This window comes from Erithacus rubecula (genome assembly GCF_903797595.1).
Source record: "Erithacus rubecula genome assembly, chromosome: 12".
Classification (NCBI taxonomy): domain Eukaryota; kingdom Metazoa; phylum Chordata; class Aves; order Passeriformes; family Muscicapidae; genus Erithacus; species Erithacus rubecula.
The window spans coordinates 7,893,100-7,998,571 of NC_136664.1; the positions used below are offsets into that span (position 1 = coordinate 7,893,100).

At 44.6% G+C, this 105,472-nt stretch overlaps 4 protein-coding genes across 6 annotated transcripts; all 4 read right to left on the bottom strand.

Moving 5' to 3' along the window:
* Nucleotides 1-1,210: 1,210 nt before the first annotated feature.
* Nucleotides 1,211-10,056, bottom strand: SLC12A3 (solute carrier family 12 member 3). Its single transcript, XM_079316515.1, has 26 exons — nucleotides 9,326-10,056; nucleotides 8,910-9,068; nucleotides 8,628-8,703; nucleotides 8,404-8,499; nucleotides 8,116-8,255; nucleotides 7,814-7,924; nucleotides 7,515-7,626; nucleotides 7,137-7,267; nucleotides 6,811-6,895; nucleotides 6,326-6,480; nucleotides 5,920-6,027; nucleotides 5,572-5,695; nucleotides 5,388-5,489; nucleotides 5,143-5,298; nucleotides 4,967-5,066; nucleotides 4,438-4,549; nucleotides 3,769-3,909; nucleotides 3,479-3,585; nucleotides 3,249-3,331; nucleotides 2,998-3,066; nucleotides 2,729-2,830; nucleotides 2,446-2,557; nucleotides 2,065-2,151; nucleotides 1,839-1,974; nucleotides 1,661-1,728; nucleotides 1,211-1,370 (listed from the first exon to the last, which is right to left on the bottom strand). Exons 1-26 carry the CDS (start codon nucleotides 9,617-9,619, stop codon nucleotides 1,229-1,231), a joined length of 3,108 nt encoding a protein of 1,035 aa, XP_079172641.1. The 5' UTR covers nucleotides 9,620-10,056; the 3' UTR covers nucleotides 1,211-1,228.
* A 4,728-nt stretch (nucleotides 10,057-14,784) lies between these two features.
* NUP93 (nucleoporin 93) lies at nucleotides 14,785-92,787 on the bottom strand. Of its 3 annotated transcripts, none has more exons than XM_079315776.1 (22): nucleotides 92,694-92,760; nucleotides 87,140-87,353; nucleotides 86,489-86,606; nucleotides 45,563-45,625; nucleotides 43,751-43,879; nucleotides 37,244-37,318; nucleotides 35,054-35,143; nucleotides 33,576-33,715; nucleotides 31,438-31,570; nucleotides 30,336-30,493; nucleotides 28,813-28,978; nucleotides 27,941-28,034; nucleotides 26,695-26,886; nucleotides 26,346-26,472; nucleotides 26,166-26,238; nucleotides 25,801-25,845; nucleotides 24,219-24,335; nucleotides 23,479-23,597; nucleotides 21,581-21,698; nucleotides 21,126-21,209; nucleotides 20,298-20,426; nucleotides 14,785-15,658 (listed from the first exon to the last, which is right to left on the bottom strand). In XM_079315776.1, the coding sequence occupies exons 2-22, from the start codon at nucleotides 87,316-87,318 to the stop codon at nucleotides 15,548-15,550; spliced, it is 2,460 nt and encodes an 819-aa protein (XP_079171902.1). In that variant the 5' UTR covers nucleotides 87,319-87,353; nucleotides 92,694-92,760; the 3' UTR covers nucleotides 14,785-15,547. The 3 variants fall into 3 exon arrangements, with proteins under 3 accessions (XP_079171902.1, XP_079171904.1, XP_079171903.1); XM_079315778.1 differs by having other exon boundaries at nucleotides 15,440-15,658; nucleotides 92,689-92,787; XM_079315777.1 differs by lacking the exon at nucleotides 92,694-92,760 and adding an exon at nucleotides 87,454-87,522 and having other exon boundaries at nucleotides 15,440-15,658.
* Nucleotides 92,788-97,163: 4,376 nt separating this feature from the next.
* Nucleotides 97,164-98,269, bottom strand: LOC306807015 (metallothionein-2). Its single transcript, XM_079316221.1, has 3 exons — nucleotides 98,112-98,269; nucleotides 97,955-98,020; nucleotides 97,164-97,405 (listed from the first exon to the last, which is right to left on the bottom strand). The coding sequence occupies exons 1-3, from the start codon at nucleotides 98,140-98,142 to the stop codon at nucleotides 97,311-97,313; spliced, it is 192 nt and encodes a 63-aa protein (XP_079172347.1). The 5' UTR covers nucleotides 98,143-98,269; the 3' UTR covers nucleotides 97,164-97,310.
* Nucleotides 98,270-101,891: 3,622 nt separating this feature from the next.
* On the bottom strand, nucleotides 101,892-103,279 carry LOC306807047 (metallothionein-1). The gene is made up of 3 exons (XM_079316300.1): nucleotides 103,128-103,279; nucleotides 102,724-102,789; nucleotides 101,892-102,157 (listed from the first exon to the last, which is right to left on the bottom strand). The coding sequence occupies exons 1-3, from the start codon at nucleotides 103,156-103,158 to the stop codon at nucleotides 102,063-102,065; spliced, it is 192 nt and encodes a 63-aa protein (XP_079172426.1). The 5' UTR covers nucleotides 103,159-103,279; the 3' UTR covers nucleotides 101,892-102,062.
* Between the last annotated feature and the right edge of the window lie 2,193 nt (nucleotides 103,280-105,472).

Genomic DNA, 105,472 nt, shown 5'->3' on the forward strand with positions numbered 1-105,472 from the left:
CTGGATGCTGTAAAATTTTCAGGGAATTATTGCATAAAAGGTGAACAATCAGCTGATTTGTCTTGACATACTAGCACAGGAGGCAAGCTTTTTGTATCACCTTGGTGCTCACAGAGCATCCTTCACTCTGCTGGCAGCCCCCCTCTCCAGATAAACCAGAGCTAAACAGAAAGGAGGAGTAGCCTTGAGTTGAAGCACCAGATGGCAGTTGAAGCACTTGTGGCACTTTGCTCCCCTCACTGGTTTGGCCATTCCAAGTGAGACATGGAGGAATCCCTTCAGTTTTCATCATGTGTTGGTAGACTTTGCTCAGCCAAACTTGCCAAAAACAACAAAGAGCCAGCAAAAACATCATCACTGAGGTGTCCTGGGCTTGGCAGTGTTGTGAGCCTGTGCTGGGGAGCCCAGTCAGTGTGCTGGTGAAGCAAACACCTTCTGGAGAAGCTGCCTGTCCTGGAGGCACAGCCACTTGTGCCAGGACTTGTGGCCCTGCTCCCTGTGTGTGACATCCCCCTGCTCCCACCTGGCTTCCTCTTGCTCACAGCTGTCATGAACAAATCTTTATATGATTGAAAATTCTGTACATTTTATTTTTCTACTGACACTCCTAATCCTGGTGGTGATTATCAGTAAATTCTGTAATTCTTGAGGTGAATGAATGTTGTGTGTTTCTTCTGCAGCATGACAAAGGGGCCTGGGTTGTACTTTTGCAAATGAGCTGCATTTCTGCTTTGCTTGGGGCCACCTGCACCAGCAATGTCCTGGTTCTGGTGGTAAATGTTGTCTCCACTGGGAGCTGGGCCTGCATCTGCAGCCAGGCCCCACAGTCTGAGGTGACATTTTGCTGCTGCTCAGTTGTTGGGGACAGGCTTAGCTGCTGTCCCTGTCCCTGAGGGGACATGCTGGGGCCCTGCAGTGCCTAGGCTTGGTGCCAACCTGCTCCCTGCCCCTGGGGCTGTTCCCACCCTGGGCCAGTGGCTGTGCTGGGCCCTGTGTTCAGTCCCTGCACATCCCTTGGGCTCTCCTGGGCATGCAGGTGCAGGACCCCACACCTCCCCTGCCTGGCTCTGTGTTTGTAAGAGGGTGGCAGCTGTGCCTGGTGGGCATTTCTAGAGGGCTGGTAACCACCCTGCTTTCAATGCTTCCCCAAACTCCTAGAGGAGTGTGCTCCAGGAACAAAACTGGCCTGAAAAATTCACATCCCAAGCCATCAGGGATCCAGGAGGTTTTATTGGCAGTAAAAGGTCAACACATTCTCTTGGTTTCCTCGTGTGAGGATGATGGGGGGTCTCAGGTCCTGTGAGAGGGTCTCGAGCCAGGCCATGTAGAGGGAGCTGGGGCAGCGTCCCTTCCTGCCGATGGGCGGGGTGCTGCAGCACAGCAAGGGGCATGAGGCAGGGGCACACAGCCCTGCCACAGCCCCTCTCTCACTCCACTGCAGTGATTCCCCTAGAAAGGGGCAGCACCACATCCTCCCACCCGACAGCACCCAGGCTGGAGACCTTGGTGTCTTGCAAGGCATTTTCCCTGTGGTGCAGCACTGTCTCACCACAGCATTAGGGTGTGTGTGTGGGATCTCCCCACACAGGGAGGGGGGAACATCCAGAGGGACCATTCCCATAGGGCAAGAAATGGGGTTTAGGGCATTACTGGCACCTACATGGCTATGAGTGCTGCATCTCGTGAGTAATCCAACAAAATCTCATTCAGCCTCACTTGTCGGAGTGACTGTGGAGCAAAGAGCATTGAGAAACACAAAATAATGGTTTCCAGAAAGACTGAATTTTGTCTAAAAAGCAGGAGACCCTTTGCAGGAGTCCCCCCAGCACTGGTGCTACCTTGGCTCTGTTTTTATCGACCTCCTCATCAGAGATCTTCCAGGGACAGCCCTGTCTCATCTCATTCACTGTGGCCTCATCTTTGAAGCCATCGTTCAGCCTGAAGGGAGCGATGAGTTCATCAAACCTCTTGATGCTGCAACACAGGCAGACAGTGCTGAGGAAGAGGGTCTGGGCAGGTTTGGGGGTGCTGGGGGGGCACAGAGAAGGGGAGGGGGGTGGTTACTGCTCTGGCCGGGGTTTCTGGTTGATGTCAGGGAGGATGTGGACCTCATGGAAGCCGAGGCGGAACTTGCTCAGCAGAGACACAATCCTAATGGAGGGAAAAGGACACATTTCCTCAAAGTTAGCAGGGAGTAGTAGCTCTGACAGGGACCTGCCACAGCAGAAAACCCTGCTGCTGGCCTCAGTTTGCACTTTGGGTTTTCCCACTCTGCAGCCTCACTGATTTCCAGAGAAATGAGTAAAGCAGCCAGGTCAGAGCTCACAGATCCCATTATGGCAAAGCTGTGAGGGCTCAGCAGGATGGGAAGCAGCTTGTGTCACCACCCATGGGACAGTGGTGGTGGCCAAGTTGCTAAGAGGTGCAGTGGCTGCCAGCACTTACGCCTTCCTCTCCTCGTCCATCCTGTTGATCTGCCCGCCGACAAACACGCGGATTTTGCACTTTCCCCACCGCTTCTTGCGCCCCAGGAGGTAGGGGATGAGCAGCGTGAGACCTGTCCCCAAAACACCCGTGGGAGATGCAGCCCAGGCTCACCAGTGTTTCCTTGATGCCAAAGGCCTGGCCTGGATTCCCTGGTCCCATTTAGCAGGGACTGAGCCCTCCTGGGCACCGTGGTGGAGGTGCTGGGCTCACATTATCTGGGCAGATGGAAGGTGAGGGTTACCTCCGTCATCAAAGAGCCAGTAAATGTCAATGGTCTTCTTGCCCTGCTGGCCCTGGAAGATGGTGCTTGCCTGCTGCTCACTGGCCAAGGCGGTGGGGTCCACTGCCAGGGCAAGAGGGTCCTGGTGTCAGCAAAGGGCACCACTGGCCACAGATTAAAGGCATCACTTCCTCCTGATCCCCATCAGTGCTTGGAACCCCCACCCTGCCTGCAAAATTATCCTCATTGCTGGGGATGCTCTGCATGGTCACAAGCCAAGACCAACCTACCTGTGCCTGGGGCAGCTTTGCTGCCAGTGCCGTTCTTGGGGTGCTCTGCTGCCTCAAACGTGGGGTTAACTGAGGAAGGAGGAGAAGAGCAAGGGCAGCACAGTAGTGCCTCACTGTGCCCATCCCCTTTGATCCCAGAACAGGAGTGGTATCCTGCCAGGACTGTGACCTTTGTCTGGGGACATGGTGCTGGCTGGCACATCCCACAGCTCCATGTCTCTGTGCCTCCCTGGCTGCCCAGAACCACTTACCATGTGCCTGCAGCACTCGGGAAACATTCAGCCCTTCCTTCATCCGCATCAAGCACACACCGTACTTGAAATCGAAAGCGTCGCTGGAAGGAGGGAGGACAAGGCAGTTAATGGGGGTGGCACTGTCAGCCCAGCTGGACCCTGGGCATGTGGCTGCAGCCCTCAGCGACCGCGGGGCCACCACCAGGTGCCAGTGTCCCCAAGGGGCAGAGGAGCCGGGGTGGCCGTACTGCAGGATGCCCACGTAGTCCTCCAGGCTCTGTGGAGATGCCGTCCGCCAGTCCCTCTTGTAGCCCAGCACTAAGATGTTAGGTCTCATCTTCCCAAGGCCAGCTGCCTATGGATAAATGTCCCTATGAGACCCCTCTGCAGGGACAGATGCACACAGGTGGTGTCAGCCCACTCCATGGGGGAGCAATACAAAGGGGGGTGCCTGGAGATGATGGAGGGGAGTCACAGCTCCCCCAGGCTGTGACAAAGATGAGGGACCCTGCTGCTGGAAGGCCAGTGGTGGCTGTACCTGGATGAGCATTTGGACACCACTTCTCAAATCCTCAGCCACCACATCCGTGTAGAAAGCTTTGATCTTCCTCTTCGTTAGCCACTTAGTGTGGCCGTCTGCCATCAGCCGGGACTCTGGCATCTTCTGCTTCCGTGGTCCCTGCAGGAATCAGGGGCAGGAGCTCAGGCAGCCCCTTCCAACTAGTGGTCTTGCCACCAAGGACTTCTAGCTCCTCTCTTCCCAAATCATTGGCAAAAGGTAACCACTGCACACATGGGAGGTTGCAATCACAGCCAAGAAAACTAGTGAATCCAGGGAGCTGACAGGCAGTGCACACAATCCCAATAGTCCTGTGGTGTAGGTGAGCTGGTTCTTACTGCACCCAATTGCTCTGGAGACTTCAGGGCTGCAGGACCCCCATGTCCTCTAAGCAACTACTTCATCCTTCCAAATCTTCCACAATTAATTGGCAAAGGGAAGCCACAAGCCCACAGGGACATCCTGATGCTTCACCAGTATTGCTTAACAACTCAGAGAGGCTTCCAGTTGACACGTCATCATCTAGCAGCACACAAGTGGGCACACCCTGTGAGCCCACCAGCATACAACTGGATTTCCCAGCCCAGCACCCACCAGTGGCCAGAGGTCCCAAGACAAGGAACCGACCAGCTTCTGCAGGTGACTCACAATCAGCACGTTGCCACAGAGCATCAGGCTGAGGTTCTTGGTGAAGGTCCCCACAAAATCCACCAGCGCCGGGCGGAAGTTGGGTGGGCCAGTCAGCACCAGGCACTGTGGTCTGCAGGCAGGGGAAAAGGAGTGAGGAATGACCCTTTGGAGACATCCAGCCTTTTTGGAATGAGACATGACTCTTCTCCCATGCTTGGCTAGTGGCAACTATAGGGAGCATCTTTAGAATGAGAAAACATTATGTGGCCTGAAGGTGCAGTATCACTCTTTGGTCTTTTTATATCAGATTAGACCAATGTGTCTGTGTCTGCCTGGTACAGGGAGGGGAGGGTTTGCCCAGTTTTCTACCTTACATGGCACGGACACGGGATTTTGGAGACAGAGCATTTTGCTGTAGCTCCTGGTTACTGAGGGTGGTAGTGAGGGTGTGGCCATGGGCACAAAGCCTCCCTGGGTTTACTGGAGGCAGGAGCTGGCTCTTCATCCCACTCCCTCAGTGCCCAGCACTGTGATGAGCTGCCCTTGCCTGTAGTTCTTGATGTGCTCATCCACTTCACTCAGCCCCACTGAGTAGTTGAGGGCCATGTTGTAGGAACTGGCTTGCATGGAGGAGCCCCAGTTGACATCTGCATGGGGAAGATGGATTAGCAACAGGGCCAGACACCTTCTGGGGCATCGTCAGTGCCAGGTTACCACACCCACCCGGCTTTTTATAGAGGACATATCCTAGGAGGAAGATGACAATGCCAAAGGCGATGAGGGCTGCCCACCAGGTCAGCAGGAACATGATCACCACTGAGACAGCCGCTCCAAAGAGCGCAGCCCACTTGCTGTAATACCGAAAGGAGGGTCGCCAGCCTGCACGCAAACACACAGAGCGGCCGCTGCCGGGACGCGGAGCCACGCGCAGCCGGCGCGCGGAGCACGGCCCGGCTGGCACAGCCCACCTGGGGAGTTGGTGATGGAGGCGTGGAAGCAGCTGAAGTTGATGAGGGCGTAGGAGCAGAGGAAGAAGTTGGAGATGATGGGGGCGATGGCATTGAGCTCAGCTGTGGGAGGAGGAGGACAGTGAGATGTCAGTGGTGGGGGCTGAGGCTCCCTGCTCAGGGTGCTGGGGCAGCCAGCACCTACCGATGAGGATAAAGCCAACGGCAATGACATAGGTGAGCATGTAGCCACGGATGGGCTCGCTGTTCCTCCCGTAGCCCTTCCCGAAGAAGCCGATGAGAGGATAGAGCTGGTCCTTGCAGAGACACTGCAAGGAGAGATGCAGTGGGGACAGCAGGCTTTGCCAGGGACATGGGCTGGCAGTGCCATGGTGGCTTCTGCATCCGTAAGAGCAAGGGCCAAACTGGATGCGTGCCCTGTGTTGACAGCAGCATCCTCCTTGCCCCAGGATGCAGAGCCCTGCACCAAGGAGCATCACCCACTGCTGAGCTCAGGAAGAGGAGCTGGGGTGTGCAGATACCACCCCCTCACCTGGAAGACTTTAGGGGCTGAGACAAGGCAGGCCAATGCCGAGGAGAGGGTAGCACCAAAGATCCCTGCTGTAATGAGGGGGCCAAATCCAGACACCATGCTCATGCTCTGCATGAAAACCAGGGGATCAGGAACCCCAGCATCCCTGGTGTACCAACCTCCACCCCAGCCCTGAGGGATTTCCAGCCCCGGGCCCCATCCTGCTGCATTTCTTTTAACATTATCCAGGCAGCAAAGTCCAGCCACTGGGCTTTTGGTGTCTTCCTGTTGAAACATGTCTGTTTCAAGAGCATGGGTGCCCTCCAGGATGGCAGGGGTGTGCCAGGCATGCAGCTGCCCTGGGAAAGCCATCCATTGCAGCCTGGAGCAGGAGCAGGGTGGGGTTGGTCGTGGCTCTGGGCAGTACCTGGTAGTAGTTGCTGAGCCCGTAGCGGCAGCTCCGCTGCTGGGTGCAGGCAGTGAAGTTCCAGCCCAAGCTGCAGGCCAGTCCCTCACAGCCCGGAGAGCCCACGGCCACGCTGTCATTCAGGCTGCCTGAGGCATCTCGGACCACACAGGCACCTGGGGGGACACAGGGCTACAGCAGGGCTGGCAACTCTCCACAGTTTCATGAAGCCCAGCCCCACTGCCTGTTGCCTGTGACAACTCCCATTCCCTGCCATGGGGCTGACCCACGATGGCTTTAAGCAATGCCTTGAGCTCCACTGCCCACCAGGATGACTCTGCCCCACGTGGGGATAGGAACAAGGTCTGGCACCTGTGCCACTCACACTGGGATATCAGTGCCAGTGTCCACAGCTTGCTCCTGGCTCCTACACATCCTCCCAGGCCACCCAATTTGGGTGGGGGCCAGCCCAGCTGCCTCACCCACTGCACCTGAGGACTGCTTACCAATGGTAGCAGAAAGCACCAGGTAGGACACAGTGGTCCAGAAGATGGCCATCAAGGTGCCCTTGGGGATAGCCACAGCAGGATCCTGCCCAAGGGAGTTGCAGTGATATGTAAGACAGCTTTCCAGCAACAGTGCTAATGCAAATAGTTTATTTATCGCTGCTCTACAAGAGGAATTTTAATTCACTGAGCATCTCCTGGCTGAATCCAAAGTTTCCAGGAGAAATACAACAAAGTCTAATGGTTGGATCAAAATGAAAGCCCCAGGGAAAATAGGGCTTGAGCCCTGAGAAACACAGTCTCAGGCAGCAACAGTCACAACCCACCTTCAGGTCACCTGAAATGTTGGCCCCAGCCAGGATGCCCGTTGCTGATGGGAAGAAAATGGAAAACAAGCCAAAGAAGGAGCCCTCAGGTCCACGCCAGTTGGGCACAAAATTCTGAGCAAAGATATCAGCTGGGGAGGAAGCAGAGAAGCATTTGGGGCCTCTCAGTTACTTTTTCCTGGCTAAAGCACCTCAGCACTGGCTGGGGGCATAGTGCTGATAGCAGGGACCCCATGGGAGGGGACACTGTGCTTTTAATGACATCTCTCAGCAAGGGACACTTTCCTGCAGCAAACATCTCCCCCCAATTGCAAAGAGCCAGGCTCCAGAGATGCACTTGGACCTGCTGAGTGCAACCCCAGCCTGTGGTGGACCCACCTCGGTAGCTGAAGAAGCCCTTTGCTTGTTTCTCAGCAGTGGCTGGGATCACTGTCCCCACCAGGTAGTTAATGAAGGAAACCAAGATGACCAGGAAGAACAGTATCTGTGCCTGCCAGACCAGAAAGAGCCAGCTGAAAGACTGAGCATTTGAGCACAGAAAGTGAAGAATGCATTAGGAAAAACCCATGCCTATTTTTGGGGAGCTACAGGTGTCCTCTGCTCCTCAGATGCCTAGTGGGCATCAGGGACAGCTCTTATAAACTCAGGAGAAAAATATGAGCAGGAGTGAGGGTTACCTTGGCCTCCCATTCCATGCCAGCCAGGGAGATGCCCAGCAGCACCGTCACAGTGATGACCCCAATGATTCGGATGTCATTGGTGGGGTCCACGATGAGGGAATTGTGCTCCTGGGGAAGAGGAACTATTCACAGCATGGAAATAACTCTCTTCTTGCCAAACTACTTTTTTTTTCCCTGTGAGTTGTAGTAGCCAATGGTCCAATGATAACACAAATATAGACAATCACTAGAGGTTGTGCAAGGAGAAGGTGGGGATAGAGGGGTAGGGGGGGCACTGGGACCCAGAGCTGCTTTCTTACCTGCAGCAGGTCCCGGACAGTTTCTGCAAAGCCCACGGTGTGCATGGCCACAGCCACGGCGTTTGCAAAGGCAAAGATCAGCCCGATGGAGCCGCCCAGCTCCGGCCCCAGGCTCCGTGAGATGAGGAAGTAGGTGCCTCCTGAGGCAGGGAACACCCCGTGGCATTGCTGCTTCCCTCATGGTTTTGGGGTTCCCCCACACCTCACAGCCCATGCCAGGAGTTCATATTCGTGGGGCAGCCCCAGGAAAAAGAAACCCCTGGAGTGGCTGAGAGAGAACACAGCTACCTGACTTCACTTTGCCATTGGTGGAAATGGCAGAGATGGACAAGCCGGTTATGGTGGTCACTGTCACAGACATGAGGATGATGACCCACGTCAGGGCTGTAGAGAAAGGGCATTGCTTCACTCCTGTATCCCCCAGCCTTCCCCAGGAGTCCCACCACCCCCAGGTGATGGGTGATGATGGGCTCAGTGCCACTGTCCAGCCCACGGTGAGCTGCAGCACGCACCGATTCCTGCCTGGGCGGTGATCCAGGGCAAGCGCAGGTACAGGATAACTCCCCAAATGTTCAGCATGCAGCGAATCTGGGGGGACAGAGGGGAACTGGCCACCAGGGCATTGACACCTGGGGATGGCCAAACCATGCCAGCCCTGCTGCTCCTCAGAGAAAACCACCCCACGAGGAGGGCAGGGAATTGCTCAAAGCACATGTGCTTGCAAAAACAGAGACATTGGGAAAAATGCAACAAGGTTAAAATGCTTACAGGGCAGGAGGATGGGTCACACTCACCATGACGCCCTTCACCCATCCAAAGCGGACAGGTTCTGGCACGGAGTCTCTGCCTGGCTCCCCTTCTGCCTCCTCCAGCCCGGCCTCCAGGCCGGCCTCTGGCAGGCCATTGCTCTGCTGCAGCTCAGGCACCGGCGTGCAAAGGCGGCCTGGGTCAGGCTGTGGGACGAGGGGAAGGCAAGTGAGGGTGGGCTTCAGGCAGCTGTCCCTGGAGACAGTGCTCTGGTTGAGCACACAGCTGGAAACAGCTGGATCCTCTGGCTTCTCCCAGGGCCTTCTTGGGGATGTGCAGTTGGCACAGCACCATTTATGGCAAGAGAGGCAGGAGGCGCAGTGACCCACCAGACAGATTGCAGGGACCAGCAGCACGGCCAGGGGCTGCCAGAGATGCTGTGGGTACAGCCAAGCCCCGTTACCTTGAGGATGGAGTGCAGGTCAGCCAGCGAGGGCCTGCCCTTCCTGGGGTCGCCCACCCCCTTGCTGTTGGCGTAGTGCTCGTAGGCTGGCACCACATCCACCGTGTTGTAGCCAAAGGTCCTGCTGCAGAGGGTGCTGCTGGACAGCTGGGTGGGCTGGGCACTGTCACAGCTGGAGCCCTCGGTGGGTGTGTAGGGACCCCGGCCCGCCTCCTCCGTGCCCAGGAGGGTGCTGATGGTGAAGCGGCCACTGCAGCGGGCGGGGGGCAGATCTGGGATGGGCAGCTCGGCCATGGCCCCTGCCCTGAGCTGGCCAGGAGGGGACAGGGTGGAGAGGGGCTTGCCGGCTTTATACCCCGCAAAACCAGAGCGAGGTGACCGGCACACACCCACCACTGATGCTAATAGAGGAAAGGAATCAGCTTGAACCACCCCAAGCTGGTCAGGGGGAAAAAATAGCTGGAAGGGATACCAAAACCACCATAATGGGCATCACTGCCTCCCAGCGCTCGATGGGGGCAGCGATAACGGATTTGAGATTAAGTCCCAAGGACAGATCAGCAGAGAAATGCAGCGCAGAGTTTGCCTCCGGCCCCAGCCCAGGAACATTCAGTTCCCACAGGGATTTATTATGGAAAAAGGGAGCAAGACTCCCACGCACGCTCACCCCTCTCTGGGATATTGCCCCAGACCTGTCGGATCTCGTAAATCATCTTGGCTGGTCTCCAAGATGCTGCCTGTGGCACTGAGCTGGGCCGGATGTGGGGAGGGGAACGGCACCTTTATCTCACAGTGAAACCAGGGGAAGGGGGGAGCATGACCAAGGGGTCTGAGGGATGCCCCTGCTGGGACTCACATTTCAGGGGGCTGGAGAAGCCAGGATGCACAGAGTAGTGTGAGTCTGTCTGTGCTTGTCCAGGGCTGGGAGCTGGCAGCTCTCAGTACCAGGCAGCAGAGATGCCCATGGTCCCACAGCCTCCTTTCCCTTCTGACCCAGGGCTCAGAATTGTCCCCAGTCCCATCCCTGAGTTAATAAACCACTTAAACCTTTGCCTCATTCACACAAAACACAAGCTGAAGCTGTATGGCCATAACCCCACAGCCACAGCAGGCGAGGACAGGGGGAGGGATGGGTGCTTGTTACACCCCTGCAGCCCCCGTCACATGTGCCAGGAAAGCAGTTACAGATAAGATCAGCAAAGACAGCAAACAAGGCCAGCAATAAAAGTTGAGGGCAGCCCATTGGAATTTCAGCTCCATGTGGCTTAGCAAGTTAATGGAAAATTGGGCCTGCCTGCCCTGCTGCCTCTGGCTGTCTTTACATTCACAGACAAATTCTGACCTGATTTTTGAGGACTTGCTCCAGCCCCCTGGTTTGTGCGAGGGCAGGCGGCCGTGATCACCCTGCACAGCTGCTTACCCGGGGAGCTGAGGGCAGGCAGCCTGGTGTGGATCCACACCCAGCCCTCCCAGCACTGCACAGCACCTCAGAGCCTGCACAGCAGGACAAGGAAAGAGCCTCACACAGTACCCTCCACAAAGTGGACACCAGCTTCCTCTCACAACAGACACACCAGCAGACTCACACCCAGCAGAACTGGCTTTATTTTAGAACCTCATTGTCTCATCAAAACCGCAGATTTGCCCAAAACACCACAGACCAGTCTCTGAGGTGGGGGGGGCTCTGTTAAACACAGCAGGGTCAGAGATGCTCCGGCAGAGGCTCCAGGGCGAAGAGCGAAGCGAGTGGTATGATGCAACCCTGGTGTAGTGAAATAGCCGGATTGTAGGAAGCGCTTGTCGTCGGCCTGATTCACAACACCAGCTGCAGCAACAATACCGAGCAGCGCTGGGAGCTGGGGCAGGGCGGGGAGCTCTGCACCGCCCTCCAGCCCCTCCACTCACAGCCAAGAGGTGCCAAGTTGTTTCTGCAGGGCTTTCCCTCATTTCCAGCCGATCCCCCACTTTGTTCTGGATGTTAAACGCATCAAATGAACCCAAAATCGAGTTAAGCAGAGAATGGTGCAGTGCATTAGAGAGCTTCTTTTAAAGACTGCCAAAGTGTTATATTCCAACAGGCTTTAATTGACCTGTTTCCATCCCTGTGGAAGAGGGAACCTACCGCCCTGAGTGACACAGGATCGATGCAGGGGCTCAGCACTGCCAACCCACCATGCAGAGCAGACTCAGTTTCTCAGCACCGCAGCAAAGGAGGCCTGGGAAGAGAAAAGAGATGGTTATTCAGCCAACTGCCAGTGACCTTTCCTAGTGGGAACACAGAACTCATTCCAGACACCATTTCCATCCTTCCAACTTCAAACCCAGAGAGAAAGAGAACAAAAATGCTGGTACAGGGACATGAACAGAGATAGTATTTGGGTGCTGTCCCACCCCAGGAACACAGAACTGGAATTAACAATATCCCCTTACTTCTTCCAGGCTGGAAGGAAAACATTTTGCTTCTTTGAGAAACTGGGGTGACAAGGGTTGGGAGAGTAGCAAAACCAAAGGAAGTTCATGGAATTCACTTTTTCTGAGCAAAATTCCTTCACCACTGCGAGGAACAAGGTCCAAGCAGTGTCTTAGATAAATGCAGTAGTAGTAGGAAATGGTGGTGAACAGAGAAGCCACCTCATTTAGCAGGTTTAATCCAGTCAGAGGGTCTAGAAAACATAACAAAAAAATCAGATTATTGAGTTGCAGAATCTGCATTCAGCATGGAAATCCAAGAAACGCCAGTGGAGTAGGAATGTAACCCATAGGCAATACCTTGACTATGACCAGCATACTCTGGGGTAATGGTGAAAATACTTAAATTGATTGTTATCTGGAAAAACTTCAGAGAGGCAGCTGAGAAGACAGGACCCACTGACACCAGCTTTCTGACAGTGTTTAGGACACCCTCGAGGCACATTTCAGCAGTGCCAGTTCCCACAGGAGCTGACTGTCTTCCCTTAGCTCAGGGTAGTTCTTACCAGGTTAACCCTGGGCAGGACTTCAACTAATTTTTCCCCTACTAGACAGGCAACATAGAGCAGAAGTTTACAGTGAGTATTTCTAGATTTCCCTGCAACTCCCCTGTAAATCCAGACCACATCACTCAGCCCTTGGTCCTTGGAGGAGGTGCAGCTTTAGGAGCTGCAGTGCTGGTATTGCAGCATGTGTGGATGTTTCAGAACCACCAAACTGTGGGACACAGACCTGGAGACTACCTGCCTCTGCTACATCCACACCAGAACAAGATTGTCCCACACACTCACAGCAAACACCTTTTCACTTTTCTCTCTGATCTCCTGCAGCAACACAAGCTTCAGCTGTATTTTACTCAAACCAATGAGTCACCCTTTGGTTCATCTCATCTACCTAGAGGATTTTTAATGCCAGGGATTAGTCTCACAGCAGGAAAAAGCAAATGGAATTATCCTAAACTTAATTTGGGCTTGCTTTGTGTATAAAGAGCAGAGCTCCACTGACTTAGAGAAGATTTGTCAGTTTTTACTCAGAATGAATTCAGCTCAGATGAACATCAAGCTGCACACTGAGCACTACTCCCTGTTCATGGTGACACCACCTTCAAACAGGCTACACCAAACACAAAAAACCCTTGCAGTTCATAAGGCATTTAGAAAAAGCTCAGCTTGTAAATTAGCAAAGTCAGAGCATGATGGTGCAAAACTTGAGGGAGCAGAAGCTGGTTATTCTCTCCAGCATGAGGTGGAGGGAAAACAGGGACATCTGGAAAATCATGGGGGTGCCTTATTCAGCAAAGCAGCAGTATGTGCATCAGCATCTACCTCAAAGCAGCAAAGCCCCTGAAGTCATGCAGAGGAGTCAGGTTTGCCAGAGCCAGGCTCAGGCACTGAGCTGGAACCTGCCACTCTGAGGAATGTGGGAAGATGGATGGGATATAACATCCACCACCTGCACAAACCTAAGAAGAAATCACAGGACAATCAACAAGTAATAAATTAACTCCAAATACCTGTGGCATTTTCTGTTACACCCACAATCTCTTGACTGAAATGGGGCTGTGGTCTTACCTTTTCAGGGTTAGTCTCAAGACTTGGACTCCCTGGAGTTTAATTCTCATCTGTCCATCACAGGATTATCTTGGATTTTGAAAGCATGAAATAATTCAGTTTCTGATTAGCTTAAAAAGTGAACAAAGGCTGGAGTCACAACCACTGGGCACAAAGAGAGCCAACTATATAGACATCAACTTTCCCTTTTACCAATACCCAAGAAAGCTGAGAAACACCAGAAAGCACCTGCTATAGCCTCCTTGAAGGGCAGATGGAGAAAGGGTAGTGTACTGCTTATAGAAGGTCCCCAGGTTCAACAGTGGACATCAGAACAAGCCAGTGAGGCAGCATGAAGCTCTCCTGAGCAGGAGATGGAGAGACAGGACAAGGTCCTGAAATGGCAGCAGGAGCTGAGCCCCAAAGGACTTCTGTCCCTGCATGAATGGCAGGTCAGGTAGAGGGAAGCACAGTGGGGAAGGTGGCCCTCACCCTTCCCAGACTCCAGAAAACATTGTCCCTCTCTTGCTGAGGTCACTGGTTGCCTGAGGACAGATGCAGACTTGCCAAACTCTCTGTATGGGAGGTGGTTTGATTCCAGGAGTAACTCAGGGACAGAGGCTGAGCACCAGCAAGGAAAGCACAGGAGCAGGATCAGCCTGCAGGACTGCACGTGGGGCAGCCCTGGCCCCACCACAACTGTCACAAACAGGGAAGGTGCCTGTTCTCTAGGGAATAGGATCAATTCTTACCTGATATATGCCAAGAAGCACTTCCACACAAATAAGAAAATTAACCAGAAAAGTTAATAGCCAATACAGCTTTCCACACTCACCTGTTGGCAGGTTTGTTAGGCAATTCTACCCCACTCTCACCCCCAAATAATTCTTTGGTAACTCACCAATTCCCCTTTACTTGCAAGGTGTTGTCCAGGTCTCTCTCAGCCTTCAGTGAGGACAATCCTGGCCATGCTACAGGAGCACTCTGTGCTGTACACAATCCCTAGCTCTATCCTCTGAGAATCCAGCAGCTGGTTTGCTAATGCTGAGACACATGGACTGGGGGGACTGGCAAGCCCTTTGCTTCCTGTCCAAAAGGTGGACAAACTTATGCTACAACATTTCTGGTGAAAAAAGGAATTAGGAAAATTGTCATCACGTCAGTCAGATTCTTTCTCCATCCCAGTAAATGAAGACATTGCAAAATGGAGATGAATTCTCTCCTATGGTAGCTATTAACATACAAAGGCTGAAATCAGCCCCTACATTTTATTGCCTGGTCTGCATTCCAAACTCCACATGTTCTCATATCCCAGTTACACAAGAGGGTGAGATAGCAGCAGGGAAGCAGCAAGAGTAACCACCAACATTCCTCCCATTATCTTTCAAAGATGGGAAGTTATATTAAAAATAAAAAGCTTCTACTATAAGATGCTCCTTAGGCTTTCATTCTTATTTAATTGTAACTCAAAACATTTAAAGGTAACCATTTTTAAAGCCCCTTGCTGTTGTAGGGCTCAGGTTTCCTGCTAAACCAACAGTACTATCCACCCACATCCAACACAGCCACATCTGGGCCTCTCTGGTTCAGCTTCCTTGACAGGGGCCTACTTGGAATGCAACTGACTAAAAACTCAGGTGTTGCTCACAAAAACCTCTCCTACCAAAAGATACCTGTTTCCAACCCAGCTGCTCCAGCAGAAGTTTCAGCAGAGCTGCAGGGCTGTGAGCAGCTGGAGGGGTGTGTGCAGCACACAGAGCTCAGCAGCACATGAGCCACACGAGACAAGGATGGACTGATGGCAGTGTGTCACGGGGTGGGTGGGGCATCAGACACATTCTCAACACTTAACATGCATTCAAAACCCCCTAAAGTTTCTCAGCTGTAAGCTCATTAACAAATTAATCAAAGTTTTCTTCTCCATTTCTTCTTCTGCTATAAAACTCCATACCTACTGCAGAGCTACCACTTCTTTTTCTGCATAGCCTATTAACTAATTAAGAATAAATTTCTAAACGTAAACCAATTGAAAAGAAAAGTAATAAAAAACATAAAAACACAAGAATCAGTGAAAATGAAAATGTCAAAAACAAATATCAAAACCAAAGAAATTTATTTCCGTCAACAAAAATACAGAATACAAAATGACACTGGTCCCATGGGCCCTCTGAACGTACTAAAGACAGGCACAGGCAAAGCTGCTCTAATTCATAAGGATCTCCATTTGCACCAGTCTTGCATTCGTGTCTCCTGATGTTCTGTATGGGATCATCCCAGCAAACATTATCAGTGCCCGAGCTTGAGACTGCAGTTGCTAAAAAACAGAAAAACAAAGTACAGTTGCTTTAGTATGAAAAAGAATACAATGATACAATACTCTCCAAACAAGCACATGTAATCTTTATTTCTCAGAGCTGCTCTCTGGAAAAGAAGTCTCTGCATTTTGAAGAAAATCCAATTATTCACTTTTCCAACCATTAAAAGCATGTCAAGTTATCTCTTTGATTAAAAAAATAATCCCATTTATTTGAAAATACCTAAGAAAAGACATTTTTAGCAATGTGGTTCATTACTGTACTGTAGCAATCTTGTAAATTCTGCATGAAGTGGGCTTTCCCAGAGCAACAGGATTCCTTTCCACCTTGCAAAACATAAAGCTGATCCTGTTGAAATGCAGCATTAATGTTCTCAAAGCAGAAGCACTAGAAACAAATCAGAGATGCCACACAGACCTGGAGATCTCCAGCATCACCTGCAACATCACAATCTCCTCAAAGGCTCTTCCTGCCCATAACACAATGAAAGCAGAGGCACCAAGCCCACTCAGACCTTTGTCTAAAGCAACCAAACCCCTTCTTGCACACCAGAAGGCCACGGAACAGCTGAAAGAATTCAGGAATAATTTATTTCATTTGTTAAAACTGTTATTAAAAGGAAAGTCATTCCAATAAGTGGTAGGAGTCAAGAGAATACAGAAAACCCAAATGTTTGTAGAAAGACTGTTTTGATTGCTAACAGGTGTTTCTTTTTAAGTATTAAGCATCTCAAAATTACTGTACTAGAAGATCCCAGTGTTCAAATCCTGCTTTCCCCTACAGGCTGCAGGGAAAGTCAAAGGTTTTTAGGTTGCTGTTGGCATGTAGATGGTAAAGCTGATAGCAGGAACTTACAAACTGAGAAGTGATTGAAGCTCATTCCACAGCTGGGAACTGTTATTAACACCATCTCTGATATCTCCTTGGCCAATTCCACCCCTTTTTCAGGGTGATATTAAACCAGCCTGTTATTCAACAGTCACAGAGAAGCTCTGGAGGCTGATAATGGAAAATCTGGGGGAGTCTTCCCTAGACTGATGTGATTGCTAACATCTCCCAGGACAGTTTCCTTCCCAAGTTATCAGCTACTACCAGTGGACTGGCAACTTGACAGGGTGGCCTGAAAATCACTCATTCTGTTCCAGTCAGTCTCCCAGCCTGCTCCCAAACATGTTACACAGTGAGGCCTTGTCATTACATCTGAGCTGCTGCTATTCAGTGGAGGTCAAAACAGGTGGTAGATGAAAAAAGAAAAAAAAACATGTCAAGGTATCTGACTTTGGGGTAAAGTATTAAGAGGCAAAAACTCTCACCATGACTAAGAAGGGCTGAGGAGTGGTATGAATTGCTGTTCTCTTTATAATAGCAACGATCCCAGAGCTGGCTTATTTTTAAAAATAAAAACAATACTTTGGGAAGAACAAACAGAGGTTTGCAGAGGTTAAGAGCGGCCTGGAGGTCTAGATGTTCTATTGGCTGTAATTACTTAATGAACATTACAGTTACTTGCAATTTTAAATAAGACCATAGATAATTTAAAAAAGAAATAATTCCATTCCATTCATGACCTAATTCTGCCAAGATAATGCCCTTGGGCAGCTCCAGAGAGTTCACCACCCCTGACTGGGGTGAGGAGCCTTTGGCATTGCTGTCATGCACTCACAGCATCTGGGTCAGGGCTGTCACTGCAGCCATGGCTTCCAGCACTGCAGGCTGGGCTCCCTGCAATCTCTGCCTGAAATCTGATAAAATGGATCAGGACAAGTGGGACAGGACTTTGTTCCCTCATTCCTAAAACTAATTAATTATATACGTAAAAGAAAAAATACTCAAAACACAGCTTGGGTGATTTCATTCTGAAATAAACACAATGCAGAAATGGCAGCTCTGACCCCAAACCTGATCTTTTCTAAGTAAAGTCTAGTCCACCTCCAAAGTGGGACAGGAGATGTTTGCCAGAGATCATTACTGGGTTCAGAGGGGGCTCCAGCAGCACTCCTCTCCATCCTGCCCGTGCTGCCAGGTCCATGCTGTTCCTGCCCAAGTCCCACCCACAGCAGCAGGATCCTGCTCAGGGTGGTTGGCAGAGCAGTGCTTGGCACCAGAGGACAAATTCAAGGGCTCTGATTTCCTCTCTGGGGGATGCTGTTCCCTGATACCTAGAATAAGCCTCAGTGTTACAAACAGCAACTATCTGTTCTTTTGATGAACAGAGGGATCAGAATCTGTCTGTTGTGATGGATCTAAAGAAAAGCCAGGGATTTCAGAGACCTATTCAAGGAAAGGTAATTTTTCACTTGCAGTGTCTACTGGGCAATGTGCCAAGACTGTTAAAGCTACTGAAAGGGTCTGATTTCCCATAAATTTGCTTCCCCAGAGAATATGGAAAAGCTGCCCATCTCCCAGGGAAGTTCAGGAGACAAATTCTTGCCTGCACAGCCTGCTGAAGCTCATGTCTGCCATCTCTGTCCAGGTGAATGAGATTTTGCTGAAGAAACACCTCTCTTCTCACATCTGTAATCTCCTCATTTCTTCACACCACTAAAATTGCCTGAGGTGCCTCCCAACTGAAACAATCTAAATTCCCTGCTCCTGAAGTCTTGGAAGAAATTCTTCAGGGTAAGAAAAAAGGGCAACACATGCTAAAGCCATTCTTACCCTACCTTCCATGTGCCCATGCCTGGTATTTTTTTGCACATGCAAATCTTTAGGCAGATGGGAGGTACAGGGTGGTAGGTTTTTTCTCTTGCTAATCCTACATTAGCAGATTTATGCTCCCTTGTGACACTCCAGTCACATAGCTGTTCTCTTATCCCCTCCCTGACAGCAGAGGCAGTGGACACTTGTTCCTCTGATGGCAAAGCAGAATTTGTACTGCACACAGCAGCCAGAAATCTGTGACTCAGAAACTCTGTGCTCCCAGCATCACTGATACCCTGCTGCCATGAGACCCCATCACAAGGCCTGGAGCTTGATTAGCAAAACTTGAAACCTGAAATAAAGAAAACTGTCAAGGGTTTATAGCAAGTTACATCATCAGTTCATCTCCACAGCTGTAATGAGAGTGCAGAGCAGATTTATGAATTGTTGTTCACCCTAAGAACATTGTGGATATGATACAATATTATGGTGGCCTCCTTCCACACAAACCTCTGCCAGCAAAGCTGCTAATCCCATCCCCAGTCAGCCCATGGTATTCATCCTGAGCTGACATCTGACAGCATTCCACCCCTATGGAGATGTTAAATCCATCTACATGAGGCATAAAACTGAAATCACAAAATCAAAACAAACAGCTCACTTGGAAAGCAAGGAGCTAAGGCACTCTGCTCAGTGCCAACCTTGTGAAGACAAACAGCAGGTAGCAGATTGTGTTAGCCTGGGACTTCTTCACACATGCAGAGTTAAAGGTGGGAGAAGCCCAAGCAGTGTGCACCCTTCTCCAGTGCTGCTGATCTGCAGTACAAGCCCCCTGTGAGGCAGGATCCCATAGCTCTCACAGGCTGTGCCCCAAAGACAAAAGCTGTACCAGTACCTGAGCCTTTTATTTTTCTGTGTAATTTAAAAATGCCACTAAGATTTTTACCAGTATTACAATTTACAGATCAAAGGCACTGCTGCAGCTGACTAAAGCCCAGAATAAAGCTGGCTATGGACCAAGTTGGTTTTTCACTCTCAAAAGGAGTTGATATTTACTTTCTAATCTGTTAAGACAGGATGAATAGTTTGGACTTGGTTTCAAGTGCCTGCAGCAGCTTTAATTTATTAAGAATACAACCAAATCTGACTGGAATTAAGGTGTGAACCCTTCTGCTGAACCCCACACACTGGTAGGTGAGTGCTCACAAATCTGGCTGTGCCATTTAAATGCCACCTATCCTGCAGGTTGCTGGAGATGGAGGCTCCCATCAGTGCCTTGGGGAAATGACTCTGCACCAGCTCAAGCAGTGAAGTCAAACCCACTCTTGTCATGCATTTCAACAGCAGGCAGACCAAGCACTGCTGCAAGCTGCCCACTCCCTGCAGGGGCAGGTTCAGAACAATGCTGGAGTTCACCAAGGGGATGTGCTCGAGCATCTTGGTGTTTCATCCAAGAACACCTGGAAAATGCTGGCCAGCATCACTACAGAAGCAAACTGAGGAGCAGAGTCAAGTAAAGCCTTTCCACCAGAAATGGGCACTTACTCAAATGAAAGGAGTGGCAATCAGGTGCTTAAAAAGCAACAGCCCAGTTGTAATGCAGCAACATCAACCATCCTACAGACACTGCAGTGTTCTCATTGGCTTTACTACCTAAGATTCCACTAAGAAGCAAAGTGAACACTTGCTTTCTCTTGCTAGGAGGTGAATATAGATGTAATGGCTCCATTAACTCAATGTTATAGACTCAGAATGGCTTAGGCTGAAAGGGTCCTTAATGATCATCCAGTTCCAACCTTTCTTTATACAAAGCTGAAGGCATCAGGGACCAGCCTTGAGACTAAGCAACTGCACAAGCTCAGTAGACCAAGACTCCAAGTAACTGAGCAAGCCAAAACCAAGACCATGAGAGATTCACAGTTACTTGAAGCCAAATCTCTTGAAAGAAGCAGAACAGATATAGGAAAACTCATCAGAAAGTGAGGATTATATTCTTACCGAATCTCTGTCTTCCATTACCCGCTGGGGTCTGGCAGGAGTGGTTGGGCTCGTGCCTTTCATCCTCTTGTACTTGGTGAATAAAATATTCATGGTTGCAAGCAGGACCTCAGATAAATTGTGTTTGATCTACACAAAGGAGGGGGGGGAAAAAAGACACTGCAGCAAAAGCAGGTTGACAGAACCATGAGCCTTACTATACAGACCCCTGTAACAGTCAGTTACCCCTGCTATGACTGTACCATCCAGCAGAAACACTACCCAGAACTTTGAGACAGACATACCCAATGGCTGCACCTTCATGTTTGATAGCAGCAGGTTAGATAAAACCCAAAGCACCCAAATACACACCACAACTGCCTAAAAAAGAAGTGTCGACCTGCAGATAAAACAGTTCAAGAGCACTAACAGCTTTCCACTATGCTTCATTTGCTATTACACAAATCCATTAATTCCTGTAATTTAGAGGGAAGGAAATGAACACTCTGCAAATGCTTAGTGACCATTAAGAGCACAGAAGAACTAGGTCATCAGCAAGTTAAAAGTTTTCAATATTTTGAATTCTTGAATGAAACTTCAGTAAGTTCAGGCTCGTATCTGCAGTAACCTTCTTAAAAATGGAGAAAGGATTTCTGGGTAGGGAATTCCAGTGCTCAAAAGAGCAGCATTAAGAAGAAGAAGTAGCAAGCCAAGAGTCTACTTGTATGAAATCAAAACAATCTCATCCTTTTTCCCTTCTAAAGAATAAGAATGTTGAGATGACAAGGTTTTAAGATCCCTTTAACAAAGCAGAAGGCTTTGGGAAGCCAAACCCAGGCCATTACTCACCTCATCGCTGAAATTCCGGAAGGCAGCGACTCTCTCCTTGACACAATCCTGGCTAAGAGGCACGAGCTTCAGGCGTTCAATAATCTTCAAAAAGAACAGCAGGGATCAGGACAGATAATCAGCATTCTATATACCATACACTAATAAAGTGTGGTTTTGAACTGTTAATGAAATGCTTCTGTTTCCATTCAAGAAAATGAATTTCATTGTCATTTACTGGTTTATCTCCTCATTTTGTTGAGCAACAGGAATATTTAGTTCAATGTCTATAAAATAGCTCCAGGAAGATCATGCTGTTTATCAAGCTATAGGGAGGAAACACCTTTTTAAATTCCTATAACATTGCAGTCCCTTCTAACTCATTAAATACAATTTTTAGTGATGTTATTTGAGACATTCTGGGCTTTCAAGGGCATTAGGAAGGCTGCACTTCAAACAGAACTCTTGAAACTTACATCAAAGGCCCTGTCAACGTGACCAGCGTGATATTCATCAAAAAATGTGATTAAGTCTAGCAGAAGGTAGAACGTGGAGTCAATGGATTTCTTTGCACTTATCCCCTGCGCTTTGTACCTGAAAGAAATTGTGTTACAATTTTATTGTGCAAAATGGCAACCATTTATAAGTGTGTGCTTGCAGTTCTTGGAAGCAGAGACATCGAACTCAAGGACAGAGGGCATTTAGCAAAGCACAGCTTTCATTTCCTTAACCAGGAGGCACAATTTTCACAGGTTGTGGCTTTTAAAAAACCCTGTTAATCACTTCCAGTTTTGCATCAAATCCAACATTTGTTTCCTTTAAAATGTTTACATTTCCCACATTCATGGGGAAACAGTGCCAGGCAGCAGAGACCTGCAAGGCAAGCTCTGTCGCAGCATGTTTAACACCCTGTTTTACAGCAGACAATCCTCCAGCACAACTGCCTGCTTCAGGCAAGAAGTTAAGACTTAAAAGATGGATTAAGAGCTGCTGCACTCTCAGGAGCTACACTGGCTATGGGATGAACTGGAGGGCTGCCTGCTCTCACTCCTAACTGCATGAAGGCTCAAAGAAGCTGTTTCTGCAAGAGTGGTGCTGCAGATGAAGAAACCATGCAGCCTCTTGTTGCATCCCTACAGCACTGTCACCTGGACAGTACACAAGGAACAGCCCTGTCTTACATTTCAATGGCAAGAAAATGTGTTGTCAGAACTGCTCTGGCTTTGCAATCACCCAGGTTTGCAGCTGTGAAGTGGCATTATTGCACTGTAGTATTTAGTGCTTTCAGCCAGATTAAAGCATGTAGCAAACCAAAAAAGCCCATTACAGCTTTTGCTGAAGCTTTAACTCAAGCCATGGATTTAATTCTCTTTAATGTCTGCCACCAAATCAGTCTCTCACTAATACAGCACCAATTTTCACTTGATCCCAGCCTGCCTAAATGAAGGAAAGGCTGACTAGAAGGAGTTACTGACAAATGCCACTTGTCAAAAGAAGAAAGGCAAAGACCTCTGATGGAAATCAATACATTTCTGTATTTTTCTTCCCAATTCAAAGTGCCAGCAAATTGGCTTGGTTTAGTTTTATTCTCTCTGCAGCTCAATGGTTGATAAAAACCAGTAAGGCATTTCTCATAGGTATCCCCATTTTGCTCTAGTAAAATACAGGAATTGTCTCTGACAGTCACTGTTACAAGAGGCACCAAAAGGTGACGATTTAAATTGTGGACATATTTTGTAACTACAGCTTTTCAGAATCAGGTTAGTCCTAACTTCTAGCTGCTAATGAATCTTGAGTACTGATGTCTCCCAAGCACATACCCTAATTAGTACACAGACATGGCAGTGGACATTCCTTTCAGTTGCTTCCTTTCTTTTCTGGACACCACACAGTATTTGGATAATATAACAGGCTGTGGAAATGAGGTCCACTGCTTGCATTAGCCATACACAGTTCATCTTAAATAATCCCTTTTTAGCTTTCATTAAAGCAGCAGTTTTCAGATATGTAGTGAACTACTGTTACAACTCAGAATTACTGGGTTCAAACTACTTCAAACAAGTGAATTGTATGCAAGGACTTAGTGACTGTTGCAATATTTTGCTTTAAGAATAATATAAAACATACAATTTATGTTTTTTATTGCTCCTAACAGACTGTGTCCAGCTGGCAATCCTGATTCACCTAGCAAGAATTCCTGATTCTTGCTAAATTCACCTGACCTGCCCTGAAGATTTCTGGTTTCAGTACTGCAAGCCATCACAAGCAGGACAGGGTAAATTCTGACCTCTTCTTCGTCTTTCTAAATAAACAATGCCAGGAACTAACATCCTCAGCAGTGGCAGTCCCAGCCCTGCCCTTACCTGAGTCTTACCTCTCAGCAATGGAATGGGCCATGTTCTTCAGCCGCTCCTTGTTTGACTGGGGAGTGCTGATCTGGGGAACAATTGGACTGAGGAGCTTGTTCATCAGTTCTAAAACTTTGTCAGGGTTCTGTTGGCATTAAAGTTACACAAATAGAAGGAGCATGATGGAACATGGTGCCTTGATCTCATTGAAAAAGCAGAAAAGTCTCAGGCAGCAGTACCCACTGCTGCCCAGAACCACTTCCCTCCCATAAAGAGTCAAATCATGTCCCCTACAAACCACATAGTGCTGCTGGGTCACAAGGAAAAGCACTTCCCCCTAGTTTTTCTCTAAAACAGTGGTTATGATGGTATCCACTTCTATTTCAAAGGGAAACAAGAGTACTCAGTATAAAGACCAACTATTTCAGCCTTCAGTTCAACATCTATGAAATTGGAAGAGTACACTACAGGTAGATAACTGCACTAGACAAAATTTCATCATGTGTGGGGGACTCTCTTCAAAAGAGCATATTGGCCAGGAGCCACAATGTCCTAAATCAGAATCCCTGGAGCACAATCCATCTGGATTTGCTAACTGAAACATCTCTTCATGCAGCCTATGGCTCTGTTCTTACAGCAGCAGAAATGAGCTGAATAAAGGCAATTCAACCTCCAAGATTAAATTTAACCTCCTAATCACAGGCAGAATGTTTGGAAGGGAAGAAGGTGAACCAAGTACATACTTAAGGCAGCACACAAGACATACCTTTGCAAGGTCATAGAGTTTTGCAGCTTCTTCAAACAATCCTTTATTCTCTGCTGCAGAAGCCACTTTGTTAATAATGGATTTTGTGTCACTTGTAAACTTGTCTATCACTCCAGGCTAAAGAAGTGAGACAAAAATGAAAAGAGAAAAGAGGAATCAGAAGGCTCAAACACTCCAGAATAGTCTGTCAATCAATGAATATTTTATAAGTTGCCTTATGATTGGAATGGCCTGTACATTTCCATGGGAATGTACAAAAGTGAGACATTAAAAATAGAATGAGCTCTTGCAAGAGGTACTCTGTCCTAAATGGATTCAGCACTGAGACATGCTTGGTTTCTAATCCAATCAAAATGACCCAGATAAAATAACTCAGTTTGAGCTGTTAAGTGCTGATGACACAGAGAAGAAAACACAAGACTTCAGCATTTGGCATTCCAGTGGCTTCAGGGATGCAGTTTGTTTACACTGGCATGATAGGTTGCAATTGAAATCTCACACAGATAAATAAAAGGGCAACAAGAATTTTAAAACAAATAATAAACACGTAGAATAAAAGAGATGAAGGAGTCAAGAATATCTGGAAATTACTGTAGTTGAGGATGAAAAAATATGACAATATAATTCAGAAGAATTTATTTTAAACTTAAAATTGTTGGTTTCACACCAAAGAAAGTGTAAAACAAAATAATTGTAAAGATTATCATGTTACCTTGCTCTCTTGTATGCAGTCTCACTACTTTTGAAATGACAAAATAAAGACATCTACAAGAAATTTCTGTCAGAAATAACTTCCCCCCCTACTTTTGACAGCAGTTATAAGCCCTAATCTTAAAATAAGATGTAAATTATTCTGCAGTCTGCTTTACACAGAAATCTTCCAAAGCTGTCACAGCAAACAGAAAAACTTCATTGATGATCTAAAATTTTCATAATTTGCATGCAACTCTCCTGTTTCCATGTAAAACCTTAAGGTTTTCTCTATTTTCTGACTGTGTAATCTTACATTTTACTATTAGGAAACTGATTTTACAAAGGAAGCAAGATCTGTCACATATAAAAATGGCTGAACATTGATCCAATACATATTCTCATTTATATGAAGGTCAGAGCAGCTGTGGCTATACTAGTGGTCTGTTAGCCCACAAGTCTCTCTTTAAATTGCAAGGATTTTTCAAGGATTGCAGTACATTTCTTTGTGAGGTGAATGAGGATGTCATAAATCATTTGCACATGCAGACCTCAGTTAATAGAACACTCTCACACACCCACTTAAACTAAACTCCATTTCCTACTGGGAAGACAAAATTCTGACCTCACTAAAGTTACCTGATGCCATTTGCTTCCTCAGTTACACCAGCTGTCTAGAGGAACATAGTTTGCCCTGCAGTTCCTGACCTGCCTTTTATTAGAGCAGGTCACAGATTATTCTGTAAAAGGATCTGATACTGGGAGAATTTGTATTCAAACACAGTAATAAATTAGCTAGTGAAAAACAAAGAGAAGCAAAATAGCCTCATGACTATTTTGGAAATCATACACAGGTTGTACTTTTAATGTAAAATTTAACTTGTGAACTCACCTTCCTACTACCATCCTTTTCCAGCTTTCCAAGAATCATATCAAACTATATCCACATAGATGTAAAGTAAGAAAAAAAAGGAAACAAAAATAGAGATATTAATTGCACATATTTCATAACTTATTTATTAAGTACAAAAACACAGTCACGGAATGAAAAACAGTGACCAATGTAAAAAGTATTTGTAACTAAATAAAAAAGGCAAAAAGACATGATTTAAGTGTCTTAAACATAAGACCACTGCATTAATACTTTTTATCATCTGGGTCTGCATCAGGCAGAAAGAATAAGCAACTCTAAGACTGTCCTGATAAAGATTTTAATGAAGAAATGAATGTCAGTTTCACTGGGGAAGGCAGACGCACCTCTCTGCTTTCAATTACTATTTCACTAACGCAACGCAAGAACATGTTCTCTCCTTGGCTGTCCTTCTCATTCCTGCAAAAGACAGAGAGAGGAAGGTCCTCCTGTTTCTGAGAGCTTCCCAGATAATAATGCAGCAGTAATAACTAGGAGAATATCTAAAGACATGTATTAGCTCCTACCTGAGGAAGTAGAAGTACTGCAGAGCTTCCCTTGGATCTGTTGATTCAAACTTACGGGTGTAAAGCATCAGAAGCCGCACAAAATTTAAACGTCTGACTCCAGGAGGGTCACCAGCTTCATGGCTTACTGCAATGTCAGAAATAGCACTGTCAGAGAATCTAATGCCAGTAAAAAGCTGATCTTCATCTCAAATTACTCAGAACCATGATCTAGAGCTCTAATGCAATAAAAACAATTAAATTTTTGAGATTGTTCTGATAAAACTTTGATCACATAGGTTTGCATTTTCTAGAGGGTACTCTGAGGTCTAGGAAAATATTCCTTTATTGTAAAGCAAACAGGACTTACATAGCTGTGCACTCTGCCCAGATGCTTTCAGGAGCAATTTTAACTCAAACAGGACCAAAGCAACATGAACAGCGTGACAGCGCAAGCGCTCTGTCCGGAAAAGAAAAGCTATTGCAGCTTCAAACTGTGCTGTCAGGAACAGCACTTGGAAGTAGAGGAAAGGTGGCTGGTTCACTGCAAAATGTGATTCACCTGAAAAAATAAAATTAAAAAAAAAAATCACAACACATACATTTTCACATAAATTTTCATGATTTTGCAATCAGAGATGACTGACAGCAGATGCTTCCTGTCAGAATGCATCATTACTGTTAATAAGTGCCAGTCAAAATAAACACATTGAATTCCTAACCACATATCAGTAGCTCAACCTACAACTGTGCCACTGCAGATTTATCATGAAGGACCACAGCAAAAAGACATTCAAAAAGGGAAACAGAATAAAGAGTTACTCAGAAAAGTTCCTTTGTTCTTTTCATACAACAAATCATCAGCTCTGATCAACCATGATAGATTCTCTACAGACCACAACTTTTTGTCTCCATTTATAGTTATTCCAAGTGGTACAAATAATGTTAAAAAACTGGATTTTCCTACTTAGTGACACCAATAGCAGCTTATTCTATTTATTTTCCACACATTTTTGTCTGAGTGTGAGTGATACTACAAACTAGAAGGCTGTGGAGAATCAAATTTGGTACATTTTGGACAGTTCCAAGTGACTTAGTTTTGATTGACTGGAAAACAATTACAGGAAAATGTGTTCTGTGGATGTTCTTAAAACCTTATGAAGTGGAAGGAACTGTGACTTGGGTCCCCAGAAATTTGCTTGAAATACTAACTTAAGGGAAAAGATGAACACCAGATGCACACAGAGGAAAAGCTTGGAAATACACGCCTATATTAATTAGGTAGTGACTGCTTTTCTGTTCTGTATTGCCAAAGCTAGAAGTTTTGCTAAAGGACTTTTGCATATTTATGATGAGAGAAAGCAACCCACAATTAATGGATAAAGGACAGCAGCAGTGCTGCTCACAGAGGGTATCAACTCTCTAGGTTGCTGGGAAAACATGGGACTCATTCATCACATCTTACTGAATTCTCTGTGACTCCAGGGAAGCAGGCTGTCCACGGACACCCAGAAGATGCCTGTCACTAGTGGAGAGCTGCAGGGTTTCTGTGCAGTCTGGGCTTTGTGTAATAACAAAAAATCAGAGCCCCAAGTAAGACATCACTAGTTTCTCACCATAGTCTTCCAGCAGCTGCTTCTGGAACTGTGATAATGTTAGCCGGTCCTGTGGGGCACTCGTGCCACCATCATCAAAACACACTTGGTTCAGCTAAAAAACACATCCAGAAAAGAGAAACACACATTATTTCCCCTTGCACAAGCAATGCACTTAGAACATATTCATTCCATCTGAGCCCCTCCTAGGATTTTACCACCTGACTAGAAACTTCATCTAGTCACAATATCAGCTCCATTCACTGCTGGGAAGCAAAGATCTCTAATGAGCAACAGCTGAAATCCATGCAGACATAACACCAGGGTTCCTTCTCCATCCATACCAGCAAACTCTGGTGCTGGGACTCAGAATGCTCTCAAGCATTTTTTGCCACAAACACAACATTAACAAATACATTATTCTACCACCCTTTGTCTGAAGAAGGGGAGAAGCAGGTACCAACCAGTATCCATCATGCTCTCACCAAATCTGTAAGGACTTCAGAGACATGGACAGCAATGTCTTTGGTCAATTCACCCTGACACTTCAGACATCCACCCAGGAAGGAGAATTCAAAGAATCCTCACTGCAGCAAGCTAATACTACTTGCAAAAACAGCTGACAAAGATCAGTGTCAAATCAAGAACATGACACTTCCAAAGACAACTATACCCAAACTAACACTGATAGCACAAAGAGTACCAGAACAGCCCTGAGATTCAGGTTCCCAGCCCTGCATTATCTTCAAGGTCAGGTCACATGCATGACATTGATACAAAACACCAGATCTAGAAGTAGGAAGGGTAGCAGAGCAGTGGAGAAATGTGGTACCATTTAGACCTGTTCTTACAAAAATAAAAACCAAACACCACAACCCCAACACCAGACTTACTTTTAGCCAAAGATAATCTTCTGTTTTATCAGCAACTTCACTCTGGTTGTCTGTAATGTCACAACGGCCAATAATGCAATAAACAGCCCTCTTGTAGGGGTCAGTGTTATTTCTCAGAGCTCGTCTGTAATGCAGCCGCAGTTTATTTTCTGTGGCAGGAGACAATCTAAGGAAAAGAAAAGATTGAAGGAAAAGACATGAAACCCATTTTCCCTGTATGAGGAAACCTGGATACAAATCAATGAAAATAGGTGTATATCCACAGCAAAGGCATAATGGCAGTAAGCACTGGTCAATATTTCTTGCACTTCCTGTTTATATCTGTAGGTAAAAATTTTGCATACATGAATTTAAACACGTAATTAAAGTTATGGAGGATCATCTTCAAATGCTCACTGAAGGGGAAGAAACCACATATGACAATCTCTTTAGGGGTACACTAATACTGTGGCAGATGAGCTATTTTCATCTAGTTCTGCTATTGTATAATTTCAGAAAAAGAGTGCTCACAACATCTTTGGAAGTCTTTGTTTTAGTAACTAACAAGTGAGTAGGTCATTGTATCATAAGGTCTTTTAGGAGAGACACTTTCATCTTTATTAAACACTGTCAATGTTCTTTGTCATTCTTTTTTTCTTGCAACCTCTTGTTGGGAATTTTACAGAATTTAATCAATAAAGTGCTCTCTTAGACTAACACACTGTCAAATCTGTAGGCAGAGAGCTTTTTCATAGCTGTGATAAAAACAAAACAGTGACAGTACTTTCAAGTAGGGTTCTGCAACAACCTTGATATAATGAGCACTTGTAGATACTCTCTACAAAACAGGTTGATTTATAGAAGAATACCATACTTGGTAAATGGCACTTAGATTTTTATCCTTTCATTTTATTTTGTTGTTAATTATTTTTTATTGGTTTGTTTGTTGGCTTTTTAATTGTTTTTGTAAAAATTCACTGCACTCAACCACTTTGCAACCACATCAGCAGCAGTTTGGCCAATAGCCTCTGTCCAGTGCTGGACAGCAAAACCTGGAAGAGGACAATAAAGACAAGAAAGACATGAGAGTGAGGCCTCTAGCAAACACTACTTGCTTTTCCTGTGTAGCATTCTTATGAAAACTTTTTATGCAGTAAGAAGTGTTTGCCAAAGGAAATTCAAGTAGAAAAAGCAACAGAGGAAATAAAAAGATACAGGTCTCAAGATAGCAGATTAGATCTGATCTATTGTATGCCATATCCCACTGTTACACTGGGCTTATCCTTCTGTAAAAAAGCAAAGCTACACCACATTGTATTATTTTTGAAATGTAAATTTTTGCTTTCAAGCAACTCTTTCTCTGTTTAGATTTTTCAGCTTCAAAGCCACAAATTAAAACATGCAAACTTCTACATGTAATTTAGGTAGGTAATATAAACACATCAGGCAGCCATCACCACCAGAAGAGACCTGAGCTTTCTGCATTTCTACCAAGCCACAGCAATTCCCACCCTTCACAAAGATCCTTCCCAGTTGCCCATTACCTTCTGTCCTTACTGTGCATGTACTCCTGGAACCATGTTTTGAACTCCCCCAGCTGGTGCTGTGCCCGTTTCACCACGTGCATGGCTGCGCTCAGATCTCCGCAGCGCATGCAGTAGTAAATCAGTGCCCACACTGGATGGCCCTCCACCTCACCATCCTGAGAAGAAAGCAGGACATGCTTAATTTTTTTCTTACAAGCAACATATTTGAATGATTTTTCTTTATCCTTTGCCTCATTCACTACTTCTGCCCTTAAACTCATATTGGTAAAAAAATTCTGTTTGTTACAGAAACCAGAGGTCATGAGGGTTAAGTCCTGGCAAAGCTCTGCACATCTCAGTACTGAAAGGTGTGATTCTCTTCTGGTTGCCCAGATTTCAATACTGAGGGAGGTTCTGAGAACCCCAGAATTAGTGTGTGATATTCTCCCCACCCAGGAGGATGGATTAGGCCATTGAGGAATTAAAAACATTTTTACTGAAACAGAAAGATATTAAACTGATCACTGATCTCAGCAGATAAGGAAGAGATTTAGCTGTGTGCTATCCAATGTTATAATTTATTTCTTCATTTAACTTTTAAAGTTAATTTTTCAACCTGGAATGCCTATCTGAATTTTGTAGATGCATAGCTATGTACTTTCTACTACACACAGGTAAAAAGGGTTTTATCCAGATTCCTAAATAAAGTCAGATGAATTCATTACACATTTGGTGATTTGGTGATGGTTTTACCATCTTACAATACATGTAAAAAAAGAGAAAAAGCAAATCAGGGAGGTAAAGTTACTGCTTTTTTGAACCATCATAATGCCTTTAATTCTTGCTTGTTGATTTTTAAGATGACACCATAAGACAGAATAACCAGAAGACACCATTTTTACAATTTAGAACTCAAGCTACTGAGCTTTGGTACCAGGTCTGAACTCAAAGAGTAATTTTGTCTGCCATCTCCCATTTTCCCAGTGGAAAAATTCTAGAGAAGGAATAAGAGCCTGCTGCCCTAAAAGCAGCTGAAACAATAGAAAAGCCACTGGAGGCTGTCCTGGCTCCCCCCTGTGCTGGGTGAGCAGATGTGTGCTATTTTTCTCGCTGGCCATACCTGCAGACCCGGGACAGACGCCGGGAGTTTGATGTTCAGGAAGCTGCTCACCAGCTGGTAGGTGCCTGGGACTCCACCCAGCTGAGCCTGGTGCAGGTTTCCAAACACTGTCACAAAAGTGTAATTTTTGTAACTGAAAAACAACACAAGCAAAATAAACATGAACAGACTGAGACGCGCCTGCCACAAAAACATCCAGTGCCTTTCAGATCTGACAGAATTGACAATTTAAAGCAAATTACCTCGATGTTCAAACATGATCATTACAACAAAATGAGGCACAAATCTCGGTCAGTCTCAGAAAACACCATTTTGGAGTCTGTGGTGGACTGCTCCAGGTTCACCTCTCAATTATGAAGTTCCTCTTATTAGATTCTTGCAGTACAAAGTTAAGCTCAAATATATAACTGACAAGAAAGCCTTTCCACTCTAATAGTTTAACTCTCAATCCTATAATGAAAGAACAATTAAATACCACAGATGTGTTGTTTGTCTCTCTTCCCTGCCCTATGGGAAAATACCAGCCTCAGGGCTATGGACTTATCAGAAGGAAATCCCAGAGAAAAAGGGAATTTAGAGAAATATAACTGGAAAAGGCAGCCTTAAGAAAACATTTTAAAACAACCCACCAAAGCATTTAATCAAGGTAGATCAATTTAACAAATACTCATGTTTAGAAGCAGGAGTCTCAAAAATTTGTACACTGAAGAAAAACCTAAGTAAGCAGCAGTAAGAAAAAGCAATGTGCATTTTCTTTTACTGCAGCACATTAGATTTGTGCATCATCAGAAATCATAAAGACTGTATAAGCAGGTATCAGAGTATCTTGATAATCAGAATTATGGCTGAGGCAAGCACATGCTCCTCAGGGCTTAGGATCACAGTTCCAAAGACACTAATGTATGAACAGCTGTGAGTGGCATTACATCTCTTCCATATATTAGGGGCTGGTGAGGCATGGAAACACTCTAGTATTAGCCAATTCCCACCAGCGAAGAAAAGCCATGAAGCAAGACCCAGGTTTTGGGCAAAGTTTTAATTAAAAAAATCAAACAAACAAAAACCAAGCCTGAGAGGCCTAATCTCCACAGTTGGGAGCATTGGGGAAGCACTACATGTAACTAATTCCTAACTTCAGTTAGCAGTTAATGGCACTGTGAAAATGCAGCAAGTTAGATATGTGGCAAATCAGGTTAAGAGTGACTGGCTCATCACACTCTGCTGAGACTCAGGAACTGGGAACAGAACAGAAGATCCTTCCCATGTGTCAGCTCCTCTGTGCACAGGCAGCAGCCACCACCACCCCAGGTGACACTGAGTGCTGATGGGGTGTGACAATGCACTGTCAGGGCCAAGAAGAGGCTGTGCCAGGAGGTGGAAGCACCTCTGCCCACAGTGTTGTGTCAGTGAAGTGCTTTCCCTGCCCCAATGCAATCTATGTCAACCCCAGCAAATGCCCACATGCTTCTCTGCAGGTGCTGCTTGCATGGGCTGGAAGAGCCTGCTGGCATCACATTGCAGCTACTAGAAAAGAAACACTTTAATATCCACATGTGCAGTGAAGGGGCATTAGGGTTAGGGCAGCTTCACAGCCTGCAGCTCTCCGAGAACTCTACTGCTCAAGGAGCTTAGGCTCCCACTTACTAATACACGCAGTAAACCACTTTCTACAGTCTGAAAATCACTGCTACATGTCTCAACTTCATCTTTCTCACATTTTCCAAAAACTTTTCAGTGTAGAAAGAGCAGATCAGAACTTGACTCAGTGCACCAGGTTTGTCCCCATGCTGCTGACAGCAATCAGCAATCAGAAAGGGAGCATATAGAAAAGAGGATATTCTTTTGCAGAAGAGAAGTAGATCATTTTCCTCAACCTTCACATATCACCATACATATATAGAATATTTATAAGCAACATAAAAAAAAGAATAAAAGTCTGCATCTTCTAAACAACCTCCCCACGGATTCCGGGCCTTTTAAACTATTAAACTAGAACAGTTTTTTATTTAAGTGGCTGCTTTAAGACCTGCACAATAAAAAGACAGGCAAGAGACATGTCCATGAGCAGCACGAGGTAGCTGGCTCTTTAATTATTCTTAGGGAACTCTATTAATCTGAGCTCAGAGCAGCCATCCCACCTTTCCTCCAGGTAGTGCAGGGCGTGCTTGACGAACTCCATGCGCAGCTCCATGTTGGTCCGGACCTTCAGGGCATCGCTGGCAGGAACCAGGGTGACGTCGGTCATTTGTTTCACCATGGCCCACATCTCAGAGATGTTCTGTAAAAAAGTCATCCTGTGCCTCAGTAAGTAGTACAGTGATGAACAAGCAATGCTGTTTTGAGCTACATGGTGTTTTGATGCTTAAGAACACAAGAGCAATTCATGTTCAGTTTAGATTTGTAATGGAAATACTGGACACAGTCATGAAAGGAAGCTGCTTCTGTCCTACAGAATTCAAATTTCACAGGCTTTTTTGCATAATTCTTGTGCAGGAAGATGGCTATAAATGTTTTACCTGCAATTGTTCCCAGAAATTGACAGCTATTTCCAAAGCTAGGCTGGGTACTTGGTACTCGGCCTCTCGCTCAATTCTAGTTCACTCTTCCCACTCAATACATACCACAGCATCATCAGCTTTCCATGTAAGCAAAGGCTCTGGCTGCTGCTGGAAAACTGTGCAATCAGCTGTGATAAGAAGCATCAAGAGGACAATGATCACTTGGACAAAGGCTCAGTTATAAATAAAGGTTGAAAACCATCCAGATCTGCTTATTCTCTAGGACAAGAGGGTATCAGTGTTTACAGGACTAGGGCGTCCCTGCTGAAATGGCAAAATACTGAGAACTAACAGCACTGCTCACTTGGGCAAGGGCAGCTCTTTGATCTCAATGCTTCAAAGCAGCAAGAACATTGAAACTCCCCGTGCTGTCCCTTGCAAAACAAACAGAGCTGTTCAGATGGAAGATGCACATCTGTAATTCAGATCCAATTGAAGGGTTTGCCCCTCAGCTTCTGAGCAGCTTTTTGCTCTCCCCATTTGCACAGTTTTTTCATAGCTTGACCCTGCTGCAGTATTCTCCTCCAGGCATTTCTCCAAAGTTTGTGCATTTGTTTTCTTTTTTGGGGTCGATCAAGGCAACACAATTAAAGGAACAGAAAAAAGGAAAGTAGGTAGATCATTGATTTAAAGTCAATCCTAGGGGTTTTATACTGTGTTATGTGAGCCTATTTCAGCTCTAGCAGAGTATGACTGAAGACCCTTTACCCCAACTAAATAACCTTCAAAGGACATTAAGAGACCACATTTTGTAAACCAAACACAACACAATCTATTCAAAATTAAAAGCAATTTTTCCCTCAACAGCTTATCACTTATGATGGGACACCAGGTCCATTTCTTCCTTGCTGTGTTAAGAAATTTTCACCATGACCAACTTCATCGCAGGTGGGCTCTGCTGTACTGGAGAAAATTCTGGTATTGCCTCTGTGTTTTCTGTGGAGCCATGCAATTTTTTTTGGCAACATCAGTATTTTTCCCCCCTATGTCAGCAGGCTGTTAATCACAGCCTGAAAACAGCTTAAATACATTTCCTTATGTTAACTTACTGGCAGTACCTTATCATCCAGGCCTGCAGTAGCAGCACAAAGGTCCACCAGGTTAGGCTGCAGATGTCCATTCACTATCTTCTCATTATAAATATAAATCTAAAACATAATTAAAGTAAGCATGTTTAACAATACATATTACGCTCCATTCCATCCAAGCCACAGCAGCAAAACCTAAATCAGGCTTCAAAACAGTGTTCCCAGCAAGTCCTTCTGCTCCACTCCCATATCAGCCACTTCCAACTCAATGGCAGAGGTCTGGGCATCAGCATCACCCAAGCTTGCACATCACCTCAAAGCCCCAGGCCTGCCTGAAGGCTGGCAGCTGTTCAGGGGTTCTGCATGGCAGAGCACTGCACTGAATACCCTGTTAGACTAATTGCAGCTAATTGCTGGAGGACAAAGATTCAGAAGTGACTTGACAAATGGATGGCTGTGATACTCCCCTGCATGGCAGCCTCCTACCTGCTGATGTGAAAGAAACAGGATTTTGCTGGTTTGTGGCAGTATTCAGGGAAATCTGAGACAGGGTAATGAACAGAAATCTGACCCTTCAGAGCCTGCTCTTAAATGTATATATACACCTTCCCTGTTTTAACTCTTGATCTTAACTGAGCTTCATCTACTGTTGTTTATTCTAGTCTCAGTCCAAAGACCTTCTGCTATATCCAAAAATAATAATTCTCAAAACTAGAAAGGCAATGCTATTGTACTTTAACTCCAGTTGGCATGCAGCATGACTACAACACGCCCAGGGTGCAGACAAGATGTAGAGCTCAGGACTGCAAACAGAATGCAGCATCAGTGAAATTGTGTCTGTGGATGTCACCCTGCTCCTGTGAGACAGTCTGAACTATCCACCAAGAACAATTAATCACTTCAATGTAATTAAAACACATTTCATGGCTGCTTATAAATGGAAGCAGCATGGATCCCCAGCTCTCCTGCCTGACCTCCAGGTCTCCCAACTCCCCACTGAAGCCACAGGAGCCCCACACAGATTGCTGACACTGGGCTACTTTTGAACTGACATAAGGACAGCTCAGCCAGTCCAGCTTCTCTGGAGTCTTGTTGGGAGCACACAGTGACTGCACCAAGTGTTTGGGTAGCAGAAGCCTGGCCACAAACACCACATTTCCAGGGCACATTGCAATAGAGTGTGCACAGCCTGTGACCCTGACAAGGGCCCAACAGCCACAGTGACTCCACAGCCACCCCAGAGCCAGGACTGCTAGAGGGACTTGGGCTTCCCATACCCAAAAGCCAGCACAAAGTAACACTGATGGCTTCAAAGCACAGACAACTATGCTTTAAAGAATATCTTTACTGTGGGTATATTACAGTAGGTATGAACTAAATTAACAAACTAGTAACAGCCACTAAATCAAACGTATTACTTTATCAGCACAACCTTTTGCTGTTAGTTTCTTCCCATTTACCACAACTGAATGCAGATGTAGGAAAACAGATGCACAAGCTGCCTCAGCACAGACTGAGCCAAAGCACACAATAACAGTAATTGTGTGCAAATTAGGCAACACTTTGTATATGTAGTTTCACATATTCCATTTTTAAAAATCAAGTTCTTTTTCATTTTGTTCTCAACAGTGCTGGTAAACAGATAATCTCAAATAACAACAGTAACAAATTGGTTACATAAAGGTTTATCAGTTTTCCCTGAAAGTTTTCTGAGGGGGTCTAATGCTATCAGGCATATTAATTCATAGCTGATGCACTAAAGCTTCTCATAAGCAATGTCATTAAAATAGGATATAATTCAATAAACATCAGGATCAACACTTCAGCATATTTTTTCCTACACAATACACGAGAAAAATGATCTTCCACATATAAAAATAAAGGGAATATAAAGTCTTCATTTGTAAATAAAAATAAAAATCCTAAAAAATTACTGCTTTTGAAAACTTAGAAGAATTTCAGTTTACAAGCATAAATGCTTTCAACAGTCATATATGGTGCTCAGAATCTCTTTTTGACAAAAAGTATCCTATAGCAAACAGGTGAGTATGCTTCTAAAAGCATCAAGATTCATGTGTTTGTCAACAGCATTTTATCTCTAGGCAGATATTTTAATGTTTTACCTACTATACCTTCTTTTACACTAAGCTCCAATATTTATTTTCCCTGTATCTCCATGTAGAGCACAGTGTTTAAGGAAGTTTTTTCACTTCCACTCACCTGACGAGCATATGCCATCTCCACACTGTCCAAGGAGCTGCGACCTGGAGGACCCACCTCCCCAACATAGCTGGGCTGTTCAAGGAGAAGCACACAGGAAGGTATGAAGCACAGAATTACCACAATGCATTTACCAATACATCTGGTCCTAAAGAACAGCAGCAAAACCATGCTCCTGACAGAACTAAGAACAGGGTTTTGAATCATTTACAGAGAAAAATGCAGTCTCACTGCAATACCCCATTATCTTCCCAACACAGCTTAAACTTTCTAAAGTGACAGAAATCCTCCTTATTCAGTGCACAAACCAACCATTAGCTCTCTAGAATTAGGACATCAGTGTCTCTTGGTAGCACCTTATAATTTTAATTCTTTGCTTTTGTTTCTTGAAAGGTTGCTTCTTGTCAGTGTCACGCTGTGAGGCATCTGCTCTGAACCTCCATCACAGCAAGGACACAGAATTCAATGGATGAGCTCTGGCAGCTCTGATACTCCAGTTTTGTCCCAGTACCATGATATAGACATAAAATAGGACTGCAGCATTCAACTGTGTGCTGGAAAGTGCCCCACTGCTGGTCTGCTGCAAGAGGAAGTATGCTGGCAACATCCTAACCTGAAAAAAATAGTCTTTTTACCCACAGAGACTATGCCAAGATTGAGATATTTTGAGTGTAGAGCAGGGAGGGACAGCCAATGGAATTATGGCATACAAAATTCATACTTTTATAAAACACATAATACTACATGCCATAATAGTATAAAGCTACATAAAGAGATTTTTAAGTATTCACTACATGGCACAGGTATGTTTTCAGTACAGCAACCACTGAACATAGATGTTCAATACTCTAGAGGAAAGAATATTCCCAACAATTTTCCCTGCCACATCCTGTTTTCTAAAGAATGTAATTCTTCATTTCAGCATCAGCATTGCAATTCTTGAGTTTGAAAAATAAAGTACAATCATTTTAAAGACAGATCCCTTTGAGGTAAACAGTCCTTTAATATCAGCTGCTTCAGAAGCCATGCTGGTCTGAAGATCAAAGCAAGACAAGCTCAGTACAGAATTATAATATTTATTATGAAACCCACTGACATAGCTGGGGCAAGCAAAAAGGAACAGACAAGCTTTCAGCAAAGCAAAGTTTTCAGGCTTGTTACCATATAACTCAAGGCCATGGATATTCATCTAAACTGGAATCAGTAATTTTTTCCAAGAAAGGGCAGGTACATCTGCAGAGTTTAAAAATTAAGCTTTTTACCATCAAAGTCAGTTACAACTGGCTGCACATCCTCATTAGCTGTTACCTAAGCAATACTGTCAAACAGCTTTACTGCTTCTCACACAGGTTACCCAGAATGTCAGTACTCTGCAGACAGGATCACCTCCAAGGATAGCTTAAGGACATGCTCTAATCTTGCCTGGAAGAGTTCACTTAAATGTGACTAACTTGCTGCCTATGCAAACAACATAAAGCCCAAATGCAGTAAGAAAATCATTGTTTTCACTTCCAGTTTAATCAGCTTTAGAGTTCAGCTTTGCTGACACCTGTCAGACTGTAGCATTGCAATGTTCCTGCCACGACCTGGCTTGTGCAGATTTCAGGAAGAGATCCAGAAATGGATAGCTTTTGTCCAGATGGTGCTATCATTCAGTTTCTTGTTTCAAATGAGGATGAAATACTGGCAGTCTTCAAAAGAATCTGACTTTTTTTGGGAACTGTATCCCAACTTCAAAATGAAATAATACAAACATATGAACTTCCAGACATATTACTGATTAGTAACTGAATATTCTCTCAGTAATTCCCAAATAAATTTTATTTTAGTATTAGTTTAACCTGGAATATCTTCTACTGTGTAAGTCCTCTCTTACACTCATGAGCATGTGTCCTTACAAAGACTACTACTACTCACTGTCCCAGTCCAGGAGTTTTGATAAGTAAAGTGTTCACAAGTTAGAATTTAAAAACAAAAAAAATTACATAATTGTAATGGGCAAGAAAACTGTTCTGCATTAGCTAGAAATTTATACATGAAGATAAGGGCACTGACCTCTATCAAGAAATTATAAGAGCTTTATGATATCTGTGGTTACAGCTTTCTGCACAGCATACAACAGTTGACTACAGAATAAAAAAAAAAAACAACTCAGCAGTGTTCTTCCCTAATATAATGAAATATAAATGTATGAAGGTACCAAGGATGAACCTGAGCAATCCTTCAAAATGGTTGAAATTAATTTATTACTGCATTAATTTCTCACTAATAATGTTATTTAAATAATGTTTAACATGATTACAAAATCAGGCAGGTGCATTTAGACTTAGGCTTTATAAAAACGTCTTACAAAAAACTCAAAAGCAATTTCACTTTTTCTTTCTGAAACTGAACTTACACTAATAATATTCTTCACAGCCCCTCTTAGTGAGTACTAATATTCAGAAGCATCTCCATTTTTCTTTCATTGCCAAATCATCTGACACAAATTCCTTTAAACCCACCTAAAACCCGACAAATTCTTTGTTCTAAAGAACAAAGAAGCTGTTAAAGCAGGTTTCCTGGGAAACAGACACCGTGGCAGAAACAGCTCTCTGCAGCCCTTCCCTGCGCCAAGCCAGATAAAATGCAGAGTTATTTAAAGCAATGCTAAATTATGGACGTTGCCATTAATTACCGATGAGTTTCACCTCCTAAAGCAAGTGGAGACACAGTGATTTAGTGTCACTTTCAGCCAGTGCCCGAGCACTGGCACACAGGGACTGGGGCTTTGTTTGGTCAATCTGATCCTTTTTCTGCTCTGCGGCACCAAAGAGCACCCACGTGGCTGCCACTCCAGAGTGGTGCCTTCAAACCAATTCAGGCAAGAATCTGAATTAAAAGTGCCCACCTGAAACTAGAAAAATAACTGCTCTGGGGTTGGGTTTTCCTTTCCTTTCTCCAATTTTAGTTTTGGCCTAACCATTATGCATTAAGAAATGCTGCTTAACTACCTGCCACAGCTGAGAACTGCTACACTGAAATTAAATTCTTTAAATTTTACTGACTTGGCACTTCAGGAAAAAAAAATAATCAGGAAGTCTAGAATTTGTCCTAATTTTCTTATACTTTTCTTTCCTATGGAAACAGAGCCATGGAAGCAAGCTTATTTCCTATTTTTCCCATCTCATGCCTGCATTCTGGCTTCAGCTTTGAATTATTAAACTACAAGAAAGCACTAGCTCACTGAACTATCTCATGGCTATGCTAAAAGGGAAGTTCAAAAGGAAAACTAAAGCAGTGAGTCAGCATGAGAAAGGCCACTTCCACTACTCCCCCTGAATTGCTGAAATTGATTGTGCAGGTTGTCCTTCTCAGGAAAAAAGGACACCCCCTACAAACTATAGGGGGAAAGTGAGGAGGTGGGAGGATATACTTTATTGGCAAATCAGGACTTCACAAGTTTCAAGCAAGAAAAAGATAATGAAAGATGTATTCAAAACAGCAGCTAGGAGCATATGAGAAGAATCATGTTTCAGGTCAGGTTTGAAGTTTAACTGGACCAGCAAAAGGAAAAGCAGAAAAGTGGGGAATGCACAAAGGACTGCAGAAGTGTAAGTGCACACACACAAATCTTGCTGTATCTCTAGTCTGACATTGCTTAAATGGCTTGTGCTGTTTTTCTCAACCACCTTTGCTTTTCCCTGCCCTGAATTTTGTTATGTTCAAAACATTATTCAGAACTGTAATATTTATTCTGAATACTATCCGTTTCTCCAAGCTGCAGCTCAGCTGCATTGCCATCACACTTTTATAATTTTAAATTTACTTAGCTAAAAGATGCTGCTTTCAAATGAGCCCTCCTTCATTTGCACTCAGCCAAGCATTCAGCCTCACTTGCACACCAAGCCCCGTGCATGTAAAGATGCATTATTCATCACCCTCATATGCATATGCACATTCCTTAGCAGAAGTCTGGGCAGACATTTTGTCAGCACTCCAAATGGCTTGGCCAGTAGACACAGTGAATATCTAGGCAGGAGACCAAGCTGGAGAAACCCCATCAAAATACACTGTGGTGGAGTGGAAAGCATTTTGCAGTGCTGGGATTTAAGGGGTGTGAAGATAGAGAGGGGCAGAACAGAAAGCAAGAGGTGCCAGTGTCTCTATCACTGCAGGAGCATGCTGCTTGACAGCAGGAGTGGAAGAGCTTACAGCAAGGATAGGAGAAAGAAAAGCCTGGAATAAGTAAAAACTTGGAAAAGGACAAAGGAAATGCCTTGGCACCTCATGGCACAGCAGTCATAGCAAACACCTTCATATCAGACATAGGTGTTTGATACCTTGGAGGCAAATCTCAGGCTTTCATCCCTTTCTATCCCCACAAGAAGCATCTTTTTATCAGCTCTGGTTTTCTCTGACAAGATGGCCAGGCTGGAGGACAAGGGGGAACAGAAAACCTTAATGGCAAGTCCTGCACTAGGTTCTTTGAATCATAAGCTTTGCCCATTAATTGGTCTTATTTCCATGAATAATGTGTTGGTATTTCACTCTGCCCAAATTAGCTTGCCCAAAGCTTGAGAATTGGCTCACAGGCAGACTGGCCCCCTGCTGTGTTTGGATCTGTGCCTTTTCAGCTGATTCTCCATCTCCAGAGGATATCAATTAAACCTCTACTATATTCTACAGGCTGTGTCTGTTTGTGCCACATACACACAAAAAACTTATTTGACTGGAACAAGGCTTTAGAAGAACAACCTGCTGTGGGGAGGTTAGATAACAGGCTTTTAACACAGTAGATGCACTTCAAACCTCTCAGACCTTTGACTTCTTGAGGCTAAGACTAGAATATATCAAGGATTTTAAATGCTCTTGAAATGACATACTGCTACTATGAAAGCTTTGAAACAGGGAGTGCAGTATTAGTGAGTGATAGTGTACATTGAGTCTTTAAACTCATTCACAAAAAACATTAGGAGCTGAGTTTTCTCCCCTCCTCCCTCACACCTATTTGATGCTTGGCATCTCAAGTGCCACGGACTGGGCAGCATCCATTTGACAATAAAACACCAGAATAGGGGATTTACCTGTTCAGAGTGGGTTATTAAATTACTTCTGCTAGCAATTAACAGCCACACTCCAAAAGGAAAACCCCATACCAGTAACTAGTACACAAATCAAAGATGTTAGAAGCTATCAGAGAAACTGCCAAGTCCTCAGATTCACATCCTAAAATAATGGGATAGCTGTTCCTAGTTTTAAATTAGTTCAGTCTGCATTATTTAGCATTTCTAATATTGGAAAGCTGCACAACCTTTGAGAAGTCCCACTAAATCAGTAAAATATTTTCTGGGGAAGACAGCCTCTATAAAAAGAGGTATGCTAATTGGGATTAACCTATATTTAAAAGAACAGTAATCAGAAAGGGACATTTCATTAACAATTTTAATTATTTCCAAATCCCTATACAGGTCATACCCCATTAGAACCAAGGGCTTTTTAAAATTTAGTATACTTGCAGGTCATCCCAATGAGCAAGAATTCATTTTCATGGGTGGAGAATGTGGCTACAAAAATGTGTCTCTTTTACAGCCTGAAGGCACAGCAACTTCCATCCCCCCATTATCTATCCCCTCTCCTCTCAAGGTGAGCATTTCCATGGAGCACTGTGCAGCAGCTGTGATGTAACTTTGTGCTCCAGGGATCACAGCTGCTGCCTGATGCTTTCAGCTCAGAGGAGCCAAGTTCCCAACACTGCACGTAACTCTGCTTTATTCTACTCATTTAACTGAATTATTTTATTTAAGAGAATAAACTGTAAAAGTTTAAATTGTAGCAGAAGATAAAGGAATGTTTTAAGGTAATAATCAATATCTCTTTTCTTAAACATAGGGTCAAGTCTTGACCAAAGGATTTGGTCACTGCTGGATTAAACTGAACAGTAGAGATCTGAGCAGCACAAAATTCTAATCTGCTCTGCATGAGGTAAGATAAAAAGGAAAGCTTTTCTTGTGTTTATTCATTTGGTTTTGTCAGGAAATCTGAAAGACTAAATCAGCCTCCTAAGAAATGCCATAGTTCCAGGCTAGCCCACAGTGATAAGGGGAGGAAACACTCTAAGACCTATGTGTGAGCACAATTGAACCTGAGAAACCCCTGATACCACATCACAAAGGTTTCCTGAAGTCCCCAGTGTGTTTTCTGTCTCCTGGGTATATTGACCTAATATGTGTTTGTGACTAAATTTCCAGCCAGCACATATGTTGCTCAAAACACAGCTTCAGTAATAGCAGCTCCATTGCCTGTACCCATCAGCCAATAAACAGAAATAATCACAAAGGTTTGATATTCTGCTGGACAATGCATTCTGCTAGTCAGAGCCATTCTAGAATTAAATAGGGATTTTATATTTCTCATTTTCACAATTACAGTTGCAGAATATTCAGAGGTGGTTTCAGCAGTGCTGGAATGCTGGCTGTGTAGAGAGCAGTGCATGACTGTGCACAGCATTTGGAAAGACAGAGTTACCTCATTTTCCTGGGTGAAATCAAGAGCATCTTCCCCTGATGCAAGCAGAGAATGAAGAATCCTTTGTTTCACCTGTTCCCATTCAACCAGCATTGATTCTCGGTGGTACTCCTCAGCCATGGCAAAAGTCTGGTGGTGAAGAACAAGAGCTAAGGAACATGTAGAAACACCCACCAGCCTAACTCTGCTATTAACAGACAAGCCCAAAAATGAGACAGAAAACAGCAATTACATAAATCAATCAGGTCAGCCCTCAAGAGCTACTGGTGTGCTGCAACAGGCTCTCTGTTCAGGTACAAGGGGATTCAGAAAGTAGGTGTATGTGGAGTTAAGACAACTCTCACATACCCCCAGCTGGTAAAAGAGGGAAACTGTGTCACTTCCATGGCATGGCAGCTCAGGAATCTAAGCAGGCTGAAAACCAGTAGGCTTTCTTCTTTAACTCAGCAGCACACACACAATATCCAGGTTCATAACTGATATGTGTGGTTTGTTCAGACTTAACTTCTCCAATGGCTACCAGCTTTTCACCTCCCTGGAGGCTACAAAGATCTGCTGCATTCTTAACAAAGATGTGTGTTTGACCACAATCATTTTCAGGTTTTCACCAGTGTATTTTTCTTTTACACAGGAAATAGGATAAAATAAAAATCTAAATATTAAGGGAAAATAAACCAGTATCAAAGAATCAGGAAGTCTCTTTCATCAGGAACATAACTTGGGAAAGCACACAGTAAAATCATATTCCAAGAAAAAACAACCTTTACCTTGAAAATGGCTGATGTGCTACACTATCTTCAGATCCAACTGGGGAACATATGGGAGGAAACAGCTTTTCCCTCAGTAAGGGAAATATTCCCTTATTTTAGCAATAGCATTCGGATAGAGAAGATGCTTCATTACCTTTTCTGTTATTGTTGGGGTGAAACTAACTGCCTCCAGTATACCAGGACAGGAAATAAGAGAATTTCCCCTGTTTCTAAATAGAGAATAAGCTATATTGTGTCTTCTACTTCTTTCCTTTTCACCCAGCTCTGTGCTGCAACATACATAACTAAATATCTTGGTTGGCTACATTTTTTCATTTCACTGCAGTTCACTGTTAGGATATTGTCAATTAATGAGCAAAACATTCCTCAGAAGAAATGAATGGATAAGAGACAGTGATATTTGACAAAATTTAATTACACTGCACACATGCAAACAGAGCTTAAGATTTTTGTTTCTTTGTTGCATTATAAAATTCACTTTTTACTTTCACCACAGTATATAGGTCTCATCCGTGCCTTCACTATAATAATTTCAACAGGGTTTTAAATATGTTTCAACAGTTACAGCATAATTTATGTAATTGAAATAATTTAGTAATGCTTCTGTACTGTTTCTCATCATTTGAAGGTTCAGTTCTAAACCTGATGCCCCTAGTATACATGGAGGGAAGCAATCACAGTATGAGCACTAAGAAGTATGGAATGACATTTCCAAGAAGGAGTTTCAAGACAAGTAACAGGAAACATTTTCCCATGCTGCATAATTCAGTTGGGAAAATCACTGTCCCAGAACGTGACAGATATCAAAAGCACAAACAGATTCAGAAACAGGACTAGATGAATTTCTTATCAGAAAACAAGTTGCTGCTCAGATGATCTTCAAAACAACAATTTGTTCAGAGATACAGGAGATGAAGAGGGGAAGAGGAAACTGTCTTTTTCTTACAGACGAAGTACTGGTTCCTTTCAAGGGAAGAAAATGGAATTCTTGCAAACCTCTCTTGTTTTCAGGCAAAAACAATGGTGCTTTCTTCCAACTTACCCTCCTCCTGGACTCTTCAATGGCAGACAGCAGTGCATTATCTTTTTCATTCTTCAGGAATCCCTGCAGAAAAGAAGAAACAGAACTTCAGCCATAAAAACCACCCTTGCACTAACATCAGATACATACTGCAGTACTCAGCTATTTCAGCTCTGGAAAGTGCTCAGAGCTCTCTCTGCAGTCCAGTCCCAAGAAGTTTAAAGGTCACTTTACTGCACCAAAGGTAGATGCCCATCATCCAGAGCAAAGCGAAAATGAAAATGCATTAATCCCCTCTTTTAATATGCATTAAACCCTAGTGAAATGTCCTGCTCCTATTCTCTTTTATCTCTGTGTCCCAGCATCTGCTTCCTCTTGCTCTCCATTTGAGGGAGCTGGGATGAAAGCTGGTAGGAGCGATAAGCCAAGATAAGATTGTTGGACTTGAGTACGCTGAGAAAAATAAAACAGGCTTTGACTTGGCAGCTTCAGGCACAAGTAGAGCTCCTGGAAGACCAATACAACTGTGAAAAAGTGCCTTAAAAATAGTCAGCTGAGGAAGGACAGAAATAACTAAACAGTTGGAAAGCATACAGAAAAAGTTTACCACACAGCTTCTCTCCGTGAATACAGTCAGAGTGGGTAAAAGGGAAGAATTGTATTTTTAATTCTCAGTATATGAGTAAATCTCAAAGAGGTCAGGTGTGTGTGAACAAGTTGATTTAGATAAGCTGTTAGCTCCTTACCCCAAAGGTTACTTTTATGACCTATACTAGGAAATATAAAGTTTTAACTTCTAACAAGTAGCTGTGGGGTAAACTGCATTTAACACACACAGACAACAACCAGGATATGTTTATCACATTTTAATATGCATATCTGTATTTTGAATTTTCAGTATTACATCACCAATTAAATAAACCAAGCTGATTTGTATGCCCAGACTTCAATTTACTCATTATTCAGGTCATAAAAAAAGAAAAAGAAGCTTTTGTATCCCTCTGAAGTAATCAGCTATAAATTATCAACTGCATTAACTGCTAATATCTTAAACGTCTGTACACTTAGTCCACAGCTCTAAAACCAAAAGCTGCTAACAACCCAGAGAGAGGGAACTCAGTAGACCATGCTTTGTGCTTTTATAAAAGAGAAAATACAATTGTAGCAGTGTCCAACTGAATTTATCAGGAATCATGACAATTTTGTGCCTTTTAGTCTCCCCATCTTCCTGTAAAGAATTCCTGCTTTTGACACACAGAGATTTTGGAAAAATGTATTTATGGTAGGTCTGAGAAACTGCCCTGCAGCAGTTAATACATACAACCACAAGTATCACAGAGTGATAGTTAGCTCTGGGAGGTGAGGGGTAATTGAAATCTCTCCAGCCTGAAGCACTCTGGCAGGACAGTGCCACACAGGTGTGCTTCCTGCTCCCCAGCACCAGCATATGAAATAAAGGGCACTGCAACTGATCATTTTGAAATATGTAAAACAAGAATTTGAGATACATGGGACAGGCTGTGACCCCCTTCAGCTGAAAATAAGGAGGTGACCCCTTTCTGTACACCAGAGAGAGAACAAGCCACCATCCACCAAAGACATGCAGTGCAGCTCCCCAGAAACAGCCCTTGAATTACACACAGCAGAGAGGGGTCACTGATACCCAGCCTATTCTTCCTTTCACCAGCAAACAGGTCCTGCTTTATTTTTAGATAATGCCCACAGAGAAATCACAGTTACAACCTGGAAAAAAAGGAAGCTAAATCCAGATTCTTGCATGCATCTGGGGACCAACTATTCCAGCAGCTGTCAGTGAGACAAGGGCTGCTGCAGTCACCTAACTGGGCCAAGCCCCAGCCCCGGCTCAGCGCAGGGAGGGATGGAGACGTGCCTTGGAAGGCTTGTCCCTGCCTGCATAGAAAGACTTTGGGAGAGCAATGAATTTTCTGGCTTCCTTTTGTTTTTTTTTTCTTTACCCCCCCCCACCTCCAAACTAAAATGAAGAAAAATTATCTGGAATTAAAACAAGTAATGCACTTAGACCTTCAAAGCACACACCAGTACATGAGCAGAAGAGACAGATATGTTTCTGATGGCAGAGATGTGATGCTCCAGGGAACAGTGTTAGCTGTATTTTAACAACACTGCTAATTTTACAGCCCACTGTCTCCAAGATGCAGACCTAAAGCTATCTGGGTGTGATGGAGGGTGTGAGCTTGCAGAGGTCCTGGATGCCTTGCTTCCTGCTCACTCTGTGAGCACTGGACTCCTGAAAACCCCAAGAGATACAAATCCTACCTTTCCTGCCCTTGGTCTTCCCCCTCTTTCCTTTCAGGCATATGAGCCTAGCAGGTACCTGCCTAGAAATGTACACAGCAATGATGGTAATCAACAGAGTAATTTAATATGTGCTTGAACTTCCCTTGATGTCAGTAAATGCAGGCTGAGTATCTTAATGAAACCGCCCAGCTCCCAGAGAGTTCTACTATGTCCGTTTAAGGAATCACATTACACCAAATGCCAATTAGAGGATGATAATTGTCTTTTTCAATCTCAAAAACTACTTCTTTATTAAAATAAAATTTGCACACATTCCAAATAACATCTGTAATCCTTCACTGAGGGAAAATACATTTTAGAAGGGTCAGCCTATGTCTTGTGCTAAACATTATGACTCTAACATGACAATTTCTGCTTCAGTTAATGACAGGCTAATTGTAAAACCTCAGAAGAGGGTGTTTCAATAACTGATGCTGCAGCTCCTGTTACTGCTTGCATGAGCAGCTCCAACTTAGGCCGAATAAGAGCTCCTGGGGGTGTCACTCCAGCCTTTGGTGGTCAGAATTCCACTTCTTAATAAAGTGAGGTGTGTCCGGCCGGCTGCTGGATTCCCTGGATTTATCGCATTGCCACCTAGTGGTGCACCACACTTTGATCACCAGGCACGATTTCACAGACATACATAAATGCACACAAATGCACCTCTGCTGCATGAAAAAGCAGAGCCCCGGAACTCGGATAGCCAGAAAGATGGCAGAGATGCACTTTACACTGAAGAATTTTTGTCCTCAGAAATCCCAGAACAGAGATTATTGTTAGGAGACAAAAGGCTATTTTGCAGAGGCAGATGGCACATACACAAACAGCCAACACGAGCATTGCTATAATCTCAGAGGTGAAAAACACACCTTGCAGCTCTCCGTGAAAAACCTCTGCCAGTGCAGGGATCCCAGTGTAGCCTGGATTTTGTTTGAAAAATGAAAATCTTACTTCCTTGAGGCAGGTTTATGCAAAAAGCTCACAGAGCCTTAATGTCACATCACTCTGCCCTGCTTTAGTGAGTGGCTTTTGATTTTCCTCTCTGTTACTGTCTGACTCCCACACATCCTTCCTGCATCTAGTTTGGAAGGGAAGCAGTGTAACTCTTGTGCATCACCAGTTCTCTGCACCACTCGCTGCTGAATGTTTCCCACACACCATTTGTACAATATCTGATGAGATGGTGTTTGCAAAACAGGGACACATGCATAGAAATACACCCAATCTCACACCTCTGGGTTCCCGCTTCTCAGTTAGTCCCACTTAAACTTACACGTCTACTGACTCTCAGCATCTTTCCTAAGCACATTCCAGATCCTCTTGGATCTCCTACACCTTGGATTCCAGCCTGGCCTCAGTCTCCCCTTTTCACTGAAACCCAGCCTCACTCGATGATGGTTTGTAGAAGTGGCCCCACAGTGGAAGGGACCCCTGGCAGCCTGTGCTTGCTCCACTATTACCTCTCATCTCAGACAACCACTGACTGACACAGGCTGGCTTGACAGCAGCCTGCACCTGCCTTGCTCCAGCCTGAATTCCAGCAAGAGGGTGTTCCAATAGTTCATTATCAGTACAAAAGGGCACACGTGCATACACTGATGGTCTCTTTTTGACAGGAGACTGAAAGTCTCTTCCATTTACTGCAGTAAATGAGGTTAGTAAACTCTCCTGGCTGAGAGAAGTCTCTTAATTACTTTCATCAGCCAGGCCATACTTTTAATGCTTGATCTTGGTATTCAAGCTGTCAAGAGAAGGCGAATGTTGCCAAATAGTATATTGAGGCTTTGGATGTTGACAGCAATGGGTACTTTTTCACTGGCACAGAAAGAAAGAAGAAAATGAAATGAACAGTCTGGGACCATTTCAAGTCAATTGCTCTTTGATTAAAATGTTTCCAAGTGCTGAATTTCCAGTAGATCCAGTGAATGCAGCAGGCACAGTTAACAAAAATCCCTCTTTGGCAACTCCAGGTGAAGCACATGGATTTATTACTTATACTAGCAATTCTAAGAAACAATTTGCTAAATACAACACTATTGAAAGCATGGACACATCTGAGCCTACTCCTGAGGTGGTACACCCTGGCACAACCCTCCTGGCCATGCTCTCTCTGGAAACAGAAAATGAAGCAAAACTACCTGACACTTCTAAATTATTGTTCATGCTGACACAAGCATCAGTGCTCGATGGCACTTTAAATAAATAGGCCAAAGGGCGAAGAGCCATGGCCAACTATTGTATTCCTGAGGATGGGACACAGCAGTGTAGCAAGGGCAGTATTTCAGTCTATCCACTCTTCCTTTGTGTGTGTGACACAACCATGTCTTGGAAGCTTCCATAGGTCTCCCATGATTTGTTTTTCAGAAAGCATTTGGTCTTTTGGGCTAAAGCCATGCAGATAAGCAGCTTCACTACACACTCTGGCCTGTGCAATACTGTGCCCTTCAAAGCAGGAAGGCAGATGCCCAAAGATGAGCTACTAAGCACAACGAGCCAAGAGCATTTGTGAAATTGGCTTCCTCCTTGGAGAGCTTCAGATGGCAAAACTGCTATGGGGCCAAAACAGACTGAGGGCAGAGAGGAAGACAACCCAAGGAAGGGTGATTCACCAGTCAGTATCACTTCAAAGCTGCATGAGAGGCAAGGAACCCATCACTGTACACAGACAAACAGGTCCACTGGAAAGGACAGTCTGACAAGTCTCATTCCATGTCTACGTTGTTCAGTTTAAGCATTTAGCAATACAAATTTTCCCTAGCCTAAGACAGCAGTTGTCAAACTGCAACATACATCTCAACTTCCTTACCATCGTGTTTAGAGCAGGAAATTAAAACATTTTTAATTCCCTATTGACTGAACAGAAGAAGCAGGCAGAAGGCTTTGGAGCTTGAGAAGACCTAAGAGTCATTTGATCAGACTGTCAAAGCAACAGCCGTGTTGAAGCTGAAAAGGGAAAAGCACATAGCAATAGCTAGAACATAAAACTCTGCTAATACAGCCAAACACTGGGCTTGGGGAAGATCTGCAGAGTGCTACCTGCCTCACAGGGGTCAAATCCCATCCCCCCATGCACTGTAACTATGCCACATGTTTGTAGCCAATACTCATGCGTTGCTGGTTTGAAATTCAAGCAAGGAGAATTCTTCCCCACACTGCAATCCAATAGCATTTGAGTGGCAGTAAGTCATTAAAATATACAAAGCCTGGCTTCATCTCTGCTTCCTTGCATGACTAGTAGCAATTTTAAAGATTACTTCAGGGTTTTTTAAGTGGCTTCCTGCTCCAGCAAAATCAAATTTTGCAGAGCCGCAATACTGTCTTGCTTCATGATGGAGGAGCAGCAACTTGGGCTTCACCCCAGCAGCAGCAGGAGTTGATGCACGCCAGGATGGAGCCCATGCACAGTGCAGAACAAGAGGAACACCTCCACTTGCCTACAAGTTCTGCTGGGGCTGTGTGCACCATGGAACATGCACAGCAGCACCCTTTCCCAAAGACAAGCCCTGGGGTGGAGTGGGTCTCCCCTACATTGCCATCAGCACACGTTGATGCAGTGCCCAGGTTCAAGCACAGTCTTTAATCCATGTTACAGAGTGAGCCTTAAGCAAATATTTGCAAAGAGCTCTCTGCCGCAGGTTAGTGCCCACAATGCAAAGATCTTCTATTTTTTTCTATATTATTTTAGTGGTTTAAACAGTTTGATGTGTGAAACTCATGCAGTTTTCACAGTAATCTTAAGATGGTATCCAGGAACATTGGATTTTGCTGTGTTGGATAAATATCATTATTCCTTCTGGCCGTGACAGGAGAAACTCAAAACTGCTGAAAGAAACATTCCTTGGGAAAATCACGGATCAGCTCTAACATAAGCAGGGCCAGATGGTGCAAGCTCTTTGACTCTTGCTGGGCCTGTTTGAATCTGGCAAGTGAAGACTAGAAATGTGTTCCTCAGACATACAGGCTTAAAGGGAAGAAATACAAACACCTCCTAGTGCTCACTTCAGCCAGGACACCATCCATTAAGCATGGAAGGCTTACATCAGACCATCAGTTCATGTTAAACCATCCCCAGCACTGAGGCACAACCACATCCCGCACCCAACCGCAGTCCTGCACAACACATCTGCAGCATGGGGCTGGCAAGGAGAGCATAGCTATCTGCAGTGAACAGAAGCAAATTTTGCCATGAAACATACAGGGATCACAGCTTTATCATGCAGGAAATGTCTAGAAAAATAGCATTGCTCCGATTTCCTGCAGGAATTTTGTGCCAGGCACTCAGCAGCACCAAAAATTGAACTCTCTGCTATGTGGCACTGCTTGTTCCATGTATAAAAGGAGATCATCACTGCTGGCAAGAAACATGACTCTGCTTAATTTTAGTTTCTTCTAATCCAGTGCAGGACGCTCAGTGAGTTCACGCACTATGAGATTTCAGTATTGCATTTAAAATTGTACTTACATGTGGCTTAACTCCTAACATGAAAATTCACTGCAGTGTCCCTGTGTATTTTACATTTTACAAAATATGTCAAAGACATTTCAAAGATTTAACAAATCCAAGTGCAGTTAAAATGAGTGCAGTAAGACACTTTGAAAAAACACCACAATATATCAACCATCGCAATATATATAGTTTATATATTACTTACACAGCGTAACTAATTATTAAAATATTAGTAACTATCCATTGCATTTGTTCTTTATTTCCCTTCCATCACAGTGAAAGCAACAGAACTTCAATTGCACAAGTTAGTTTCTCATTCTCAGACTCTAAAAATTGTTGCCACTTCATTTTGGGCTGCTTTGGGAAGGCTGTTTAGTAGGTTTTTTCCAAAGTCGCAGAGACTTTAATGGCATAAGACTAAGATAATACATTTTTAATCCAAACTTTTGTAGCAAAGTTGATTAGAATGAGGTTCTCTTCCACATACATCAGCAATTGCTAATGCAGCACAAAGTAGTATAAACAAGCAGTGCTACTTTCTCTAGTGATCCTGTCTTTCTCTCCAGGCACATACTCATTTTCCTTCTTCCTATGATATAAATGGGAATGCTTCAACAAGAATCCCAGGTCCTATCAAGGTAAAAAGCATCAAGGAGATCTGTGCAATAACAAAATTAAGTCTAGAATAGCCCTAACCTGCTGAGAGGTCATGCAAAGAACAGGAGGAGCAACAACGAAAAAAAAATTCTACAACTAGAAAGATATTACCATCTTTACATTCCTGAATATTTTTACCAGGAATATAAAAATCTCTGTGTTTTATTAATGGAATAAACATAATGGAAAATTAGAAAGAAGGTAGACAGACTATTGCCAGCCAGCTGTGGCAGTAGGAGTCATTACTCAAGAAGGAGCTTGTTCAACTGGCTAACACTGGTACGAAAATACCTCAGATGGTGTTTCTGTTTGTCTTAATCAAGACAAAAGAAACCAAAATGTCACAAAGGCAATTGAACACAACACTACCTCACTTGGAACTAGAACTTCTTAAGTGAGGGAATCTCTCCACACAGATCAGGCCAGCAGGACCCACAGGAAGCCCATCTCCTGTGGCACCGGCGTTTCACCATCAGCGCAGACCACACAGTCTGAAACCTGAGCTCATTCATCCAGTTTCCAAACATATGGCTGGCTGTTCTTGACATTTTTGAATGCAGAGGGATGACCTTAGTGTGGGGCTTTGCTCAGTGCCAGGTGAGTGGCTACAGCCCCTCCCTTGCGCTATACAAGTCCTCGCATTATGATCGTGATTAAAAATTACGAGCCTGCAAAAATCACAAACGCATCAAGAGATGCGCAGGCAAAACAAAATTCAAGGCTTTGCCTCTTTTTTGGAATTTATTTTAAGTAAATTAAATTTTAAGATAATACTAGTAGGCTTGAGATCCACAATGCAATCCTATAGTAAAAATATATACAGCATGCAAACAAGGATAATTTCTGATCATTCACTAGAATAAGCTGTTATACCCGCCTCTCCCGGTATCATGTTTTTTAAGGGAATACTGTGAAAAAACCTACAGATTTAAATGATTTAATAGCTTCATTGTACAGTTGTAACTAAGGCTGTAATGTAATACCTCTTGCTGGAAACATGCTCATATCAGCCAGGATGCTCTCAAATCAAGTCATCGAAACCAATTTCACTGATGACGCCATTTTCTTATTTCTTTCGCTGCCATTTTAGCATCGTGGTTATTCCACATTTCCTCAAGAAGTAGCTGTGCATTCTCCCTGCTCTAAGAGGAAACCATGCTTGAATAACACGGTGACAAATGAAACCTGTATGTTGAATTTCTGCCCGAGTCACGTCCCTGCACGGCAGGGGCAGGGACGAAGCACAGTTGCCACTGCAGACCACACCTCAATTCCCTGTACCGAGAGCTGGAGAGGAGTCTCCCAAGAAGGTGCAAGCTGAGAAACCAGCCACTGGAAATCCATGGGCACCACAGGAAAAATTGATACAGCTGAGAAAAGAGGAGTGTCCAGCCCTGTTACAGGAGGTATCTATCCAAACCCCACAGAAAACATTGGCTAGTAACGCAGTAGTTTGAAAAGAGAAGCAAAAGGCATAAAGGAGGCACATAGAAAAGCTTGCGGTGTCTGCTGCTGGACTAATTGTACATTAGCATTAACATATAGCAACCACAAAAACCCACTTAACCTGGCAGCAGAAAATTTTCAGGATCACATCCAAAAGCCAGTCATCCTAGTCAATCAAGAAAGTATTCCTTATCCTGAAACGACATTTCTGATGGATCACCAAGCAAGGGGGGCAAATTATTAAACAACCCTGCTACTCAATAACACCCAGACTCCTCTAATTCACTTCTAAAAATTTTATTGTAGTCCTTCAGTCTTCCCCACCCCTTGTTAAGCGCTTTATCCTTCTGCTTGTCTGACTAGGAACATGCAACCTTCCTGTTTGTAAGAAACAGGGACGCTCTCAGCATTTTTGGAAAACCAACATATGACTATTTCCACATCTCTTCCTTTACAATTTCAGATGAGCAGAAAGAGTTAAATATCTCCAAGTTAGTCTGAAACTGTAGGTAAAAAAAACAGTAATGAAAAACATTGGTTCTCTTTACCTCCTCTGGATTCAAGTAGTCAGCCTGGCAGCACCGAGTCTGACACTGTCCCTGTTCTCAGGCTGACTCAAGCGGAAAGATTTCGGCTGCCGTGCCCCCATCCCACAGCTGAAAGCCTGCATACTGCCTTCCTGAACGTTCCTTAGGAGCAGGAGTTACCTTGATGCTTCATGAAAAGAAAAGCCAAGCAGCATCTTCCAGCCTCCATCTGCATTTCAGACAGAAAGCGACGCAGGCAGCGAGCGCTCGTTGCCTCGCAGGGACAACGCCTGGTTCAGACATCAAAATCCTGTCAGCACTGGAAACGTGACAACCAAGTTACACCGGGATGCAAATCCTAAACCAGCATAGGTGGCTTTCCCCAGTGCTGTACCCCCACAAAGGGGGTTCCTATAACATTTCTACTGCAGTTTGAAGTCTCTCAGAAAAACTCATATAGGGAAAGGAAACCTTTCCCAAGTTAAATTTACTTTATTCCGCTGATAGTGGCTAACATGACAAAGAGACAAGATTACATTCATTGTAGTGTGAAGAATGTAGGCTTTTTTTAATGCACACTGGAATGTCAAGAAAATGTGCAAATTTGAAGTTCAGTTCTCTTAAATAACATGACATGATTAGGCAAAATCATCCACCTGAGTTAAAAAAAAAAAAAGCCCAAATTAGCTACCCCATTCTTCTTCAGTATTTATAAATAAATCATAGCTACTTTGGTCACCTAATAGCTATTTTCAACATGACACCTTATCCCCTAGAATAAATATATATATTTTACTGACAGTAAAAGTAAGCAATTTGGAGTGCATACATGTCATGGTATCTTTAAATCCTCAATTTAAATATGCCATGGTCTTTAGAAATGGTTTTTCTTTACAACATCGCTGATACATTTCACAAAGTTAATTATTTAAATTGCATATGAATTATTAATTGCAGATCATTAAACTAAGAAACAGAAGTCTGGAATACGCCTGTTATAATTATACAACTTATATTTAAAAATGTTAGACATTAAAGGGCTCAGAGAGAAAAGCATACATCCAAATTCTCCGCTGCAATCAACATTACAATAAACACTTTATCCTTTTTCAGCTTTATTTCTCCTATTGTGTAATAAACCTAAGGTTTAAACTTTCCAGACTTGGGACACGAGGCCGGTGTGCTGAGGATACACCACAGACAATAGGTTTCCATTTTTCTCCTTTGGCTGTACTCCACCCTGGCTAAGGAACTGTCTAGCAGTGCATGCCTTTATTTGCACCTTGCATTAACAAGGCACACAAGCTTTCGGACTTTAATGTAAATTAAATGTCAAGTCCAGATGCTGCCAACAGATATCACAGAAACCCCTGCTATAAGAGACCTACAGCTAATTATTCATCACAGTGGCTCAGTCATTTTTTCATACATTAATTTATGGAGCGTAGTTGAAGTCTGTCTCCCACCCACTTCAAACAAAGGAAAATAATTTGCCACAGTGTACTAACTGCAAGGATAACTGAGCCATCTCCCATACAGGGTCAGTGGGGATGGGATGGTTTCCTCCACGTTTTTACACAGCCAAACCACATATTTCATTATCCTTTACTTGATTTTTTTTTCTGAGCTGCCTTTGTGAAAAGACCCCCCCCCCCCTTTGCATAGGTAATCTGGTTGGAGAGAGGCAACTTTTTGGCCATGCTATGCCACTGTTCCACATCTTCCCTCTGAGCATTTCTCAGCTGACAATAGGCAGAGTGCAGAAGATGGCACACAGGCACCTTAATATTGAGGGAGGGAGCCCCAAAGGAGGCAAGTCACTGTACTGCAAGAGCCATCCCAGCACAGTATGTTTTATTACACTGCTTCCTTTCATATACAAAAATAGAATTGAAAGGAAAGGAGAAAAATCAACCCACCCTGTACTTTTGTCCTCATACCAAAGGCAGGCAGAGCTCCCAGTTTCATGCATCCTCTAAGCCCCCAGATCTGAGAGTACTAAATGAGCTGCCACCCACCCAGCTAGTCACAGCCACCACATTTATATAAGTGTTAATTCCCTGACTGCTTCCCTTCACTTTGACTTTACTGGATTAACCCTTTTCATCATGTAGCCTATTCACTTGAAGAGAGGTGGGACCAAGGCTGCAAACCCCAGCTGACTAAGCAAATATGCTTCACCACCTCATTTAAGAAATTAACAAAAAATGCATATCTCCAAGTATCTTCATTTGCTTGGAAAGAGTGGTAATATTTTCTCTCTTTTTTTGTTCTACATTTGAAATCTTTACTTCAAAATAAAATTAAAGAAAGTTTAACATGTCTTCTAAATAAATCATAAGTGCATATGTAAGAACAGGGGAAACAGAGTGGACTAACATCTCTGCACCGCAATGAAAAAGAGAAGGAAAAAAAAAAATCATCATCAACTAGCATCTTGATTTTTTTATTTAAAATATTTCCATAGACTTTTCATAGCCTAGGGAAGAGAAAACAGGAATAAAGGCATTCAGAAAGTTATGCTACTGCATTTCTGCTTAAATGAAAAGCAAAGTCAGCAATGTCAAGAGGGTCTTTAAAAAGGCAACACAAATGAAACCCAAAGCAGACACTGGACTGCCCCACCCAACAGCTGCTTTAGCAAAGAACATTGGAAGGTAAAGGCACAGACCTTCCTGTTTCTTTTCTGTGAGCAAAGGACCTTTTCTCCAAAACTACCCACCTGTTCTCTTTAATTACTCACCTACAAATTATAACAACCTGCAACAACAGTACAAATAAAAACTGCCATAAAAAGACACATGAAGGAAAACTCCCTGTCATCAAAGCAAGCTTTTTACCCTCATTTTATATATTTTAAAAGACAGACATTCCTACCTGTAGATCTCAGTACTGAGGAGTTACAAACCTGTTAATGCTGGCTGTAACTGCCACACTTCAGCTGACTGGCATTTAGGTTAACACAGCTATATCTACCTCTATTAATGTTCAAGTTTTCTCATCTTAAAAAAATAAAATAAATCAAACCTGCAAGTCCTGAAATGGCTGAGACAGTCAAGAGTCCAGCAAGACAATAAGAAAGCAGCTGCTTTCCACGGCTGAACACCACTGCCTGTAAAGAATCTATATATTTTCTCCCAGTGGTGCTTTATTCAAATTCTAGGGAAAGCATCAGTCTGAAACCAGTAACTGATGGGAGTAACAGTTTATAGGTTACAGAAGGATATTTTATTGTTAACGGACTGTACCATGTAGGGATTGGGAGGGGGTGAGGCAGCAGGCAGGCAAGAGGAGAGAGATGCTACTATTTTTTTTCCCCGAGCCACTGCAATTACTCTGATGTGAATTTTTGATGACTTCCGACATATTGCATGGTTAATAATCGTTTCAGCTGTCATGTTTGGTTAATGTGGAAAATGCATTTGCTGCATTGTGATGCAGCACTCCAGCCACAGATTGTAACACCAGTTGTGAAGCTATTCCCTTAACTGAGCTGCATGAATTTGCACATACCATGAGGCTGAAATAAATGGTAGTTTGATTTTTATACAGCAACTGAAAGCTTCTGCCATTTTAGACCTGCAGAGCTGTTGGTACAACTTGTACAGGCAGATAATTTTACTGCATATTAATTGGTGTCAATGCTCTTTAAAGGGGAGCTATGATTCTCCATTGTTCAGCTGTGTTTGGTTATTTAGCAGTTAAAAGACTGAGATACTATTTATGTTAAATATCGCTCTTTTTTGTAGCTTTACACAGGTTATTTAATTCTAAGCATATATACATCAATGAAACTGTCAGCACTACAGAAATGCAGCCTTGTTATTCATACAGGCTCAACCTACTTCTTTCTCCATATGATACTTAAGAATGTGTGTATATATAACCTTGTCTTACAAATGATTGCATGAGGCATGAAAATACAATGATAGCGTGTAAGAGTTGAAAATATGCTGCTTACAATGAAATAAATAGAATTTTATTTGCAAAGTAACACTTCTTCACCTACACTTTAAACATCAAACGGAAAAGTATAAGGTTACATAAATACTCGCTTGTGCCTTTCCCTGTCACCGATAGAAAAACAATGCTGCAAGCAATCATGCAATTACAAGAGGAGATGTAAAACGGCAGAGATGAAACCATGCTAAGAGCCAGTCACCCGATGATTAAAGTCAGGCCAGTGTATTCCAGCAGTCAGGTGATGGTGCCATCATTACAGTGCAGAAAGCCACAGAAAAATCGAGAAACAGACCACCCCCATCTTCAAGAAAAAAATTAGAAGCACTAAAGGAATAAAGGATGCACTTGCTAATATGCTGAACCTATTACCATGAAGAAGCATTTCAAAGAATGTGTGTAACACTATCGGGAAGTTACTGTCACAGGTCCCAAGTACACATTTAACCCGCAGTGCTAACCCAGCTCGTCTGCAAACTGCTGGTGACACTCCCAATTTCAAAGATCATTCTTTTAAAATTCCAAACAATAGTCCTGCTGCCACTTTACTTCATTTCACAATTCAGTAATTCTGCTCACAAATGCACATCTTGGATTTGTAAACACACACAGGCAAAACAAAATCCAGACTTGGGATGTCTACATTTAATGAAGAACAAAAAGCTATCAAGAGTGTGTTTTACTGTGCATGAACACTGATATACCTGCAGAATCACCAATTAATTGTTTCCACTTCGGTTTAACTTAAAACAACACTGCAATGTGTATGCTGGACATGAAATATCAGAAAATACGGTGCAGGACATTTTATATGGAAAAAACCAGGAGTCTCTGAATTAACACGGTGCTCTCTGGTTTGGGAGCAATTCCCAACAGGGTTATGTCTGCAGAAAGTGCTCTGTGACTCAGGCTCACCTACCCCAAAGGCATTACTGCACAATTCAGAGATTCACAGGTGGCAGAGTGTTCTCTTACCGTGTGTTCTGGCTTTCAAATGAGCAAATTTTATCCTAAAGGTGATTTTCCTCAAATGACTGAAAGGAGCAATCCCTCCCTGCTTGTGACCAAATGAACACCGAATATCTGAATCCCCCTACCAGGCATTTCACAAGAGAAGACAGGTCTGAATCCAACATTCTTAGTGGAAAACTGCAGTCAGTTGCAGGGAAAATTATTGATCACAACCAGCTACACCCTAGTGCAGGCAAAGTCTCTTTTGGGAGAGGAAGGTTAATACATTTGCAGGGATAATTTAGCTTTGGCATTCCTCCTGCATTTCTGAGCATCCATGTCTGGCACCATCCCTGCTGCTGGGCTTGCCTCAGTAACTTGCCACTCACCTCACACACACTGCTCTGGTTTTGATGGCTTCTCTCCCTACTTACCTCTAGTTTGCATAACCCACTAGTGGTGCAGAGACAGAAGCACTGAGGATACACAGAGCTTTTGCTTCCTAGCCAAACTCTGAAACAGGTAATGGTACCTGGAGAGACAGTCAACTCTCTAGGACAGACAGCAGCCTCCCAGGGATTTCAGGAGCACAATCATCCATCTGGAGCTGGCTACCCACAACTTTAAAGATACTGATTCTATGAAGAGACCTTTTCTGTTATTTTCTGACCATGCAATGCTACTGCAGAAGCTCCTTACAACTGCAGATCTATGCATTACAATCAGCACAATCATATATCTGTAGTTTGTTTTACACATTGCATTGCCAGGAAAAGCCTTCCTGGTACAGCTCAGCACAGGACTGTCTCCCATTACCTATGGATTTCTTAAAGCAGCAGCTTTGATGGATATGAACAGAAACTACCCACCCCAAATGGCTGTTAGTGTAAACAACGGTGAGTGCTACCCCAGCTAAGATGTCGGAACTGCTATCTGTTTCACTGGCAATCAATTTAGTGGAGCGTTCAGTCAGCTCACACATCAATCACTTCTGCACTCTGATGTGACTGTGGGAGGAGAAAAAGGAAAACTACTGCTCAGGGCTGCTGGGCTCCAGCTAAGGAAAACCACAAAAGTCTTCCTTCTGAGTAGAAACCATCAGATCTCTAAAGAGAATGACAATGCAAAGAGAATGCAGAAGCCATTGTAGTTAAGATCCTCTGGATCAGGATCATTCCCTCACTCTATCTCTGGGTGCCCACACTGACCTCCTGCCCTGTCAAGTAAAGCTTCATCTCTGGAGTGAAAGAGATTCCTTCATCACAACTACAAAAATCAAAAGATGCAGTCACCCTTAACTTAAAAAAAAACCAACAAAACTCAACAAACCATAAAACATTGTCGTTTGCAATCAATGATGCAATCTCCTTTTCTTTCAGTCTTGCACTGGATAGGGATAAGGTGGAGAATATGACCAGCATCCCTGGAACTGCTGCTGTATTAGCTCAGTTTTGAAGCTCTATAGCTTGTGTCTGCCACTGCTGGTGAGCATCAGCCAACAAAATTGGGAGACATTGCTGGCAGCGAGTTGTAACAGTGATAGGTAGCTCTTTCCCAAAATTTCTTCTCTGCTTAATCCAGCACTGTAGCAGCAGCAGCAAATACTGCACTGTCATACTGGCTCTGGAGAAAGCATTAAAGCAATAGCTGGTCCTCTCTGCAAGGCCAGCAGGGTGATTATCCAGCATTAATGACAGATGAGGTCTCTTCCTCTGCCTTCAGCTCTGCACACTCATCCTACCCCTTCAGAGGATGCAGAAAGAACAGCCAGAGAGTTCAGGAGCCCAATCCAAGCAGGTTGTGGTGAAGAGAAGAGGAAGACAACTCAGGCTAACACTTTAACACTTCAGTTATACTCGCACACAGAGCAGAATAAAAAGTCAGGTTAACTCTATTATGATGCTACTGGCATGTCTAGCAGGGAATTTGGGCTTTGTTGCAACAGACTAACTTACATGGACTAAGACAAATGAGCAATCCAGAGTCAAAACAAAAACTAGAACTGGGAAGTGACCAACTCCAGTAATATACAGTATCATCATCACTGAGAGCCATCCCCCTTCAGGGGAAAAACCACAAATGCATTCACACTGGGAGCTGCTGGCTCAAAGGACACCTGAGTTTCAACACAGCTTTGGAATTAAACTTGAACCAAACAAGAGGCAGGATGCAAAGGCAGAGAGCAGGAAACACCCCTGAGAGAACTGATTGAGGACCAATGCTCTGTGTGACCAGGCAGATACCGCGGGAAGTGAAACACAAACCCTGTAAAATCAGAGGAGTGCTGGCCCCAAGCAGGGAGAGGTGGGGGGAGCCCAGCCAAGCAGAGAGGCTTAGCACCAACACTGGCAGTGCTATTACTGCCATCCACACCCCAATTAGTGCTATCATTTGTCCCGATGAATGGGGAACTCGCACTCAATTCGGCAATTTGACAGGGTGTCACTGAACTACCTCACGCCCATATTTATCCAAGAGGCAAGTGCAGGAACCAGTTTTAATTAGAGCCTGTTTGACAAAGAAGTGAGGGTATTACCCATGCTCTCACCATCAAGCGATAATTGAGATGTAATCGTTTAAACAAAGCGCAACAAGTGTCCATTTACCCAAAGCCATTGTTAAATATCCACTAGGAGATTATTTTCAAAATTATAATGTGCCATGAATATGCAAACCACTTTCCATCTTTAGCATTGAAAAGAATAATCACCTTAAAAAAAAAAAAAACAAAAAACAAACCACACCACCAAAAACCACAACTGAAAGCCAAACAGCTATTTTGCAGCAGAATTTGAAGAGTGTTTTAAACATGTCAATGCTAATTTAAAAGGAAGGGGGAGAGAAGTGATGGCTCTGCTTTGGGGCCATTAAACCCCGTCTGGAAAGCCCTCTTTTGTACAGCATTAGCCTGCTGTAAGTATGTAATTATGAGGAGAATGTGTTAATTTTTAATTCAGATTGCTAACCCCTTTTTTACGTACAAACCCTGCATGTCAATCCCTCTTGCAGATGACTGTAAGCACCGACACGACCAAATTCAACCCTCGGTGGTAAAGCACACTCTCCCTGGGAGGTTTGGCACCATGCATTGGAAAGCAATTCAATCTCATAGTGAAATAGTTCTTTTATAAAACTGTCACCTCAGCATCGTGGCAAGCAAATCCTCTTGACCCACAGCCTATTAAACCAGAACCATATGGCCACTGATATTCATACCTTCATTTCAGCATTCTTCTCTCTGGCTACTGAAATTCTAACACAGCTTCACAGCAAGCTGAATTCCCATGTCCCTCACATTCCCCAACACAGGGAAGCACAGGATGGGGAAGTTAACCTAACACTGGCTAGAGGCCCATACCAAGTTAATGGCTGTCAAACACTAAGCCCATCTTTCATCTCTTCTGACTTTTACTGCAATCCACGGACTAACCTGACTTAAGAGCATACTTTGACACAGTCCAGCAATGAATTATTAACTCCAGAGGAAGCCACAGAGCATCAGCTAGGAGAAAACATGAGCCTTCTATGATGATCAACCAAAATGCAATTACCAATGCTCCTGCTTCTCACAAAATGTCTCCAAATTCCCCATCACATAAAGTCCAAAAGGCACCACATAGAAATGCACATCCACATGTATGAAAGCAGAAACAATTCTGTGCTTTTACCTTGGTTTCATCAGGGTTATATTATCAGCTGTAAGTGGTCTGAGAGAAGAAAGCTCTGCCTTGCCACCTGCATTACAGCAAGTGTACATGAACTTGCAATATTAACAGAAGACTCACAGAACCAAGTCCATACTTTTAATTTCCACAACAATTCAATCCATCTTGGGCTGGATAAAATGCAGTCACAGAAACTTGCCTGCAGATACAGAACCATTCTTAGCACAAGCTGTTTGCAACCCAGGGCCTGAGTGGGCACACAGAAGCAGCTGTGGCTCCCAGCCTGCTCTCCAGTACTAGACAGATGAAGACAGATGCATTCACCCCTTATGAGATGAGTGCTACCCAAAAGAGCAGCCCTGCCTCCTTCTGAAAGGTGTAGGCCCACCCTGCCTGCTGGATGTAAGATATGGGCTACAGCAGCATCCCACTTCATTCAGAAAGAACAACTTGCTCAATTCTCTGCCAAAAGAAACCAGACAGCTTCCTACATTAAACCACAAGGTGCCAAAAGGCAACAAACACTAGTGATGGACCTAAAACGACCTGCTGAATGTTTGCTTGGAATGGGGTGCCATGCCATTCTGAAATTAGTGAAAAGCCAAGATGAAGGCAGCATTTCAGGTTTTTCTTAGATGAGAAGCTAAATTTGTGCTTTTCCTTTAATTACAGCTGCCAGCTCTGAAGAAAGTGGCATTAGAACTGCTGGCCAGCATGGAAAATAACACCCACAAGCACACTGGTTAAAGTGAACAACAGCAGTGCATGGCTGCTTTGTCAAACTATCCTTGTATGTAGTAATTGTGTCAAAATAGACATGACTGGCACCATCACCAGTCTCTTATTAAAAACTTTTCATGCCTTTTCTCAGTGGACTTCTCTCAGGCAACTCCACACAGCACTGACTCCTTCCCTCTGCAAGTTTCCTGCTTCCTTCTTTATGACTGGCTAACCCCTTACCCAGCTGCCTAACCCTGTCTGTTCCTCACACAGCATCTTCTTACCTTGTCTGTCCCTTGCAGGACTGCACATCCCAAACCTCCCACAGCACAGCCAGCAGACTCCATCCTGAACTGCAGCAAACTCCAACTGAATCTCCACCACCTAACCCACTCTTTTATAACACCCATCCTCACTGGGCAGGCAAGGCTGTCTCCACTTCTCAGCAATCAGTACAGCCATGATTCATTGAGGAAAACTGCCTTCAGCACTATCCTTACAAACTATCTTCCCACACTTGTATTTCTCATAGTGGAAGTACAGCTGAAATCAGTATTGGCATCTCGGTGGGCTTAATTAGAAGTCAGGTCTACTCCATTCAGGTCTTTATACTGTGCTCATTACATTAATATCCAAGTGCCTTCCAGTCCTGCAATTAAGTGACATGACTAACATCAGTCAATGTTGTTTGTTCTCTTCCCCATTTCCTGGAGGAGTGGAAACAGTTCTCAAGCAGATCACAGAAGACCCAGTGACTGGGAAGGGAGATTCCTTCAGCCCTGGCTCACACAGAGCATGGCCATGTCTGCTTGGTTAGTGGTTTGATATCAGAGTCATCAGTAGAATAATTAAGCAGCTCTACGTATTAAAAGCACCAAGTCTCCTCCCAGCAGCATTTCCATGCAGGATTGACAGACAAATAAAAGTCTGTCCTTTATGGACCAAATTAAGTCATTTGGAGTTTTAGCATTTCATTTCTCTGCCTGAATCTCCTTGCCTTGTCATCTTACATTAGATAATACTGAGGATACAACTTCCAGCAGAGGAAATAAAAGCATCCATCTGTTGAATTTGACTGAAAGGGAAAACAAAGGTATGAACAACTCATCCTGCCCTTAAATCCCTTACAAAACACACATCTTAAAACTACAGAGGTTTCACCTGGATATCAAAACTAGAAGACTGAAGTCAGTAATTATTACTTTTGTAATCACATGCCTTTCACCTTTCCTAATGATCATCTATCTATATGTCTCTATCCTTCTGATGCTGACAAGTCACCGTTATGTCACCATTTCTTCCTAGTTATAGCCCAGTAATTCTTTGCAAAGACACTGTGAGGACACAGATAGCTAGAGAATGGGAAGAGCTAGAAGGAAAAGAACTGTGAGGAATGGAATCTTAGACTCAAGATGATGAAGGATTGGCAATGCTACACATCTTAAGGTCAGCTACCTGGGGTTAGGCAGATGCTTCTAGTAAAAGCTAATGCCTAGAGAAAGGTCAAACTCAAGAACATAAACTTGGTAAGGATTAGGAAACAATGGGCTGCAAGGGATGAGACTCAGCACCACCTTCTCCTCATTTGTCCATCCAGACCTTCAAAACTGAAGGTAACAGAATCCCACTGAAACTGTCACCAGCTGTTAGATTAGAAGAAAAGCAAGGATTCAATCCAGGCGAGTGAGGGGAATGCACAGAGCTTTCATTTAATGCAATGTGCATAGCCATACAAAACGGGGATTAGTCTTTCACAAAAAAAGAACAACCTTTTCAAGTGTATAGATAAAGAGGCTCTCAGGAAGGGACAGAGGCTGACTCAGAAAACTATTAAAAGGACAAAATGACTTTCAAATAGAGGTCACTAGTTCAAACATGAACTAGATCAGCAGTGGCCAAGACTAAAGCATCTAAAGACTGATTAGTGGTGTAAACAAAAATGTGCTGTTAATCCTCCTTGAGCTCCTGCTACACAGGAGCCCATGTTGCAAGATCCATGCAGAAAGCAATGCAGAATTTACTTTCTGTCCAGCCCCAGAGAACAGCCAGGTCTTAGACAGGTACCCAGACACCAAGTGCCTGCCCCTAGTCAGAGTAGAAGGGAGACAGATGCACTGTTCCATTTGCTTAAAATGGCCAAGTTATTCCTTCTGGTTATGACACTCTACCATAGTGTGCTCACATGTTTGTTGCTGGATAGATATTATTGGATATTGCACTGAACAACACCCACTTAGCATCTATAAACAAGCATTAAGATCACATTGCAGGTTTCCGGTATTACTTCGTCAGAGAATTTTCCTGTGAAAATACTTTGCTGATTCACCAAGGTCATACAACTTATATATTCATGAAGAACACACCACCAAATGTCATTTATCCTTTCCCCCAACACAGCTCAGAAGCAGCTCCAGTTATCCCTAGAGGTCTTGCAGCACTGCAGACTCAGATGTGTATTGTGAGAAGCCTTACTGCAGAACATCCTTCCAGAGGACATCCAAAGAGGGCAGACAGGATTCCAAAACATACATTTCAGTAATGAAAAAGCAACAAACACACAATGTCTACCACTCAGGAGGTGCATCCAGTAATGCAGCTATAGCTTTGTTCATCAAGCACAACTTGGGTGTCTCCCTTCACAGGGAATCACAGCTCTAATACCACACACCATGCTGTAAAACACAGACATCCACTGAAGCATTATCCTTCTCACTATTAACACAGGCTGCAGATGTATTTACAGGGGAGGTTGTATCAAACCACTCTTCACCAACTATTAAGTAAACACTCCCCTATGGACTTGCAGTTTAAGTAGCACAGTCACCATTACATACATGAATGCATAATTTTATACAAAAATATCTTGCTACTCAGTTACGGTATTATTAATATTATATCAGTGTATTATTAATGTACTATTACCATACTAGGATCCTGCAAGTAACATTAATTTCTGTGTCTATTTATTGGAAGCAAGGACATACTGGAGGCAAAGATATAGAAGACACAATTTCATTTTTAAAGAAAACTTTTACTAATGTTTGTTTCAAACAAGATCCTGCAGCTGCAGAAGTTTAATACCACCCAAAATGCATTTTCCCTAGGGTCCTCCATTATCAGCAAGGGCCTTTCTTGCAATGCTACCCAATTTGGGAGACTTAGGTATTTGGCATTTAAGGAATGCAATCAAATCCTGCCCCTTCCAGGCCTTCTGAGACACCTATTAATTCACCCTCCTGTAGAGAGGGAATTTATCATCTCTTCTTATTGCTAATATCTAAAAAAGTAGAACAGAGCAACTTAAATTGGCATTGCAATTATTTAAAGTCTATAAATAGTTGTTGCCACAGTGTTAATTAAATTGCTATATGGTAATGTCCTTTCTTTTCTACCTTTTGAAGCTGAACTCTAAGTCAGGTAAGCTGTAAGAGTCCGTGGAAAGTGAGTACAAATGCTTAGACATTGTATTGTACTCCACACAAAGATGAGCTGAAAATCTGAAGTAGCTTGTTATGTTCTCTCTTTCCCACTTGGTATGAAAGAGTTTCCAAACTGCTTCATCATCTGTCACCCAAACTCAAAATTTTGAAAAAAAAATCACCATAAAATTTCACAGAACAACCACAGTAATTGAATGGATATGAACTGCATAGGGAAAAAAGAAAAACCTGGAAGTTTTTTTCTCATCATCTTTGTATGTTTTGGAAGATGGTGCACAATAGTGACAGCCACCTCTGCACACAAGTATCAGATCTGGCAGACTGTTGAAACAGGGGGATGGAAAAAGATCACTGGAGAAATAAACAATAAGACCAAGATATGCTGTGGCAGATAAAAAGTCAGTTTTAACACAAATCTTGGTAATTATATCACTCACAATGGTATTTGCTCAGAGATGGAGCAATTTCCACTACATCCCAGTGAGAGAAAAACATTTTTTTTCTTGGTGAAAGCATAATAACATTTCTTTTAAAATGGTGGACTCTTAAGAGGTAAAAACTCTACCTTACAAAACTTTATTATTTAATGGAAAGCTGTAATGACAGAAAAGGGACTGTATCAAGTCCTGGCTATAAGTCTAAGTGAGGGAGATTAAATAACACTCAAAACAACAGCCAGAGGGCAAACTCTTGGCTCCTCACCTTTTGTCAAGTGTTTCCTCTCATATTTGAAAGTGCAGAAAGCTGTTTTGATCTCCCTTTATTTCCAGTACTTCTAGCCACAGTGAAGTATTTAGTATTTGTGTGACTATTGGTTTTCACAGCTGTAACAAACAGCAAAACTACCTGACAGAACCAGATAGCTGAAAATGTAATTTTCCACCAAAAGCGTGGCCATGCTACCACCCAAGCCCACAGACATACATAAACCAAAATAAGATTAATCTTTTCTGTTTTTGAAGGTTTGTGTAACTATTTTAAAATTAATAAATTAGAGCATCCCTTTATGACTGTCTATTATCAGCTCAGCAAATGCTGGGCATGTCAAAGATCACAGGTGAAAAATATCCAGAGGCACAAACCTCAAAACTTTAGGATTTCTCTCAGCCTCCCTCTGTCTTCTTTTCAGTATCTTCTGCTTTTGAGGTTCAATTCAGTACATGAAGGTTAACAAACACAAAACAAGGAAACTTAAAACTTGCCTATTTATCTTTTTTTTTTTTTTTTTAAATCCAAACCCCATTAGTACTTTTGGATAGACAAATTATATTATAAATGTAGGATTTCAATATTCTGGCACCAAGCCACATTCTAATGGACATTCAAACACTAACTAAGGAAATGGTTGTGCATTAAGCCTATCAATAAGTCAACAATCAATACTTCAGTACTGCAGTAAAAATACAATGCACCCTTTATAACTGCCACTGGCCTCATCCTTCTTTGTCAAGCTCAGCTTCTAATAAAAAAATAAGTGTCTTGAAGCAAGAAATGAAGCACATACTATTTCACAGTCATTAAGCATTTATCTTAAAGTCTAGACCTAATTAGTCCTCTGAACTGTACAGATTTTTGTTTTTCAGTTGTGTTCTGACAGGGCAGAAGAGTCAGAAATAAAAAGGACAGAAGTTCAGACACAAAATTAATTAAGCAGGTCAATAGGTAAGAGGAGCAAAATAAAGAAGCCTCAAACAGCAAAGCCCCAAGCAACTGCAAATTAGGAGCTGGTTCCAGCTTTATCTCCAAAAAGCATCTCAACCAAAACAAAAAAAATCCCATCAAAGCATATTAACATTTGTGTTTTAATCCAATTCATAGATTTTAATTGCCTGCACAATCCCTCAACATATCCATCCTATCAGTTTGATCAAATGAAGCCAAAGGCAACCTCTGCAGAACATGAGTTTTGGACATCCTCTGGAAAGCATGACCAGCAGGCCATATTGCTCTGCAATAGAACAAATGCTTCAAATTTACTTAACTCTGGCTTCCCAGTTGGAGCCATGGACATAATGCTGAGCCACCACTATATTTCTTGACAGTGGAAAAAACCCCACAGTTTTTGGATGCTTGAAGCAGATGTATGTGTCTGCAAAAAGGTTCAGGGTATGCTTTACAGGAAGAAATGGTGGCAGACATTGATCCAATTGTGTGAAACCTGAATGTAAAAACAGGAGGACAAAACCAATGAAATTCATCATTTTTAATCTCCACAGCTAGTAAGCTCAGTACTGAAATGGAACTTCATCATGGAATGGCTAAGCCAGCCTAATAGTTTGGGTAAACAAGCCAAGTGAATTCTCCATTTTCTTCTCCGAGTCTGCAAATACACAGAGGGAAACAGAGAATGACTGTTTCAGAAATCCCTCCACAGATCCCTTATGTTTATTTGCTAAAACCATCTTGCATCCCTGGGGTTTCAGCTATAAGCAAGCACACAGCATGGCTGGGAATTTGGAAAGACTTTTTGCTGATATTCTGAAATCAGGACATTTGCATGTTGAGGTTGAGCTCTGCAAAAGCAGCCAATGCTGCAAACCTGGCTGGCAAGAGGCAGGAAAATCCCAGTCCTCAGAGATTATGGAGCAGTTTGCCAGTGCACAACCCAAACTCAGGAGCAGGGTGTGTCCAGCAATGGCCTAAGGCAGAGTTAGACTTTGCTACTTCAGCTCACTGTCCCTACACCAGGCACATCCTACATAATTCATCTCAAGTGAGAGTCACCACACTACTAAATACTGCTGCATAAAATGATTGTATTGGGTAGCAGGCAGTAGCTGTATATTCCAGTTTTATCCTATACTCTAAACTGCCAGCTTAAAGGGTTTTTGCATGGCCACAATTGCAGCTCAGAGCAGCAACTAATAGAAGTCTTTACACAATTTCAGTCCAGACCAGACTGGTGGCAGCCACTGCAGCTGTCTTAATGACAAAAGGGTGGTTTCAGCAGAGCTGCCAGTGGACAGGTGCTTGTAGCACAGCTTCAGTTTGTTTTATCTGGGAAAGGAGCTCTGCTGACACTGTACCACAGGGGCAGCCAAGGATTGTGCTGTTCAGCACTGCCAAACTAGAAAATTACTGATGGAAAGAAACCACCATATTTTTTACAAGGTCTGGTGGTATCTGAGGAAAAGAAGTTGGAGACCAGTTAAATGTTGCCCAATGTTGATCAGGACTGTGAACAATAAAGAGGTCTGAGAAAATAGCAAAAGGGATAACATCCACATAAGCTTCCACTACAGAATCTCACAATCTTGTGAGAGACAGTGGTAAATGCAACTTTTAATTCTCAGCTGAAGAAACTGATGCCTAGGAAGGCATTTCTTGAACTCGAAGTCAAGCATAAAAATCATGACAAAAATTGGATCAAAATCCAGCTTTCCCAATTTCCTGCAATGAAAAGCAGCTGCCACAGAAGGCCATTTTCTAAGTAAATATATGCATCAGGGGGTGCCAGTCAGGCAAGGATCCAGAAATTCAAGGGTCAGGTGCTATTCAATATTTGAATCAGTATAATAAAACACTGCTTAAATATTTGAACTGGCACTTTTGCTCCAAAATACTCTTGGAATGTATTTCAGCCACTTGCTTTCAAAGTCTATAACTGACATTCCCTTCTTTCCTCTGTCCTGTGGAACCTCTGGAGAAAAAAAAAAAAACAAAAAAAACCCACCACATTCCCGGTTTATCCACATCTGACAGTGGTTTGCTGATTTGAATGTGCTGCTTTCAGTCAGCAAGTACAAATAGATAAATCTCAAGTGCTGAAATCTTATATCCTGGGCTCTTTATGAGCTCTTATTCTAAATCCACCCTCAGTTTCCCTGAAAAACCCCAAATAAAAAACCAAAATCTGAAACTCCAGAACACTCTCCATTTTTTCACATCTCATTTATAACCTCTATCTTCTAAAGCTAATTGCCTGGGCTCCATTTCAGTTATTTTCACAAAGTGTGCTATAAAACAAGGGAAGATGCAATTTGTCATTATACACTCACAAACATGGAGGACACATATTTGCTTAGATCTCAATATACATCTCAAGAAGTCAAAGGCCATGGACAAAAGCATTTTGATATTCCACATGCAATTGAACCTCCCAATTGTTTTAGCCAGTCATTAATATAAATTATCATCTTCTAGGGCAACATTTCCCTGCTGTCAGTCACTACCTGTGCTGTCCAACCCAGCCCCTACTTCCAAAAAACTTGCCATTCAATGAGCTGGAAGTTGCTGTAAGTGGAGGCAGAAGCCCAGTAGATGTGCATTGCCAATAACCCACCTGGCTGCACACTCTAACAATTCAATACACTGAATTGCAGCTCTGCTGGAGATTCCCATCCTGACATCTCCACAGTTACACTCAATATTGATTTGTATGAATCTGCTCCTACCTCAGCCTTCATTTCCCTGTGCTTCTATGTCCTAGGCCCCTCAATGCACCCAAGTGCCAAAATAGCTGAAGTTTCTCTTGGAAATAAAATTTAAAAGTCTTTTAAAAGATATTTCAGTGACACATTCTAAGAATCACTAAGGTTTTTTGTAATGAACACAGTAACTACCAACCACAGAAATTTGACATTGCATCTGACACCTGCAGAGTTTTGCTTCTGCTGGTAGCAACAGCTTGTTCAGCAGATGCTTCTAGTAGCACCTAGGTAAGTTGTTCAGAAATTAACAGCAAAACCAAACAAAAATCCAGACCCAAACCATACCCAAAAACCAAGGGACAAAAGACAGCTTCAGTTTCGCTGGGCTATCATAAGTAACAATTAATTAATTCTTTAGCATTAATGGAAAAGGAAGCTCTGATGATCCCACAAGTAAGATTACTCTGATGGAATGTACCACAGTATATCAACACACTCTGAACTCATACAAACACTTCAAAAGGTAGTGCTAGACTTAAACTATTTACACTCACAATGGTCCTGGAAGAGTCCAAAGGAATCAGCTATGAGACTGCCAATCTGAGTAAGCAAGATTTAGTCTGTGATGCTGTGTCTATCAATGAAAGCTACAGTCACTAACTCACTGCACTGATTTCACAAACAGTATCAGACAGGTCAGTACTTCAGTCTTTCTGGCACTGTACAGGGCCAGCAGCTTTACACTGAGCAGCATTACTGTGTCACCACACAGAGTCTGTCTGAGGAAGGGGATGCCACCTGTGGTGCTGATATGGTGTCAATCCTGATTTGCTCTGGAAGCTGCAAGTTCATTTTTTTTAAAGATAATTAGTCAATACTATACAGCAAGGCAAATGATCCAGTGCTGTACCTGTAGCAAAAGGTTGTTTCAAGATGTAAAAAACTTGAGTAAAACAAATCAATAAGCTTGGGAGTTGCTTAAGCTCTGAGGCTTTGCCTACCTACTCTCCCTGCACAAATTCACATATTTAACAGAGCTCCCTAGCTTCTCAATGAAGTGCATTGACTACGTGTCCACCTTACAAAAACAAATTGCAACACTCCCTGAAAAATAAATTGTGAAAAACACAAAAAGACCTTTTTTTTAGTTGCACGTGGTAGACACTATTTCACTGTCTACTGCATGCATTTTCCATAAAGCAAAGAGGTACAGGATATTGGTGATGATAATTTTCAATCTATCACTCTGGGACTTCAGGTAGGAAAAGGATGGGATCAGCATTGGGATCACCATTGCCTTTGACACTAGAAAGAGCCTCACTAATGGGAAGGCACAGCCTGCAGTGGCATGGACAACCAGACTGTAACTCCTGCACCAGGTGCAGTACAACAGTCTTTGCCCATATAAACTGCTTGAAGTCAATTAATCAGGATATATAAAAGAGCTCCAGCAAAACCTATTTGCATTTTAAGTAGTTGCCATCCTTCTTTAGCATTTGACCTTCCAGTTTCAAAGTTTCTATGTTTTTTCTGGATGACCATAACCATCCAGCATTCTTACCACAAGACAAACACTAGTTTGCAAATGTCCAGTATCAAGGTGTGTTTCTTCCTGTAGATGGCACCAGCCAGGGGTACTGAAGGCAAAAGGATCAATCTCAGAGATCTGCATAAAATTAAATTATTTAGAAACTCCAAGATGGCAAGATGAACCTTTTCTCTGGATCCACAGGGGCACTTCCCACATGCAACATGTTCTGCTGAGCTGTCTCTGCAGCATGAGTCTTTGAATTGCACTTCCCACCTTCCTCTCTGAATATGTGGTTTCAAGCAAGACTTGTTGCCAGGATGCATTGCTAATACGTAATATATTGGCTGGAAATTAGTATTTCATCTCAGAAAAAAATGTTACAGCAGCTTCTTCAGAGGCAATGCATGCTGAAGAGTTTGAGAATAAATTTTCCAAGACAAACAGAACAAAACTTACAACGAAGAGAAGAAGACAGATCTATTTGAGACAAACAACTAAATTCTGCCCTTTAAGACACACTGCAGATTCAATCCCCTGCAGGAAGGAGATCTGTTCTGCTATTCTGCTGCAGAAGAGTGTTATTTCTTGAAGCTGAGCTTTGGGTATTTGTTATAGGAATAATTTCTAACTGATGAGCAAGACTTGCTTCTCTTTTCCTGGTGATGCTTTGCAAAAGGCATTCCATTTCTGGCATTCCTGGGGATAGATGCATTCATATATAATGCTTCCTCCCCAAATCCAGCATCCCTAAATATCACCAAGAAGTATCCAGCCTTTAAAAACAAGCCCCAGTCTTTTCATGCAGAAGACTGCTGCACTGACTGGTGGACCCAGCACACACCAGGGGCAGGAAGAGCTGGAGATTCCCAGCTGCCTTCTGGCAGCTTTCAAGGGACACAGTGGGACACTCCTTACATCCTGGAGAGATTTCTGAGAGAAAATGACAAAGCAAACAGAGCAAAAGCAAACAGAGTAACTCAGAGGAAATAAGGAAAATGAAGAGAAAGCTGTCAATTCTTCTGTAGTGACTAACAGGGATAAAACTGAATGACAAATTACTATCAACTCTCAGCCAAAGATTTCACACTACTAGCTGATGGAAATAATTTCCTGCTCAGCTTCTCCCTATTTCAGCAACAAGCCAAAGGAGGTGTCCACCTTGAGTGCTTATTTTTGTAGTTAATTAAAAAAAAACCCCAAAAAAACAAAACCAAAGTTTTCCTCTGACAAGGAAAAACAAAATAAAAAACAAGAGAACATTAGAAAATGTAGAGAATAAAACATCCAAGAGCATGATACCACAGACAAACAACAAAACATTTAGCATAACTTTAACTAATTATGCACAACAATGTCATACACTTCATCTTACCAGGAAATATGAAGCCAAAACATTAACCTCAAGTCAAACAGCAAAACAAAAATAAGAAAAGTGATATTGATTCACTGCATCTGTTGAGTAATCATCATTCTTACCATTAGCAATGAGCTGCAAATTTTCTGGATATGTCATTTTTAACCTTGGAAAAATTAAATCAAGACAGAGGGAGACTAAAAGAAATATAGCAGGGTTACATCTGTGAAAAAGAAATGAAAACAAACAAACCAGAATACAGGGTTAAAATGTGTAATTCCACAGTGAGATGGATCTCTGTATCCAGCTTGCAGCATTTAGCTTTCATTAGAACCTAAAGATGGTCACAGTCTCATTTAGCCAAAACAATGGCAAGTCTTTTGACTACTGCATTAGCCCTTATTTCACATTCATTAAAACCTTCAGGTTTTTGTATCTACTTAACAGACAGAGTAAAAGGATTTACATATGCCATTTTCTGCTGCAAGCCTTGGGGCAGAAAAAAATAATGAATGTTTCAGAGCTACTGTATGGTAACCATAGCAGGCAAAATCAATTACTGCTCAGAGGATCTGGAGATAACACACAGGTTTTATCATTTATTTGAAATGCAGTTTGTTGGGTTTTTTTTTCCTTCTGCATTTCCTCCCCCATTCTCTTCACAGATTTCTTTTCTCATACATTAGAATCTGGCCCAAAGAATCCTAGTGACTTATGTTTAGAGATAAGAATTTCTCATGATACTATGCAGTACTCCCACCTATGCACTCCCATTTATCTGAGATTAAAATCAAATCCTTCAGAGATTACTACTTCTGCCTTTCACACCGAGTTTGGCTACACCAAACATCATTATCAGAAACTCCAAACAAACTGGTGTTATCAACAACCCTGTGTAAGCTGGAAAGACACCCTCAAAAGGGAAATACAGGACACACTCAGGGAATTGTCAAAAACATGTGACATTATCTGGGAGCTCTTTTGGGATGAATAATATTTTAAAAAGGAATTAAGTAAGAGCTGGTACTTTAAATGAAGTAAGTGTTCTAGCAAGGGAAGATCTTGAAATCCTGTTCGTGTATGTCTGAACAAAAAGGAAACAATGTCTGTGTAAATGATGCCAAACTCAAAACCAATAAAAGGAAATAAATTTTAACATAATCTGTAATTGGATTGTGGAATTTACTGTCACAGGAAGATGGCAAGGCCAAAACCATAATGGGATTAAGAACTGACTCAGTATGTATATCGATATTGACAGTACCTAGAGCTGAGCTGAACACTGAAATTGTGGAAGTAAGTATTATTCCTCATGCTTCAGGATATCCAGTCTCTAGCCACTAAGGGACAAAGTGAAGCCTAATAAAGCAAGTAGATATCCCCATGAACCTCTCTGCAAAGCCTGGGATAGCCAGCTGAAGGATTGAAAAAGGTTTCATGAAGCTGCTGAAACTGAAACTAAGCAACGAGGTGTTTACCACTGCCTTTCCTCATTCATCAACCTTTGAACAGCAGCTGTGTCACACTGCCAAACCTCCTGTTTGCTCCCTCAAAAACACCACATCACAAAACCTCTCTGCCCTTTCCCCCCTCCATCCCACAGCAGACACTGAAGACAACACATAATCCAGAAAATGATGCAAGAAAAGCATAGCCCACAGATACTTCCACTGCAGTCACATCACCTAGCACATGATATTTCATTCATCCATGAAGTTATTTTAAAACAATCTCTCCAACCTTCTCAAGCCATTTTTACCAAGCAACAATTAAGCATGCTGTTCCAATTAATTTTAAAAATTATCTGTCAGCTGTGGCTCATAGTGCTGCATAACCATTTTGATATTTCTGTGGAGTACCATGCATGTTGCATGCTTACTGAGATACAATAATGGAATGGTATAGAAAATTTTGAACTCATCTCCCTAAGCTTCTTTCAGTCATTTCCATATGCATGGAAAACCAGTGAGACATCTCACAGTAACTGCTGTTTGTTTGAGAGTATAGTATTTTATCTCAAAGTAAACAAATAACTCTTTTGCACCCAAAATAGTGTCCAAGAACAGACTTGAACAAAGTGTTGGGAGCAGGTAATACATGAATTCAGAGCAGAAAAGTGGAGAGAATGAACACGGATGGAGTAAGGAAAAAAAAAAGAGTGGAAGAAAGATGAGAATAAAGGACAGGAAAGAAAATGGGAGACAGTGAGAATATAAGTTGTGCCAAAATTCTAAATGAGCAAAACTAATGCATGTATCCTTAGTTCTACCTCAAAAGGCTGCAACTTTCTTTCAGGAACATACCTTGCAGGAATAAGAATTTCATTTTGACTTAAAAAAAAAAGTTAAAAAACATCCCTGCACACAACCCAAACATTTCTTCTGCAAACTGCCAAATTTTCAGGCTGCTGTTTTGTATGGGAAAGCTCAAGTACATCCACAGTTTGATGCACAGTCACTGATAAACAGCTGACACACTTCTTGGCTAGTGACTGTTTTAAACCAAAACTTGATAATGCCTAGGATTAAGATTTTGGATGTGGAGTCAAACTGACCAATTATGACAGGGGACAGGAGGACATACATAACAATATACCTGTGGCCTCTCCCAGACTGCTAAATTACACAAATGGTTTGGTAATACACCCCAGTGGAATTCATCAGTCAAGTAACACTTTCAAGAGGCTTGAGTAAATGAGGGGAGCTTGAGAGGAGGGGAGGGAGTTGAAAGCTGCAGCAGCTGCTGCTTTTCCTAATGAATTTGATGAACTGCCTCACTGAAAACAGAATGTCCAGGGCTTTATGCTGTTTGTGACCACAGGAGTTCTGTGAGAGTCTGGCCTACTCACATTACAGATTCCCCCTGTGGAAGAGTCATTTGCTCACAGCACCATGAGGGATTAGCTGAGAAAAATGGTCAAGACAATGCTAATGTAATAAAGACTAGCAAAAACTGCCACAAAAACAACACAGCAGAAGAAAGGTGCAATTTCACCTCCCTTATAGGTCAGCTCCAAGCCCTTCTTGTGTCATTTCAGGCAAGCTTGCTGAAGATTAGAATTATTTTTCCTCCTACTGCACTTGGGAAACTTTCTTTAGTTTCCTTTCTCTTCTGCTTCAGAAGAGCTAAAAAGGCATATTGATTTAAATAGGTAAATGTTAATTTTTGATCCCAAACCTATGGCTGAACTCCATTAACCCAGTGCAACACTGGGACTGAAAGCTTCTGCCATGGGTGAGAAGACTCCTCAACACCACCTCTGTATGGCTGTGAGCAGGGCTTCCCAAAGCCAAGAGCTTCCATCTCCAATTTCCACAGAGGCACCAAAAGGTCATACCAAGGTACACTGAGAAAACTGGATTGCTTAAAAAAGAAATCTGTAAAAAACAGCTACCTCCCCTCCAAATTATGATCTTTACTGCTACTATACAAAATGCAGTTCATATATTAGAAATCTCATTTACCTCCTTGGTAATTTTTGACAACTATTTTTTCCCCTTTAAATGAAACATAGGTGAACTGGGCTTACTCCTGTGTACAATTAGTTCCACTGTGAAATTCCAGCACAGCCCTGCAAACCTTTCATTTGCTATAATAAAGAGAGCTATAATAAAGGTACTGGAAAACTCCAAGTTCTCTCCTATAAGGCCTATGCTTTATCTGTAATGGTTTAAAAAATGTTACAAAACAAAACAGGAGTTATGCTTTGCAAAAGCTACATTTGAGCCTCAAATAAATAAATAAAACATCCCCTTAATCCAAATAAGTGCTCTATCACATGATATGAGGAGGGGGCAAATTGCCAGGTTGCATTTCAGCATCATTTCTTCTCACCAATCTGTATAAATGCAGAGATGAAACCATTCTACTAAATTTTTCCTGCACCATGAAAACACCAATTCCAACAGTTCATTTGCACATGCTGAGCACACACTGTCTAGGTCAGTAGTCAATACAAGACCACAGCCAGCACTAAATTAACAGGACAGTGTGACACTAAGAGGTACCACACAGCCAGAAATGACATCCTCCTGGTCAGATGCAACACAGATCCTGAAAGTCATTAGTGTTCCCACAGTACTTCTTGCAATAGTAACATTGATACAAGCAGGATGTTGGGGAAATTCTGGCTCAGATCCTCACACCCAATTTGCTCCTGAATTCCAGCTATGAAAGGATCCTGCACTGCTATGAAGAGAAGCAGAGATGTCTACACCTTCTTAGGAGAAGATGAATTTTGGATATGTGATGTCCAAACTGCCTTTTTATACTGTGTTTTTATACTGTGTTTGCTCCTTCACTGGAATATGAGTTAACATTCAATTAGAAATTGGAACCATTTTCAAACAAGGGCAGAGCTATATGGCAAAAGAAGAAAAACAGGAGAGGGGGAATGAAGTCAAGTATTATGACTCAAAATCTGTATGTTTTAGCATGTTTGAAGTATCTGTGACAAAAATATTTATTAAAAGCTTACAGTTGTCCCGATTTGCAAAGAACATACCTGGATTAAGCAAGCAGGAAATGTGAAATGTGCTAGGACACAGCAAAACTTAAATAGATCAATAAATACAGCTACTAGAAGCAGAGTTCCCAATTTTTCCATCTCATGACCTTTATTAGTACAAAGTTTTGGAATATCTTTCCTACCCTCTTATTTACCCACAATGAAAGAGAAAGGCAGATCATGTATCTTCTCTCCCTGTTCCCAACTCCTTAGGGTTAGGAATCTATAATCAGAACCATGATGAACTGGAAGATCACCATATAATTACTCCAATTAGCATGCAAGCAAGCAAACAAACAAAATTTAAAATAAGTCACTATCAGAGTATTTACTGAATGACTGTAGTTTGGCCAACTAATGAAACACCTGAGTATTCTACATTAAAGGGACCACGGTTTGGGTTTTTTGGGGGGTGTGTATGTTTGTTTTTAACATTAATAAGGCCAGGGTCATTTAAAACTTGCCATTAAAGCAGTAATGAGAACTAGAGAAAATTGCTGCTTAGATGTAAATTACAAATGTGAGGGGGAAAGTGACAAGCAAAAAAAAAAATCCCAATGTTTTGGGCTTTTTTTTTCCTCCTTTCTTTTTCCAATAGTATTATTCATTCATCCACCCAATGCCAAAAAGAAGGGGGTATTTTGGTTTTGTTGGGTTTTATTCCTTTTAATTTAAAACTAAAACAACCCCAAAATCCCATGCTGGCTATGTAACAGAGAAGCCTGCACTCTTAAATCTTACACATCCCAATCTACACACACACCTTGGTACTTCCCAGGGCATCCTTTAATCAGCACAGGCCTGGGGGGCTCTGGGCCAGTCTGTTCATTCAGAGGGGCCCTGGGACACTCAGTGCCAGTGAGGTGGCAGACAGGCCACTGACCCCCTGGCTGCTTTGCCAGGGCTGTGAGCTGCCCAAGGCCTGCACAGCACCCAGGAGAGAGCACAGGCAGGCTGCAGTTTATGTAAAATTGTTACACATTACTTAGAAGGAGACATCAAACACAGCAGAGATGAGCTGAGGTAGTTTCTGTAATTTGTATTGCCAAGGTCCACATCCCTTAGCTCCATTTGCTGCATGTCAAAATATCCATTCATTCCCCACCACTGCTTTCTTCAATTGTGTGCAAACTGCCTCTGGCCACATTTAATTACCAGGATATTTATATTCTTGATTTACATGCCTAAATGTGTACATTAAGGCTCAAATCCAGTGAGACAACCTAGGCAAAGAGGACAGCAGGGTTTGATACTAGCATTCACTAATAAAGGGAGGACAAAATATTACTTCCAAGAATCTTTGAAGAGAGGTATTTTTGGAGCTAAACATTTCTGTAGATTTTGAAGAATTCCCAACTATGACCACAAATAGCAATGCAAAGAAACCAACAGCTAATGACCAACCCTAAAAGAGCCAAGGTTGAAGGTTGTCCTCCTGCCTCCATCACCACGGCTCTGCAATGGTTAAAAGGTCCCCACAGCTGTGCTGGCATCATTGATTAGGGTGAACAAGGAAGCTACAGGAAAATAAAGCCACCTTAATTTCAAGCTCCATTAGAACTGAAGGACTTGGGGGCGGGGGGAGAAATCAATGTTTGGCAAACGAGAAAGGACAAAATCTGCAAAAGGAAAAATGCATTTTCAAGCTAAGCTAATGCAAACAATGGACTGTGAACAGCACTTGAGGTTGGCCCTTTAAGGTTGTGTCAGCATTTCCATTTTTAAACTCTGATTTTAGTTACACTCTAGCAGATTACCACAGGCTTTGGTATTATTCTAGCAGATACCACAAAGTATATCACAAATGGTAACATAAAATACCAATAAGAGCTCAATTGTTAAATAATGCACCCTTTCAGTAGCTGATGTCAGAGGAAGAATGTTTAAATTATGAGTCATACATATAAATACATACACACAAACAGAACATACAGGGCTGGGGAGAGCATCCTGAGACCCAGATTCTATCAACACTACAGTAGAAGTTTAAGCTACCTTTGATACAAAACCTGTTTATAGTACTTTGAAAAGCTTCAAAATATCCCAGATACTTAATTTCAGTCTCTCTCTTGCCACTTGGAGAGATTTCAGCCTAACCCTCTGCCCTCATTTAGATAAAAGCTCTTACTTCTATATCTGGACCTCCAGAGAGCTACTCAGTCAATACTCTCAATATCCACATCCAGAAATCAAAACCAAACCCTAGTATGCAACCTTTAATTTCAGTTCTATCTAGGTCAGAAGGCCAAGGTGAAACCTGAACAAATGAGGTAATTCAACAAAATTTCCCTTCAGTGTAATGGAGCTTCACCTCAAACTTTCTAAACAATAAGCAATGCATGTAAGGAGAGCTTGTGTCTGCTTCTAGCACTCATTTCACAAATCTGCACAGAGCTGGACTGAGCCAGAAAAATGAGAGCAAACCATTTTTTAAATATACCACCATAACTCTGGGCTTCTATTTTTCAAAACAAGCATAGAGAGGATCAAATCTAGTATCAAACCAAGTGGCTTATTCAAAATACAAAGACCACAGTAAAGCATAACATACATTGTAACCAGTCAAATTACCTCAGCAGGAGGCCTTGATGTAGCAATTAACCCAGTACCCCAAAAATCAGTTTGACAGAGCAGCACTTAATGTCTGTGACCTCCACAAATAAACCCAAGAGCACAAGTGCAGGGGCCAGGTCCCACCTCACACCTTCCAATGGCACAGCCTATCCACAGTCTTGGAATAATTCCTCCTCTGGCTGCCATTATGCAACCTGAGAGAGGATCTGCTCTGACAGTGCTCATTAGAAAAGGACATCACAGTGCATCTTTGCAAGAGTAAAGAAATACATTTTCTGAGCAGAATGGCAATGTTATGTTTATATGCACATAACCCAGCTTTGGGGTACAGATTTGCATCATCAAGCCTTACCTTGGATTTTTAAAAGCCAAAAAGAAACAAACAAAAAGACCCAAGCACATAAATACATGCTAAATATGAGATCAAGAAGCACCTGAGTAACACATTCCATTTTGAAAAGATTTTGCCAAAATATGCCATTTTGACAATTTAGAAAAAAACTTTCTTTATAAGCTCCTGACATAATTATTGTAAAATGGATTTACTGCAAGAAATGTTTGTTGTTCAGCATGTAATTTAGTAACACAAGCTTTGCAATGAGAGAGGAAAAATACAAATTCCTATAATTTAATGGCAAGCCTAGAATCTTTTACATAATCTTCCCGGCCTACTGCTCTAGTGGGAGACATTTCCTGGACTCACAACCCTTTTATGTGCAAGCAATCTACATTTTACAACTGATAAATAATTCAGATAATTAATTGAGCTGCAATTTGGTGCACTTTTTAGTCAGCATTATAGAGTTCCATTTAAAGAGATTCTGTACAGAAAGTCCCTCCTGCTGGTTAACCCAAGCTGAAACTTCTATTAAGGTAAATTCCTAGATTCTCTTAGCACTTTCTGAATGTCTCACACCAGCATCCTGGGATTTCATGCCCTAGGATGCTCCCCTCTGATTTTTCTTGCTGTTTTACTCTCTCTATAAGGCATAGGGTATTTCCTGGCATTCTCCTTCTGGAGTGCAGATTGCCATCTCTTGAGAGATTAGATTCTAGCATATCTCTCTGTGCTGGCCTCCCACAGGCTGATAGAACAGATTGCACTGGTGGAAGGAACAGAGACAATAAATAAGTGCTTTAGGTAAGAATGCAGGGAAAGCTCAAGCAAACTGCCAGAGAATCTCTAGATGCAAAGGAGTGATGTGGGAACACATGGCAGAAAGTCTAAAGAGTATTTTCATGCTGTAAGAGCTTTGATAGAATTTAAAATTCAGCAGAGCCCTAAAATTCATTAAAAAAAAAGATTTAATTATATGTGTAGCCTTCACACAACTGCAACAGTCAAAGGCTGTGCATCAGGTCTGTGCTTCTGGCACAAGAGCCCAAATTCACCACCTTGTCCTGTGCAGAGGTTGCACCAATGCAGCCCCACCACCTCTGCAGAGGGAAGAGGGCAGAGCCCTCCAGTCTCAGCTGCTTACCCTAAAAACATTTCAGTCTCTTTGGCAAATGATACTGTCAAGTATTTATGAATTGATACATGCTCAAACTGAAGATTAAGGGACAGATATGAGGAACCACATGAGTAATTGAAGTGTTAAAGAATCTAAAAATAACAAGTTTCAAATGGTATTTCACACTAACTAAACTTGCTGCAAACTACAGAGTTGTGAGTCTGTGTTGAGCATCAGGAAAAGACAGGTCTGAGGAAGGACAGTTGAGCCTAGAACACTGATGATAAAGTATGGAGACCAAGTTAATGAAGAACATGTGATGAAATTTTTGCTGGTTAAAAAGAGCAATGATAATGCCACAAGGCACAAGCTGAAGGCTTGATGCAGAACAGAACAAGGCTTCTCAATTCAGAGAAATAAAGTTTACCAGCATAGCTGTGTAAATACTGAGTACCAGCACAGGAACAGTAAAGTCCTGTAAAGAAATAAACCAGACCCCTCCCTTATATCACTGTGCACACTGCATTCCAGATACAATGGGAGCAGCTTATGGAGGGAGGATTCTACACAGTGCACAGGAATAGCTTCATCTGCCCTAAAACAAACACAACACATCTGAAGAAACTTAAGAAACTATCTAGGAACAAGGAAAAGAAATCCCAACAACCATCAGGAGGTATTAGAAAATAGAAAGAAACTTTTGTAGCACATCTTTATCTAAAGCATCAAATAATTTAAAGACTTTCTTGATTAACAGAGGTAATTAGAGGACTATCAGCAGTGTCTTACACAAAAGTCCTCTTGCATAACTAACAGAGCTTAATAAAAACTATTCTAAAAGTGTTGGTGACTGCATACCAGAACCTACAGCTAGGTATGGACACTTGTCCATATTCTAAGCAAGTAATTTAAAGGTACAGACCACAGTTGTCACCAGACAGACAGCTTGAGATGTAACTGCAAATATCCTCAGAGCAGAGCATGATGTTTTGCAAGACATAAAATCCTTGCACGCATTAAATGCAAAAACAAGAAGGAACAAAACATTTAAAACTGACACTTTTGGCTCATACGCCTCCAAAATGATCTGAAGTGGAGCCCCTTGCCATGCTTCCCTTTGCAAATCACTTTCAGATAATTGACTAAGAATGTTTTCTGCACATGGGCTGCAAAAAAAAAGAGTAAGATTCAAAGCACACAAGCATTAAGCCTCAGAGAAGAGCTGTGGTCAGTGATTAAGTCACTAGTGTTAATCATGATTCAACACAGCAAACAGGGAACTTTGATTTAAATGATTTATTTTAATCCTGTTTTTCATTTGTACTTTTTAGCTGTTTTCCTGAAGAAAGGGTTGAATCTCATTGGCTGATTTGGCCATTTAAGCACACTGATTGCAACTAACCACTGGTTTTATCTTAAATTTGGAGCTTTTCCTGAACAGGAAGATACATTCAAATATCGATGAGGGTGATTAAAGAAAGTTACTGGAGATAAGAAAACATGCCAAGATTACTACAGAATATACCAGTATCTCCATTTCAAATAAGGCCTTGAGATCTGATGTAAATAAGAAGAAAATCTTCCCATTTTAGTTAGGTAACCAGCAATAATATAAAATATTGTTATTATGCAATCGTATCTGCTTTCTCATGCCACAATCTCAGCTCCAAAGAGTCAAGAGCTCCACTGCTTCTGGGCTTGAGAATCCATGATAAGACTTCTTACAACAGAAAGGAAAAACAGTAGAAATCAAAGAACAGCAGTAGTAAACCAGGGAAAAAGAAAAAAAAAAAGAAGGAAAAAGAGGCAAGAATTGTTAAAAAGACAGACAGAATGAGGCCAAGAAAGACATGCAGCAATTTTAACATCACCAATTAGAAAGACAACAGCATCAGAAATTGGGATAAAGGGATAAAATGAGAAAAGACAGAAAGTGAACAATGTCAGTGGTTTAGAGCTCTCATTTTATGATCAGGCAATAGATAAAGTCTCCAGAGTACTAATCTTTAGTGAAAGAGAGGTCTTTGAAAACTGGTGTGAAATAAGTCTGCCTGAAAACAAGAGACCACAGAGCTCCTAACACTAGCATGAGAATCAGCTAGGGGTCCTGCACCCAAAATGGGTAGTACCAAATGCAAAAATAAAAGGTATGTTAGAAAAAAATGGGGTAACTTCACATGCCTCCCTTCCCATCCTGAAGTAGTACTCCTGCAAAAAAAGAAGTGCTTAACTCTTCTGACCCTCCTAAGTGAGCCATCTGCCAGAAAGGAGAGAAAATAAGTGCTTCAAAATGATTAACCAGTAATTTAGACTATTACCTTCAACAACCCACAACATCAAATCCATTACCAGCTCTTAACTGAGTAATGAATGTTGCAGGTTTCATCATGAAGATATTCTACAAGGGCAGGGAACTATCAGAAAGCAAAACTAGATGGGTCACAATAATTTCTAAGATACCCAGGAAAAATTTCCAGGAAACTTTACAAGATAAAATAATTTGGTAAAGCATTTGAACCACAGCAAATTCAGTCTATCACCAAAACAAGGTTATGATATCTGTGATAGAATGAAACAAGCTATACTCACCTCTTTTGACAGTTGACTTAAATGCCCCCTATTCCAACACCTCAAAATTACCTCAAAAGTAGTTCGACATGTGTTTTTCCAACTAGACATAAAGGTTTCAAAACTATGAGAGAGGTATCTCTGTGCAATTTAGGCTTGCAAAACCAACAAAGACAGATCCACAAAGGGAGTATAAGTATGTACCTAGCTCCTCTTGATTTCAGCAAGAATTTGGAACTTAAAGTACTTCTCTTATCTTGGTACTTTATGCTGCTTCTCATGGCTAACTCAAACATCTTCCAGCATTGAAAGCAGCATCTCCCCTCTGTGCTCCCTCTAGCCAGTCAATTAAACAGAGAGCCAAACTATCTCCACAGAAGCCTTAGAACAGTTCTGAAGCACAACACAGGAAGGGCAGTGGCAAGGGCAGTGTAATTCACATCAGAAATGTCCCTACCTGGATGTCAGTGTCCTTCACAGGTTCAAGAGGCTCAAATGTAGTGGCTGCACTTAGACTCTCAAGTCTCTGAGAAATGTGGGATATATCAAGTCCTTTAGACCCAAGAAGAACCGATCTAGAAGGAAGAAATTGTACAGATATGAAATTAGTATTGAACAGACAGAACTCTAAATCCAGATTCATTGCCAATATTTAGGTCAGCAGCTAGTTATGTACAGAGAGTGCTCCTAGACCTATTACAAAAACTGCATAGAACCAAACTTTGAGCAGCCCTATGTGTCTATGCAAACACCTCAGCCCTGCTGAACTCTTTCTGCTGTTCCACTGCAGTGCTGCACAGCTGCCAAGTCCTTCCAAACAGAAAAAAATGTACACCATGTTGGTAAACATCTTCAGCAGCAGCCAGAACAAGATACTGCACCTTTTATCTTCAGTGTCCAAAACGAAGAACAGTAGCCCCTCAGATAAATCCCTCAACTATCCTATTGTTTTTTGGAAGTAAGAGAAAGGTGGGAAGAAAAAAAACCCGAAACACCCTTTGCAGTGATTGTACAGAACAGCTTTGCAGCACTCCCCAGACGTTGGGAAGCCAAGGCACAAACAGCTGGCAGAGCAGGTGCAGTCTGCAGGTGAGTGCCCCGTACTCACGCCTTGACGTCGGCGGTCTCCTGCGAGGTGCGCGTCAGCGTGCGGGAGCGCAGCCGCTCCCCCGCCTGCTGGATCTCCTGCAGGTTGCGCTCCACGTGCGGCAGCTCCGAGATCCCTTCGGTCTCCGCTGCCAGCTGCTCTGCCTGCTGCAGCAGCTCCCCAAAGCCCTCCGTGTCCATCCCTGCGGCAGCTCTCGCTCAACGCTCGCAGCAACCTGCAGGGAAAAAGGCAAAATTCATGCTCAGACATAAACTGTTTCTCTGCTTGTGGGGTCACAGACCAGCAAGAGAGGTCTTCCAGAACAGGATACACACTGCCTGTCCTCCCCAAGGAAATCCTTTCAAGTGGTCTCAGAGAGCTTTCCATTGCAGCACTACAGTCCATGGGCCTGTCAGAAGCACGATGCAGATGCCACAGCACAGTTCATATTTTGCCTTAAAACAAAGGAGGGTGAAAGCAGAGAAGTCCCTGTGAAGAATTTGGTGTTACTTTAGCTATAACTACTTGCATATACACAAAGATTGCTTGCAGCAACCAGGTCCCATCCCATTCCATGGTTCTGTATTTTTATATATTATGAAGGAAGATGCATACATGTGCAAGCAGAGGAATATATGAGGGTTGAAAACACACATAAACATGAAGTTAAATTAATAGCAAAACAGTTGAGATCTAGATGTACACGGACAGCTATAACTAGCTATCTGTTAAAATATGTTTCTCCATATCATTAACCCCCAGCCAAAAGAAGTAAGTGCATGTTCCTTCCAGTTTAGAAGACCTGTGTCTAAATGCAATGCCTGCAGGAAGTTGTACCAGTGTAAGAATTCCTTGCATTGACTCAATGACAGAATTATTAAAGAAATTAAAACACAAGGTAAGGGCTATAACAGAAGAGACATTAAATGCATCAAGCAGTTCTAAATTCAGAATGGAGCCAAAAGCACACGTGCTTGGGATCACTATGGAAAAAGACATGTAGGTGGAATGATGTCCACATTAATAAAATATGAAACCCAAAACCTCAATTTCACACACCAAATCATGGTTTGCAGCTAAACCAGCTACAAGTAACAAGCATCAGACACCTCTGTAAAGCCACAGAAGATCACAGAAATCTGTGGTGCTGAATGGTGCTGCAGAGATGGAAATCTTCAGTACAGCCTCTCTCTCCTAGCTTTTGCACCCAAACCCAGAGGGCCCGGATGAAATAAGAGAAACCAGATCTCAAGCATTAACTCCAACTGTTCATCAAAGTACAACTGGAGACTATCTGGTTCAAGGAAGCCCCCTAAGAGGAAAACAGAGATTTTTACAAATCAACAATAGCCTGCAATTTCTTTGTACTCCTCAACCATAGCAAAGAAATCTTGGACAAAAAGGAATTTGAACATTCCTCACGTTCTCAGTCTCACCACTGCTCCCAAGTACAACTACCAGCAGCACTAGCAGTGCTTTCCTCTGTCTGGACAAATGATTTAAAAGCACTGCATGATGATTCATTCAGACATATGCAGTCTGAGAGAGAAACAGATCCCTCCTGCCTGGGTGCCAGGACAAACCCTAACAGCAGCATCCAGGAATGGAGAATTTTACTAACACTCCCCACACACTTCTGGAAAGCTGGGGGAGGGAATGATTGTATTTGCAATGACTTGTTAATAAGGTGAGATGGCAGAGACCGGATCTGTTTGAACAGATTAGCCTGCCACCGAGATGGAGAGGAGCAGGGAGGAGGAGGGTGGAAATAAGCAGTTTCATGCCCTGCAATGCAGTACAGAACATCTTCCCAGTGTTTACTTGCAATAACTCAGATGCATCCCTGCCAGGAACAGCCTCTGTTGGCAGATGCTGACCAGAACAGCCACACTCCTGTACATTCAGAGACTGATCAGATCCTCCAGGAGCACTGAGTGTGAGAACAACACAGACATCAGCTTCATTTGATCCAATCTGGTCCACCTCCTCTTTTCATTACCAAGATAAAAAGCTGAGAGTGTAAGAAGCAACAACTTCTCAGACTGCTGAAACCAAAAGCGTGAAAAATCAGTGCTAGAGAGCTGCTCCCAAAGCTGCACTTTTTACCTGCAGACACCACATTAATACCATGTAAGGTTTCTCAAATAAGTTTGCCTGCGTAGGACAATTGCAACAGCTCTGTGAGACTGAACCCAATTCAGCAAATATGGAATAAACTGGTTCTTTTGGAGCAAGTTAAAGTACCTGTGATTATAACCAAGCACTGGAAGCAACATCTCAAAACTCAGAGAGCCAACACCAAACATCTTTTTCTAAGGGATGGAATTCAAACATTTAGAGTGAATATTTGTATATTCAGTACAATAATGTAACAGCACAAACAACTTTGTCTCCACCCTGGCAGAATTTACTGCAATCAGGAGACTGCAGTCTGACTCTTCATGCTGCTGTGCAAGATGGAAAATGCTTCCACAGTAACGAGCACAGCCATGGCAGATTTTCATATCTGGCTGGGGAAGGAGCAACAACCAACACCAAAGAGAAAGAAAATACTTCAGAAATTAAATTGACTTTGGTGAAACCAGACTGACCTTGGGCTAAAAGCCAGGATTGAAAAAGCTCTTCTGTAAAACAACTGTGATGACTTATCAATAGAAGCTGCTGCATTAGATGACAATTTTATTAAACCCCAGTTTAATTTCCCCAACACTTAAAACCACACATAAGCACTATATATTGTACAAGTTGACTAAGTTTAAGCCACAAAAAAAACAGAAAAGATGACAGGTTTCGTAATTCTATTCAGACTAATTATAATTGATGATTTCTTACCTAAAAAAACACTAAAAACTCCTCAAGAGCACAACAATGCTATCTTAGGAAGGAAGCTGTAGCTATTCTACTCCAAATACAGCCACAATTAACATTTTACTGTACTAGATTCAGAAATACACAAAGCTGAAATACTCCAGTGCATGTGCAAGTGTCTGCTGTACTTCACACATTGACAAGGTTTGTGTCAACTAACCAATTAACTTTGAGAAACAGTAAAAAAGTTAGGTTTTTCCAGTGCTGTGGGAAAAAGAAAGGAAGATGTCACAGGGGAGAAGGAAAGCCTCACCCAGTACATTCAGAGCAGCTGATGAACATAGAGTTGCACAAGTTGCAGAAAGATTCTTCAAAATGGGAAGCAAAAAGGAAGAAATCAGTTAGTTTCCCAAAGAGGCTCCCACCTCAAAATGCTCAAGATACACAGTCTCATGAGTCAGGAGCAGCTTCTTGGAAAGAAAACACAAGAGCACAAGTAGTAAGAGGAAGCCAGCAATGCTGTACTTCCTAAACCTGATATCTGAGGTAAAAGTGCTTTTTCAACAGGCTCCAAGCCTGGTCTGCTACAGGGAGTGAAGCAGCTTCTGTCTACTAATAATGAATTAATGTCTACTACATGAATAAGTAAAAGGTCCATTTTGCAGGCCTGGGGAATTCTGTCTGAGCAGCAGCAATAATACCCAGCTCTGGCATGGCACATGGCATAAGCACACATCCAGGCATTTCAGAGAAGTCAGCAACATAATCACAGTGTTACAGACAGGGGAAGTGATTAAGAAACACAGAGATGATCATCAAAGAGCAGGTGGACAATTGTACAACCCAAATATCTGCTGCACACTCTCAGCACACCATCCTCCTGTCTGCAAAACACAATAATGTTTACCAAACCTAACAGAGGAAAAGTTTCCATACCCTAACTACAGTAAATCCAGATAAAATCACAATAGGCCACCTTAAAAGCAAATACCTAAAAGCTCCAAGCTATATTTGGTATCTCATCTGGTACAACAGCCTGTTACCCATGCAATAAAAGGCAGATGCAGGAAAATCCTGAACAGACCACACAACAACCTTCCAAACCTATTGATTTTTTTCTACCACTATCAATTAATGCTCCTCTGCCTCCCATAAAAATACTTTCAGTCATGCACATTTTCTTCTTCATCTCATCTGTAGGTAGGTCCAATGTTCTTATGACCCTTACAGTAAGTAAGCCCTTACAGTAAGGATGTTGAACAAAAATGGGTTTTTTCAGAGTTTTAAAGGCAGTGACATCGAGTTACTTGCACTATGAGAAAAGGCAAGAAAGGGCACACAATGCTTCTCTACACTGTTAATTATTTAAAGTGGACCTGAATAGTGATTTCTACCAAAATACACTATCACACATTTCCTTCTAGTCAACACTTTCTTTTATCTGCCATTAGTTCCTCATAATGGTCTCAAGTCTCCACTGTTCTGAATAACTGTCTCAGCTGGCAGTTTTGCCATCTTACCACTTCCCCTCTTTTTCAAGCACTTAGTCTTTATTTTAAGCACCCAACTCAGCAGGGCAATAACTGACCCTTACTAGACAGAGCATTTGGTTCAGTATTTGAAGTTATTTACATGAAAACCCATATCTTTCCCTCTCACTGAATTTCCTGTCACCTCAGAAACCTTATGGATTTAGAATCACATATAACCTTCCTAGCAATTTTAAGCTTTTTCTATCTTAAGTTTTCTCAAGGAGTAGGAAAACTTTTTAAGACACAACATAAGTGAAACAGCACTAAAGCACACAGAAACTGATGTTCCTTTCTCACTATCACCTTAGCACTCCATGCCATAACTACTGTCCCAAAAACATGACCAAATTGTAGAAGAGAAGCAGTACCTGGACTTTAATTCAAGCCCTTCCACTCACTGTTCATATAATCTTCCAGTATCTGAACGGGTCCTACAGCAAAGTCAGAGAGGGATTCTTTGTTGGGAACTGCAGTGAAAGGACAAGGAGTAATAGATAAGCATTGAAAGAGGGGAAATTTAAGAAGAAATTCTTTACTGTGAGGGGGATGAGGCACTGGCAGACGTTGCCCTGGGAAGTTGCGACTCTCCCATCCCTGCCAGTATTCACGGCCAGGCTGGATAATGCCTTGAGCAACCTGTCCTAGCAGAGGTGTCCCTGCCCAAGGTAAGGGAGGTGGAACTAGACAAGTTCTGACGTCCCTTCCAACCCCTTCACATTCTACGAATTTCTAGGAACCAACCAGCAAATCCACAGTGGGGAAGAACGACCCCCACGCACAGAACTCGAAACAGACACCAAACCACACAGGCACACAAACCCGTTCTCCTGAAACCTTCCCAGACAACCAACTTCTGCTTCCTGAGGCGCCAGCACCGCACTTTGGTTAAACTAAACTCCCCTTCTACAGCCGAGCTCAGCACTGCCGACCAGCACAGACCCGCTGGGAAGAACAGACCGCTCCCCGCGCAGCCACAGCCGGCCCCGCTGCACCGGCGCGGGTTATTGACAGCAGCAGCTTCCGGAGAGCCCCGGGAGCGCCCACGAGGAGGCCGGGAGCGCTCCCAGCCAGCCTCCCGCCGCAGCGGCCTGCATGGGCCACAGAGGGAGCCATGGGAGAGGAGCGGCTGCCAGGGGCTCCGGACACGGGGGGAAGGAGGCAGCGAGCACCAGAGAACGGGAAGAAGCGGGGGAAAGAGGCGGAGGGACCGTCAGCCCCGGCCAGCGCCACCTCACCTGCGCTCCGCGCCGCCCGCCGCGCCCGCCGTGCCCGCGCCGCGCGCCCCCATTGGCTGCGCTCTCGTCTTTCCCCGCGCTCCCATTGGCCGAGCCGCCGCACGTCCGGCGCCGCGTTTTCCTATTGGCCCAGTCACCGCTCTCTGCCGCGCGCCGGTTCCCGCCCCCTCGCGAGAACAACTTTATTGAGGCGCCCGTAGGGAGGCGCGGACCGAATGTGGGCGTGTCTGCCTTCGGAGGTCACGGGTTCGAGGCTGCCTCTCGCCTCCCTGCGATGCGCGCGCCGCGCCGAAATAAGAGAAACACAGACAGAAATAACGTGCATGGGGTTGTTTCTCTCTATTCCCCCTCTTCCTTCTTAATCAGCGCTGACTCTTGCTGGCAAACCCCGTCTGTGACCTGATTCCCAGGGAGGTAAAATGGGAATAACGAATTCATCCCTATTTTGCCTCCTATGGCCAAATACACCAGCAAACAAACTTACAGCCAGCAGGTACTCTCACCATCACCTGTACAAAGGTGTTCTGAGGGTGTATAAGGGTCCGCTGTGCTTGGTCCACTCTTGGGCACACGCACGATAGCCCAAAAACAGATAATGCAAATGATACGGGATTTGTCGAGCGAAATCTGGAAACCGGGAATTTCATGGACCCACAAGGCAGCAGCCTGCTTGTGTAAGAGATGATGTCTGGATCTTGCTACTATTCCAAAACATCACCCATCAAACCTTCAAAGCTGAACAGATTTCCCCGTTAATACAGTCTCTCTTTCCGAATTTTACCATGTAAAAAGCAGTTCCCAGGGCAGAGGCAGCACTGGCACCGGCTGTAGCAGCTCCGCCTAATTGCCAAGTGCGTGCAGGGTTCAGGGTACATTCCTGCCTGTCGCTTCAGTTTGAGGGGAGCACTTGTCCCCGGCAGGATGCCCTGGTGGAATGGTGCCCTAGTAGGAAAGATGCCTTGGTGGGACAGTTGTCCTGGTGTGACGGATGTCCTGATGGGATGGGTGGCCTGGTAGGATAGCCATGCCACCCCAGCCCTTCCGGGCTCCCGGGGCACCTCTGCAGAGCGAGGAGAGTCCCGGTCCGCCCGGAGCCGCCGCCGGTGCCCTCCGGGGCGGGATGGGGGCACAGCCGTCCTGAGGGGCCGGGAGCGGGAAGGAGCAGCCACAGGAGGGAGCGAGGGAAGCGGGGACAGGCAGGGAGCCGGGCCGGGCGCTGCGGGCAGGCAGGTGGCAGCAGATCCCTGCGGAAGGGCTCGGCGGAGCCGCCCGGCACAGCCGCTCCTGGGGCGGGACCCTGCCGCTGTAGGGGCGGGCGCCACACACGCAAGGCACGCTGTACTTCACTTGTTTATTCACACGATACTGTGCTTGTTTATTACAACAACCGGCTGTCTTTTACACACTTTACGAAGCTTACACTTTGTTCATTGGCCACAATAGATCAACATAACAATTTCATTGGCGTAAAACCCATCTAAGCCTCTGCTTTCCCCAAGACTTTTCTAAAAATACTTTTCACAGTTGCAGGTTTCTTCTTGCTTATCTTCTCCGTCTCCAGGCCAACAGCCTTGGTCAGAGAATATTTCTCAAAACAAACCTCATGCATAACCCTCTCTAACCCACAGACCAGCCGTGGGTGTCCCCTCTGTGGGTGCCCGTCCCTCTACCCTGTTCCCTTGCCCAGGATGCGCAGGGTGCTGTCCCCTCTACATCAGATGCCTGTACCCTCCATACTGGGTGACCATCATGGGACCGTAGGGTGCTTCTCGCCTCTGTGCCAGGGCTTTTAGACTGGATATTACTCAAAATACTTCACTGAAAGTGTTGTCAAGCACTGGAACAGGCTGCCCAGGAACCACCCCTGGAGCGATTTAAAAAATGCATAGATGTGTTACTTGGTTTAGGGGTGGGCTTGGCAGTGCTGGGGTAGCAGCTGAACTTGATGACCTTAGAGGGATTTTCCAATCTTTCCAACAGTTCTATGACTCTATTTTCTCCTCCACTGGGTACGTTTTCCCTTTGCCCTGGGCGCACGTCTCCTGAGGGCAGGGTGTTGCTTCCCCTGTGCACACGTGCCTGTCACCTCTGCACAAGGTGTGTTTACTCTCTGCACTGGGTGCATGTCTCTGCACACAGCGCTTGTCCCCTCGGCAGAGGACGATGTCCCCTCGGCACAGAGTTCGTGTAGCTGTGCGCAGGGCGCTCGTCCCCTCTGCACACCGCGCATCGCTGCTCTGCACAGGGCGCACATCCTTTCTGCACAGGACACGTGTCCCTCCTGCACATGCTGTGTGTCAGCGCCACGGAGGGGCACGGACATCCCTCATCGCCCTGGATTCACACACAGCCAGAAAAAGCGGAAGTGAATGCAGCTCCACGAGCTGCTTGTCCGGGAGTGCACCCAGACCCTCCCTGCCCTGGCTCCCCTGGGTGCCCGGAGGGAATCACGGTCACCTCAAACCACGGCGCCGAACTGAGCTGGGCTTTTCTTCGGGGGCTGGATAAAGCACATCAGCCTCTTCTTAGATCTAGCAAAGGCTCCCCCCACCCTCCCACTATACAGAGCGGTCCACAGGCTGACAGCACTTCCTGCTTCATCAGAAAGTACTTTTTTTTTAAGTAGAAAACACTCCTGAGGGGACAAGAAAGCCACCTCACTGAGAGCAGCTACAGGCAAGGGCAGGCACTGGGTACACAGCTGCCCAGCTCCTCACATGGGTGCCTGTACCCCATCTGCTGGTCCTGTGGCTTTCCTCGCCTCAAATCCCTCCTGGGGAGGCTGGAAAGGGCACCGAGGCTGAGGGACTCTGCCAGACAGGCGTGCAGGCAGAACCAGGAGCAGGCAGGGCAGCTGGCACCGGCAGGGTGCAGAAGTGTGTGCCCAGTCCCACGCTGGCACGCTGCTGGAACGGGGAGCGGTTGATGCCTGGGGCGCTTCCTGCCAGGGGAAACCCCATCCGCGCCGGCTTTGTTTTGGGGCAGGATGCGGGCGCCTGCAGTGGCCGGGGTCGCAGCCCTGTTTCATGTGGCTCCAGCAGCAGAGCCATGCCAGTCTTCTTTTCCAGCAAAGCATCTTCCCATGGGATTGTTTTTGAAATGCATTTAGGGCAGGGCAGGCAGACCCTTAAAACCCATTTCCAGCACTACACCTCTGTTGCAACAAGCAATGCTGGGAGGCTGCTTAGGAAAATACACACTGATGCAATAAGGCAACACATTTAAAAGGCAAATGGGTGCTGAGCTAGGTGCTGCTTTTCTCACTGGCAAAGCTGGGTGCTGAGCAGTCTGGGCACCCCATGCAGTGCCATGTGCTGAAGCTGGGCAGACTTCAGGGAAAGGGTCACCCTGGACCATCCTGGATGCCTGAAACATCCCCAGGAACTGGTATTACCATGCTCCCACTATGCAGACCTTATGCCACTCAGGCTAGCAGAAAGGACTTTGTGTGTACCTAAGGCACCAATTTTGCTGGTTTTTAAATTTATCTTGTCCCTGGTGCCTTGTCACCACAGACTGCAGGACATTTTCATGCCAGGCAGAGCTGTCCCGTTGCCCAAAGAGGCACAAAATGGGTGAGGGCAGCACTGCTGGGAACTTACATCTGTGGTGGGGCACACCCAGGAGACATGTATGAGCAAGCAAGTGCCTAAAAAGTGACTCACTTGGCAGAGACTTTCGGTAGCAAAATACGTTCTATGCATCTTCCCACTGCCCTCCCTCCTCCATCCCAGCAGCCATCCCAAATCCAGGCAGCCAAGCACTGAATTCATGGCTATAGTTACCTGCCCTCCTGCATCTGGAGGTCATTCCAGCTCTAAGCAAGGTGGTTCCCAAAAATGAGCTAGAAAATAGTGGAAGTTTTGCCCACAGCAGGAGCCAGGCACTGTAGCTGCAGGTATTTGGCATGGAGAGGCTACAGGGCAAGGGTCCCTTTGGGGACAGATCTGCTCTGCTATGGATTGGGGTTTGCAAAGCATGAGCTCTTCAGGAAGGGAGGTTTGTCCCCACTAGAATTTGTCCAAGTGCTCTCCAGCAGCAGCTCAGTGTGGGCATGTTGTCAGCACACATCACCCTCTCACCCACCACACTTGCTCCCCACAAGCTCATTCACTGAAAGGAAGCCCCAAATGTGATGTAGAGGCACCTGCCATGAAGCCAAAGAAAGGTTACAGGGGACTACAGACCCTCTTTCCACTGCTTTCCCACACCTCTCGGTGTGTCTTCTGTCCTCCCTAGGAGACCAGCACCTCAAAGATGCCCAGAGCAATCCCACAAGTAGGATGAGATCCATCTTGTGCCTTGTGAAGCTCCTTTTCTCCCTGAAGGAGGTGCAGAGCCCACTTAGGGAAGGACATGGGGGTGTTTGTGAGCAGCCCTCTCCCATCCTGCAGCAACAATTCCTACAAAGGTGTCCCAAGTGGCGAAAATGCTCAGCCTCCAACCCAGCCTCAAAGGAGCACTCATACCTTCAGACAAACTCTTTTATTTCCATCCAGTTTCACCACTGGTACAGAAAATACAAAATATGGAAAACAAAAAAATAATAGGCTTTTCTGTGCCCCCCACCCCCCATCCCCAAAGCGTGCCGACTATTTACAGGCAGAGGCGAGCGGCTCAGTGGCAGCAGCTGCACTTGCTGCTGGTCGGCTCCTTGCACACGCAGCCCTTGGCACAGTTGTTGCAGCTTGCAGGGCAGCAGGAGCAGCAGCCTGCGGGGGGACACAAGAGTTAGGAGGTAAGTGGAAGGGATTGGGGTTTTATGAAGCAAGGGGACCCGATGGAGAGTGGGAAACCTCTGCATGAGCAGGGCTGATGATCCCAATGGGTTGGAGCTCTCCATGAGGGTCCTACAGGGCAGGAGCAGCCTCCCAGAGCACTCAGAGGGTGTGCGTGTATGTCTCAATGGGCATGGGGAAGAGGGAAGGATCCTATGAGGGTCCTACAGGGCAAGAGAGGGAGTGGTGGGGTCTCCATACGGGGTCCGACACGGCAAGAGGGGTTGTCTACAGAGCAAGAGCTGGGAGGTCCCCATTGAGTCCGACACAGAAGAGTTCCCTTGCGGGACAGGAAAGTGTCCATGGAGTCCCACAGATCAAGCAGGGGCTCCCCTTAGGAGCAGCGGAGTGCCCAGGGAGTCCCACAGTACAAGAAGTTTCCCAGTGGAGCAAAGAGGTGCCCATGGATGTCCCACAGGGCAGTGGCAGCTCCCTCCGAACACAAGGCCGGGTCCCCCCTCCCTGAGCCCCCCATTCACTCACTCTTGCGGCAGCTCTGGCAGCGGCAGTTCTTGCACTTGCAGGACCCGGCGCAGGAGCAGGAGTCACCTGGGGAGCGAGGGAAGGACAGCGGGATCAGCCGGGAGCCAGGCAGCCGGGAGCCAGCCGGGAGCTAGCCGGGACAGGACGGGGCACTTACCGGCGGCACACGTGCAGTCCTGGGGGTCCATGGCTCGGCTCGGCTCGGCTTAGCTCAGTCTAGCTTGGCTCGACTCGGCTGGCTCCAGCGGGATGGCAGCGGTGCAGAGTTGCGCCGGCCGCCCGCTATTTATGGGGCAGGACGCGGGGCGGTGCTGGCGCTGCGCACGGTGCAGCGGGGCGGCCGAGACCGGGCCGTGCTCAGCGCGGGCCGTGCTCACCGGGGGCGGTGCTCACTTGGGGCCGTGCTAACTTCGAGCCGTGCTCACCGGGGGCGGTGCCGGGCCGTGCTCACTTGGGGCTGTGCTAACTTCGAGCCGTGCTCACCGGGGGCGGTGCTCACTTAGGGCCGTGCTCACCCCCGGGCCGTGCTCACCGGGGGCGGTGCTCACCCTCGGGCCATACTCCCCCCCGGGCCGTGCTCACCCTCGGGCCGTGCTCAGCGGGGCGGTGCTCACTCCAGGGCCGTGCTCACCCCGGGTCTGTACTGTGCTCACCCTGGGGCCGTGCTCACTCCGGGGCCGTGCCGTGCCGTGCTCACCCGGGTCACGGACTTGCCCGCGCAGCCCCGCTCCCAGCCCGCTCCGCCACCCCGGGGTGTCCCAGCTGCATCCCCATCCCCGCGGGTGCTGCGCTCCCGGGGACCGAGCCGCTGGAATACGCGGGGTGTGCGGGTACCAGCGCTGCCATGGCACTGCCACCGGGTCCCGCACACTTGGGACAGCCCCGTGGCGCTGCCCCATGTGTCCAGCGCTGTGCAGCGCTGTGCAGCGGTGCCCCCCACCTCAGAGTGGCTGTGGGGTGCGCGGGGCTGTCCCTGAAGATGAGACTGATTGTTCAAGGCGCCCCACTGGAGAGTGAGATAGCCCTGGGCAGCCCCCGTGGGAGTGCTCAGATGGCCTCCCAGGAGGGGTGAATCATAGAACACCCTGAACGCAAGGATCAGCGAGTTCAGCTCCTAAACCTGCACAGGACAACTCCATAAAGTACACTGTGTACCTGAGTGTGTTGTCCAAAAAGCTTCCTAAGCTCTGTCAGGTTTGGTGCAGTGACTACCCTGGGGAATCTGTTCCAGAGCCTGACTACCTTCTGAGTAGAAAACATTTTCCATTCTAAACCTCTCTTGACAGAGTTTTGTGCAGTACCCTCAGGTGAGCATGGGGATGCAGTGCAGTAGCTTGGCATTGCCAGTTGGGAGCTGCTGCGAATCACCTTCTCATCCCTGTGAGTTTTCCAGCTGGTCACAGGGTTTATGTGCCAACTGGCTTCCACCACCTCGCACGTGCCTGTGGCCAGTTCAACATCCAGCATGGAAAAAAGTGTGTGGACCAGGGCCAGGCTGTCCCCATGCCTGCACCCCCTACTCTTGGATCAGATGGGGCAAGCTGGGGTTCAGAGCTGGTGCTGTAGGCAGGAGCCTGGGCCAGCAGGCTCTAGGACCAGGAGAGGCTCAGTGACCCATGGTGGCTGTGCCAAGGAACGGCTCGTGCTTGTTTGCAAAAGCACAGAGTTGTTTTTTCCTGGCAGCGTTTGCCAGCAGCAGCGAGGCGAAGCCAGCAGGCATTGCACACGCCACTGGCTGAGCGGGAAGGAGGAGAGGTGGAATAACTGAGCACGTGTGGTGTCACTGCACATAAACACGGGTTGTGAAATAACTTCCCTCCCGGACAACCCCGGCGCAGTGCTTCGGGAATGTGCAGCACCCACGGGCCACCCCCGGGTTCTGCTGCACCTGTGGTCGTGGAAAAGAGCCCCAACCACCAAAAGGGGATCGTGCACCCCTGCATTGGCCATACCAAAAGTGAGGGATGACTGTGCAGGGCCAAAGCTGCAGGCAAAGCAGGGGAATTCCCAGATTGCTAGGAACCTGCATCTCGTACATGGAGGGGCTGTGCTGAATCCCGGGACACATTGTCCTGGGCCCATGTTACTGTGAGCGGGAAAAGGCAGCACAGCATCCCCACAGAACTGTATGTGAACTGTGATGGGAAAAGAGCCTGGAAAATACCTGATTTCCCAATCTGAGTATTTCCACTAAATAGCGAGGTCATTCTGCAAGCGGAACAGGGACGAATGAATGAGTATCTCCTGAGCCAAGGACTTGCTGACAGGCTGTGCCAGAAATCAATGGGGAGAGGAGAGCTCGGAGGAGTCTCCTGTATTACCGCTGATATTCCAGGGCACAGAATAGTTAAACCCAAGTCTGTTCCCATGTAAGAGAAGTGCCAGGTCCAACTCTGATTCTCTAACAGTCACAAAGTGAGCAACAGAACTGCAGCTGCCCAGCACGGTCTCAGGGCTCAGAGATGGGATGCTGGAATCTCTATCTGCCCACCCCTCCCTCCCCTTCCCCTGGCAGGCAACAGCATCTGACAGCTGCTCTCCATTGTACTGCCATGGGGCACAGGGATAGGCACAGCACAGAGCCATGGGACAGGACCAGCACAAATCCACAGGAGCCAGCAAAGCCAGAGTGATTCTGTGGGTTTTGCTGGTTAAATCAGATATTTTGTGATAAATCCCGTTAGTAACCTCTCCTTCACTCTTGTGAGTTCACCAGTGATGTTTTTGTATGTTTGGCACTTACATATCTCTGGTTTGGAAGGAATAAAGATAACCCTGCTCTTTGCTGAGTGGAGTTTAGTGTAATTGCTCCATGCCTGCAACATCCCTGCCCTGCCTAAATTCAGCTGACATGGGGGTGGGCTTTGCACCCATCAGAAGTGTGGGGTGATGGTGACATCTCAGGGGATACCCTGAGGGAGGAGCCCTCTAGGAACAAAGGGATATTCCCTAGGGATTGGCACGATGGGCAGGGCTGCTGTGCTGTAAGCTGTGCTGAATCCCTGGCTGAGTCCTTGTGATAGTGACTGGGTGGGTCAGGAAAGGTTCTTAACCTAAGAAATGCCATGAGTGGCTGTATTTGTGGAGTGTGAGGACAGGCAGAACCTGACATATTCCTGGGAAGCACAGGGTGGCACGTGGCACCTGGTGCAGCGTTCTGGCAGCAGCATGGCTGTGCTTTGGCAAAGAGAGCATCACACCCTGACATGGGCATCACCAGCATCACATCCCACTGTGGGCTTTGCACCCTGGCATAGGCATCTTACCCCATCGTGGGCACTCTGCCCCGTCACAGGCATTGCACCCCATCACACCCCATCACTGGGATCCTGGTATGGGCATTGCAAACCGCAGTGGGCATCACACTCCGGTTTGGGCACTGAATCCAACTGCAGGCAAAGCACCCTGTTGTGGGCATCACACCCTATTGTGTGCACTGCACCCCATGGTGGGGAACCAGGTCACCTGAGGCTCCCCAGGAGCACCCAGCCAGGCTGGCAGAGGTGGCAGGGGGTAAGCAATGTGGTTCTTCCAGCCAGTTTGACTAAACTGCCAGGAGGAAAATTAAACCTGTTTCTCTGCCACCCCACCTGCCATGGAAATATTCCCTCTGGAAATGGGCAGGGCTGGGGTGGTTATTACAGTGAAAGCTTGTAATAATATGCTGCTCATTAGCCCCGAGGATCTCTGGTGGAGGAGACAGCATGGGATTGCCCCTGGGTAACAAGAGAGTGGAGGTGGGGGGGAAATCCCTTGTTGTGTAAGGGAAAGTGTTAAAACAAGAGACAGAACTACTGAGAGAGAATAGAGTAGGGGGAGCAGAGCCAAGATTAGAAGACAGAAGCAAAAATAAGACACATGCTCTTTGCCATGACCTCCCACATGCACTGTCCTCCCGCTCCCCAGGGAAACTGCCTCACCCAACAGAAGTGCCAAGTTCCTTATGGACCTTTATATACATATCACTTTATTTAGGTAGCTCATTACATGTCAAACACTAAAGAAATCTGAACACATATATAAAAAAAGACAACCAACATACACAATAAGGTTCTTCTTTGGCCCCCCCCGGATGTGCATCACCCCCAGATGTGCAGTCAGGGGTCCCCTATTTGCAGCAGCTGCACTTGGCGGAGGGGGGCCCCTTGCAGACACAGCCCTGTGCACACTTGGCACATCCAGCTGGGCAGCAGGAGCAGCAGCCTGTGGGAGAAACAAAAAAAAAAAAAATTAAGGACATTCTCCGGAAGTCTCAGGCTGGGGCTCGGGGGAGACCTCCCATGTTTTCATGTTGTTCCCTTTTAGCAGCATCCCCATTCTTCACAGTGTCTTCCAGGGGGTTTGTGCAGCCAGGGCTGGCACTGGAGAGGCAGGGGGAGACTCTGGAAGTCCCAGGGGTTCACCAGGATTCCCCCAGTCCCTCTCTGCAAACCCTCATGGCACACGGCTCTGCTGTGGGTGACAGCATCAGGAGCATCCAGAAGAAATCCCAGTGCCGGTTTGCTCCCCAGCATCCCCCTGTGCTGAGCCTAAGGTGCTATTGAGGGGAATGCTCAGGTTTAGCTGGTACTGAGTGACTTGCATTGCCTAGAGAGAGGGTGGGATTCACACTGTGCTCCTTCGGGGGGAAAAAAACCATATGTGAGGAATAAACTCGCCACTGGCAATGCTGAGACTGATTTGATTTAGTGCATACATGGATGAGTACTAAAAATCCCCCGAGTGTTTCTGCCCTTTCCTGCCCCCGGGGGGCTTAGGGATCCCCTTACCTTTTTTGCATGATGTGCATTTGCAGTTTTTACATTTGCAGTTGTCCCCGCAGGTGCAGGTGCCACCTAAAACACGGAGAAAAGGAGAAAAAGAGGTTTAGAAGAGGTGATGGGAGGGGATAGTAACAACTCAGAGATCCGCGGGGAACAGCACTGCGTGCTCTCCGAGCATCCACTGATGCTCCAGCCTCGCCCAGAGGGGAGCTCATGGCATTCCCAGCCGCTTTCCAGTGAGACTCTCCCCGTGCGACGCCGCAGTGCTGGGAGAGGACTTCAGCCGCTGGCCAGCCCGTGCCAGAGAGAACAGCAGGAGTGGCGGAGAAGGCCGGGCGGGAGTGCCAGTATTCCCGCAGGGATGCTGCGGCTCCCGCTGCCCCCCGGGATGGAAGGGAACGCTGCCTTACCTGTGGCACAAGGGCAATCCTGAGAGTCCATGTCGGGCTGGGCTGGCTGCCTGCTGTCGGACGCGCTGGGCGGCGGGAAGGAGCTTTGGCAGGACTCGCAGCCGCCTCCTATTTATCCTTGGGCAGGCGAGAGCGAGTGCAAAACCTCCGCCCCTGCAGCCTGCGCACGGCTCGGCTCCTGCCCCGGGCGCTGCTGATTCACTGCCCGCCCGGCGCGGCGTGACCTGCGGCTCCCGCACCCCGCGCCCCTCCCCGGGCTGCAGGCAGGGCTCTGCGGGGACACCCCTCTCTGCCGACGTGTTGGAAGGGCTGCAGAGAACGGGCAGGTCTCATCACACACATGACACCTGTCTCGGAAGTGTCTGCACTCGATGGGGCTGGGGGCAGGGAGCCCCCACAGTCCAGCCCTTGATTGACTGATTGATTGGTTGATTGATTGATTGATTGATTGATTGATTGATGCCAAAAATCTGACTCAGGGGATACTTAAATCCAAGAAGTGCCACCACTGCTGGGAAATCTCAGTCCCCTCCTCTCACAGCTGGCACAGTGGGGTGATGGGGAGCTGGCACCACGAGGTGATAAGGATTCAGTCCCTGCCTGAGACCCTGTCCTCCCGTTCTGACACCCTCCCCACAAGTGGGAGCAGCAACAAGCTGGACTGGCCTGGCCAGAGACTGCCATGTCCTCCCAGTGCCCCAGGACAGTGGCACCCACGTCCTCTTGGCGCCATGCATGGCACCTCGGGGCCCTGTCTCCTTCCCAGCTGTGGTGCTCAGTCCCATTCTTCTGAATTAATTTCCGTGCCATTACCTCAGTGTGCAGGGGAGGAGGGTGGCAGGCAAGCTGCCATCACCCTGGTCAACTCCTCCAGCGGGTTTTACCCACCCACTCAAAAACGCAGTGAGGGTTTGGGGTGGAAGGCACAAAAAAATAAATATGCTTGCTGATATTTTTGGTGTAGGGACAGTCTACATCATGTGCAGGAGGCATTGTCAGCCATGGAGCATCCTTCCTCCTCATTCCTGTGTTTCTGTGTGCTCCTTGGTGCCAGTGATACCCCATCCTGGCTGTCCCCTCCTCTGAGACTCCTTTGCCTTGGGGTTTTATCCCAGCTGGATTTTTGCCTCAGGTACCTGGCTGAGGCAGTTTGTTGATGCTAATCCAGCTGAAACAGTGGCCCAGGGAGTATTTTTACCACTCAGCTGTCTGGGCTTGTTGGGAGCTTGTTGGGTGACCTGATGGGGAGCATTGCCAGCACCCCAACTCAGCGTCTCCTCCAGCCTCTCCAGGCCAGTGTGGGAAATCAGTATGGAAAAGCCTAAGAAAGGCAGAGCCAATGGCCCCCTTCCTTAACTCCTCTAGCCTGGAGCAGCTTGCCAATGCCCTGACATGTCAGCCCTGAGGTCATATGAATGTCACTCTGCTGCTGATGCACTGAGGCGTGATGGCAGGGGACAGTGCCAGGGACCAGGTGCATGCCAAGAGTGTTATTGCTCCTGTGGGAGCAGGGAAACACAAACAAGGGAAACACACATGCAAATGGTCACCTGACACACCCTGGCTATGGCCCCCTAACTGTGTTGGTATCATGACGGAGGGACAACATTTCTTTGCTCTGTTCCTTGGCTGAAATAATCAGCCAAGCACTGCTGTAGTAGTCATATGCCGAGGGAAATGTTTCCTGCCATATCGTGATGGGTTAATGGGGAGCAGTAATATCACTGTTGCATCTGATGTGTCTTACCCCACAGCCTGCTACCCTCGGACACCCAGGCAAAAATTGGCCCTGGCCCCAGCTGGAGGTTACCCAGGAATACAGGGACAGGTGGCTTCTTCTGTGATCCCTCCAGCCTTGGGGGAGGAAGGTGAAGCCCCCACAAAGGGAAAAGAACAATCTCTGCCATGAGAGGACAGTGTGCAGGAAAAGCACTCCAGCATCTGTTGTCAGTCAGACCCCAGCCTTTTTTACCTTCTTTCCTCTCTTTCTGCACAAATGAAAAAGGCATCTTCCAGGTGATGTAGGACTGGGAGTCAGGAGTCTGGTAAATCTTACACTGCTCCTGATCTAGTCTGTAATTGATTTGTGATACATGCTATAATTAATTTGGGACTGGGCTGGAATAGTGGGTTGTCAGACAGACACACACCAATTAGGCTACCTCCAGAAGCAACCTGTGACTGGGTGACAGTGACAAACTAGGGACACCTTCCTGCTGTTTAAATACCCCGTGTGACAAGGTCTTGCCAGCCTCAGTTTGCCTTCTGGCCCCTGCCCCCCATTTGCCTGGGTGTTCTCCATCATTTAAATAGGCCTGATGCTGCTCCCCAGAGCCAAGTAAAAC

What these genes read in the sequence shown, in the direction of transcription:
- SLC12A3 (XM_079316515.1), bottom strand. Translation starts at nt 9,619, where the DNA reads ATGGCCGAGCTGCCCATCCCAGATCTGCCCCCCGCCCGCTGCAGTGGC. An exon ending in GGCTCAGCAACTACTACCAG is followed by an intron (nt 6,028 to 6,325) that starts GTACTGCCCAGA and finishes GTTTTCATGCAG; the next exon opens with AGCATGAGCATGGTGTCTGG. An exon ending in CAGCCCCTAAAGTCTTCCAG is followed by an intron (nt 5,696 to 5,919) that starts GTGAGGGGGTGG and finishes CTCTCCTTGCAG; the next exon opens with TGTCTCTGCAAGGACCAGCT.
- NUP93 (XM_079315776.1), bottom strand. Translation starts at nt 87,318, where the DNA reads ATGGACACGGAGGGCTTTGGGGAGCTGCTGCAGCAGGCAGAGCAGCTG. An exon ending in GAGACCGCCGACGTCAAGGC is followed by an intron (nt 86,607 to 87,139) that starts GTGAGTACGGGG and finishes TCTTCCTTCTAG; the next exon opens with ATCGGTTCTTCTTGGGTCTA. An exon ending in TTGAAGAGTCCAGGAGGAGG is followed by an intron (nt 43,880 to 45,562) that starts GTAAGTTGGAAG and finishes CTTCACCACCAG; the next exon opens with ACTTTTGCCATGGCTGAGGA.
- LOC306807015 (XM_079316221.1), bottom strand. Translation starts at nt 98,142, where the DNA reads ATGGACCCCCAGGACTGCACGTGTGCCGCCG. An exon ending in GGACTGCACGTGTGCCGCCG is followed by an intron (nt 98,021 to 98,111) that starts GTAAGTGCCCCG and finishes CTCGCTCCCCAG; the next exon opens with GTGACTCCTGCTCCTGCGCC. An exon ending in CTGCCAGAGCTGCCGCAAGA is followed by an intron (nt 97,406 to 97,954) that starts GTGAGTGAATGG and finishes GTCCCCCCGCAG; the next exon opens with GCTGCTGCTCCTGCTGCCCT.
- LOC306807047 (XM_079316300.1), bottom strand. Translation starts at nt 103,158, where the DNA reads ATGGACTCTCAGGATTGCCCTTGTGCCACAG. An exon ending in GGATTGCCCTTGTGCCACAG is followed by an intron (nt 102,790 to 103,127) that starts GTAAGGCAGCGT and finishes TCCGTGTTTTAG; the next exon opens with GTGGCACCTGCACCTGCGGG. An exon ending in ATGCACATCATGCAAAAAAG is followed by an intron (nt 102,158 to 102,723) that starts GTAAGGGGATCC and finishes TTTCTCCCACAG; the next exon opens with GCTGCTGCTCCTGCTGCCCA.